Source organism: Mytilus galloprovincialis, chromosome 8 (assembly GCF_965363235.1).
Source record: "Mytilus galloprovincialis chromosome 8, xbMytGall1.hap1.1, whole genome shotgun sequence".
Taxonomy (NCBI): Eukaryota; Metazoa; Mollusca; class Bivalvia; order Mytilida; family Mytilidae; genus Mytilus; species Mytilus galloprovincialis.
Genome location: NC_134845.1, coordinates 6,628,556 through 6,772,734, shown reverse-complemented (window position 1 = coordinate 6,772,734; position 144,179 = coordinate 6,628,556). Strand labels below are relative to the sequence as shown.

At 32.0% G+C, this 144,179-nt stretch overlaps 1 protein-coding gene and 1 long non-coding RNA gene across 10 annotated transcripts; one reads left to right on the top strand and one right to left on the bottom strand.

Annotated features, from left to right (window-relative positions):
- Positions 1-44,720: 44,720 nt before the first annotated feature.
- On the bottom strand, positions 44,721-50,588 carry LOC143084953 (uncharacterized). Its single transcript, XR_012981217.1, has 3 exons — positions 50,442-50,588; positions 48,540-49,095; positions 44,721-44,859 (listed from the first exon to the last, which is right to left on the bottom strand). It is a non-coding gene; the product is annotated as an uncharacterized LOC143084953 (long non-coding RNA).
- Positions 50,589-50,607: 19 nt separating this feature from the next.
- On the top strand, positions 50,608-133,393 carry LOC143084952 (calcium uptake protein 3, mitochondrial-like). 9 transcript variants are annotated; one of them, XM_076261040.1, is made up of 13 exons: positions 50,608-50,840; positions 53,653-53,800; positions 78,428-78,538; positions 87,758-87,805; positions 110,699-110,781; positions 115,453-115,533; positions 121,176-121,232; positions 122,238-122,291; positions 124,186-124,274; positions 125,924-126,101; positions 127,584-127,692; positions 129,679-129,836; positions 132,114-133,393. In XM_076261040.1, the coding sequence occupies exons 1-13, from the start codon at positions 50,634-50,636 to the stop codon at positions 132,186-132,188; spliced, it is 1,398 nt and encodes a 465-aa protein (XP_076117155.1). In that variant the 5' UTR covers positions 50,608-50,633; the 3' UTR covers positions 132,189-133,393. The 9 variants fall into 9 exon arrangements, with proteins under 9 accessions (XP_076117155.1, XP_076117156.1, XP_076117160.1 ...); XM_076261041.1 differs by lacking the exon at positions 115,453-115,533 and adding an exon at positions 115,217-115,270; XM_076261045.1 differs by lacking the exon at positions 115,453-115,533.
- The last annotated feature ends 10,786 nt before the right edge of the window (positions 133,394-144,179 follow it).

The following is a 144,179-nucleotide window of genomic DNA, read 5'->3' as shown; positions in this document are numbered from 1 at the left end:
TTCCACAATCTTAACTTAAGCAATATCAACCTGCAAATTAAACAAATTATACATTTTTTTTTTATTTTCCACTTTGCATGCATGCAGTTTTCAAGTGTACAGCAATGTAACGTTTGAAGTACGACAGACCACAAATTAGACATAAATAAAAGTACATGGACACACGGTGCAAAATCAGAAATAACTTTATGCTTTTTTTCAAGTTTTCGTTTAAGTGGATGGCTTTGAATTCTTATTACAGTTTTCTTTTATCTAATGAGTAGGTAATTTGCTACATAAATATAAATTAGAGAGTCAATATCGCAAGGCCTTGATGGTATTTAAAGTTTGAAAACCTCATAAAACGTCGTTTATACATAGATGAAAAATAGATAAGATAAACTATACCATCACTGATTATCAATATTAGTTCTGGAAACTTTCGACGAAGAAAATTCTTGCTCAGATGAGCATGTGCATAAGCATTCGACAAGACTTATTCTATGGGTCTATGAAAACTGTAACTCCATGATTGTTTTTCGTATATAGAGTCATTTCACAAATACTTGTCTTAATGAAAAGAATTTAAGATGTATCAACATTTCGTATAAACATATAAATGAAATCGTTCAAATTATAATGGCATATTGTTATTCTAAACTGTTTCCTAAAATTGATCGCCCTGAAGATCATAAAAAAACATTTTATAAAAATAAAGTATATGTCAATAAAGGTTTTGATTTTGTTAATATTGCTGGTATTTTTAACGACCATTCTGTTAAAGAACAAATTCCTGGATATTACTGAGTGCCCTCTTATTTGTTATATTTTCGAGAAATCTACCCGGAATTTGTGTTTAATTATAGCCAATTGTGTAAAGATGCTTATATCAGTGAAAATACACCTACTTCATGTAATTGCAGTAATTCCGAATACATTTATGGACCCATTTCCCATGTTATAACAGCAGATCTTAACATCGTTCAAGACCGAGAGTTGAAATCATTCCTCAGTAAAGGACCTATATATCGTCCCCCGTCAATTATTAATTGGAATGAGTGTCGTGATATCATCCACGACTCACTCCGTACTTACTGTTTGAAATGGATAAAACGGGAAAAAGCTGACAAAAATTCTTTGGACTCTTTTTTTAATTTAGTAATGAACATAGTTGATATACATATTAAACATTTTAAAGAACATTTTACTCTTAACAATAACCACAATAAACCTATTTCTCGTATCAAACATAAACTAAAAGAACTAGCCAAGGAATTTGTTTTTGTCCCGGCCGATAAAGCTGCTAATAATATTATTATTGTTTGACGTAAATTTTACATTGAGGTTCTACAAAAAGAAATCACCAATTCACCAACATTTCAACTGACTCCATTTTCAGAAAACGACATCCGTAACAAACATAAACTTTTATCTACCGCTTTTCAAGCAGAACCAAAAACAATGAAAGTCCCAACTATGTATTGGCTTCCGAAACTACATAAAACACCTTACAAATATAGATTTATTTCATCTTCAAGCCATTGTACCACTACTAAACTATCTATTCTTCTTACCAGTACATTTGGTACAATCAAAAACCTAATAATAAATTGTTCAAATAAGGCCTTCGAAAATAATGGAATTAATTACTTTTGGGGTGTCAAAAACTCGTTGGAAGTACTTGATAAATTGCATGCTTATATTGGTGATTTTGAATCTGTTCAAAGTTTTGATTTTCTACCCTATATACCACATGGCCTCACATTCTCATTAAGAAAAAATTCACACACCTAATTAAATGGGCATTTAGAAAGTCAGAATGTGAATATATATGTTCAAACTCTTTAAGGTCATATTTTAGTAGCAATAAACAAAAACTATGTCAATTGGACATGCTTTGATATCATATCTGCCCTTGAAATTTTACTAGATAACATTTTTGTTCGCTTTGGAGATTCCGTTTATCGTCAGGTTATCGGAATTCCAATGGGGACTAACTGTGCACCACTTATTGCAGACCTGTTTTTGTTTTGCTACGAGTAACAATTTATGACAAAAATCAGCAAAGACCCATCGAAACAACATCTGATACCTAAATTTAATAATACTTTTAGATATTTGGATGATATTTTGGCTCTCAATAATGACGACTTCAGTATGTATACTAAAGAAATTTATCCTGTTGAACTTACTTTAAATAAAGCTAATACTGACAATGACCACTGCCCTTTCCTCGATCGATATATATATACATACATATATATATATATATATATATATATATATATATATATATATATATATATATATATATATATATATATATCATTAACGGAAAGCTTAATACTAAAATTTATGATAAAAGAGATGATTTCTCATTTCCTATCGTTAATTATCCATTTTTAGATGGTGACGTTCCCTTGTCACCATCTTACGGTGTTTATATATCTCAACTTGTACGATTCGCTCGTGTATGTAACAATGTTTTAGATTTTAACGAGAGAAATTTATATATTACTGAAAAATAATTACACCAGGGTTTTCGATATCACAAACTAGTCAAAACATTTACTAAATTTTATCATCGGTATAAGGACATCATTCGTAAATATAGCTCAACATGCAGACTTCTTATACGTTCAGGTATTTCACATCCAATATTTTATGGAAATATTCTTTATAAAGCACAAAAATGTCAGTATTCACCTCAGAATCTAACAAAACCTTTAAATAGACTTATTAAGAAGGAATATAGTTACGATACTGTTGTCAGGTCATTAAAGATTGCATATTTTGGCGTTAATATTGATTCACTTTTATGGTCTTTGCATCGGAACTAAGCACATTTAATATTTATAAACCAGTTGTTGGCATGACACGGGTTATGTTCTTCTCATATATTTTATGATGGTATGATACTAAACGCCTCACGGGGAGGATTGTGCCTGATATTCATATGATGAAGACATATTTTTTCAATCAATTTAATTGAAGTCTGGAGCTGGCATGTCAGTTAACTGCTAGTAGTCTGATGTTATTCATGTATTATTGTCATTTTGTTTATTGTCTTTGGTTACATCTTCTGACATCAGACTCGGACTTCTCTTGAACTGAATTTTAATGTGCGTATTGTTATGCGTTTACTTTTCTACATTGGCCAGAGGTATTAGGGGGGGGAGTTGAGATCTCACAAACATGTTTAACCCCGCCGCATTTTTGCGCCTGTCCCAAGTCAGGAGCCTCTGGCCTTTATTAGTCTTGTATTATTTTAACTTTTAGTTTCTTGTGTACAATTTGGAGTTTAGTATGGTGTTCATTGTCACTGAAATAGTATATATTTGTTTAGGGGCCAGCCGAGGGACGCCTCCGGGTGCGAGAATTTCTCGTTGCATTGAAGACCTGTTGGTGACCTTCTGCTGTTGTCTGCTCTATGGTCGGGTTGTTGTCTCTTTGGCACATTCCCCATTTCCATTCTTAATTGTATGTATGTGTTTAAAAAATTTGGATCACTGGCATATCACTGGCATTCCTATACATTGGAAACACTTCCTGGCCATGATGTAAAAAATAAAAATCAGTTGAAATTAGTCTTACATATTAGGTCTTATAATAATAACTGTTTTGACTATGCATGCTATGTGTATATCGGTTTTATTCAAACTTCAAGTTCAGCTATATTATAAATATAAGAAGATACAAAATTATGTAGAAGTTACGAACTTCGGGTTACTGTATGACTCTTTAAACGAAAGTATGTTTCTATTTATAATAGTTGTTGTCGAACTTAACCATATTATTATTTGTATGATATACCTGTATATCAGGTAGTATGTGACGTCTTTTCAACAAGACTTGTCATTGGATTAAAACAATACGATGGATATCGCTAATTGTAGAGTACCTGGTGATCTTCTCGTATCAGACCTGCGTTTTCTGTGGTATTTCGCGCTGCTCAATTTGTGTGATTTCTATAGGGTTTTTTTACTGTTATGTTTCTCCTGTTGGAAATATTGCCGTCAAACCCTTCTTATTTATTTCCAAATGATATTTACTTGCTTTTTCAATCCTTGGCAAAACATTTAACCGAATAATTATCAACAACTATCACATGTAATCTTTGTTGAAAGATTGGCAGATGACCTGATGTTCAAGGGTAATACACAACAGGTGTCTTCAATTCATTTAAACTCAAGGTTTTCAAATATTGAAACAAAAAAACATACGATGAATTATATATAGATAGAGGAAAGATTTATTTACATCTATAGTATGGAGATTAAAAAAAAATTAAAGTAAAATGGATGATTTGTTGCAAAACTGCTAGACGTATTTAAAAATCGAAAACAACACGTAATTAATTTATTGCATCTAAAGCCCTCTTCTGGATATACATTATGACTTTCAAACAGCGGTATACTACTGTTGCTTTATCTATTCATCAGGAACGCTCAAAACCGAACATTTGAAAGCCATGGATGTATAAGAACCCAAACAGTTGAAGAGTTTTTTGACCGAAGATGCCTAAATAATAGAACATTATAGGATCGTCTCCATTTCAAAAAAAGCAAACCATAGTTGTCTAAGGTGGTGAATATGTTATATGATTACTTGGAACATTATCAAAACAATTCTTTTTGAGTATCCAAAGAACAACCTTTAAAACATTAAAAAAAATTATCGTCCAATTCAATATATCATCATTATCAAATATAATTAAGAGGTATACTGCTGTTGCCTTCCTTTATTCATATTACAACTAATATATAATATTTCTCTGTTGGGATTGTTTAATGCAGCACTGTTTTCCATGCAGATTTAAGACTTGGTAGCGGTATGTTTATAATTTAACAATTGATACATCTATTAGATATTTGCACTCATAACATTTTTATGTTCAAAATTATAGACTCGAATTCAGCTTTAATTATTTGTTTGTGTGTTTCTCTGTTATGAATGTCTGGCATGTGTTTGTGTTGTATTTCAATCTTGTAGTTTTTAGCGATATTTTGTTTACATTGTCATCAAGCAGGAGTTTTGGTATGCCATTAAACCAGGTTCAACCCATCATTTTTTCAAAATGTCCTGTGCCAAGTTATTAATATGGCATTTGTTATCAAATAGTTCGTTTCTATGTATGTTGGCGTTTGTCTTTGTTGCACTTCGGTGTTCCTGTTGTTCCTTTGTTTTCCTCTTATAGTTCATGTGTTTCCCGCGGTATTGGTTTGTAACTCGTAGTTGGTTTTTTTCTGAATCGATTTATGACTTTTGAACACATGTATACTACTGTTGACTTTATTTAACTACCTTCAGTTATCATATTGATACTACAAGAAGAATAATGGCATGCAAGATCTAAACTTTCTTACAAAAAATCAAATTTTGGATGTCCATGTTCCTCAGTAAAAATTACGGTAAGAGTTACAATTTCCTCGACTTTTTAATCAATTTGAATACTTCAATACCCATCAATTACTAGTCAGAGTTGGAAAACATGTATTAACAAATAAATTGTTATACAATTACAATGAATATATCTTTGAGGAAACTTCTTGCAACTATACAATGAAAAACTTTAACCGAACATTTTTAATTTCTTTGTTTGTTACTGTTTAAGTAAACTGGTCTGTTTTCTCTAAAGATATATTGAAAACTCTTGTATTATATTAAGAGATCTATTTGAAAGACATGTGGCTTTTGCTTTACAGTGCAAAATCATCCACACAATAAGAGGATAATACAGTGTAATAAAAACTGATAAAGTCAAAATAACCATTCCTAATGGTATTGCATCTTTTCTCATAATCAAAATGTGTTATCTGTGTAAGCACAGTTTAAATTTGAAATACAGGAGTCAAAGATAATAAATATGATATTCCTCCATAAAATGTATATATCTGTCAAATGTAGCATCAAAACTGTTATAAATCGTTTAGTGGTGTTAAGTGGTGTTCTCGATTCTCTACCACGCTGTAGAATTACTGGAGTTTAAATGTCTAGCTTGTTAAACCCGATGAAGCGAACATAAAGATGTGGCTACTCACATGTTAGTAGAAAGGACATGTAAATTGGTCTTTTATTACTTCGTGTGAAGTTAAAACATCCTTTTATTATATGGAAAGGGTTGATGAGTATATAAGTTATAGTATCTAGTGGAGTACTGTTATACTGAATATTAAAATACTTAAACACTACATCAATTTACAAATCATACTTCGGTTCTGCTATTTTGAAATGAAAAGGTGTCTATATCAAGATCATAGGCTCGCGCATCCATGTTGTAGAAAACTTATAGTATGTGTACTACATATATAAATGGTAAATATCTTGTTGTAGAAAACTTATAGTATGTGTACTACATATATAAATGGTAAATATCTTGTTGTAGAAAACTTATAGTATGTGTACTACATATATAAATGGTAAATATCTTGTTGTAGAAAACTTATAGTATGTGTACTACATATATAAGTGGTAAATATCTTGTTGTAGATAACTTATAGTATGTATACTACATATATAAGTGGTAAATATCTTGTTGTAGAAAACTTATAGTATGTGTACTACATATATAAATGGTAAATATCTTGTTGTAGAAAACTTATAGTATGTGTACTACATATATAAATGATAAATATCTTGTTGTAGATAACTTATAGTATGTGTACTACATATATAAATGGTAAATATCTTGTTGTAGAAAACTTATAGTATGTGTACTACATATATAAATGGTAAATATCTTGTTGTAGATAACTTATAGTATGTATACTACATATATAAATGGTAAATATCTTGTTGTAGAAAACTTATAGTATGTGTACTACATATATAAATGGTAAATATCTTGTTGTAGAAAACTTATAGTATGTGTACTACATATATAAATGATAAATATCTTGTTGTAGATAACTTATAGTATGTGTACTACATATATAAATGGTAAATATCTTGTTGTAGATAACTTATAGTATGTGTACTACATATATAAATGATAAATATCTTGTTGTAGATAACTTATAGTATGTGTACTACATATATAAATGGTAAATATCTTGTTGTAGAAAACTTATAGTATGTGTACTACATATATAAATGGTAAATATCTGAGAGGACACAGTTTTCTTTTACAAATTATATTTAAACTATGTGCTTGTCGTCGATCGGTACTTGCTCAAAAATAACAAAACAAAATGTAATTCAACATGCCATTTTAATTAGCAGCTTCAAGAAAACTTGTTGATTTGATGAGGTCAATACTCTTCCACAGACAAAATGAAATGGGTGGCCTGTTATATGTTTTTGGTTTTTAGCACCAGATGACCGATCTATCACAAGAATAATAAAAAAGCATATTGATTTCCAAACAAAGGTTAATTTTGACTTTTCTATTGAAGGCAATGTATTCTAAAATACAAGGTGGTATGAGTTTTATTCGCTATACGCAGCGTAATTTTATGGTTTCAATGATACATAATGTATTTAATTTATCATTGTGAAAAGAGCGCGTGCTGGGCTCGCGATTAACCTTAGCAGAAAGTACGTCAGTTTTTAATACAAGACCATTAAAATAGGTATAATGGTTATCTTAATTCAATATTTATGGCACATCCTTCAACGCATTTCAATAAACCAACATGATACTTGGCATCGGATCTGTACTACTAATCAAAAATTCCTTAACAAAAGGGAACGTGGCTTACATTTCATAAATTGGCTAAAGCTTATTTTAATACCCTTCTGTTACAAAATTCAAATTCTTTTCAAATTATTTTTCTAAATACACTTTTTTAGTTGGACGGTTTTAAAGAATAAATACTGAACAAATGATTCTTTTACTTATATTAATCATTTTTTATATTAGAAAAGTAGATATAAAAATGAGACTTTAATATATGACACGTACAAATGCAGCATTGACTCGGAAACATTGAAATGAAAGGAATAGAGTGTGCCACGTGCGGAGACCTACCAAAACTTATTACTATTCATTGGCTTCGGCTGTATTCATATTCAGAATAATTGTGCAATAAATTAAATTTTTATTACGTTTTTGAACATATTTTACCTATGTCAGTGAGATTATCATCTGTTCAAGTGATGACTCTCATTCTTTAATATCGTGATCAAAGGTTGTGCGGCTTGTTTCTTCCAGCACCTGAACCAAATCTTGATTCATAAAATATATTCAAAAAACAGTATTTAAATGGATGGCGATGATTTGTTTAAATCTTAAATTATATTGATATTATCTTTATCAGGTGAAAGCAAGCGAGAACGTAAATCAATGCTGTACATATTTGATAACATACAAGGAATTACAATGTTGTTTCATATTTCTCTAAAAGCATTGTGTAAAGATTCATTGACTGTATCCTTTATCATTGTACATTGTGGACAGATTCTGTTGTTTTTTTACTATATCTTTTATCTTCGCACATTGTATCAAGATTCTGTTTTGCTTTTACATTATCTTTTACCTTTACACATTGTGTAAACATTCTGTTTTATTTTGAAAATATCCTTTATCTAAATATTGTGTAAACATTCTGTCTTACTCTGACAATATCCTTTATCTTTACATATTGTATAACATTCTGTTTTACTTTGACAATATTCTTTATCTTTACACATTGTGTAAACATTTTGTATTACTCTGGCAATATCATTTATCTCTACACATTGTGTAAACATTCTGTTTTACTCTGGCATTATTCCTTATGTTTACACATTGTGTAAACATTCTGTTTTACTCTGGCAATATCCTTTATCTTTACACATTGTGTAAACATTCTGTTTTACTCTGGCAATATCCTTTATCTTTACGCATTGTGTAAACCTTATGTATTACTCTGGCAATATCCTTTATCTTTACACATTGTGTAAACATTCTGTTTTACTTTGACTATATCCTTTATCTTTACACATTGTGTAAACATTCTGTTTTACTCTGGCAATATCCCTTATCTCTACACATTGTGTAAACATTCTGTTTTACTCTGGCAATATCCCTTATCTTTACACATTGTGTAACATTCTGTTTTACTCTTGTAATATCCCTTATCTTTACACATTGTGTAAACATTCAGCATTACTTTGGCAATATCCTTTATCTGTACACATTGTGTAAACATTCTGTTTTACTCTGGCAATATCCTTTATCTTTACACATTGTGTAAACATTCTGTTTTACTCTGGCAATATCCTTTATCTTTACGCATTGTGTAAACCTTATGTATTACTCTGGCAATATCCCTTATCTCTACACATTGTGTAAACATTCTGTTTTACTCTGGCAATATCCCTTATCTTTACACATTGTGTAACATTCTGTTTTACTCTTGTAATATCCCTTATCTTTACACATTGTGTAAACATTCAGCATTACTTTGGCAATATCCTTTATCTGTACACATTGTGTAAACATTCTGTTTTACTCTGGCAATATCCTTTATCTTTACACATTGTGTAAACATTCTGTTTTACTCTGGCAATCTCCTTTATCTTTACGCATTGTGTAAACCTTATGTATTACTCTGGCAATATCCTTGATCTTTACACATTGTGTAAACATTCTGTTTTACTTTGACTATATCCTTTATCTTTACACATTGTGTAAACATTCTGTTTTACTCTGGCAATATCCCTTATCTCTACACATTGTGTAAACATTCTGTTTTACTCTGGCAATATCCGTTATCTTTACACATTGTGTAACATTCTGTTTTACTCTTGTAATATCCCTTATCTTTACACATTGTGTAAACATTCAGCATTACTTTGGCAATATCCTTTATCTGTACACATTGTGTAAACATTCTGTTTTACTCTGGCAATATCCTTTATCTTTACACATTGTGTAAACATTCTGTTTTACTCTGGCAATATCCTTTATCTTTACGCATTGTGTAAACCTTATGTATTACTCTGGCAATATCCTTTATCTATACACATTGTGTAAACATTCTGTTTTACTTTGACTATATCCTTTATCTTTACACATTGTGTAAACATTCTGTTTTACTCTGGCAATATCCCTTATCTCTACACATTGTGTAAACATTCTGTTTTACTCTGGCAATATCCCTTATCTTTACACATTGTGTAACATTCTGTTTTACTCTTGTAATATCCCTTATCTTTACACATTGTGTAAACATTCAGCATTACTTTGGCAATATCCTTTATCTGTACACATTGTATAAACATTCTGTTTTACTCTGGCAATATCCCTTATCTTTACACATTATCTAACATACTGTTTTACTCTGGCAATATCCTTTATCTGTACACATTGTGTAAACCTTATGTATTACTCTGGCAATATCCTTTATCTGTACACATTGTGTAAACATTCTGTTTTACTCTGGCAATATCCCTTATCTTTACACATTATCTAACATACTGTTTAACTCTGGCAATATCCTTTATCTGTACACATTGTGTAAACCTTATGTATTACTCTGGCAATATCCCTTATCTCTACACATTGTGTAAACATTCTGTTTTACTCTGGCAATATCCTTTATCTGTACACATTGTGTAAACATTCTGTTTTACTCTGGCAATATCCCTTATCTCTACACATTGTGTAAACATTCTGTTTTACTCTGGCAATATCCTTTATCTTTACACATTGTGTAAACATTCTGTTTTACTCTGGCAATATCCTTTATCTGTACACATTGTGTAAACATTCTGTTTTACTCTGGCAATATCCTTTATCTGTACACATTGTGTAAACCTTATGTATTACTCTGGCAATATCCGTTATCTTTACACATTGTGTAAACATTCTGTTTTACTCTGGCAATATCCTTTATCTGTACACATTGTGTAAACATTCTGTTTTACTCTGGCAATATCCCTTATCTTTACACATTATCTAACATACTGTTTAACTCTGGCAATATCCTTTATCTGTACACATTGTGTAAACCTTATGTATTTCTCTGGCAATATCCTTTATCTTTACACATTGTGTAAACATTCTGTTTTACTTTGACTATATCCTTTATCTTTACACATTGTGTAAAAAATCTGTTTTAGTTTGACTTTGCCTATATTATTTATTTTAGCGGATCCTGCTCCACATATGAATCACGTCTTGTACACATGTTTCTAACCTTGTGACATCAGCATCAACCATTGATCATTTAAATAATCTAACCCTTTTTCATAACTAAACAAAATTTAAAAATTTATATTTATTTGTATAAAGAGTGAGTCGACATTTTCCACAAACTAAATCAATTATGTTTTTTTCCGACAATACTCTTCATGAACTGTTCGGAAAAAAATCTAACAGATGTATAAAAAAAGTATATAAGTATTATTTCACAGACTACTAATTTGAAACTTTAATTTCATTCGCCGAATAATGTATTAGAGGAATATGCTCACTTTTTGTAATCTGATTTAACTCGAAAAATGGATTTTGTATTTGTCATGCCAACTTTCAAAGTAACTGGACCTTCATCCATCGTATATTATGCCTGACTATCGACAATAGTTGTGATCTAGTAAAATTATCTAAATATTAATAGTGGTATAAAACCTTTAACTCTTATAGTTCATTCTATAATGTCTGGAATACTTTTAATAAGGTTAATATTAAGTATAGATTAGACATTAGGCGAGTCGGTTTACCAAAATGACTTTCGGCAAACTTTAATGTTATTAGTGAAAAGTGTTATTAGGGCTTATTATTAATATATTTAATCTTATATGATCTATAACACTTGAAAGTGATTTTATTATCTGTATTTACTTTAATAAAAATGTGAAAGTCATTTAAAACATGCAGACAATGTTTAAAATTTGAACACCTTCTATTGACTTTTTAGCTTGAGGGTATCACAGCTAACATTCTCAACGAACTATTTGCTGATTGGAACATTTTTAATTTTAGAATCGAATATAATCTGTTTTTAATTATTATTGCACTTTTGAATATTTTCTCATGTTATTTCAAGGTCAGTTTACTACTGTAGGTATTAAACTAATTCTTATCGTAGGTGTAACACTAACTTTAACCTTATGGACCTACATAGTAGTTTAACACACGATATACCCTATAAGCCTTTAACTTATTGCTCTACAATATTTTTAATTATTTTTTTACATTTTTCCATTGATTTGAATATGTTATTTTTACCTTAGACATTCCGTTATGAATAAGGATGAATTAAATAGAATAGATGATGCGTGCTGTCTACCTTATATATGTCAAGGATAACAGTCAATGCCAACTTAAGTACTTATGTCGTCAAGTTTTACCAACTTCTTCAATGTTTTTTCTCTTTTTAGAGCAACGCATTAGTCAAGTTTAATATCCAAATTTCTAATAAATTTGTGTATCCATGATGGCGTTTTAAACACTACCTTCAGCTTTCTTGATTATCTTATGGCGTCCAGTTTTTTGTATGTGCAAGAAACCGGAATACATGGAAAGTATCTTCTATATACAATCAGCAGGCTAACTAGCAATCCTAGTCAATTAAGATGAACAATATAGACCAATAGGTTTTATAGAAGGGGCACTAAAGTCAAGCGATATATAGGGGAAGACTGACGCATTGACTCATTAAATAGTTTAATTGTTGTGGGCATATCTTCTCGCTACAAATCATTGTTATAAAGTGCTCTTAAGACAAATTACACTTTCTTTCATATTTCGAGAATTAGTATTTATAAATAACAGCAGCTGTCAAAAGAGAATTCGACGAACGCCAATGAAGTTTAACTGGCGAAGGGGCATTATTAAATCTTATTGCATGTACAATTTTATTTTCTGTTTGACATTAGCGACATATATTGGTAATTCTAATGACTGCGTGATGACGAGCCACGATTTTCAAACGCTTTCTATGTATAAACATCATAACAGCACTTTACCAAAAAAAAGTTATAATGATATAACACTAATAGATGGAAAAGGTTGAAGTTAAAAATATAACTATCTTCATCTAGAAATGTGGCAAAGATTGAAAGCATCTGGATTAATCTTATAATAGCACTGATGTATACTTAATCATGTCATGGTACTATATGTGATAAATAATTAAGTCATATTACATAGTATACATTTTATTGACCTCTAAATGTCTTTAGTTTGTGTGTCCTTGGTGATGCATTTGCTTATAACATACATCCCTTTTTATCCACATTTAACCTTTTTACGTGACCACCTGCATTGATAGTGTATATTTAGACAAGTATTATAATGTATCTACATTGTAGGACATCATACAAACATATTTCCTCCTTTGTACGTATGTTATGAGGTATGTTGTTGAGTGGTCATTGACTAATTGACAAGTAAGCGTTTGTTGTTACTGATGTTACACTGTTTGTTTATATAGACTTCGTCAGAGCAAAGTATTTAGTTTGATCATAATATAGCTCTTGCAGTCTCGTATGAAAACAAGAGTGAGTGAAATGGGGCAAAATATTTTACCCTGTATCGTAGTCACAGATCCTTTAAAATTCAGTTGCCAGGCTTTTATATTCTACTGAACCTGAAGATGTGGATTCGACCAATATGGCACCCTCCATCAGCAGTGTTGCTGCACATATGCCGAAACAGAGAAAATAGAAATTTACCGATTTGTAGTTACTATTGAAAAACCATATGCTCGAATTTTACAGAATGGAAACAAAAACGTTCAAAACACATAAGTCGAAGAAAAACAATAGTTATTTCACAAAACGATACACAGAAAACTCCAGATTTACCGACAAAACATTGACATTTCAAGTTTAGGCTATACGCGATTATGAAAATTCACCTGTTTCTTTTGTTTCAGCAAAGCAAGGTTTAGTTCACCCCACTGTATTCTTAGCGTGATAATACAGGTTGTTTACAACGCTGTTAGTAGTGGTTTTTATTTTGCATTATGAACTTTACATTATTTGCTATTAAACCATTACCTTAATATAAGTAAACAGTTTTGGGGGTTTTTTTTCATTTATAATTCATAAACAAGATTCAAGATTCTTTATTTCTCAAACACCATAAAGTTACAATGGTACAAAGAAGTTCATGAAAAGTTATATAACATAACACAAACACACATGACAAGATGAGATGAAAATATGAAATAAAATAAAATAAACAGTATAGTAGCGAAGAGTGGTGATTAACCAGGAAGACTCACTTGAAAAGTCATAACCCTGATAAATTCGCACAGCTTTTTCAACTTATTTTTTACTTTTAACTGAAATAGCTTTTTCAAATTTTAGTATGTTACATCTGTGCAATAAAAAGGTATCCATATATTGTGCTCGAAAATTTGCCAAAGAACTACACTGCAAAGTGTAATGAAATTCATCACCAATCTCGTTACAATGACATAAGTTACAATGTCTAAGGTTTCGGTCAATTTTATTCCATCTACAAGTTCCGATGGGTATCTTATGGTTACCCGTTCGAAATCTACAATATGTTATTCTATCTTTATCGCTTAAAATATTCAGATATTCCTCAAATTCAAAATTTTGTTTATACAATTTGTAGGCCAAACCTTTTGATGAACAGTCAATATCAGCTCTCCATTTCTTTTGAAATTGATCAAATAACTTTTGTTTTAAACTAACACCCAACCACTTAGAATTAAAATTTCCTTGTGACAACCATATATTGCTGTATCCACATTTATCTAATGTATCTTTAACGTATTTCAACCAATCTGACCTGGTTGTCAGAATTTTTCAAGAACATGTATTTGTATAATATTTTAGCAATCCTGTTATCATCCCCATTTACCATTTTTGACAAAAAAAAAATAACCATACGCAGCTGTATATATAAAGGCATGGGATAAATACCAAGTTCACCATAAATCATAAAATTAGGTGTCGACTTCTTAAGGTTTAATAATAGTTTACAAAATTTTAAGTGCTGTTTTTCTATAATATCAGTATTACTGAAACCCCAAAGCTCACACCTATACAGCCTTTTGGCTTCACAATTTTATCAAATAGATCATATTGTGATTTCACTGACAAGTTGTGCAACCTCCCCTTTTTCAATACTTCATACAAAAAAATAACATTGCTTTATTTGCTTTTCTAACTAAAATGTTCTTAGCACTCACAAAGCTACCTGTTCTTGAAAAATTCAACCGAAGGTATGTCAATTCGTTGACTATCTCCAATGCATTTCCATCATATATATAAAGTTAATATTTTTGGGTAATCTACCACCAGAAAAAGTTATAATCTTAGTTTTACTTGTTAACAAACAGATAATAAAAATGTTAACATTACTGTTTACATGTTACGGCTCGTGTCAACACGTCTTGTTAGACCTTAATACATTAATAAAAAATCGGTGTAATTAAATATTTTAAGGCACAAGTTAATAATATAATGTAAATGCCTTATAGCCATGTGCAAACTAACTTATATCATTATATATATTGAAGAAATGGTTAAGTTATTTTGTTATTATGGGGTAGCTGTTTCGGCAGATATCAAAGGAAACCCGAAACCTGTTAGATATTTGAACATGATCTTTAGTTGTATGGTAATCTCTTTACCTACATGGATGTACAGACAATGAGAGCAATGTCCAATATTTACATGTCGGCCATTATAAGTATAAAGTGGATTCAATATTTAAAATGATTTTCACTTTATTTAAGTGTTTATATAGATTCATTCGCTTAAAGATTATTTGAATGTACCAAAAAAGTTAAAAACCTTATTTCAGTCAATTAAAATTAATCACATTTACTTAAATATGAAAAGCTTTCTATTGAACTTTCAAACACTTTACCGTTGATAATGTATATACATTTTAAACTAGAAATATTTTGAGTGCTCAAACAATGGGTATGTTACTGAAAATTGAAACCGTCGAAGTAAGTAGTTTGAACGTCATTGTTCCTCCTGTTACTTCGTCAGTTATAAAGCTAAAAGATTTTAATATATAATTATTGTTTTGTAGCATGCCGACTTTTTATAAAGCATTTGACTTGGCTTGTCCGAACCAGGCGTTATCATTCCATCTCTGTTCCAATATAGTACTGTTGTTCCATCTCTTCAAGTCAGGAATATGACAGTTGTTGTTCATTCGTTTGATGTGCTTCAGTTTTTGATTTTGCCATTTGATTACAGACTTTCCGTTTTGAATTTTCCTCGGAGTGCAGTATTTTTGTGATTTTACTTTTTACATAAAGTATAAATGATTGAATAACTATACTTCATTCTAGATAGTGTTTGAAAACACTTCTACACACATATTTAGTTTTTGGAATGCAAATTTTCTCTTATTTCAAAACAAGTACTTATAAATCTTGACACTGACGTATTAACATTTTCAGACTCACATGAAATCAACCGAATAAAATGTTTATGTCCGTCCGAACCAAGTGTTGTTTTTTTGTAAGCGCTATCAGAATTTAATGTTGCTTTTCCAAACTTGACTTCGACCAAGTGGTTGTCTCATTTTAAAAAATTATTGTGCAATAATTTATTCAAGCAAATAAAAGGGAAAGGGGGTTTATGTCAATAAGAACACCTCCAATCGACCCGGTTCAACTAAAAGACATCTACAGTTCCACATACAGTCCTCGATATTAACAGGCACTGCATAAACTATCAAGCTTAATTGTTCCGAGTCTTAATTTCGATTTATGTTGCACTAGATGCACTTATTAATGCAGATACAGCATATATCGAAGAAAATAAGGCAATTTTTCTAAGTTTTATTTTAAAATATATTAGTTGATACATACATACATGGTTCAGTCCAAAAATTATGACCTAGCATTTTAAAATTAGTATTGCGTTTAAACCTAATCCTGACTTTGAGGAAAAATCAGAACGTTTAGTTGATTTATCAAAGATGAAGTGTTGTGAAATTAACTCGAATTTTAATTAAATTAGAATTATGATTTCGTTAATAAGATTTCAATAAAATTTGTACTTATAACAAGAAAGTTATTTCTTTTCCTAATCATTAATCCATATATAAATCAGTAAAGCCAAATCTTGTTATATATATATGGGGTGTGAATTTAAGCAGAATAACATAATGACGGATAAAGTTACAGATTTTGGGGGGAAGTTGTATTTTTTATACGAAAATTAAATGATTCCTTTAAATATAGTTGACCATTTTAACTGACATATTAGTTATCAAACTGTCAAATTAACTGAATTCATCTATATATTTAGTAATCACACTGACACATTAACTGAATTCATTTATGTATTTAGTAATCACACTGACACATTAAATGAATAAACTGACATAACTAGTAATCTTACTGACACATTTAGTGAATTCATTGAAATATTTAGTTATCGTACTGACACATTTTGTGAATTCATTGAAATATTTAGTTATCTCACTGACATTTTAAGTAATCTTACTGACACATTTAGCGAATTAATTGAAATATTTAGTAATTACACTGACATATAAAATGAATCAACTGACATTATTAGTAATCTTACGACACATTTAGTGAATTCATTGAAATATTTAGTTATCTCACTGACACATTTAGTGAATTCATTGACGCATTAAATAAATGCTTAAACACATTAAGAGAATGCACTCACACATTAGGTGAATTCATTTTCCTATTTAGTGATTTAAGCGACATCACTGACACATTAATTGAATGCACTGACACATGCAGTAAATTCAAATACATATTTAGTTAATTCGACACATATAAAGAGTTCATTGACACATTACTTAAACCTACAGACACATTGAGTCAATTTATATAGTAAAATCGACACCATGGTGTATTGATATTCTTAAAATGTTATCTTGTTTAATGAATTCACTCATACATTAGGTAAATCTGCTTACCTATTTAGTGCCATCACTGACACATTAAATGATTTCACTAACTCATGCAGTAAATTAAAATACATATTAAGTTAATTTGACATCTTTCAAGAGTTCACTGAAAATTTACTTAAGCCTTCAGACACATTCAGTCAATTTACTGACACACAAACTGAACTCGCTGACACATTAAGTCAATTCACTGAAATCTTTACCGAACTTTACTTTGCGACATCCCCCTTTTCCATTCTCAACCTTAGGTCAAAATGTAAATAGCCGTTCGCGTGTGCTTCTAAAAAAAGCTTCTCTTGTCTATTTTCACCGACTGCAGTATATTATTTTCCCTTTTGTTAAACATTTCGTCGTATTTCCCCGAGCTTTTTCAATCATTTTTTTTTTCTATAAGGAAACATTCGATATTTTACTTTCTTAAAATTTAATACGGTTAAAACGAACATATCAAAATATGTTACCATTAACATCGAGAAGGAACTATCTCATCTTTAAATTCATAATGTGTTTGACAATATTTTCCCATTAACGTTACTGGTAATACTGTGAATGGACGTAGGCCAAAATAGTATAACTAGACTTGGGTGGTTTCTGTGTATAAGTAATGTAAGGTAATGAAAAAAATCCCATAGTTATAATTCACCGTCATATAATTACTGGCTGAACAAGTAAAGAAAACCCATAATTATTTGTTTTAGAAAAGAGAATAAATCTACGCCCCACTAGACGTCTGCATATTTAGGAAAAATGCGTTATTTTTATCCATTTATAAAAAAATATTTAGATTTCAACACGGTATGTTAATATGCAATGAATGATCGAACATGGAGTTTAAAAATCACAAAACTAGTAACATTTAACAAATAAAGCAACACATTAATTAAAAAAAGGCATAACTCATTTGAAGTCACATAAATCTGACCCATTATTTTAAACAGACAATAATTCGCCGATTTTTCACCTTTTTCTATTCGGCATTCTTCCAATTTTTATACATACACCGTTATTATTTACCTTTATGAAATGCACCATTAAATAAAATAATGATAGGTGTACTGATGACCCGGACATTCACAGTCTGTGGTCACTCTGGTCATCGTACTGAAAGGACACTAGGTCATACATATAGTACATGTATACATGAATGTCATTTAAAGTCAACAGCGAAAACACGCATATTTACGTTCAGATAGAAATAATAAATACAAACCGGTCTGAAACTATAAGTTCTCTAGAAGGAACAAGAAGAGCTAGATTTGAAATAAATGAAATTAAAAACAAGGTTCACTAACAGGAAAAAAGCTACCTTTGAAAAAAATGAAACTAAAGGAACAACTAGAGCTACATTTGAAATAAATAAAACTGATGAAAACAACGAATCATTGGGGCAATGTTAGTAAGTACCCTTATGAGCTGACGTGTTTTGCCCAATAATATTAGAAAAGTCATTGATTGGTGTCTGCATACCTTTGCATGTCAAATACTTTACACATATTTACAGGAAGTCAATATCAAACGATAAATACGAAAGGTGTTTCCTGCCAATTTGATGAATCGAATTTAACGGCAACATTCTATCCGCATGTGGCTGCGTAATTATGTTGGTCCATACGGATGATTCTCCTTATGTAGGAGGATGGACGATCGTAACCTGTTGGTCCATACGGATGATTCTCCTTATGTAGGAGGATGGACGATCGTAACCTGTTGGTCCATACGGCTGATTCCTTATGTAGGAGGATGGACGATCGTAACCTGTTGGTCCATACGGATGATTCTCCTTATGTAGGAGGATGGACGATCGTAACCTGTTGGTCCATACGGCTGATTCCTTATGTAGGAGGATGGACGATCGTAACCTGTTGGTCCATACGGATGATTCCTTATGTAGGAGGATGAACGATCGTAACCTGTTGGTCCATACGGATGATTCCTTATGTAGTAGGATGGACGATCGTAACCTTTTGGTCCATACGGATGATTCCTTATGTAGGAGGATGGACGATCGTAACCTGTTGGTCCATACGGATGATTCCTTATGTAGGAGGATGGACGATCGTAACCTGTTGGTCCATACGGATGATTCCTTATGTAGGAGGATGGACGATCGTAACCTGTTGGTCCATACGGATGATTCCTTATGTAGGAGGATGGACGATCGTAACCTGTTGGTCCATACGGATGATTCCTTATGTAGGAGGATGGACGATCGTAACCTGTTTGTCCATACGGATGATTCCTTATGTAGGAGGATGGACGATCGTAACCTATTGGTCCATACGGATGATTCCTTATGTAGGAGGATGGACGATCGTAACCTGTTGGTCCATACGGATGATTCCTTATGTAGGAGGATGGACGATCGTAACCCTCACGTATTTATGCATCCTGTTGGTCCATACGGATGATTCCTTATGTAGGAGGATGGACGATCGTAACTACATCCTGTTGGTCCATACGGATGATTCCTTATGTAGGAGGATGGACGATCGTAACCTGTTGGTCCATACGGATGATTCCTTATGTAGGAGGATGGACGATCGTAACCTGTTGGTCCATACGGATGATTCCTTATGTAGGAGGATGGACGATCGTAACCTGTTGGTCCATACGGATGATTCCTTATGTAGGAGGATGGACGATCGTAACCCTCACTTGAAAAATAGGGTCAGATTTCTAGACCCCTGAATATTCTTGGAGTAAACCCCTGAGTACCCTTGCGGTAGAAATATACTTTAGTGTAACTGATGAGGTGTGATCATATTATTAAAGTGGGTGTACTACCAAAGCTGCCGTAATTGCATAATACACTCGTCGAACATTCGCCCTCTAAAAATGTATTCTAAAATGATATTAGAATAGGATTTGTTGTCTTTCAGTTTCTGATCGCGCGACGATTCCCAGATTTTTCTTCCCATGTGAGTATGTGTTGGCTTGCTGGAAGTGCGGATTGTGTTCAAACCAAAGTTGATTTTTCTCATAAGATTGCTAGAGGGATTCGTCGTCTGAAGCGAAAATCGGTTTTATATGAACCAACTTCATTATAAACAATCTCGATTTTGTTTTCTATTGTTTTTTTTTTTTGTGAATAGGAATGTTGATTAATCTATATCTAATCCTGAAGTATTTCATAGAACAAAGTAAATATCGTGTGAAGGGTATAATAAAGTTAATTTTAGCTTATAGAACATTCCATACGTCCGTCCTTCAGGGTATATGTATTTTAAACATGAAAGTCTTTATGATATTAACTGAGGTCACTAAATAGTTGTGGTTATAGTAATTACCACTTTTATACATCCAGCTAATCACCATATTTTCATTTATAATACCGATATGACAACGTGTTTTTTAATAGCAATCAAATACTCAATCATACATTTTTGGAAATTTTGATGCATTCCGAGTCAGCCTGCTATGGGTCATACCTTTTACGGAACAATGGTAGTGAACCCCTAAGTCATTATCATTCCGGGAATAATGAAAGGGGCCGGTTAATTGTCTTTTATTTCCAAGGGATCAAAATAAGAGCTAATTAAACTCGGAGGAAAATACAGCTATGAATCTTAAAAAACAATCTGACTCTTTTTACTTTATATCCATGAATTAAAATTGTAAATGGACTTTGCGTTAGAAGACTATTTCGATACCATATTGTCTTTCAATTTTACATTATGGGACTTTCGTTATCAAAACTAAATAATTTGAAGCCTATATACGCTACATAAGTTCACTCCAAATAGAAAAAGTTTTGGTCAAGAATTTCCTTCTACCCATTTTAATAATAAATATTTTTAAATATCGACTTTATGGTTGTGAGCCATTTAATTAATTAAATTCATTTTCGGAAACAATATATATATATATATAAAAGAATATACTACTTTTTTTTAATTAACCAAGGTGCGAAATTAATTCGATTGAAATTGACCCTAGCACTATACTTGGTCTTTTTTATCATGCAGTACCTGAAAGAAGCTGATGGCAAATATGTCCGGTTTGTATGGTGGGATGTATAAATACGCAGTCACGTTCCTGATAAATGAAGTTTTCTTCAAAAAAAAATCACAGGCTGTCTTTTGTTAATTTTTATGATACGAATTAACTTTATCAAGTAGATAGATAAGCACAAATGCCAACAAAATAAAGATTTTTAACAGGAAAGTTGGTAATAGGGATTACGGTATCTTCGGATATGACGTCACGAGGAAATACTATTCTGGTTTATAAATTGATCAATTCGTGTAAATTTTCAATAAAAGTGATTGTTTTTAAAAATAGGATGGACAAAAATAAATATAAGAAGGAAATATTTGATTGCATTTCTGCAGATATATTATCGATACTGACAATAATTAATGATTGATGGGATATTTACCATATTTTACCCAAAACGTTCGGATATAGCCGATGCTTAAGGCACGGATTTCCTTGATGACACAGGTTCACAGGAAATCTATTTCAAGAGCGAAAATTGCGGAAATGCAATTGGAAATTATTTTTATTGTACAACTTCTTTAAAAAAAAAAACGTTTACATTTAATACTTTTTTTACATCAGGCTTTTGTTGGGTGTTAAACAAGGAGCAAAGCTAATACTACATAGTCAGCTGTAAAATGCACCAAAATGACAAAATATATATTTGAAATGTCCACTAGCTATCAATTAAATGGTGAAGGGTAGATAAAGAATGTTTACAATCAATTTGAGGGGAACAAGTACTTGGATTGACAAACTTTAGAGATATACTTCCATGCATAGCTTTGTTGCAAGTAATATCTTTTTCTCAATAGGATCTTCACGATATAGAGTAAACCAATTAATACCTTTCTGCATTATCATTGTAATTCGTTAAGGTGTCAAATAAAAAATGATTTATCGCTTTCATATTTAGTAAAATGTAGCATATCAAAAATTTTAATGCACCTAATACTGGTAAACAAAATTCTTTACGACCCCTATTGTTCCATTTAAGACCTAGAATGTCCAAACACTGAGATTTAGACCCATCTATTATGTTGTGATTACAATTATGTCAATGTTATTACTTACAATTGATTATTTCCGTTGATAGATAATGTTTTAAATTCCGCAATAAAGTCGACTCCGCCGGAAACCGTGTTAGTGTCTTATGCATTGCGCTTCCTGACCATAACATGAATAAAAAAGTTCAAACAAAAAAGTTCATGTATTGAATTTTTATTTGACATGCATTATATTATATCTTTATGACATTTGAAAGCTTTTACTATTAATTGGTAAGATATACTGATTATACTCTAGTTGGAAGCGCTTTCTTGATTTCCTTCATCAGGTTCATTTAAGGCCAAAAATTTGAAGAAAAAAACAAAGATGTATAAGTTCTAAAAAAACATTCATCTTCGCTACCTTAGGTTACGATCCAGTCCATAGTCTTCAAGCGGAGGAGAACCCCTTGACAAAAGAAACTGGATTGCATTAATTGGCTAGCAAAGGTGGAAAACATTAACAGGACAATACAGATTGGCCAAAGTACATGTAACAAAGATGGTTGGCTATATTATAGGAATCAACTGTAACCCATTTATGAGTGTGTAACCGGGGAGCATGGACTACAAAATTGCTTGTTTCCACCGGGACTCAAATCCGGTACCTCTATGTTACAAGGCAGCGCTTAAACCGATTGAGCTTAAGAAGTATATTCCATAGCTAAACCGTTTATGGCTGACTTTATATTTACCACATTTTCTAAGAGAAGCAATCCCGTCACAAGTATTATGTTCGTTTACTAGCATTGGGTGGATTGTGAAGTGCAAAAGGTCTGCGAGTGTATCATTAGTCAGTTCTTAGGTACTTAAATGATTAAATGTCAGTTTTTTTAATTAATAGGAAACTTAAGATTCCAGCTCCTTCAGGTAAAGTTGACCTGCGATGGATTTGGGTTTTGTTTTTCCCTTATGGCTATATTTCTCCTTAAATTATCAAGTACTAATAATATATACATGTATCTTGGCTTACATTTTTTGTGGGCATTGTGCGTTTCTGGTGAAGGTGAATTTATAAAACGTTTTGGACGCAACTAATCTATAACGTGATATAACCCGGCAATTTATCATTTATGTTATTGTACTGCAACTGAACGGAAATACTGTCAAATTAATACTTCCCCGTTTTTGGCAGAATTCAAAGTTTGGAATTGGATTTTGGATATTTTATATTGTTTCATTTCTGTAAATTTTGATGATTAATTACTGTAGCGTGGAAATCAATAAAATCCATCTGGTGTTAACTTCAGAGCCTGCTTAGTCATAAAAAAAAATCTCAATTTAAAATATACATTTCCCTGTATAAATGTATAGTAATCTTCATGTGAAATATGACATAGAGACCAAGCTCTATCCTCACCAGGAAGTACTATCTACTGATGAATTGTCATTTATTAATTGCCGGTGTTTTGGCTAAAGTCAAGTGGCTATAACTATAATAACATAATTACTCAGAACGATACAAATAAACATTAAAACATAAGGTTGATTTTTCAAAGTGGTATAGTGCATTCAGACTGCCACATGTTAAGAGGGTATGTTTAATGGGACAGAAAGATTTCATAACAGTAGGGCATCTGTGGACACCTAACGGTTCTTTCTCATGGTTAGAGCTTGCTGTGCCTTGTTTGAGGCAACAAGTCTTACTATACACACCTACCGGGTCACATGCTTAACGATTGCTGCGCCTGGCGTGAGACGTCAAGTTTTACTACACTAACCCACCGGGATGCTTAAATACACAGACACGTCCTGTCAATATGTTAGAATGGGACAGAAACTGTCAATCGCAACAGGTCACCTACAGACCATAAAAGTGTTGTTTTAAAGGCTCTGCAGCATGCAGAGATCGTGACAGATCGGATTAAACATGCGACTCATCTGCTGTGATATATAAAAAGATAAGCCACATGCAAAAGAAAACTAGACGGAAGTGACTGTGTATTTATACATCCCACCCAGTCGTTTGGACACCCCTCGTATCCATATGTGTTACAGTGTGATGGGAAAAGTCCAAATGCCCTACCCTTCTCAATCTCCTTCCTCCCCGTTCCCATATTTGGTTTGGTTTGTGTTTTGGCGAACCATTTGGCGTATGAAAAACTGGAGGTGGACGAGACAAGCCAGCTACAAAGGTAAAAACGTACATGTTTGAAGAGTCAATAGAAATTTGCAAAATTTATTGAACGGATGTCACTCAAAACTGAAGTTTCCAAACTTATAAGTTATACCTGTACATGGACTATCTGGTAACCAATGTTGTTAATGTATGATTGATAAGTATAATAATCATTATGTCAACCTTACATAACCATTCTTGTTTATTTATCTAATTAAGTTGTAAAATGAAATATTATTACCTTAAAGCATCAAATATTGAACACGACATAGAAATCAATCAGATAAATATACATACAAAAAAGACACAACAGGTGTAAATATCGGAAAATGACAAAAATTAACGGAAGGAAAGGTCTGTCGAAACAAAAAATTCTACTAAATCAAAAAGTATGAATTGATTCTTTTTGTTAATACATGTACTGCCGATATCTTGCACCAAATGATATCCCACAAAACAGGAAACATATATAATAGTACAGCGGAAATAAATTATATTTACAACAATTACAACTGTTCCTGTTGTAGATGTTGAGGACTGTTGCAAATATTTGGAGTTAGGCTTTTTCCAACGTGGAGGGTTGTCTTAGGAGTTGAAACCTTAGTATGAATCTCATTCCACTAATGATAAAGTGAAAACACGGTTACTGTTAGGGAGCACTAAACGCAAGATAATTGTGAAAAAGGTGTAGGAGGGTACCTGAAATTTTCGGATGATGACTCAACAACTAGGACCTCTCAAGAAAATTTACCTGAAATAGATGTGATGCAACTCCATTGGTCATTCCGATTAAGTATCAATCTGACCTTATATAAACAAGATAGCGCCGAAGGCGAGACGTTGTCAAGATTTCGGTATTTAGTCAAGACAAGGTGTCAAAATTAACACTCTCTACTAGATTAGTCACTTAATCATATAATGACCTCAACGTTCAGTTAACCAATAAACTGCCTTCACACTTTTAAATTTCCTGACGTAATAGCCCTGCTTCCTACTAGCGTAGAATACCTAAGATGGTTTACAGTTAGGATTACGGAATGATTACGACTCATTCTCCGTGTTTGTCTTTGTAACATTACATAAGGTATATTAACATACTACTCGCTATAAATTGTCATTATCAGATAATATCTGTGTACTTATGACTAATTTTACTTACTATCAGTGTATTATGTATATTGTAAAGATTTAAAGATTTATGGACTTTCATTAACCCACTAGCTGTTATGTCCATATCAATGTACCCCTGGACTCTATTTAGGATTTTTCTTTACACACACTTTCCCTTCTACTGAGAACGAACGTATCCGTAGCTCGATTAAACTTTTAATTATCCAATAAAAAGAAAATATCCGAGTAGTTAAGCTAGCTGTATATGGTGACTATTATTTAGTTAACGGACTCGAATCCACTTTTCAAACTGATTTGTATAGTTTGTTCAATTGTTACACTGCTATATATTGTACCCAACTGCCCCGGGTTATGGAGGTGGGGATTCCGCGCTGTCAAACAAATTAAAACCCTGTACATATTCTTTAAATGTATGTCCCAACCAAGTTATTTGTAATCCGGTGGTTGTCGTCGGTTGCTGTCACTGAACTTTGTTGGTTTGTATTTTTTTTATTTTTTTTATTGTATAGCATAAATCTGGTCATTATCTTTTTTCTTTTGAGTTGTTATAAATTTTATCATTTAAACCTCTTAATGAGTTTTGCTCATTGTTGAATGCATTACCGTCCCCTGAAGTAGTTCGCACCCTTTTCCCTGTGTCTTTGGTCGATCGTTGTCTCATCATCCTGCAATCCAAACCACATCAGCCTCTGCACACAGAACATTACGTTATATGTGTTATATGTAGTGGTCCTTGATTTCAATGACGTTTTACAGTAGATCATTAAATTCATATAAATTATTAAATCCATAGCCCTATATATTTCATGTATTTTACAACATATGTTACAAGATACATATGTTTGGTATAGTGGGATAGTTTTCCATTATTTGAAGCTTTTAACATTTGACCAATAAGCATATAGATATCAAATTTAAAGTGACATTTCAATTAGTGTTATATCGTCTTCCTACATCTATAATATACACCAGTGGGTGATTTTTAAATTCCTTTTTTAAATGTACACCCCCACAACAAGAGTCGAATAATATGAACTAATTGCTATTGTAAGGTGCTATATTTTTCTCTGTACTGATACTTGTAATTGCGGAAGTTTTTAACGTTTTTTCATGCTATTGTTTTACTGTTCAAACTGTGTCATAGCGTATTTCAAAATCCGTAGAAATATTAAGCATTATTTCACATCAATAAAATTCTTGCGTCATTGATGGGGAAAAAAATTCAGCTATAATTTCCATTAATTGATTATAATAATGTATCTATAAATGTTGAGAGTTCTAAGAAATGTATGGAGGATAGCGTGCTCCCACTATAAGATTATGATATAATTGTAATATTTATTTATAAAAAAAAACACGATATAGAAGTTCTATAGTAAATTGTTAGAAAAGGTACCAGGATTATAATTTGATACGCCAGACACGCGTTTCGTCAGTACACGCTTTCTCTTATGAATATGTCGTCCTGAACATGCATGAAATATTTGCCACTGGTAGTTAAGCGACCAACAATCAATCAATCAATCAATCGTATGCATCTGACAAGATGTTAACTTAGACGAGAAGCAACCCAATGACAAAAGACGGTAGATTATGAAAGCAATTGAGCAAAGCCATGTTCATTAGGTCCTTAACTGTACTACTCTATTGACTTCTCTCATCCGCTCCCTATAAAGGACAAGTTGTGTTCTATGAAATTGTAAAAAAAAGTAGACATAAAAAAATTTCATCCATTTATACAACCTCACTACCCTTGACATTCAAGAATCCTGAAATGCATGCATGAAATAGAAAACAAAAATAAAAGATTTCCGATAAGTTTAAAGATAATAAATAAGTTTGAAGGAAATTAAAGGTATGTTGCTTTTTGATAAAATCTTTGGGTTTAGGTTGTGATGGCAGAATTTTTAACCAATGCACTTTAAAGCAATCAGTGGGTCGCATGCAGAGTAAGAAAACGGAGGTTCTTATTTCTAATTTCTGTGATTTAAATTCTTCTTGTTCCAATAAATAAAATATGACTATTTGAAACTCATGATATAATTACAAGCTATCTATCTTTGTTAAATAAGAGACAATTCATTTTACATATTTTAAGAAAATAACAAAAATGATGCATCGTTTTGTCAGATATGATCAGATGTCTTAAATGAGGTTTTAATGCAGTGATGACCCTATACATTATTACTTATTTGAAATATGACCTGAAATTAATTTTACAGACAACAACAAACTTTTTTTATATAAAAATATTGATAATGCAGATAGAGATAAGAAATAAAAAAGACAATATAAACACAAGGTGTAGTGGTATGTTATTCAAACAATTTTACAAAAGCGCATATACATACTTTTGTTTTTCAAACTTCAATGGTGTGTTGTTGGTTTTACTACGTGTCTATCTTGCAGCACCAATGCATGAACGAAATCCTTACATAAATACATAAAACCCTGAATAAAGGAAGTCTTCATTTGAAAGACATTCCATGGCTTGCTGTGTAATACGTATCAATATTAAGTCATATCTTTTAACATTCTTTTGTTATTTACTTGTGGATAATACAGATTTCGTGCAAGTCCAGATTAAAGCTGGAAGTGTGTAGTTCAAGGTATAAAGGGTGATATGTGTAAGTCAACGTATTAAGGGCATACGATACAGTTACAGGGGAGGTAATGACGTTGCTAACGTAAAATGTTATTTTCGCGACGTCAAACTATGACATATCGGGAAAAAATGCATTTTTCGACTGATTTTTATCGTTCAAACTGATTTAACTTGAAAACGAGTGCATGGACCCCTATTTTTTAAAACGACATTTTGTTTCATTTTGCAGGGAGATTATGTGGACCAAATTTTATAAAACTGTAAATAGTGCAATTTTTTTAATTTTAATAAATATACAGCAAAAAATTACGTTTTTTTCTCAATTCATGACCATTTGATAAATATGACTTATTTTTGAATAAAAAATGCATAAATTTTTATGATACTTATAAAATACAGAAATTACAAATTATTTAACAAAAAACAATTTGTGTTTATCTTTGAAAACAAAAATGTTATGGGTTTCTTTCGAAAGGGAAAATTCGGCCAGAAATCCGAATTTTTAGCAAATATACAAAATTTCGACCTCATTTAACTCAAAAAGTAGCACATGAAGGTATATTTTTTATTACATATTTGATTTAATCTGGCAAAAATTAGCCTATATAGAAATTTTCATTAAACTGTAAATACGGGATCAAAACTGTATCGTATGCCCTTAAGCTGGATATTTGTAAGTCAAGGTATAAAGCTGGATATGCGAGTCTTCATGTTCCAAATGTGGTATTTGCAAGCAACATAGTAACCAAACTAAGAACTATATTCATTGAAAGAACGTCTTCTAAAAGTTTGGAATTATAAGTTAACAAACTGTTCAAGAGGTAGCTCCTGGTTATGATAGAGAAGTTCCTGTGATGTCTGAGAAAAATAAATTTTGTTCATAAAAAGATTTGAAATACCATATAAAAAAACTGGAACCCAACTTGAATAATGTCAAGTCTACATACCGGTATATAGTAGTAGGTAAAGCTTATGTCAAGTCTATATACCCGACAGTATATAGTAGTAGGTAAAGCTTACGTCAAGTCTATTTACCCGACAGTATATGGTAGTAGGTAAAGCTTACGTCAAGTTTATATACCCGACAGTATATGGTAGTAGGTAAAGCTTACGTCAAGTCTATATAACCGACAGTATATAGTAGTAGGTAAAACTTACGTCAAGTCTATATACCCGACAGTATATAGTAGTAGGTAAAGCTTACGTCAAGTCTATATACCCGACAGTAAATAGTAGTAGGTAAAGCTTGCGTCAAGTCTATATACCCGACAGTATATAGTAGTAGGTAAAGCTTACGTCAAGTCTATATACCCGACAGTATATAGTAGTAGGTAAAGCTTACGTCAAGTCTATATACCCGACAGTATATAGTAGTAGGTAAAGCTTGCGTCAAGTCTATATACCTGAGAGTATATTGTAGTAGGTAAACAAGACATGTATTGATTACAGTTCCATTCATTAATTTTTAAGTCCTTAGTCAGCGAGATACTCCACATGAATGATCGCTCGTTTAATTACATAATTCAAATATAGATAAGAGTAAACTGATATCTCAATACATTTGGTTTAATTTGTGTAAACGTAAACTATACGATAGATTTGTCTGATATCTCGATCGCCTAGATCGGATAAAATAGTTGCATTAAAATGTCACGTTAGTTTTCCTGTCTGTGTGTCCGTCCGCCCGTTAGTTCTTTCAGTATCTCGATCTTCTAGATATGACCCTAATTGGATAACATGGTTGTATAAATATGCCACGTTATGATTTCCTGTCTGTGTGTCCGTCCGTCCGTCCGTCCGTTAGTCCATCCGTTAGTCCATCCAGTTCTTCGATTTTCTAGACTAATTACCGAGTTTGTAATAACACGAGCAACACGACGGGTGCCACATTTGGAGCAGGATCTGCTTACCCTTTCGGAGCACCTGAGATCACCCCCACTTTTTGGTCAAGATAGTTTACCACTAAGTTGTGGTCACATCAACTTAAATCTGGACACACATATTGATTGAAATGCGAAAATAGAAAAGAGATAATATATATAAATATTTGCTGTTGCATGTGTTAATATAGCTTACAGTCAGAACATTTAAGTACGGTGAAATATAAACCTTGAAGGTAAAACTTTTATGTCTTGTAGTAAAATTTGTTCTTGGCTTTGAATTTTATTTGTTTTTAATTGCAAATAATTAATTTTATACAGTATTGTATCCTTATAAACGATACTATGATTGATATTTATAAGTGTTTCTGTGTGTGTGTTCTGGTATTTTCAGAACTTTGAAGACATTTCATAGAACTTGAAACAGTACCAATGATGGAATCTGGTCCACATATGCACAATTATAGTAGCCTCTATGACACTCAGACAAGTCCGATAGAATGGCTTACGAGTATTTTATTTTTGTGTTAATGTTTGATCTTAGCTTTACGTTTATTAAAAGTTTAACGGTAGCCATCACAACTTCCACACTTCTTAACGTGTATACGTGTTTCATCATATATCCTGCCTGCTTATATATCGATGTTTCCAAGTGCATTATCAATTCACTGATAACTCGGATTAAACAGATCTTTAGGGGCCAGCTGAAGGACGCCTCCGGGTGCGGGAATTTCTCGCTACATTGAAGACCTGTTCGTGACCTTCTGTTGTTTTTCTATGGTCGGGTTGTTGTCTCTTTGAAACATTTCAAATTTCCATTCTCAATTTTATATCTTATTCGAACAGGGACCTTTAGTTTGAACTTTTGTTAATATGGTGCTAACAATACAAACTCATTTTCCTTGATTGAACCAACCGAACGATTCATACGAAATAAGTGCAATGAATTACTTATGCTACTTCGATCGACTTTAACGAAGTGGACACACTGAATTAGTTATTCGTAGATATATAAGACAATGTCACAAATGGACTAACATATTTTTAAACTTTGTCAGTGGACACCATTGAATAGGTATTGTAGAAACGAAGAAAACCTCCCATAACGATCAAATGATAATTTACTTTGTGTACTAATTTGATTTTTTAAATTATATTTCTGGTCCGATGCCTGATTTAACAAGATGTTGAAGTTGAGGTTGTTGTGGCCACCATTTTAACAGCAGTTAATAGTCTTTCACCTATATACCATTGATGGTTTCTATTGAGTTGTTAAGACCCTGACAGGTAGTTAGCCTATAAAGTGATTTTTATACCTCGGGTTAAATGGCGAACATATTATCTGATCATATAAAATTGATTTATCAGTGAAAATCTAACCATAGAAACCTCTTAAAATGAATGGGATCTTTACTTGGCGATACACTGTTAACGTTATTTCATCTATCTGATACCTTCGCATACTTTGTGTTCAGTCGATGAAGTATAAGAGAGAATACAACGTTTTACGAAGTGCATGCAAACGCTATCTTCTTCTTCTTCTTGTCTCCGTTAAGGAGTTGACCTCATATTTGAGTGATTTACTAACTCCGCTCGATAAAACAGGAGGCTTCTCCGTTGATTAAAAGTAAATATTAACAAAATAATTAAAACTATATACACTACAATTTGGCAAGCTGATGTCTAGTTAGGCTGCATCTGGGTCCAGGGCACACTGGCTAATCTGGCCCTGAACTCCTCGATTGTTGGTGCAGCTGCTACTGTGTCTGGCAGAAGGTTCCAGTCTCTTATAAAGCGTGGGAAGAAGGAGTTATTGTATACTACCTTAGTAGCTCTTATCTGTCCAAGTCTGTGGCCACCCCTTGTTCTGTTGTCCCCAAATGTGTAGTAGATAGCTGGTTGTATCTCCACTAGTTGGTTCTGTATCTTGTAGCATAGGACGAGTCGCTGTTTAATATGTCTATACTGTAGGGGATCGCACGGGAGTTGGTCTAATAGTCCAGTGACGCATCCCGGGGAAGTGTCTGTGTACTGGATGTAAACAAATCGTGCTGCTATACGCTGTACCTGGTCGATGTCTTTGATCAAGGTGGTTTGATGGGGATCCAACACTGTGGCAACGTACTCAATCGATGGTCTGATGAGTGCACAATAGGCTGTGTTTTTTACAGATGGTTCGCATCGGCCCAGGTTTCTGCGGAGAAAACCGAGGGTCCTGGTTGCTTTTCCTGTGGTGTTATTAATGTGCTTATTCCACTGTAGGTCTTGACTAATGGTAACTCCAAGGTACTTTCCGCTATCAACAACTTCTAGCTGGTGTCCGTGCAAGGTGTATATTGTTTGTAGGGTGTTGCGCTTGTTATATATCCTCATGACTATGCACTTTTCTGTATAGAAACACATCTGCCACTAGTGTTCTCACTCTTCCAGAGCAGTGAAGTCTCTCTGTAGAGTTGCAGCATCATCAGGATTTCTAATTTTCCTGTACACCAGGCTATCGTCCGCAAACAACCTTACATCTGAAGATGTACAATCTGGCATATCATTGATATATGTCAGGAATAGTAGAGGACCTAAGACTGTCCCTTGTGGAACTCCTGATATTACATCTAATGGAGATGATGTACGTCCTTCTAGAACAACTGACTGAGTTCTACTGCTTAGAAAGTTCAATGTTGATCCTTTCACCCGTAGTATGCCAGTTTCAAAAGCAAGCGTTCGTGTGGTACCTTGTCAAAGGCTTTTGAAAAATCCAGTAAATATGCTATCAGTTGTAGTATATCTATATGTTGTTTAAAGCTTGATAAATCAATCTGGTGCATTGATAAATTCGATACCTATGATGGCTCGCGAGAAGTATATGATGAAACGAAACCTACCATTGTGAGTGCCCATCGTTCGTTGCTATGAATGCCAAAAATAATGAACAAATTCATTCAAAATTCTGTTGCACATTTCTTGTTACTTGTCAATTGATTGTCAGTTTATATACATGAAATATTTGCCCCTGGACGTTAAGCAAGCAAAACCAATTTATCAATTGTCCGTTTCCCATTGTCATCTATAATATTGTCATTTGTGGCAACCATTTAATACTCTAGGAGCCATGAGGGATTTTGCTGGTTCACTAGTCAGTTGCATCTATCGCAATGCATGCTTTTTTCTATGTCGTTCTCTATCAGAAAATTAAATGTAACTTAGTTCCTATTTCTGTTTAAAGCCTTCGATTTTTGAAATCACAGTTTGCATTTTCATCGCAATACATTCCTCGTAGAGAATATTTCGCTATATACTTTCATTGACATGAATCTTCACGAAGAATTAAACGATCTTAAGATTTATCAACATAACTGATAAATGTATCTTGGACTGAAACGATCTTATCGAGATCTGCAACATCAGACGCTTGTATACTATAGTGTTGAGATTGTTAAAAGGTGATAAGTTTACTATAAGTCGCTTAACACCTTATCAATATAATCAACAGCCACTGTGCAAGCAAGATACACATGAACAAACACTTTTAAACATGGAATAATAAATGGATAGCAAGTTTTTGTGTATGTCATTTGAATGCATGATGGCAAATTCCTTTTAAAACATGCTGATAAAAATATAGACGAATTATAACAAAGTTTATACATTGTTTCTATTTTGAACATTGTCAATGAAAAAATAGAATTCAAGTAATGCACTCTTATATCGTTGCGGTTTGTTTAAGAGCAATATATCTTAACTGTAACGTGTTTTTCTGTCACTGTTACTGACAGTCTGGAGGTTTCTTTTAATATATGCATGGTTTTGCAATATCTATATTCTTCGTCCCGTTCCATGGTATTGTTCATTTACTTGAGATCTCATCATTCGGTATTGTTAATATACAGGCATATCCTATTACTTGGTATTGTATACATACTCTACTCTTTATGCCATTAGTTGGAGGAGTGCATCTACCCTAAAACTGTTTATCTATTGTATATCTTTACTATATCACATTTCTTAGTATTGTACATATACTCCATTGTAGGTACATGAATTATAATATCTTTTAATGTACTTTTATTTGTCTATTAAAATTGGCTACTTTCGTATAGGTATTTGAGCTATTAGTTTAAAGAGAAGTCAGCAGTTCGTATTGAAAGTTATTTTCGATTCTACTTTTTCAACTGTAAATTTGTAGAAACTTAAAGAAATTGAACAGATAAAGGATTAAAAACGATCACTTTAAAAAGAAAATAAGACTTATCAAATATCTCTTTTAATTGTTAGAAATTTTAGTTCCTTGGTATTTTAACCTATAATGTTACCATAAAAGCAATGTGTATATAAACAGATAAACGTAATATTAGCAGTCAATATTGCATATATGTTTCTCGTATTTCTAACTGTTCATTTTATATTACACAATGAAAGGAATTACTTAGTCATTGTTACTCTGAAAAAAAAAATAATAATGTGTTGATATTCTGATTTCGAACTTGGTTAAAAGTACAGCAGTGAACTATTTCATATAGTATTTTTTTTCTTCTATTTCTATAAGTAGTCGGTGTTCCAGTGTACTATGTCAGTGGTTTTGGTATCGGTACATTACTTTTATATTAGCGAGGTTTGTTATAGCAGTATATCTTTTGTATTTCAATGTTGTATTGTAGCTTGCAGTATTGTTTATATGTCAGTGTTGTTTGGTAAAAAAAAAATGCTTCTATGTCAGTGTTGCTTATTAGCCATTTACTGTTTGTATATATCAGTCTGTTCGTTAGCAGTACTGTGTATATGTTAGTGCATGTTGTTTGATAGCAGTATTCAGTGGCGTAGCTAGGTCATTTTTACGTGTAAGCCCGAACCTTGGCGAGGGGTCTGAGGACCCAAACGGGCCAATGACAAACAATTGCTGGTAGTGGCTTAGAGCTAGGGGGCGAAGTACCCAGAAGCTAACGAGTTATCGAAAATGGACACCATTCCTGTCATTAGAAACTCATAAGTAGCAACATACTTTAGAATCTAAATGGTTTATTTGGTATATTTAATTAATCATTTTGTTTATTTGAAATTATCATTAGATTCAGAGAAAATGTCAAAACCAGTAGTTTTAAATTTCGTACATTAACATGTATCAATTAATCGTCAGAGATGTTCAGATGCAATGTTAGATATCGTAAAGGGCTCTGTTGAACCCTGGTTCTCGGCTAAGATTTTCCCCGCAAAAAGTGAATCCATTTATCAGTCCGCTACTGGATTTTAAAAATCAAACGGATTTTTTTAAATATTTTTTATTGATCTGGAATTGTAGTTTCGTCCCAAGTTTCATTATACAATCTATCAAGGTTTATGCATTTATAATTTAAAAAAAAGCCATACGGTTTGTCAGTAAAATACTGAAAAATGAATTAACAAATTTACTTTCAAAGTTGTAAAAAATGCTTGGATTCTGCTAAAATTTCAATTAAGTTTTGACAAAGAAATTGTTGTGTAAAAATATTAACCCATGACTATTACTATTAGTACCTGTTAATTTTGTTCGTCAAACACGGGAAAATTAACATCAGTATTATGCTCTCAGTCAGTTTACTCTTTTGAACATAAACAGTTTCTGTTCAACTTCCTTAAATTTTGCAAAGGTTTGGCAAAGTTATTGTTTTTGTTTTTTTTTTTTTTAAAGTTTAACAACATACTGAACCTAAAATTTAGAAACGCTATATATGTCTCGCTTTGCCGTCAAAAATATGTCACAGGCTTGACAGAAAATGATCAGAATCATAATATCATACTAATTTGCTGAACAGTAAATTTCGTCAATTTGATCCGCAATTACAAGCCAATGAAGGAAGAATTATAACTGAGCTTATGTGCTTCTATAACAAGTTCTTTTTTATTTTCTTTCGATTGATTTTTTTTATCAAAATTTAAGTGTACGCCCGGGCATTTTGACGTAAATGTAGCTACGCGCCTGGAATTGTTTTCTATGACAGTGTTTTTCGGTAGCAGTTTTGTTTGTATATATCAGTGTTGTAGTAGTACATTGTTTGCTGATGATGTCTGTGTTGTTTGGTAGCAATGTGTATAGTTTTCTATGACAGTGTTTTTGGCTGCAACATTGAACATGATGAATATATAAAATGTTTAGGAGCTAGGAGAAATAGGTCGTCTAAGCTAGTGTTTAGATGAGTATGATAGTGGTAGTGTTTTGGCTGTTAATGTGTAGATACCTAGACAGATTACAGAATGACTCAGGTCAATCTGATATTTAATTCTGTTCTGTTTATTCTGGCCATAATATTTGTTATTGTTTGACTAGGTATCACCTCTCATTAAATGTGTCCGTCAGCAACATTTTTATATATTTATACAGCACTGGTTGATCTTCTAAAACATTTATATAAGCCAACACATATTAATACATGTAGGACTAATGCATTAGGTCAAGATGGCACCATCATGTTAAAATGTTTGGTTTGGAACGATATCCAATAAAAGTTTGTAGTCTTGTGGCCTTTTTTTTAAAGATTTATTGTGCGTTTGGTTTGTCTTAATGGATATTGCAGTGTATAGCACAAGCCATATTGAGTTTTGTCTTAATCTTGTGCATTTCTAAAAACATTCTTGACCTTCTCCGCCAATTCTGTTTGTTGTTTTTTTTAAATCCATTTATGTACAGAATATTCGACCATATGCAACATTTGCTTCTATAATCATTAAACTACAATACGATGCCAAATGCAATCTAATCTTTACAACGACGGCAAACTCCCCTTACTATGACATTTATTATATCGACCATTCTCTTCGTTTTATTTTTGGTCAATAATGATAGGTTTGTTAAATTTTAATGAATATAAATGAGTTCCTGTGCGACTTTTTCTACATTTAAATAGCGAGATGAAATACCATGAATATTGATCTCAGACAAATTTACATATACTAGTCATCAGCTGTAAAAAACGGTAAGCCATGTAGAAGAGTAAACTTTGTTTTCATAGCTAAGTAGTAAAGTATTGCTGCACTTCTAAGACATTGGCCTGTAAATTCATAGCTAAGCTGTAAAGTATTGCTGCACTTCTAAGACATTGGCCTGTAAATTCATAGCTAAGTCGTAAAGTATTGCTGCACTTCTAAGATATTGGCCTGTAAATTCATAGCTAAGCTGTAAAGTATTGCTGCACTTCTAAGATATTGGCCTGTAAATTCAGAGTTAAGCTGTAAAGTATTGCTGCACTTCTAAGACATTGGCCTGTAAACTCATAGCTACGCTGTAAAGTATTGCTGCACTTCTAAGATATTGGCCTGTAAATTCAGAGTTAAGCTGTAAAGTATTGCTGCACTTCTAAGACATTGGTCTGTAAACTCATAGCTAAGCTGTAAAGTATTGCTGCGCTTCTACATTGGCCTGTAAATTCAGAGCTAAGCTGTAAAGTATTGCTGCACTTCTAAGACATTGGCCTGTAAATTCATAGCTAAGCTGTAAAGTATTGCTGCGCTTCTACATTGGCCTGTAAATTCATAGCTAAGTCGTAAAGTATAGCTGCACTTCTAAGACATTGGCCTGTAAATTCATAGCTAAGCTGTAAAGTATTGCTGCACTTCTAAGACATTGGCCTGTAAATTCAGAGCTAAGCTGTAAAGTATTGCTGCACTTCTAAGACATTGGCCTGTAAATTCAGAGCTAAGCTGTAAAGTGTTGCTGCACTTCTAAGATATTGGCCTGTAAATTCATAGCTAAGCTGTAAAGTATTGCTGCACTTCTAAGACATTGGCCTGTAAACTCATAGCTAAGCTGTAAAGTATTGCTGCGCTTCTACATTGGCCTGTAAATTCAGAGCTAAGCTGTAAAGTATTGCTGCACTTCTAAGACATTGGCCTGTAAATTCATAGCTAAGCTGTAAAGTATTGCTGCGCTTCTACATTGGCCTGTAAATTCATAGCTAAGTCGTAAAGTATAGCTGCACTTCTAAGACATTGGCCTGTAAATTCATAGCTAAGCTGTAAAGTATTGCTGCACTTCTAAGACATTGGCCTGTAAATTCAGAGCTAAGCTGTAAAGTATTGCTGCACTTCTAAGACATTGGTCTGTAAACTCATAGCTAAGCTGTAAAGTATTGCTGCGCTTCTACATTGGCCTGTAAATTCAGAGCTAAGCTGTAAAGTATTGCTGCACTTCTAAGACATTGGCCTGTAAATTCATAGCTAAGCTGTAAAGTATTGCTGCGCTTCTACATTGGCCTGTAAATTCATAGCTAAGTCGTAAAGTATAGCTGCACTTCTAAGACATTGGCCTGTAAATTCATAGCTAAGCTGTAAAGTATTGCTGCACTTCTAAGACATTGGCCTGTAAATTCAGAGCTAAGCTGTAAAGTATTGCTGCACTTCTAAGACATTGGCCTGTAAATTCAGAGCTAAGCTGTAAAGTGTTGCTGCACTTCTAAGATATTGGCCTGTAAATTCATAGCTAAGCTGTAAAGTATTGCTGCACTTCTAAGACATTGGCCTGTAAACTCATAGCTACGCTGTAAAGTATTGCTGCACTTCTAAGACATTGGCCTGTAAATTCATAGCTAAGTCGTAAAGTATTGCTGCACTTCTAAGACATTGGCCTGTAAACTCATAGCTACGCTGTAAAGTATTGCTGCACTTCTAAGACATTGGCCTGTAAATTCATAGCTAAGCTGTAAAGTATTGCTGCACTTCTAAGACATTGGCCTGTAAACTCATAGCTACGCTGTAAAGTATTGCTGCACTTCTAAGACATTGGACCGTAAATTCATAGCTAAGTCGTAAAGTATTGCTGCACTTCTAAGACATTGGCCTGTAAACTCATAGCTACGCTGTAAAGTATTGCTGCACTTCTAAGACATTGGCCTGTAAATTCAGAGCTAAGTCGTAAAGTATTGCTGCACTTCTAAGACATTGGCCTGTAAACTCATAGCTACGCTGTAAAGTATTGCTGCACTTCTAAGACATTGGCCTGTAAATTCAGAGCTAAGTCGTAAAGTATTGCTGCACTTCTAAGATATTGGCCTGTAAATTCAGAGCTAAGCTGTAAAGTATTGCTGCGCTTCTAAGATATTGGCCTGTAAATTCAGAGCTAAGCTGTAAAGTATTGCTGCGCTTCTAAGACATTGGCCTGTAAATTCAGAGCTAAGTCGTAAAGTATTGCTGCACTTCTAAGATATTGGCCTGTAAATTCATAGCTACGCTGTAAAGTATTGCTGCACTTCTAAGACATTGGCCTGTAAATTCAGAGCTAAGCTGTAAAGTATTGCTGCGCTTCTAAGACATTGGCCTGTAAATTCATAGCTAAGCTGTAAAGTATTGCTGCACTTCTAAGATATTGGCCTGTAAACTTATAGCTAAGCTGTAAAGTATTGCTGCGCTTCTACATTGGCCTGTAAATTCATAGCTAAGCTGTAAAGTATTGCTGCACTTCTAAGACATTGGACCGTAAATTCATAGCTAAGTAGTAAACTATATTGCTGCACGTCTATGGTATTTGCCTATAAATGTAATGTTTTACAAGTATAGATACATGTAGAAGAAAGGGGAGACGAATCCCATTATTTGGCTAGGAAACATTTTAAACGTAAAGTTGTGAGCAATGTTCAAAACCATAACCGTATACTAAGCCCCGAGATGAGACAAAGTTGGTTCCTTTTTATTTCAATTTTTGTTTTGTTGAAGATTCATAGCAAGGAAGAAATGAAGATATCTTACAATATGATTGCAGTTGTTTGGATTAACCACTATTGTAGAACATTGTAAGAAGATTTTAAATCCGGTCTTTATTTTTCTTTGTTTGGGGTTGCTGTCTAGTATTGTTACTCATTATTTAACCAGATTACTTTATGAAAATAAGGATTTGGGTATATACCATCAGCGAAACAAAAAACAAAAAGGCATATAATGTAAACTATCGACAGATATAAATTATATATATAGTTATATATTCCAGTTTATAGGTGTAAATAGATTATTACTTCGCATGCCCTTTCTAAGAAATATCCATTGTATATATAGTTACATTTTCCAGTTTATAGGTGTAAATATATTATTACTTCGCATGCCCTTTCCAAGAAATATCCATTGACAAATGTAATAGACTACTAGTACCTGGGAAAAGTTGTAATAGATATCAAAGCAGAATTAAAGATATAAAATAGTTGTTCCTCAGCCATGAATAATTAAATCAAGCATTATAATATATGTAATATACTATACTTTACAAATATAATGCGGAAGACAAAAGGACATGTTTGTGTTTAACCGCCAGTGACCAATAGTAGAATACTTGCAATGTATCAGGACGAAAAGGACTGTTATATGGATCCTTAGTACTAGACAGATACGCCGAGACGTTAAGTATGTCATATTCACAACAGTATAAGCAGGAAGACATGTTATCCTACTCCGTCTCCTTGTCAATCATTATTTACATATTCCCCAATAATGCTGTGCTTAGCGGAGAAGAAGCACAAAACTATTTTTAATTTAACCTGACCGACAATAAAACCAAGACCCCCTCCACTATACCTCTACACCACCAATGATACAGTTGTAATTCGGGGAAAATGTAAAAATGATGTACACGATATCAAAATCCGATGGCTAACACGATGGATGAAAATTGTGGAAGAAGATCACCTTACCCTTCCGGGAATATGAGATTACCCGAATTATTTGAAAGGTTTGGGCGTATTGCTCAGTATTTTAGTGTTCTGTGTTGTGATTTTTATTCTGTTGTAAAATCTTTTTTTTTTCTGTGTTATTTTTTTTATTCTGTTGTTAAATCTTTTATTTTTCTGTGTTATGTTTTTTATTCTGGTGTTAGGTCTTTTATTTTTCTGTGTTGTGCATTTTTATTCTGGTGTTAGGTCTTTTATTTTTCTGTGTTGTGCATTTTTATTCTGGTGTTAGGTCTTTTATTTTTCTATGATGTGTTTTTTTTTATTCTGTTGTTAATTTTTTTATTTTTCTGTGTTGTTTGTTTTTTTTATTCTGGTGTTAGGTCTTTTATTTTTCTGTGTTGTGCATTTTTATTCTGGTGTTAGGTCTTTTATATTTCTGTGTTGTGCATTTTTATTCTGGTGTTAGGTCTTTTATTTTTCTGTGTTGTGCATTTTTATTCTGTTGTTAGGTCTTTTATTTTTCTGTGTTGTGTTTTTTTATTCTGTTGTTAGGTCTTTTATTTTTCTGTGTTGTGTTGTTAGGTCTAGATCTTTCAGTCGTGTTTCGTGTTTTGCCCTGGAGTGGTAAGTTTGCCGTCGATTTCCATACCCTAACATTACCATCTGATCCACCGTCTCACTGTCAACCAATCCATATCGCTTTGATGCTATTGTGAACAATAAAATATTGAATACTTTTGGTTTCATGATTTTTTTTAATAATTTTATGATAAACTGTATCACAAAATAAATTCACATGAATTGACTGAAGCCCATGTGACGTAACTTCCGTCCATGTGACGTAACTTCCATGTTAAATGAAAGACAACATAAGAAATATTACAAAGTGAATGGCAAAATCATACAAAAATTATGTCCCTGAATAGTCAACGAAAAATATTTGTTTTGTTAATTTGTTCAACGTAACAAGCAAAGTGTACAAGAGTATTATAGAAATGCCTGTATTCAGATACTGGCTTTTTAATTAAATAAATAAATAAATTGAAGTTTCTAACTCTATACACGGACATATAGCACCAAAAATTGAATATAATGCTTTCTAAGCAACTTTAAGACAACGTCATACAAAGCAACAGTTAGGAGAAACATGCTTATCAATATCTACGAGAACTGATATGGAATGTACACAAGTATATATAGCATCTCAAAGCAGATTATGAACGGAGACATTTGGGTAATGTCTGTTCGTCCAATGCTAATGGTATTTATTCAAATTAGTAAATATTATTTTGTTCCGACTCATTAAGGTCTTTCCTCTACGCGAGGAAAGACCTTACTGTTTTTTTTATATTGAATTTTGTCGGAAAAGCGTTTAAAACAATACATGTGTCAAAAGAGGTAAACTTTTTAACAAGAAATGACACAAGCAAATACAAGTTAAACAAAGATAATGATGTATTGCATTTGGTCCCAGTTAGAATTAATAGACATCAGATAAAGATGTTGTGTCAAATATTGGTTAATTATTTCCCCGTTAATCAGTGGACAATTCAGATCTTTATAAACCCTTACAGGGAAGTCATGTTTATGATCAAATGCTGTTTATAAATATATTTACAATCATTTGTTAAGTGTATCAACTTTTCTTAGTAATTCACATCGTAAAGAACTTGTGCACATGATTGTGCATGAAATTAATGCACAATTTCAATATACTACTGACTTTCATACTACATAATCATCCACAAGAATGACCTAACCAGAAAGCCTATACAAGTATGAATACTTCAGTTACATGTATTCAACCCGCCATCTTGCTATTCCTGTATTTCAGTCGTTTTATTGCACTGTTTCTTTAATTATTACAATATCCATAAAAGGAATTGTCCATAATGTCCTGGATGATATAGATGAGTAAAAAATTTACAAAAACAATGAGTTATCATGAACATGAGATTGAGACTTTTGGAGTAACATACTAAGGCTAGTTTGATCACAGATAATAGAATAGAGACGCTGGCTGTCACTGTACTCGTGTCAAATAAATAACAAATACTGTAAATGGTTCCTCTGGAATATCGACTCATGCGCAACCACGACTTCCTCATACTGCAATGGCGGCATATCATTTGGCCGCTGAGGACGTAGTTTTGCACCGTTCTGTGTTTTGAGACAAGAATTTGAAAAACCTATAAAATGTGTATATAGCTTCACCCAGTATCACTAGTAATCTTTTTTCTCATTTGTCGTAATTTGTCCCAACAATTGTATTTTCTAAATCGCTTTATATCCTTTATAGAAGACCTAAAATAGTTTTTCCACACTTTCCGACAGAATTTAAAACGTAATTTTGGTTTTTTTGGAGTCTTAGTTTGATTTGTACAAGTAGAGTTTGATGGCATTACTTTCATCGCTCTGTTTATACTCAACATTGATTTGTCTTTCCTTTGATAGTGTTTTTGAACAACGAACACTGTTCCCTCCTCCGTAAACCCTAATTGAAAACGCACTGTATGATGTTTTCTCCTTTTCCCGTTTTTAAAACTTAGGGTTCGTCTTTTATATTTACTAAAATGGTGTAGATGTTTGAAATAATGATATTTCCCGCCAGTTGTTTCAAACTGCGGTTTCTGTATAAAAGCACAATCTGTGTTGTATTCTGCAGACTACAAAATAAATAAGAATCATTTAAAATTACTGTTGGTCATATCCCCACCCGTTTTCAACATGAATATAAAAAAGAAGATGTGGTATGATTGTTAATGAGACCACTCTCCACAAGAGACCAAATGACACAGAAATTAACAACTTTTAGGTTACCGTCCGGCCTTCAACTATGACCAAAGCCCATACTGCATAGTCAGCTATAAAAGGCCTAATGATCCCCGTTTGTATATTCTGGCCTTATTTATGAAGAAAATAATCTTTATGTAAATTTTCTTAATACTAATATAAATATACATTTTACATGTTCAATAGAATCTACAGGTCAATGTGTTTCTTAATTATTCATAATTCAATCAATCACAATTAAAAAAAAAACCACTTGTAGAATATGTACAGACCAATGTCATCGTCATCTAAAGAGATACGCACTGTCTACCTTGTAGAATATGTACAGATCGACATCATCGTCAACTATACAGGTACGCACTGTCTACCTTGTAGAATATGTACAGATCGATATCATCTTCAAATATACAGGAACGCACTGTCTACCTTGTAGAATATGTACAGATCGATATCATCGTCAAATATACAGGAACGCACTGTCTACCTTGTAGAATATGTACAGATCGATATCATCGTCAACTATAGAGGTACGCACTGTCTACCTTGTAGAATATGTACAGACCGATATCACCGTCAACTATAAAGGTACGCACTGTCTACCTTGTAGAATATGTACAGACCGATATCACCGTCAACTATAGAGGAACGCAATGTCTACCTTTTAGAATATGTATAGACCGATATCATCGTCAACTATAGAGGTATCTTCATAAATTTATAATAATAATAATATTCTTACCGCATACACCTCTCCGGTATTTTTAACACACAAGAATTTCCCCGCTTCGACACCTCTAAGATACACAGCTGCATTATCTGCCACTTCCTTCGCATCAGCCATGTTACCATTACTTGTTAATTTACCGGAATGACTGCCACTTTCTAAAGCACCTGAATAAAAAAAAATAAAAATTATGATTTGAATGAGATACATGTATACTGCTTGTGCCGGTGCGTTATATTAATTTTTGCTACTGTTATAGCGTTGTATTCGGTTAAGAATCACTATACAGATGACAAAATTGTCTATAAGTGGGCAATGAACTAATGGTATATATAGCATAGTAGTCTGGGTAGATTTTCTTAAGATGTTATTGATGTTTACATGTCTATGTGGAATCGTATATCTTTTGAAGATGGACACAATATTATTGTCAAAATATTTTCTACTTATCAAAATAAGAAAATAATGTAACTCAAAATATCCCACCATCTGAGTGAAGATTTACGCCTACATGTTAAAAGGTAAGGATTTCCATTTATAATTGACTGTATTAGTGATAACTAATTAATTTGAACAATGTAACTCTTTGATCTCATAATAAAATCATTACACACCTAAATAGAAACATGGGGTCAATCCTTTTATCCCGAATTCATTAATTCGTGTAAGAAATTGAGGAATAAAGAAAAACTTAATGGCAATATTTTATCGTCTTGATAAAGATTAAATACTTATTGTTAAATGTTTTCTTCATACAATGACTTTAATCCAATACTGTAGTTTTGACTTTATTTAGCAATATAGCTAGAAAGTACACTTGATTAAATAGGATTAGAACAGGATTAAAACAGAATAAATCCGGTCTGCAATGAAAACTAAAAGCTTGGTCGAAGGGAAAGATATCAAATAATCTTGTCAAACGTGGTTGATATAAAAATAAGATGTGATATGATTGCAATTGAGACAACTTTCCACTAGAGTTTAAACGACGTAGAAATAAGCAACTATAGCTCATCGTACTGTCTTCGACAATGAGCAAAACCCATACCACATAGCAAGCTATAAAAGGTCCCGTCTTGACAAATGTATAACTATTTGAACGAAAAAAGTGACAACCTACTTTCTGTCAAAACAATAAACGAAAAACGTACATGATATGGTCCGAGACCACAATTAATTCGTAGTGCATTTCTTTTAGAACATAAATGAAAATTAAAAAAATCCCACCTGCGCTTTTTTTTTAGTGTGTTGTACTACTTTTGGGACAAATTAGTTCAAAATTATAGAAAACTTCATCGGATCTAACTCAAATTGTGGAGAATTTTAGGTTTAAGGCGTCTTGAAATCTTTTGACAGCTTCCGAAGTGGTAATTTTTAACCTTTTTCAGCTGGACCAAATCACTACTTTCCTTAAAAATTTTAAACCCAACTTTTTTTTACAGTGTAATTTCCCCCTCCCCCCCCCTACTTACATTTAAGGCATAAAACATGGAGAAATATGCCGGCTCCATGCATGCAGTTTGTAAAAGCAAATATATAATTGCGGCGGCGTTACATATGTTCCGGGTGCTCTACCCTCACCTCAACATTGGACAGTTACAGCACAACATAAGAATACGTTGTAAAAATCAGTTGAGAAAGGCTCGACTCATCGCATTGAAAGAATGCACACAAACAAACTATATATAAAGAAAAATAAAAGACTAGACACAAAGTATCGACCTGAGAGTAATAGACTAGTAGTTCCTGAAAGCTAGTTGAAAGTCCAAATCAGCAAGAACCATAAATAATGTTTTTTAGATTAAAATAACATGGCAGTATACTTCCAATGGATTTAGTTGGTTCTTTTTATTACTTTTGAGCATACATTTTTGTATATCGATTGTTTTGCATTGAACAATAACTTTCAGATGGGATATATATCATGTATATTGCATGGACTTACTAATGCATTTTCTGAATAAAATAACATTTCTTCTTGTACATTGTATTATAAGAAGTTTTGAGTATGACATATTTACCAAAACGATGAATTTCATATTGGTCAACACAATAAAGTGATAGATATTGAATGAAGATAATCCTATTAAGGCTGTGAAATTCAGATCTACTTACACAAATTCTTAAATAAAGTTTCTCACTTAATGCGTGAAAGCTAATCTTAGGGGATAATCTTTCGTGAATAAGCACCTCAATGATTTTGTTTGTTTCTGGAAATGTCAGATAAGAGATAATGTAAAACAGTCCTTGGAAGTATTGGTTTAAACATTTTAACTCGTCTATTAATAAATTCAATTGAATTCTTTTGTTAATTTAAATGTTGTCAATGAGAGGTTCATATTTCGTCTGGTTAGTATCAAATGAAGAACAACATGATAAAACGCAAATTTCTATCCAAATTCAATTATTTGAAACAATGTAAAGTGGACAAATTTAAACTTGCAAAGTTTGAATGTTTGCCATGCTAATATATGTAATAGTACATTCATTCTTTTATCATAAAGCTACAAAACATGTTATGCCTGTTTGGAAGAATTAAAAGGCACTGGAGTTTGTGTATTCGTGTAACAGTACTATTAAAATCTTAGAATAATTTAATTACAAGCCACCTGCAATAAATGTTATCATAAACAAGATATGGTGAGATATATTACATGTATATGTTTATCATATACTGACATTATTGACCATGCTTCATTATAGACGAGTACGCTATCCGAGGTTTTCGACAAGGGTCAAGTATTTACTACGATCATTAGATAATTGATATAACGTGTGCTCTTTGTCTTTTTATTATGTCTAGGGAAGTAAACTCTTTGACCCCGTGCACGTTTTTCATTATGAGTTACCTTAATTTGTGAACTTATCGTTTAAACTTTTATAAAACATAAATTCTGAAAAGTGATTTCAAATTTGGTCACCCAAGGGCTCGAGCCCAAGTGTTAACCAAAATACGACCAACTAGATGTCCTACGGTTACATTATAGAATCCTTAAAAATAATTAATATTAAAATGTACACATAGTTTACAAGTTAAGTTGAGTTATGAATTGTTTCTGAAATTTCTAGCATAGGTGATTTGTCAAAATTCTTGATTGCCAAAAAAAAAATAAAATTTATTGGCATGTAGTAAAGTAAAAATTGACATAGATTGATTTCACAACTACTTGTATAGAATATTTTATTTTTACCGCGAAAAGGTGTGTTCGACTTCAATGACAAGACGACATCAGACTAATTCAATTAGTTTCAACACATACTGTGCATACTTTGTATTGCCGTGTAAAATAACGACGAGTTTAACGAGAACCCCCCAGGAATATATAGTTTAAACAAACAAGAGATGATTTAAGCTTAATGACATTACCAGTAACGTGATAGCGATTAACACCAGACAGCGTTCATTTGTAAACTAATTAACAAATTACGATAATCTTTTCACAAGACGTATTTTTATTTTTCTTAAATTATTATAAAAACAATCGTCTCGTGGTTAGAATTATAGAACAAGTTTCGTCGAAGCTTCTCAAAATTTTAATTGGATTATAATCGGATATTAAGGGAAGTTATTCTGGAGTTGTCGCCTGCTAACTTACAAATTAGAATTAAACAATTAATTTAACCGAAACATTAATTAATTAATGATGGATCCTTAATTGATTTGGCTCCACGACAGACAAACGACTTCGAGTTCTGCCCTTCACTACACATGAGTGAAACGTAAAGCATTTTGTATCAAAAAGATCTTATTGCTTCGAATTATTTTCAAACTAAGAACCTTAGCTATATAGGTGTAAACCCAATTCCTAAACGAAGTGAAGAAAGTATAAAGATATAATAAACTTACCGTATTTGGTTGGACATGTGTTAGCTTTCACTGTTCCATCTTTTAAAATTTCTAACCACATATTGTTATTTGCATGTAAAAATAAATATTCGTTTTTTATGTCCATTTCTTCTGGAACTAAAATGTCCGACATATTTCTACTTGAATGAAAAGAAAACCCATTAGGTAAAGGTCCACCTTTTATAGGAGCACTATTTGACATGGTAAATATTCCAGAAAATACAACACTAAATATGATAATTGGTACGATATGTTTCAAGTTTGCCTTATATGCTACTCCGAGTTTTAGAAAGACATGCGAGTTCATTGCTTAAGAAACCCAACACGTAATGACTGTGCATATGGACATATGTGTCGGATGCAAACATTAGTAATCCTATTGTAATATACAATTCTCAAAGTTTTATAATTTTTTTCACTTTCTAGGATCGGAATCTGATAAATATATTCCATCAAGAATTTAGGTTAGCATCACTTCCCACACGTGAGCATAGTAATATCTTGTCACAACATTATCATTTCAAATCCCACTAAATCCATTGATTGGTCAGTTTCTCTGCAAAATACAAAAAATAAATTTGATATTTATAATATATATTAAATTATGAATCAGAGAAGGACGAGTAGGCTTCCAGCTCACATAACATTATCTATTGATTGGCGCATCCCACTTCCGTCCAATAATACATGATCTAGCGGTTTCCGACGGACAACCCTATCACTTTATATTGTTGTAATTTGTTGCTGTAAAACAGAATGTTCACAGGTCAAGTGCCACTTCACAGTATACCGTTGTCAATTTATATTTTTATTTAACATTTGAATTTATGCAGAGACAAATATACACTATATGATGTTATGTCTCTGATTAAAAATTTCATAAAATACCATAGACTTCAAAGGAAAAACTGGAAACACAATTCAAAATAAGAATTCCAGTAAATTAATAATTATTTTCCTAATTGTTTTAAAAGTTGTCGAAGATATGATCAACCCATATAAACAATAAAACATTTTCCTAGAAGCATACACGTACAACGATAAAATAGAAAGATTTATTAAAAACACATAACAAAGCAATAAGTTGTTTCATTAGTAGTCATACATATATTCCTCGAGGAACAGTGATCATTTTAAGGTCAAATTCATATAGATCATACATATACCTTGTCTGAATACAGATCGAATACGGGAAATTTCAATAAATTCCTAACACAGATTATATGGTATGGGATGCATTGTGACAATGTTAGGAATTCGATTTTTTAAATGAAAAAAAAAAAAAAAAACATGGAGAAGAAGATATTAAATAAGATATATTTTATTTCAAATAGAGGACACATTACGGATACAATCAGTAGGTTGATAAGAAAATTAAACATTTATTAAATATAATTAATACAACAGCTCAAATTTTGTATATAACCACGATATTTCAACAGGTTTTAACTGAATGTACATATATATACCCTAGTTTACTGAGAAAAATGTGATCGTGTAAATTCTGAAGTGTTGCAGAAATGAAATCATTTATCTTGAACGAATTTCCACGTTAAAATATTTGTTCAAATCAGTCAGGTGATAACTATAGGTAAAAATTTTACATACACTGCACAACTTTTAACTCCAGGTCCTAGATATAAAGTACCTTGATAAAACCTAGAAATTTTTATATTGCTAGAAAACGCCTACCTTCATTATAAGTTTCATTTTTATAAAACATGCAAAATACCTATTTTGCAAAAAAGAGTAGCATGGCCTCTAAACAATAACATATAGAACTTAGCGCAAAATTTGTATTGAGGTTTAACCGGCCAGGAATGAATGAAATATTTTTAAGACAGAAAAGAAAACGTTAAATGGTAAATAAAACTATTGTAACTAATTTTATAAAACAAATACCTTGCGTTCAATTAATGATTAACTCCGTCCAAATGAAATATTTCAAAATCACATTTAAAATTCCAAGTTTTACGGTGTCTCATTGAAAAAAATATAAACCGTTTGTCTTGTCTACACCGAACTTTACAATCAGCTGAGATCTGACAGTCAACAGGTATGCGCATGCGCCTAAGAGGATTTGTATATTTCAATATGGCGGCTCTAAGACCCTCACAATTATTTCAGACTTGTAAAGCGCATAAAACACTTTTGAGAAACTTTTCTAGGTTTAGGGGAAAACGTAGTGCACCATTATCGTTTGTGGCAACAGGTTTTACTACTGCAGCATTTGTTTCTTTTTACCAGTGGCAGAAAAAGTACAAAACAAGAGGTGTCATACCAATTTTACTGGCGAAAGAGGTAAGAATTGTGTGCCTTTTTACTTTATTTTCGTAGTGAAACATCTAATTTTATTCAGAGAGAGATAATATATACAAAAGACGAAAACATATGTATAAGTCCTTAATTTAATTTAGAATTCAAAGGAAGCTAGCTTATGAAAAGATCTTGCTTCTCTTGGATACAGAGTGAGACTTATCAATATTGCATGTAAACAGGTTAAGTTAACCTGAGGCTGATGCTGAAAGATGATTTTCCGAACTTTTCAACTTACACATTTCAAAATTCCTGAAACTAACATAAACTTGGATTTAAAAAAGATACAGTTATCGGGTGTCAATGGTGTATTGCAATGAAATGTGAATTTCTAAGTGAAATACATGCGAAGGGAGGTAACTCTTATTTTTTTGATGGTACATCAGTAATCAATGGACAAATATAAACTGTCCTCTCAAAAGACAATTTAATCTAAATGCCTGATGCTGAATTTAAAGCAGATTTGGGGTAAATTATATTGGTGTATTGAGATGAATTTTTTGCCACATCTTTTTTTTTCTTCAAATTTTTATATTTATAGGGCAAACAGAAGTAATAGCTATTAGTATTACAAGCCTGGGTAGGTGGGGCCTGTGATTTAGTGCAGAGACTATTAAAAGAGTATATTTCTTTAATATACATGAATATGTAATCAGGCAATTGTTAAAATATTTCTCAAAAAAGAAATGCAATAGTTCTTAAATGTATTTGTTTTTGAGACACAAAGAAGAATTTCACTGCAGCAAGGACTGGAGTCCCTCTAGATCTGCATTCAGCATGTTCAGATATAAATTTTCAGAAATAGTAGCATGCATTTGTAATTGCAGATTTTCATGAAAGAAAAAAAAATTAAATGCAATATTTATGATTGCAATTTCATGAAAATGTGGACACAGATAAATGTATCTGATAAATCATAATAAAAGTTATTGCGATACTCAGTCTCACCCAGTCACGAATTTCACATCGATAAACCCCTCACAATAATTTCACTGAAATGAAGATGAAGTATATATTTGAAATGGAAATTCCATAACAGATGTATGTACTGAAAATATATACTTCATCTAAAAACAGAATTCAACAAAACTCAAAATAACCAAAAATGTAATATACTCAAAATATATCTGTTTATTTTACAACCAAACATTTTTTACCATTATCTGGGGAAAAAAATTGTTTTGCTGACCTACCAGCGGGAGCCCTATTTTTTTTAGGATTTAACTAAAATGGAACCACATACATTTACATGTATACACATGTACTTTCATTTGGCCAAAACAAAATCGCACACATTGTAAACACATTTTAAAATTAACGTGTTTCAATATATTATTTTTATTTTAAAAACAAAATCTGAACAATACCTATGATAAGGTAAGTACAAAATGTATGTACATGTATCAGCTAACAGTCTTCACGGTTAGCCACTAGTCAAATTTGGTTCGGACTAGTAAGTTTTTGCAAAACTTTGTTTGGCCCAATAAGAAAAATGTCAGAATATTGGTCTTCGGACTAGTAGTTGAAAAAGTTTTTGGTGCAGACTGGCTAATATTCTAGTATTGTAGGCAGATCCTTTTTTGTGAAAAAAATGTGGTTGATTATATAGCGAATCAATGAAGTATGACTGGAGCAGCCCCTTTATCTGCCAATGAGTACATATCATTTTCACCTATTGTTGACAGTTGTTTAGTAAATTTGGAGACCTTGGTGTAATGCATATTGATTATAAATAATATTTTAAGTGAAAGTATTCACATACCACATACACATGACATATACACATAGTCTTTACTTATCTTTTGCAGTCTATTTTTCCTACAACGTGTACAATAAGTTTATTGAAAGAAATTTGTCTGGTTAAATAAAAATAATAATAAACTTGTATCATATTCAAAATTCTCATGAAATTTGTTGATTATGCCATTTTGTACTAAGACAACTTTTATCAATTCACTCATCAAAACACAGATAAATGCTTTTGTCCATTAGATAAATTTACAAAGAGACAAGGTTTTTTCACAGTTGAATATTTGTTAAAAGATAAGATTATTGACTGTTTGACAAGTCATTGTAATAAAACCAATGTCTTATTTTCCCATGAATTTCATTGACATAATGAGGCATCTAGTTTACTCATGTCCTTTGTACCTTGTATTTGTTTTGAACAACTACAAAATTATGTTGTCAGATTTCAGTACGTTTTTTATAAGTATACTCGTCAACTATTACCATTTGTGTCAACAGTGAACACATGTTGTAAAAAAAAGTTTTTCAGATTCACCAATTTTAATTCATATCTTAATTGTATTGTATGATATAATATATAAACATGTACTTAATGACAAAATGCATATCAGTTAAATTAAATTTCTCATTCTATGTTCTGGGTCATTACGTTACTTTTGTAAAGACGAAATGTTGATGCATTATATTCATCGTTCAGCATACAGCTGTAATCCTACTAATTTTTGCAAGATATTTTTGTATGCCATTTTGGCATGTTTGGAGAGTAGAAATTTGAAAAAATCAACATGCATACATGTATATATACAATGTTTATAGAAGATTGTCACAAATAATGCCAAATTTGTACTTTCACTGTACATGTTGTAAGTGTAACTTCTATAAATTCTAAATATATATTAATATATAATCCTAGGTACATGTTGTAAAGCAATGTATGAAATCTCTTCACACCCAAGTTGCTACAGAAGTAGTTTTAAAGAGGTTAGTCGGATTCATTTACATTGTACTTTATGAGTTTTAATTTGTGAATTCAATTTCATGTTTTAAGGATGAAGAAGCTGGTCAGAAGCCAACACCTCGATCGTTGACTTACAGAGAGATGAGGTTCCTACAGTTTGCCTCTGTCCAGTACAATGGACAGATTTATATGACCCCTCAGGATTTCTTAGAATCAGTCACAGAGGAGGTGCCAAGACGTAAGTTAATTACAGAAATTGTTGTTTGAAATTTAACATACATTGTACAATAGAATCTCTATAAGGGATACTTTTACTTAGAACTCTTGATATTTATTTGATTTTCCTTCATCTTAATTAAACTTGCTTTCAATACCGACAAACAACATGTAAAATAATAACTTCCACACCGGAAATAGGGCTGAAGTTGTCACCATGCCATCCAACAATCCTAAAGCATATACATATATATATATATATGTAACACTCAGAAACGTGTCCTTCCCCCCAAACGTGTCCGATTCCCCCAAACATGTCTACTTGAAAACTGCGCCAAAGCGTGTCATTTGTATAAACGCCCAAACGTGTCCAATCCCCAAAACGTGTCCATATCAAGCGTTATTTGGTTATTGCTATTTCATTAACGTATACTAATTTTACCATTTCATTAAAAATATACATAAGCACGTTAGTACTTTTTCAAAACGGAAGAATTAAACTGGCTTAAAGTGGGGGCGTCATTTCGGCTATTTCGTTTGTAAATTGTAAGCAAACATGTTGAGTTAAACAGTACAGTTAATGGGTCAAAGTGTCCCTTTCTCTGCGCGTTAAAACTTTAATGTTCTCTCTAATTATGCATGAAATACTGACAACTGGACAATTCGCAATCAACAGCCTAAAGTTAATTTATTCAGTAGAACTGAAAAAAACATTAAAACTTGTATGTTTTCTCTAATTTGCATGAAATACTTGCAACTGGACAATATGCAACCAGCAGTCTAGAGTTTATCTTAACAAAAGAACAGTAAAAACATTAAAACATGTATGTTAAAATGGAAAAAAAAAAACAGGTAGCCTATGTTCTCTCTAAATAGAACTGCAAAAACATTAAAACTTGTATGTTCTCTCTAAATATGCATGACACACTTGCAACTGGACAATACGCGATCATCAGTTTAAAGTTTAGTTTAAAGTTAATGTGTACAGTACAACTGTAAAAACATTAAAACTTGCAAAACTATTGTGCGCTCTAAATATGCATAAAGTACTTGCAACTGAACAATACGTAATCAACATTCTAAAGTTTATTTATACACTACAAAATAAATTTGCATTTAAAACCGGCGTTGATCACATAACAGTAATATTCATAAAAAGAATCTATAAAACTTATGCATGAAATATTTGGCACTGGACGTTATGTTTCTTATCGTGTGTCTTAGTGATGGTGGAAACCTCAAATTTATTAAAAACCAGAATAACAGGTTTATAATTTGATGGGCTTTTGAAATACACACAAACTATTGACAAAAGTAAAAAAAAAATACTGTTAAAACCCCGCCATGCAATATTCGGATAAATATAAAAGGCATCATCGGAGTTTATAAGTACAACATAATTATCAAAGTTAACGATTAATTCAACTCCAGAACTATGTGTATGTTCGCTCTAAACGAATATGAAATACTTGCAACTGGACAATAAACAACTACAGTCAAAGTTACTTAATAATAACAGATTAATTTGTAAAAGCGCTAAAAGACGTGTAACGTTTTGGCGTTAAATATTGGACACGTTTTGGCAAATAACAATTATCGGACACGTTTGGGGGTTATGAAATCGGACACGTTTGGGAAATATTGTACATTTCGGACACGTTTAGGGAGAAAAGACACGTTTGGGAGAATCGGACACGTTTGGGGGAAAGGACACGTTTGGGAGTGTTACATATATATGCATGAAATACACATATTTGCTGTTGGCATATCATATTTATTCCGATGTACTTTCCATACTACATTTATGTACATGTTATTTTTGATATGTTTGTAATTGATGCATGCAGTTAAAGTAGAAAAAAACATGATGCTTCTAAAATCCGTGGACTAGTCCCAAAATTATCAGGTTAAGGTTCTAGTCCAGAGTCCAGTCAAAAGATTGTTTTAAAAGAAAATTAAAATCACAAAAATACTGAACTCTGAGGAAAATTCAAAATGGAAAGTCCCTAATCAAATGGCAAAATCAAAAGCTCAATTACATCAAACAAATTGATAACAACTGTAATATTCCTGACTTGGTACAGCCATAAAAGGATACCGGCTAAATCTGGAATGGAGACAAAAGTTTGATTGAACAGCTAGTTAGATATGAACTGGAGGGCCAAGTCAACAAAAAGGACAACAGCTGGATACATTATAAATGTGAACTCTAGGGGCCAAGACAACAGATGAACATACATGTAACTTAGAACTTTTTGGGAACCGGTCAATTTTTATGAAACTTACAGAACATTTGAATCGTATACATACACTTTTATTATTAAATGTACCAAAAATCTGCCAGTAAAAACCCACAAAATATATAGGTCCCATTAATCAATGAGTTGTCCAAAATATACAAGAGTTAATTCAAGAGTTCAAGTCTTGTGTAGAACAAAATGTATTTAAAAGCACTTTGCACATATATACGACTGATATATGTATGCTTAAAAATAAAATAGATTTATGTCATTTTTGTAGATAGAAAACGTTTGTTTACAAATTGGTCTTTAATAAACGTTTTTAATGTTGACAAATAAGTATTGGTGGTTTTTATGGTGTTTGACTTGTAATGGAGTCAAGCTGAAAATATGGTAATTATAATTGTAGCTTTGCCTTTGGCCAGGAGTCCATTAAATATTATTGTCAATTAATTAAAGAAAGCTTAACTTTATTTTGATATACAGCTGTTACTAAAAAAATGTGATGTTTAAATTTCATTGATGAAACAGATATGATTTAAATTTGAATGTTATCTTGAAAAAAAAACTTCTTTAGGTATTATGATTTATCTTATTTTTTATAGTTGAATTTTAGGAGTCTGTTTTTAAATGATAAACACTATTTATTGGTTAAGCAATTATGGTAAATCCTCTTCTTGTCCATACATGTTTACTTGCCTGTCGCATGTCAACAACTAGTGTTCCGATTATCGATTATTATTTTGCAGGTATTTGCAAAATTATAATTTTTTGCAGAAGGTAGATCTAGATCTTTTACAGCAGTTTTGGGCATTTTAAAACTAATATAAGACATTATAATAATTATGATTATATAGACTCATCTCTATTGTTGAAAATACTTTGCCTATTTGTCTGGTTGCTGTCTTATGAAGTACATGCAACATTACCTTTGACATTCTATTGGATTGAAATTAAGTGATATTATTAAAGATTGAATTTTGAATTTTTAACCTTTCAAACAACTTACGTCCTGCCAATAACTTGAGTATATTAGAAATAAGTAAGAAACTTAACAGTAATTTGTGTTAATGTACCATTTCCTAGTCAGATCCCTCGTCAGATTTCCTAGAGCTTTGTGTTTATATGGTACTAGATTGCAATGTTTCATACTGCAAGTATTTATATAGTACTAATGGTTAATTAATGCTGCATGTTAAGTAACATATGGAGATTATGTTTGATTGCCTATAGCTATATCATGTATATTGAGACCACTTTCCACCAGAAACCAAACAGTGAACTGAAGTGGTTAGAAACTATAGGAAGGGCCACAGTATAGCTTTCAACAATGAGCAAAACTTATACCTCATACATGTACAAATGTAGCAAACTATGAATGAATGGCTCCAATATGTTAAAAAAATTATAACAGAAAAAAAAATTCAACATCCAGATTTAAAAGCAAAACCAAAAAACAAAAAAAGAGGTACAGCATGTAGATGTACAGCAACATCATCATTGCATTTTGTTAAAGTTGCAGGTCATACTGAGGTTGAAACACAGGGTCTTGCTCCATTTTAGCTGGTGTAAATCCCTTAGGTTTTTTTCTCTTTGTTTGTATATGCTAGTATATTATGATTCCAAATTGTTTTACCAGTGTATATATATATATATATATAATGTCTAAAAATAGCAACAATCAACATTCAATCTATTTAAGCGTGGGTCAGTTTGTGAAAATAAACTGATACAGTTACTGAATTAAAATTATATAAATGTCTAAGAATATAACTTAAACACACTAATTAATACATTAAAAAGTTCTATTAGATGTTAAATAGAAATACGCAATATTTAGCTAAACAAATTAGCTTCATCAGGCGTGTGCATCTCTCAAGGTGAAATCGGATGCATGACAAAAAATATTTTTGTAGCTAAATCTATACAAGAGTTGAGGAAAAGTGTAACATATTGATCGATGTTGCATAAAATATGTTTGTAGCTACAACTACATGAACTTGGAATAAAAGTTTAACACATTTATAGATGTTCGATTAATTGTATGAATTTCTATAAATTAATTTGTATGATTTCATACAATTAATCGAACATCTGTTGATATTACAGTCATTTCTTATAATTTAATTCTAAATTCCATTTAAAACCGTAGAAAACCATGAAAAAACGTTGATGACGTCACGATCACATGACTAAATTATGTCTATGGGCTGATAACAAAATAACGTCAGCCAATCAGAAGACGCGTTGCATCCAAAATTAAATTTTTGAATGATAAGAAGATTTATAACACTTGTTACGTTTTAGAACATATGTGCGAATTTTGAAATAAAATATGCATGAAGAATTAAAGTTACAAAACTAGCATGAATACATTAGACCATTATAAACAGGATAATTACAGGTTTAGGAATTATATCCCCAGTTATCCTGGTGGCATTTTTTCTTTGGTGAGAATTTATAAGTAAATCAAATTAACAAATTTATTCTCTATCACTTTGTCCTTGGTTCACAAATTATTAGTTCTTTGTTGTGAATGAATTTACTTGACTTGTAATTTGAATGAAGAAAAGATTTAATTTTTCATCAGATAGGAATTTTAAGATTTTTTTAATTATACGGTAGATTTCAATCTTTAAGTAAGTAAATCACAGTGTATTGGAATGATTTGAATTGAGAAAAGTTATGTTAACTTAGTGGTTTTGAAACTTCGATTGACCTAGTAGATAATACATATTACTATATAAAAAAAACATGTAAACAACTGAGTTAGAACATGAAGACACAACGATTTTGTAGGGTACATCTAACATATTAAATAATCCCACTGGACCAAAAGAATTGACAAAGAACTCATCCCTACATGTATGTAGATCTCCTTTCATTCCTTACCACCTACATGTATGCAGATCTCCTTTCATTCCTTATCACCTAGCTTCATGCTAATGATTTGTGGATTCTGATTGAATACATTGATGTATCTCCATTAAAAAAAATTAAACATGGTCATAGACATAGAATGTTGTATAAAGCATATAGATATTTCATTTCTAAATTCCTGTAGCCAGAGTTAAAAGAAAAATCCATTACAGTAGAAAAATATAAAATAAAGAGATATTGGTATTCATAATGATAATTATAATGAAACAATTATGTTAGATTCTCACAGAGACAAAATGAGATGAATTTTTAACAACTATAGGTAACCATACAGGCTTTAATAGGGCTTTGCTCATTGTTAAAGGCTGTACTGTGACCTATAATTGTTAATTTCTGTGTCATTTTGGTCTCTTGTGGAGAGTTGTCTCATTGGCAATCATACCACATCTTCTTTTTTTAATTTATATTTAATAGCATTGAGAATTGAAACAGGGAATGTGTCTGGCATTTTTTGTATTGGTATTTTGAACAAACAACCACGCACATTTTGAAGCTTTTATGAAAAAGCATATTGATTGCTCCCTTCTTCCCACTTTCCTTGGTATGTGATAGAAGGTACCAGTAATTATATATTACAATACAAGAGTATCTCTATATACATATACTAGTGGTTTTAAATATATTGAAGCTCATGTAATAGTGTTCATATATATATTTAGTACAAGGTTAGATCTTTTGAGATAGACTCAAAGATATTTGAAAGTAAATAAATACTTTTGTTGTGTTAAAGTTAAACAAGATTTGTTTTTTTTTAATATGGAAGGTACATTGATATATTAAACTTTAAAAAAAATTGCAGAGGCGTTGAATTTTTTCCCACCAAGATATTGACAGTGATATCCAAATAAAAAGCAAATATTTGTGGTCAGAGCGTTAGTTTTTCTGTTTTTTTATTGTATATAAAGAAAATTTTATTGCGTTTTATTTTGCTTTTGTTATAAAAGAAGGAGATGGTTTACAATTGCCAATGAGACAACTTTCTACCAGAGACCAAATTACATCTATCTTGTCTATAGATGTAAGTAACTATATAGGTCACTATATTAGTCTGCACCAAAATCTTTTACGACTACTATGTAAGCAACTATATTAGGTCATCTTAGAAAGACCAATTTCCAACAGTTTTCTTGTGTGTCTAAACAAACTTTTGAAAAAATGGACTAGTCCAAAAGGAGTTTTACTAGTCTTGGGCTTTTGACTAGTGGCTTAAGGTGCAGACCCACAACATATTTTGCAGAGGCGTCAAATATTTTTCCTTCAAAGATATTGATAGTGATAACTGTATAATGAGCAAATATTTGTGGTCAGATCGAGTGTTGGATTTCATGCAGTATTTTATTTTATAAAAAGAAAATTTTGTTGCGTTTTATTTTGCTATTACATGTAATAGAAAAGAAGGAGAATTTGGTTTACAATTGCAAATAAAACAACTATCAACCAAAGACCAAATTACATCTATATCATGTCTATAGATGTAGCACACGTAAGCAACTATATAGGTCACTGTACTAGTCTGTACTAAAATATTTTCAGAATACTAATCTGACCGAAGACCAATTTTTAACATTTTTCTAATGTGTCTAAACAAAGTTTTGCAAAAAGTACTACTACAAATGAAATTTTACAAGTCTTGTGGGCTTTAAACTAGTGGCTATTTTGAAGACAACAGACCCATACCACATATAAAGATTTGAAAGCTTCTTTAACATTTCAAACTAAGAAATTTCTGTGTCTTTTTCTCAGTTGCATATTGAAATATTGACACCAAAGCTTCGTCTGATTAGGCCAATACAGTATTTCGGGTTATTTTTCGCGGGTATAAAATTTCGTGATTTTCATTGAATAAGTTTTATAAAATATTTTGCCGGGTTCAAAACTTTTATCAATAAATTTGCATGTGCTGTTTTAAATTGGTAATTTTGTTCCATGTGCAAAAATAGGCGAAAATTTGCACCCTGCTAAAATTAACCTGCTATACGGTATATGCATGTACTGATAATGTACTTTCTGTTTGCTGAAAACATATATTTTTTAAATGGCCATGATCATATATACATGATATATACATGTTATTTAATAATTAAGGTTCACAGTATATCTTGTTTACCTAAATTGTAAAAGCAAGGACAAAAACATTTTACAAATGATGATACAGCAAATGTTTAATGTTGTCAAAGTTCCAAGTAAAAGTGTACAGTACTATATAAAGATAAATCACTCCCAATATTATATAATCTAGTCACAAGGTAGACCAACAGAGTGACGGTGTAGGCGTAAATTTGATTATTTTTTCTGATGTTTTTTTCTCTCAATGAAAATAGATTATCAAATTTGCATTCTTCTCATGAAGTTCTTGGCATTTCGAAACACCATAGATGTAATACCATCTATGGAAACTCTATAAACCATTGGTTTTGAATAAAATGTGTAACTGAAAAAGTACTATGTTTTTGTCTGCTATATATATATATATATATATATAAAGACTTAAAGGGAAAAGGAATCATGAAATACATTTGGTTTCTTAACTTCTCATTAATAGCTGCATATATGCATGGTTAACCAATACAGATAGGGGTATCACAACTGTACACCAGTAATTGTTGATTAATGCACTGACATTCAGTAATGTAATGTACACATATTTTTAGCTGATTCTAGGTATTTTATATCCCATACTAAGAACAAAGTAGGGGGAGTGCTAAGTTGTTAACCTGTTTTCTCATTCCAGATAATAATTCAAATACTTAACATCAGATTGCAACTTGCTTTGATTTATGGTCATATAATGACAGGAAGACCACTATTTTAATTCTGAGGTCACTTAAGGTCTATGGTTAAGGTCAGGGAAAGTAGAAATGCCTTAGAGTATAGCCAAAGGTCAAAGTTTAAGGTCACAATTACTATAAATAGAATGTATGGAAAAATGATTTCCAGATGGTTTGCTTTGCTGGATTAGAATGAAAAGTATTCAGTTGGAATTCAATGGAAAGGGAGAAAACATATTGTTTTGATTAAGGTCAAGGTCATTGCTACTGATATAGATTTTTTGGAGAAACGGCTTTGGATGTAATGTGTTTACCTGTCTCAATGAGATGAAATCTGAGATGAAAGTCCTAGCATGAGACTCCTTTTGATCTTGGGGTCTGTTTTAATCCAAGAATGAGGTTATTGTTACTAAAACAGTAATGTTTGAAAAAGTTAGTTTTCATCAAATTGTAAATGATATAATACAAGACTGACCATACATAAATGGAATGTTCTTTTATTTTCTCTACAAATGAACAGCTCATGGAGCATCTGTTGGCTCTTGTTATAGATATTCACTATTTGATTGTTGAAATGTTTCAAATAAGTAAGTGAGGCAATTTTGAAAATTTGTACAAAAACAAAGTTTTTTTTTCCAGAACATTATGGACTCATAAGTATATCTCATTTTAACATGTAAGTTTTATTTACCATAATTTGGTTAATTGCTATGAAAATAGAAGAAATTTTTATTTTCTGACTTGAATTATGCGAACTATAAGTTGGAGGTAGCCAATATAGTTGAAAGGAATATAGTGGTGACTTATGAATGTCTGTGTCATTAGATTTAAATAAACTTTTTTAGTTGATGTGAGGTTTTCAAGTGCTGATGAAACGACTCATTTTAAACAGCGTAAAGTTATGTTTCTTCTGACATAAAGTAACAAAGTCCTTATAATTGGCTTAACGTATATAACTTAAAGATATTGAATGAAAAATGATTTACAACTGCTTTTAAGGAAATGTGCATCATAAAAAATTATAAACCCCATACCAAGACTGGCTTTATATGTTTTGTTAACAAATGAAATATCTTTTTACATTTGGTGATAAAAAGAATAAAAATGGTGTTATACTCTAATGTATTAGGTATGATACATTTTCCTCATAACCTTTTAGGTCTTTATTAACGGATTGTTGGACATATTTGTATAGTACAGGAGTGTGGCATGTTATGGTTGCTTTTACTAGGGATTCATTATCATTAGTGTGTTAATAATGTTCATGGATTATATAGACAAAGGTCATCCACAAAATTAAGTATTAACAAAAATAAAAATTTCCTCAGTCAACCAGAATTTATAGCAATAAAAAAGTGTATCCACTGTATAGTTAAGGTAAAACAGTGTTTGCTCAGTCACCTGTAGTCAGCCAATCAGAGGTACTAATCTGTATAATCAACCTCTAGATATCTTGGTATATTATTCTCATTGGAGTTTTGCCTTCTTACTATCATATCTGGCATCTCCTTCTTACTATCATATCTGGCATCTCCTTGTGGGCATTAAGTGGATACTTTTATGTTATTTCATAGTTATTTTTTGAACAAAATTGAATTTTGATATATTGTATTTAGATGTAAACTGTTTTAAGCATTTGATCACATAGTTTACAGCAATATTCCTACTATCATGCAGAGGCTTCAATCTATTTTTATTTTGATGCCTATAGTTTGACATTACAATGGTCATATAAGACATGTTTAGTTATCATTTTGTGGTTAATTCAAGGATAGGTACCACAGATAATTAGACCTTATATATATCTATACTATTAAACGAGAAGACCTCATTTTTGGTGTCGCTTCTCTTCTTTCCACAATAAATTAATCAACACGCCTCTGTGTCCTATAGGTACAGTGCATAGTCGCATTTGTCATCCATTCATATGATTATTCAGATTGAGTTATTTTAGGAGAAAAACGAGAAAAAAGGCATCCGGATATTGTCCCGTCATTGTACGAAATTTTAAGTCAGATTAGACTTCCGGTTTGCGTTTTTCTGTATACTTTGTACATATACTACGAATAAAGTGTATTTTCAGAATTTTATCTGCTATCATTTTCAAGTTTACTATCCACGGCAGTCACAGAGTTTATTAAATAGAGAGGGTCTGTATACTATATCAATGATCACCATGGATCGATTAGTAAACTTAGAATTGAAAGTAAATACGCTTTATTTATATAGTAATGAATGTTCATAATATACAGATAAGCGCTAAAATTATTCATGTGAACTTTTGATACTTTTTCTGAAATTCTCCAGTCATTAAATCTTTTACAAAATTCATTGATAACAAAAAAAAAGAAGATGTGGTATGATTGGCATGTTGAAACAACTCTCCACAAGAGACCAAAATGACACAGAAATTAACAATTATAGGTTACCGTACGGCCTTCAACAAAGAGCAAAGCCCATACCGCATACTCAGCTTCAAAAGGCCCCGAAATGACAATGTAAAACAATGCAAACGAGAAAACAAGCGGCCTTATTTATGTACAAAAAATGAACGAAAAACAAATATGTAACACATAAACAAACGACAACCACTGAATTACAGGCTCCTTACTTAAATAAATGTTCATAACATACTAAATGTATGTTCATATTGAAATTGATAGAAAACCAAAAATTGGGAACTTTGGAAATAAAGGTGGAGGGTAAAAAAAAAAAACATTTTCCTGTCCCCAATAACCTATGACTTATGATACTTTTGCTGAAATTCTCCAGTCATTCTGTATTTAACAAAATTCTTCCAACAACACTTTACATACTGATACTTTAAACTACGCTCTGAATGCCCGCGATTTCGCGGGTGTGTTCTAGTATATATATAATCATGATTGAATTACATGTATGTCTTTAATTAGTACAAACTGTGATGGACTAGGTCACCTGTTGAAAAGTGGACTTCATGAATTCATGAGATGATACATGTAAAACTAATAGTTACGGTGACACACTTTAAATATTTCAATTTCAAAACTAAAGCATTTTAAATTGGACACATACATGTATTAGTCTAAAGACAATCATATGAAAGCAAAAGTAACATGATCATTCAGTTTGAACTAAAATAAGTAAAAAAGGTCTCAAAACAGCATCATATATATATGTTCCAAACTGTATGAGTATTTGGACCGTACGCGTACGGTCTGGACCGTATGCGTACAATCTGACTAATAGTAAAAAGTTGGTCAAGTTTATTAGTTACAAATGCATATAGCAGATCAACATAACTTAACTATCAAATTAATCTAAAAAAGTTCAATTGTAATTGAAACAAAAACTTTATATTTTAACTTTTTTTTAATTCACGCTAATTAAATCTGTTAGTCCCTTGTATTAAGCATGTCTATCAGTAATACATTACTTGAATAATGATCACTGAAATTGAAGATATCGGAAGTAAACATAATGTCGGAGGTCAATTGTTTTAGAATATTTAGCATCTTTACCAAAAAATGCAAATGCAAAGGAACATGCATGATCGAACTGCATACATCAAAATGTAAAAAAATATTACGTTACTTGAATTGTGTCACCTTGGGCGAGAGTACCAAACTAGGATTCAGATATAAAATTAAACAAATACTTAATTTCAATTGTTCGTTTGTTCATTTTATCTATCTAATTGTAATAAATTATCAATAACAATTTGTAAAACTAAAAATAAAGATTGTGATAAATGCTTGTTTCAATTTAACCCATATGATCAAATAACATGTATGATCAGCTCGTACTGGACCGTACGTGTATACTCATACAGTCCGACCGTACGCGTATGGTCGGACCGTACGAGTATACATATACGGTCCGGACCGTACGCGTACGGTCCAAATACTCATATGGTCTGGAACATATACATGTATATGTAAACATTGCAACAAATCTGAATGTCTATTGATCAATGTTAAGGCATAGAACCTAATTAGGTTTCCAGTGCTAAGGGTCGGTTTGATTTAGCTTTTTAAAAACATAGACATAGTCATATTTCATTGTATTTAAAACTACTTGTTTGCCAAAAGTCAGAATATTTGTATTCTTGCAGAAAGCAAGTTTTGAAAACCCAATTTTGGCCAAGGGGCCGGTTTAAATATTTTCTGATCGTTTTAAATCAAGCATAAAGGGTTAAATTTAACATGAAATGATGTATTCCACTATACCATGTTAATTGTATTGCTACATTCAGATATTAGACAAATATTTGATTAGTTAAGTTAATGTGGTACACATTTGATAAAAGAATGTCTTATTCATATATTCACTCTTTAGTTATGTTTTGTTTGTTTATTATTAATTAACGTTATTTAAATTATAATTATATGTTGAAAAATATATTTTCAGTTATAATTTGATTTAAAATAAATTTACTCAATATTAAGTAAAGATCTGAATTCTGACATAAACTAGACCAAAGCAAGGTCAAATCTGTCAGGGTGACACCATGCGGGCAGATCAACCTAAACTGACCACTGGTCATTTGAGATTTAAATTTTTCGTCCTCTAAGAATGACAAAGGTGATAGAAAATTAAAGGTTTACAGATATATATTGACTAAAGTGTTATCATAATCCACATTTGATTAATAAGTTAAACTATATATAACTCACATAAATTAGGCCTAAAATAAAATATTGTTTGTTTCCCCAATCCCGACCGACCCTGCAAAAACAGTGCTACTCATAAAATTTTATTGTCAAATTTAAGTCAAATATTATTTAATTTATTTCCGATTTTCAGGCTTGCAGGATCGTCCAATGTTGTTCAAGCTTTTTGGAAAAAAAAAATTATTTCCTTACCTTCCGACCCACACCTGGCTTGGCAGGGTCGGAATTGGGGAAACAAACAATATATTAATTTAGGCCTTAGGAAGGCTAATATCACTATATATATTATGAATTTAGAAATTTAAATGTTTTTTTTTTTTTTTTTTTTTATCAAGGAGGAATAAAATTCAAAACATTGCTGATAAGTTGAATAATGTTGTTAATTTTTTTAAGTGAAGATTAGATTTTATTTTTGTACAAGCAGTTATATTTTTGCATGAATTTTTGTCTCTTATTTGCAAGGTGCAGGGCTGATTTAAAAAAAAACCAAACTTTTCACCCAAGACAGATAGAATAAGTCCTAAACTAACGGGACATTTGATTGCAATCTCATTTTTCAGTGATTTTTGTACCACTATATATAAGACATTGCTGAATTTCCCAGATAAAATGTTTCACTCAAAGACATTAATACATTATCTTTATTAGTTTAATTCCAGATGATTTCTCAAGCAGAACCATCATCAAATATCTACTTTTTTATTCTTAAATGTTTGAATGAGTGATCCTTCATTATGACAGTGACTTTTTATCTCATGAATCTTATACTTATAGAAATAGAGCTTTAAACAGATGAATATTCAAGCGATGGGTTCTTGGAATAAGGGTTATATATTATATTACACTCCTTTCTAAATGTTTAAAAATAAATTCATAAAATCTACTTTCGTTTTGCTTATCAAATTTGTGTGGCATTAAATTATATCCTTTACGGCACCCATATATTTTGGATTTGTGTACACTATGAATTAAGTTTTATCTTTTAGTCTATGTTTATTCATTGTAGGTTATATATTTATTTGATGTGTATACCCTTGTAAGTAGGTGAGAAATATTTGAAGTCACTTTTGGTCTATTGTTTTGATTTGAAGAGTCCAAATAAGTAATGCAAACTTGTTAGTGGAGCCAGTAGGACTGATAAGTTCAAAGGACATAACTCCCATTATTACCACAAAGTCAATAAGTTTCCATATACAAGGATGGCCGACTTGTCAATTGGTAGATAAAATTCTAATAGATATTTGTTAGAGGGGATTCACAAAAGGTTGCTTGAAAAAGTTTGAATTGATTATTTGAACTATTATTCTGTTTCTTTTTCTTCTGAGTATTGACACTGGATTATGGAATTTGCCTTGTATATAAAGAGGAGTTCCAGAGGTCGGTATTATTGTTAATAGAAGTTGACTTTGTTAACCTCTTGGTTCTGAAGTGTCTTGCAGTCAGTTTGGTTACCATGTTTGTGATTGACTTAAATAATATCTCATGAATGGTTGGAAACAACACTTCTGCCAGACAAAAAATATATTTGCTTTCAAACCCAAATGAACCTTTGAAATTCTGTATACATAAATATAAACTACTTTGGCAAATGTTCTGAGGTCATTGGACATGGTGCCGGTGAAGTTGCCACAATCCTTCTGAAGGAAGGGTGTAATATACTGAAAGCAGCTCCTAGGTGCCATTGTATTGAAAGCAGCAGCACCTCATATTTGTAAACCAACATAATTTTTAAATTCAGCTGTGTTAAAGAATTGGAAAATCAAGAATGATATAAAGTGACTACCTGTAGTACACTTTGTGTGCTTGTATAAGACGGCATCTGTACTAAAGCCAGACTCTAAGGACATACATCATAACATTTTGGTATATACATGTAGATGCATCCTTGAATTATAAGTACTCACAGAACACTTTACAGGATGAAAATCACTTAACTCATATATCACAGTTCATTGGCTGTTCATTGAAAATGTTTCTCACTTATTTATGCATTTTGATTTTCAATGGTATATATAATGCATATGTTACTTATTTCTATTCCTGTCAATCTATTCTGATATAACCAGCATGGCTGTGGAAATGTTACGTCAAATACAAATGGTAAATCAGTCAACTATATGTATGCTTATCACAGCACTAAAATACTGGGGAGAACACTTGCTTCATATTTAATTAGTTACTTTTGAACGTTGCATAACTTACAATTATTACAAGTAGATTTTGGTTCTTATATTTTTATGATTGACCTATATTATTACTATGCTTAATCTTTGGTTGATTAATCAATGGTTTCTTTATGTTCCTTCACAATTATTCCATGTATACATGTATTATGAAGAATAACATGCTAATGAGGTATTGCCCTGCTATGTTCTTGTCAGACCAACATGTTATAATAACTTACAAGTATGCCAAGTTGTAAAACCCTTGTTTTTATTGGTACCCAATTTTATGGCAATTCTAAATGCCTTTATAATATGCAAGAAAGGTTATCAGAATAAATTTCTACTTTGAGGATGCGAGTGCTGACATTTACGTAGCTGCATTAGCCTTCTCTTTTTCGAAAACTACAAGGGTGTCTTTTACGTGCAAGAGATATATCTTTCTTTTAGTAGAGATTATCCATTTATTGTCCCCTTGATGGACTATCATTGTTTCTCAAGACCATACTCGCAAATGGTGTGGATGGAGATCCTTAAATTCACTCAGGAGGGTGATTGAACCAGGAACCTTTGTGTTAGAAGTCTGATGTGCTTACCACTACACCACAGCTCTTCTAAGCTTATTTGAGAAACCTCATTCTATCTTTAAGTGTAATCATGGAAAGAACTCACTCCTGCTGCATGGCTCTATTAAAAATCATTAACTGGAATAAAGGGTAAAAAAAAAATACATATATCATTGCCGGGGGACAGACAGGGTTATTGCTAAGAAGCAGGATTTTATTATAATCCTACTTGCCTTATTAGAGTTTTTATCTTTATTTTAAGTATAAAAGTGTCCTTTAGATTAAGGTATAAAAAACATATGTAATTGGACCTACCTTCAACTTGTTTGATGGCCTTAATCTAGATACATCTAAACTTTCATTTCTGAAAAGTTAAAAAATGTATTCATTCATAAAATTGCTTACAGATTCTATGAGCATGCTATTTAAAAATGCATATTGAATTTCATTTTGTGAATACCTTTAAATATGTATGATATAAAAATGTTCTCCTTGTATGTATAATAAGTAACAATACAATGATATAGAACAACCTACTGGGTAGAACATTTCAACATTAAGTCTTTTATTATCTCAAAATTAAAACCTTCAGATACAATCTATTTATAGTTTAATGTCACAATAGGTTTTTATAAATCACTGAAAAAATAAGAATAAAAGTAAAGAGTATACATTATACTTATGTAAAGACATTCACATACAAGATGTAAATTTTATTTTGTTGTAAAAATCATCTGACTTAAAGCATTTAAATTGGTTGTCGTCTAGTCCATTGAGAAAGGTTAACGTTGTGACCGTATTTTCTTTGATATCTACCTGTAACAGGTGATTTGAACCTACCTCGAAGTTGATGGGACCTGGCCATGTTTGAAAGAAAAGAATGACATTTGTCTTCAACACAAAACCTTTTTATAGATTATAAGTCTGAAATGTTCCATTGTTTGATTAGTGGCTTGAATATTTACAAAATCACATAGGTCTCTGTCGGCGAACATTTAATGAATGAAAGTGGGTCTATCCCGTCTGTTAATGGGCAAATGGTGAGCTAGGAAAGTTACAAGTGTAGACTTGTATAAGATAACTTGTCTTTTATCTATGTGTTTGTCAGTTACACCTTCCTGTGTTAATCTATAACGTTTTATTCATTTAACTTTGAATGGGAAAAACTCCTTCCAATAGATCATTGGGTTCAAATTGTTTTCTTCTTTATTTCTGAGGTCTAGAGTATTATTTGGCTTACAATGCCCGCTACTATACATAAAATCCTTGAACTGCCTGAATCTGGACCCTGGTGTATGGTATACCAAACTGTCAAAATTTGAAATGCAAATAAATTCACAAATTAATCAGCTGGCTTGCTTAATTGTAAAAAATGCAAATGAGTGTTTTATAGATGTGAAGTAAATGGTATGCATTATTTAGGAGATGTGAGCTGGCTCCACTTTGATGTTTGTATGTTAGCTGTTACAAACCTCTTACAGCAAGTTATCATTAAATGAAAGGTATTCTTATAGACAAAAAATGTAGAACACATGTAATGTTAAAGTGTTGACCTGTAGATGAGAGACAGGACTGACAACATATTAGTTAGTATTAATAGCAGGTGCTTGATTAACTCATTAATGCTACTACTGATTACTGTAACCATGATGTAATCGTACCAGATCTCTTCATGTTTCTATTGATTTTAAGTATATTAAAGAAGAGAATGCAGGAGTTTATAAAGCCACCAGATTATTAACAAGGTTAGGTAGCATGTGTAATCAATTCTAGATAATTAAACAAGTGTTTTAAAAAATACAGTTCAAGTTCAAAACTGGTGATTCCTAAGTTAGATATTGGAATTTTCATGATTCCAGGAATAATGATAGTTCACTAAGTCATCAAACATGTCTTGAGCTCTTTTTATACATAAGATTGTTTGTACCTTACTGAGATGGTATTCCAGCATTAAGTTTAAGTTACATAATTGAGAATCCTGTAGCTGTCTATCAGAATACTTACTAACAAAAAGAGGAAGTTAAAAATTAGGTATACCCATAAAGGAGTGTGTGATATAAATATTGATATTATCAATCAGCTTTATTTTCTGATTATCTCCACTTTTTTTGTTTGATGTTAGCACTTAAAAGTGTACCTGAACATTAGGTATTTGTTTATTAACACAGGTAAAGAGGAGATATGATCAGATATATATGGTTTGATATATAAATATTCATCTAGGGACATACAAACATTTAAAAGATTATGAGTGATTGTTGTATTACTTATCACCTTTACTTCTTTACAACAGATAAACCATTATAACAATATCTCTAATCTCAAATCAGTAAACCAGTTCATGTATTCCCCAACAAGGCAAATATGCAGGCACATTTTGAAATCATTGTTGAAAGGTCTAGCTGCTCTAAACAAGAGAACCGTCTATTAATTCGACAATTGGGATAAATTAACCAGTCACTATCACCTTGAATCAATGCAATTACATTTACATAACATTTTGTATGACTTATAAATCAGCGCCCTTTCACGTCAAAATATAGTAATATGACCTGGCCTAGATATAAAGTCAAATTGCATTGATGCACATAATGCAAACATTGATCAAACAATCATTATCATGAGACAGCTACCAAACAATTCATCAAGGCCTATAAATTGCCAGGCAAAAAAATCTATTTAGAAATTGTCAGAACACTTACTGTTAATGACCATGATAATTTATTCAAATCTTCACTAGACTGAAAACAAATTACACATTGTTAAAAAAAAGGCACTTTTGATCTCTAAGGGTTTTTGTTTGCAGGTCTTACTGTCCTATGTGTCTTTGAATTTCTATGATTTTACTACCTCATACGTATGTAAAAGGTCAATAACCTGGATTTCAGAGTCAAAGCAGAATACATTTTTGAGTACATTTGTACTGAAGAATTTTGAGAAATTGCTGTTAAATGCTCTTAAGCTGAATACATTTACTATTGAAGTTATTGCTCCTGAACTCCAAGACAAGTAGGGTAATACTTGAATAGTGTATAATATACTGTCTTCCAAGACAAACAGGGATATACTTGTGTCATTGCAAGACATAAATAGGTTCATACTTGTGTCATTTCCAAGACAAATAGGGACACACTTGTGTCATTCCAAGACTCATTTGATAGGGGCATTATACTTGTGTCATTCCAAGACAAATGGGGGCATACTTGAGACATTCCTAGACAAATGGGGGCATACTTGAGACATTCCTAGACAAATGGGGGCATACTTGTGACATTCCAAGACAAATAGGGGTATACTTGTGTCATTCCAAGACCAATAGGGGCATACTTGATTCCATGACATTTCAGAGTGCTTAAAGCATAAATTTCATGTGAAGTTCCTATCCTGTCAGTTAAATGAGGCAATAGATTGGAAGTTACAAGTTTCTCTTAAAAATAGAGTGCAAGAGAAGTTAAGGCATTGAGTAAAATATATATTTGTCCATAAAAAGAGAAAGAAATGTCATTGCCCCAGTTTTAAGACAAGTATATGAGACGATGCACTGATGTAAAAGTTATAAAAGTGAGAGAATTGCATTAGATGGAAGATTTAAGGTTAAAAGACTGACAGAGGTTATTGTCATGTAATCAGAATAGATCAAAGACTGTTTAGGCTGTCTGAAGTTGGCCTGTACTTTAGGAGACTTATGACCCTGTCTAATTCCGACACTGCTGATTTAAAAATCCTTGTAAGATTTCAATTATTTAATGTTTTTTCATTTCATTGTGATAAAATCAAATCTGAAATGAAATTGTAACGCATGCCTTTGTGAAGTTAAATCTACCCTGACTTGATAAGTATTTTTGACCCATATATGTACATTGTTGCAAATATTTTCTTTCATCAATCATAACTTACTAGACAAGCATATTTTCTTAGGTATGGTGATGTGTCCTCTCATATTTTAATACATTTTTGGCATGATTGCAAAAATTCTAATGTCGTTCGTTCTGCGCTTTGAAGTTTATAAGCATTTATCATCGAAAATAAACAGTGGTATTAAAAGCTATTTTAATCCTTTTAGACCGAATTAAACATACCAGAGATAGTTAAAGTCTTACGTTGTTGGTTGCTTTGATTATCAGGGGTACAATGTCTTTTTCCAATATTGAATATTGGTCACAATTTAATTATTGTTTACTTTTACTTAGCACATTCTTCTACAGTGAATAATGTTAGCATATACTACAAGTAATAATTGAGGCTCTAAAGTGAACACAGTGGTTCAAATTAGCTTTAACTATTAATTAAGGTCCATGACTATTTGAAATTTTAATTGAAAGGTCCTCCATAAAAAAAATCAATGGTCGTGTATAAAGCATTAGTGTATAGAATGGTAGGACCTTGCAATCAACTATTGTAATGCAAAAATGAAAAGTCGGTTCCTTTCTAGAAATCCAGGTCCTGGAATAATGTTAGCATTAGGTCAATGAATCCAATCAGTGGGAAGGTCATCAATGAATCAAAATAATAGAAAAGTTAATGAATCAAAGCAGGTGGAAGGTCAATGAATCAAAACAGATGGAAGGTCATTATAAATCAAATCAATGGGAAGACCAATGAATCGAAACATGTGGAAGGTCAAAGAATCCAATCAGTGGGAAGGTCAATGAATCAAAACAGGTGGAAGGTCAATGAATCAAAACAGATGGAAGGTCATTACAAATCAAATCAATGGGAAGACCAATGCATCAAAACATGTTGAAGGTCAATGAATCAAAGCAGGTGGAAGGTCAATGAATCAAAACAGATGGAAGGTCATTATAAATCAAATCAATGGGAAGACCAATGAATCAAAACATGTGGAAGGTCAATGAATCCAATCAGTGGGAAGGTCAATGAATCAAAGCAGGTGAAAGGTCAATGAATCAAAACAGATGGAAGGTCATTATAAATCAAATCAATGGGAAGACCAATGCATCAAAACATGTGGAAGGTCAATGAATCCAATCAGTGGGAAGGTCAATGAATCAAAGCAGGTGAAAGGTCAATGAATCAAAACAGATGGAAGGTCATTATAAATCAAATCAATGGGAAGACCAATGCATCAAAACATGTGGAAGGTCAATGAATCCAATCAGTGGGAAGGTCAATGAATCAAAACAGGTGGAAGGTCAATGAATCAAAACAGATGGAAGGTCATTATAAATCAAATCAATGGGAAGACCAATGCATCAAAACATGTGGAAGGTCAATGAATCAAAGCAGGTGGAAGGTCAATGAATCAAAACAGATGGAAGGTCATTATAAATCAAATCAATGGGAAGACCAATGAATCAAAACATGTGGAAGGTCATTATAAATCCAATCAGTGGGAAGGTCAATGAATCAAAATAATAGAAAAGTTAATGAATCAAAGCAGGTGGAAGGTCAATGAATCAAAACAGATGGAAGGTCATTATAAATCAAATCAATGGGAAGACCAATGAATCAAAACATGTGGAAGGTCATTATAAATCAAATCAATGGGAAGACCAATGAATCAAAACAGATGGAAGGTCATTATAAATCAAATCAATGGGAAGACCAATGAATCAAAACATGTGGAAGGTCAATGAATCCAATCAGTGGGAAGGTCAATGAATCAAAACAGGTGGAATGTCAATGAATCAAAACAGATGGAAGGTCACTAAATCAAAACAGATGGAAGGTTAATGCTGACCAGATCAGTGGAATGGTCATTCCAAACAGTTAGAAAGTCACAGTATCAAAAACAGACAATTAATCATATCAAAAGCAATCTAAACTGGTGGAATTTCACAGAAACAAAATAGTTTGAAGATCAATGAATTAATCAGTTAGAAGGTTGATGAATCAAATCAATGTGATGGTCAATGAATCAAATCAGTTGGAAAATCAATAAATCGAATCAGTGTGAAGGTCAATGAATCAAATCAGTGTGAAGGTCAATGAATCAAATCAATGTGATGGTCAATGAATCAAATCAGTTGGAAATCAATAAATCGAAACAGTGTGAAGGTCAATGAATCAAATCAGTTGGAAATCAATAAATCGAAACAGTGTGATGGTCAATGAATCAAATCAGTTGGAAATCAATAAATCGAAACAGTGTGATGGTCAATGAATCAAATCAGTTGGAAATCAATAAATCGAATCAGTGTGATGGTCAATGAATCAAATCAGTTGGAAATCAATAAATCGAAACAGTGTGATGGTCAATGAATCAAATCAGTTGGAAATCAATAAATCGAATCAGTGTGAAGGTCAGTGAATCGAATCATTGTGAAGGTCAATGAATCAAATCAATGTGATGGTCAATGAATCAAATCAGTTGGAAATCAATAAATCGAATCAGTGTGATGGTCAATGAATCAAATCAGTTGGAAATCAATAAATCGAAACAGTGTGATGGTCAATGAATCAAATCAGTTGGAAATCAATAAATTGAATCAGTGTGATGGTCAATGAATCAAATCAGTTGGAAATCAATAAATCGAAACAGTGTGATGGTCAATGAATCAAATCAGTTGGAAATCAATAAATCGAAACAGTGTGAAGGTCAATGAATCAAATCAGTGTGAAGGTCAATGAATCAAATCAGTGTAAGGGTTAATGAATCAAATCAGTTGGAAATCAATAAATTGAATCAGTGTGAAGGTCAATGAATCAAATCATTGTGAAGGTCAATGAATCAAATTATTGTGAAGGTCAATGAATCAAAACAGTTGGAAGGTCAATGAATCAAATCAGTGTGAAGGTCAATGAATCAAAACAGTTGGAAGGTCAATGAATCAAATCAGTTGGAAGGTCAATGAATCAAATCAGTTGGAAGGTCAATGAATCAAAACAGTTGGAAGGTCAATGAATCAAAACAGGTAGAAACTAAGGTCTATTAATCAAATCAGTAGAAAAGTCAATTAAAACACAAGAGTGGGAAGGTTTCTGAATCAAGCATATGGAAAGTCAAAGAATCAAAAGACAAAGTCAAATCAAGGAGGCATTAGGAATTTTAAAGGAGAGTGAGAAAGATAACAAAGACCAATGTAAGCCAGAATTACATGTACTTGTTTGAGTGTAAAACTTACCTACATTTTTACTGTAACATTGTGAAATCTTCTTTATTTGTGTCAGTAATATTACAGAGTTTTCATTCATAGAGTATCAACATTTTCCAGTCCTAATTAAAATGATCAGTAGGTCAATGATCAGTAGGTCAAACATACATCAATTTGGTACATAAGAAAAACATTGTTGAAAAGATGTTATGCAGATCTCTAGTTTTTATATGATTCTAAAATAAAAGACAATCTTAGGAGTTTATCAAAACTGGTTATTTAAGATTTCAGTTAAAAAAATATGATAAGTAATATGAATGAATAATCAGAAGAAATACAGCAAGTCTTTGAAAGGAAAAGTTAAAAGAATTAATTAGTAGAATTACTTTGCATTTGTGTTGAAAACTGCATATGAATGAGTGAGATTTGACTGTTTTGTAAATATGTTTGAAGTGATGAATGGGTAAAGACTTGGTCTGATCAGATTAATAGACTATTGACTTATATTAATGTCAGATGTGCCAATTTTTATGAATCAGAAAGTTGATAATTATTTTATGTTATATAATTGCACTCAAAGACACCTCTTTGTGGATATTTCAACTTCTGTCATAAAGATAAAAATGCTTTCTTTTTTGCATTTGAAAATCAGAAATCATATGAAGAATTGTCCTTGAAAGTTTTTAATTCTTATAAAATAAGATTCATACCATATATCCACTGGCGGGATATTATATATGCGTAGTTAAAAGCAATTTTGAGTTCTGACAGAGACTTAAAAGTGTCCTGGTGGAATAGTAAATGACCAATGTTCCTCCATATAAACACTAGAAGATTGTAGACATGGAAAGATTATCGGGTTTTCTACACATTGATATCGTAAAATATCGGCAGAAAGCCACAATGTCATCCTTTTTGGTGAGCGCAGTGAACAAGCTAAATGGTTTCACATTGTGTGGAACAGCTGATATTTTACGATATCTATATGAGGAAACGGATTATCTGTCTATGGTTCTATTACTGGTCTTTTCCCTTTCCCTAAGATAGTTTTACACTTGACGAAAGCAAGCTTGATAACATTGTGAGATAATGTCTGGTCTCGAAGGCTTGATACGAGAATTACAGAGCAACAAAGCAAGGTGGTGTAGGGTAGAATAATAAAACAAATAATATTTGGAAGTAGTGCTTATATTAGGTGGCCTAATTTTCAAAACTTTTAAAATGTCTTTTATAAGAATTGGGCATTGGTATGAAGTTGTCAATTATTTGATAGACTTTTTTTTTCTCCTCTAAATGAATATCATCAGATGTCAAAAGTTTTATACCATGTTGTGTCACACAGACCTCTTTGTCACTTTGAGACAACCAATAAAACCCGTGTTCTTTTGCTCTTTAGTATTTCAAGTGCACATACAAATTAATTTAGTATAATTACTCTTATTCAAAAAAATCTTTATAATAATTTATAACATAGACAAAAATATAAAATGCTTCAAGAATTATCTATGAAAGCTTGAATTTCTTCATGTTTTACCAAAGATTACCGCAATATAAAATAAAATAAGATTTAAATCTACATTAAGTTATGTTTATAGAAACTAAACATGATTGAAATATTTGATATATTTTGATATATGTAAATCTATAATATATATCTTTGTAATGACAATCCAAGGTCCTAAGACAAACAAAAGATGGACGCGAAATTTACTTAATAAATTACTTTTAGACCCTTCAGATTGAGAAGTTATGAATCACACACAATTTTCTTTATTAATAAGTTGTTGAGACACAAAACATAATGGTTTGTAAACATCTTGGAATGTGACTTTGTTTGGCAAGTATAAACATGGTCAGTCACTTATTACTAGAAAAAGTGTGGCATAACCGATACATGAATTATTTCCACAATTCCTTTGTCATATAACTTTAGAAAGACATAACATCACTTGGCTTCCAAAGGTCAGAAGGTGTTAACATTTTGCAATTATAGAATTGGGACCATTTTTGGACCTTTCATGAATTTTAAAGAGCCAACCAGATGAATGATATGGGTTGGAAGGGCCATGGACCAAGTGATATATACACATTTGTAGTTCTGAGGGTCCAGTGATGGTTGAGACATCTAGATAAGTGATAAAGGTTGGAGGGGCAATGATGGCAGTCTGAATGTGATACAAGGACAAATATTAGTGATCAACAGATTTATTAGAGTTTAACAAACCATGATAAATCTATATAACATTTTCTTTTTGTTTATTTGCAGCTCGAATAGGAACAACAAATCTCACTGATAAAGATATGGAACAGTGTTTAAAACATACACCCTCCAGAAGAAAGGGAGACAATAAATTGTTCAGAAAACTCCATGACAAAGGTTGGTAGATACTTAGAAGCACATACAATGTGTTGAACCCAATGATAGATATTGGTAGATAAATAGTGTATAATAATGGAAACTCTATGACAAAGGTTGGTAGATACTTGATAGCACATACAATGAGAAAAAAATAAAGACCCAATAATAAATGTGGGTAGATGCCTATTATGACATTATATCAAGCCTACACAAAAAACTTAACAAGAAAAAATAGTCAAAACTTGACATGTAAACTGCAAAATATCAAACGGGGGCATGACAAAAACAAAAAAGTGAAGTCCGTAAAAATTGACCAAACCAAATGCTATTAATCAATGGAAAAAGTATAAAACAACTGCCATATTCCTGACTTGGTACAGGCTTTTTCCAGAGAAACCTGGTTTTATAATTAAATTTACCTGGCTAAACCTAAGCTGGGTGCACGTGGTTCATGAACAATCCAAGACAATAGGTTTACAGCTCATACATTAAAGCTCCATGACAAAATAATTCACAGGTTGGTAGATATTAGTACTACACCAAAGTTTCAAGATTTCAAATACCCTGTGTTATAGATTCTGTATTTAAATATATTACAGTGAAAAATGAATTTTATCATTTCTTATCAGTAGAATGATGGATGGTTTTTCACTGGACAGTTTTCCTTTAATAGGATGTGTTCTTACAGTTTTGAAAAGATGCTTTTTGTATGAAATACTGGACTAAACTCAAGTTTTGGTTTGTAAAAGGAATTAGATTATAAGAGGCAGCTGTGGTAGATAGTTTAGTTTCTAAGTTGGAACTAGATTAAGGACAGATTATCTTATGTCTATGAACTGAATATACAATATTCTCATTCAACATGTTCAAACATTGGTAATTGATTTTCCCGAAAATCAGGTCATAAATGTGTTTTTAAAGACCATGTACCAATTAACACCCATGCACTTTACCAAAAAAGATTGACATATTTATGCACATGTAAAATATGTTTTGGTATGAGAGTTTTAAGAGTTGTTCTTGAAGAGTTTGTGTGGTGGTGAATATGTGTGATTTTTCTTTGATATTTGTTTTGGATAAGATGTAAATGTTTGTAAGACCTTCTACCATGATTAACCCTTGCTGAGTTACTAGATTGGCTCAACACCAAGTTATAGTAAGCTTAACATAGACAAGATGTTAACACCTGTTTCTTTCATGAGTCTAGACAAAATCATTATGACTTTTCTACTTTTCAAAGGTTTTTATTTAATTTCTTTGAAATAATCTGGATGATTTATTGTAATGAGAGATGAATGATTGTTTAAGAATCCTTTAATTTTTATTGAAGTAATTTTTAATGATTATTTTCAAAAGAAATTTCTATTTCCATCATGAGTGGTTTAACGTTTTAATATGTGAAAAAAGTTAAAAATAATACTTGTATAAAGTTAAATTATTTTTTAATGTCCCTTAGCACATTAGAAAAGTTCAGTTAAAAACTGTTCATCAATTAGTAATATTTCTTGCAAGTTTGTGTTTTCTATTAAAACTGAACTGTACCTGAACATTTTGAAAATGACTTTCCTTGTGTGTTTGGAGATAGCTATTTTTGTGTGGTCCACAGTTTTTAAGCTAATAATAATTTGTGTTGGGTCCTTGGCTGTCTGAGCAGTCTTAAATACTGTATCACTGGACTCAAGACTCTGAGGTTGTGAGTTCAAATCCTGTCACAGGGATGGTGATCACATTCGACTTCAATCTTAATTGTCTCAAGAATTCAGAGTTTTCCTTCCAAAGGTCTTTGGTTCTCTCTGGGTACTTTGACTTCCTCTGCCAATAAAAGTTTACCCCCCCCCACATGGTATAGCCAATAGTGCTGATTATGGAGTTAAATACCTATAACAACACCTAGTCATTCATAATCATTGTAAAGACAAATTTTCATTGTTTGAAATTCTTTGGGGAAAAAAAATTCAAATGAAGTCTAAGCTCCTAGTATTAAGACTTTGAACATAAAAAGATGTGATATGATTGCCAATGAGACAACTATTATCCCCCAAAGACAAAACGACTTACATGTAAGCTATAGGTCATTGTACTGTACTAGTTTTCTACAAACAAGAATTTTGGTAAATCCAAAAAAAGCAAATGTAAGTAAGGGAACCATATGTTTGAGTGTAGATGATCTGAGTGTTTAGGAACTTTGATCTATCTTATATAAACAGAATTAAAAATGAACTTCTATACCTTCTCTCCAATGTAAAACACAACAAGATTAAATAAACAATGTTTCAATCCTTAGGACAGAAACCTACATATGTTGTAAGAGTGAAGTGAGAAGGTAATTAAGATATAGTGAAACCTAGGTGTAACTAGTCTTCCTGTATTTTAAAGAGTTACAACTACAGAAAAATAGAGTTAGTGTAGGGAAATCTGTAATATGGTCACTGGATGATCCATAGATTTACTCCTGGGACCAAGTTTACTATCAAAGATCCTGTACCAAGTGAAGAACTTTGTTGCTGGTTGTTTTATGTCATATCTAATGTGTTTTTTGTTCTTTGGAATACATGATGATTTTTATAGCAGAACTTAATGTCTTTTTCAATTATTCACAGCTTTTATAGATCTGGGATGGTTTAGAGGTCAACATTTTGTATAGACACCTATATACTGTTGAAGACTGGATGTTTCCCTAATTATGGCTTTTGTATATTTTGTTGTTGGGTTGCTGTTTTGTTGACACACACGGTGCCACACCTATATCTCCTTTCGTCTTAGAGAGTTAGTGAGGAATCATGTTTAATATTCCAATCATATTAGTCGATTATTTTTTTGTAAATTTAAAAATAAATCAGCTGTCATTCTGTGCCAGGTCATTATCAGAATATTACCATCCTTATTTTACTGTACTAATATTTGTTGAGATAGACTTAATAATTTTTATAAACATCAATTTGAGGGTGAAGTGGTGAAATACTGCAGCTTCTTTATAACACTATATCAGACAACCACCCAGGCCGACTGTTTATAAAAATTACCATCATTATGATAAATATTTCTAGTCTATTACCACTCTGGTTAATTAATCTACCGAACTAAGTCAAGGTAACTACAAGTCTCTATTTTTAAATTGAACTTAAATTAGGCTTTTGGAAGTACATGCAGTACACTTCTGTATAATGGGCAATTACTTTTGCAGGTTTAGGTTGTCTGCACTGAAATAAGATTGGCAGTTTAAAGGAAAATATTGTATCTAATTAGAAACAGAGATAACAATGGTCCCGACCTGCAGACCAAACATTTCAGACAGAGGCAAACCGTTATAACATTGCACCAGAATATTGTTTAAGATTTACATGCTATTATAGTTTAATTTAAATATAATGCACTGTTATACTGCAATGTTTTTACAGACACTTAATTTCTATAGCATATTAAGGCTTGTAATATGACTGTGGATTAGGTTTGTATTGAGTTTCCTGTCTATAAAGCCAATGGTTGATGCTATGGTAAATGTCAAATAGTCTTTGAATTGATTGTAACCTTTACAGGCTGATGTAACTGTAGTCTGACATCTCTCTGATCTCATCACACAACATGGAACTTTTCATTCAAAAGATTAATTACATTAGGTAACCCACCCCCTAATAGGCCACTCAAAAGTTCAAATTATCAAAATATTTAGACAGCTCCTGGATGTTAAATATTTCATATTTTGTTTATCTTATATAGCTTAATGACCATGCTTGTAAATTTTTGAAATGTTTGTAAGAGATGGGTTTATTTTTTCTGATTTAATCACTTATTTACTGACCATGTCCAATATGTCCAGCAGACAAAAGTACCATTTGGTTTATGTCTGAAAATACCCTCCATGAAAATTGGTGTTATCAAAAAGGGTGGTAACCATAGGCGGATCCATGGGGTCCCTTGGGGGCATTGACCCAACCTTTCGTTGGAAAAATTTTGTTGATTATATAGGAAATCAATGAAGCATGACTGTGGAGCAGGGCCCACCTTAGGTCAGTCAATCAGTCCCCCATATGAAAAGTTCTAGATCCACCACTGGTATAATTAAACTCTGTATTTTGGTCAATTTGAAATAAATAGAAAAACACTATTGTTTTCCCATATTAAGTCTTATAAAAAAAATGTGCAGAATATATATCATTTTTTGTTTCAATTAAAGAAGTCCTTGGAATGAGTAAAGTTTATCCTGTCCAGTATGTACATCAGACAAAATTTCAAATAACATTTCATTGCATATATTTATAAGATAATGACCATCACAGTAAGTTAAATTATCAAATTCCCAACCCTTTTTCTCTTGTATACAAGCTTAAGTAACATTGTAACCTCAAGTTTCCAAAATATAATTTGAAATACCAAATTAAAAAAAAAGGTCTATGAATTCACCCAAGATGTATCTTTATGACTCAATTTGTTTTTGCAGGGTTTTAAATTTCTTACATGAACTGTCCAATGCAAGGGAATATTTTTCTACCCTTTTTCTTACAGAGCATGCATGATGTGAGATACAATGTTTTGAAGGTATTAAAATATATAACACCATTTAAATTTAAAGAATGTAGAATTAACAAAATTTTATTTAGATTACAATCAGATTAAACAAACTGTCACATAGTAAGATAAATATGATATGAAGTATCTAAAAAAATAATTTATTATTTAATTACATTATATGATAAATGGAGAATAGGTAGAATGTGTTATACTAATTATTGGCCAATTATATAATCTAAGTTGACAGATTGAACTAAATTAAATATTTATAAAATTCACTGGGCTAAATATTTTTTTAATTCACGAAGATATTTGGAATTTCCTAAATGGATTAAACAAAAATCTGTTTTCACATTTGTATGGATTATAATTGTGAGAATGACAATCCTTTTAATCTAATTAGATAATGTTATATGAGTTAGGGATAGGTATTGTTCCTAGATAATTGACAATAGTATTGAATAATTAACAACCAATTAAAAGGTACAATACTATATAGGTATGTACTAAGTTAAAGTAATTAACAGGTAAGAAACCTGTCATCACAGATTAGTGGACTAAGGATAATATAATTCCCATTCCTTAAAAGATTTAATCAGATTATCATATCTCTTTTATATCCTGGGAATAGTCCCTGATGTTCTGATGAATATTTAATTATTTGTTTCATTAAAAACCTTAACATTGACTTATTTTATTATATAACAACATCAATAGTGGTATTCCAGTGTTGTTTGTTTTAGTGCAGATTCCATAAATGATTAATAGTGCAATTCAAACTCTAGAAATTCCACAGTTTTAAAAAAATACATTTTTGCAAAAGTTGTTTTACAAATGATATCACTATATGTTTATGAATACCTATTAAAAATGACCATAAAATAGTATAATAATAAAGTTGTTTTACCTTGGGTGACTCTCAGGACAATTTCCCTCCATTTTTTGAATGGACAAGCTAGGTGAGCAGATGTATAGGGCTGATTACTGTTATTGAATGCATTCATTGTAATAGGAAACATTAGAAACACTACAATAGTAGCCACGTGCTGCCCCCGTAGTTGACAGGTTTTTATCCGCTATAAAATGATGTATTTGATGTATGAAACTGACTAAAGATATTATTTTCGGTCAGAAATATTAGACTTGATTGGTTAAATAAAACTGGTATCCTAGTGATTTCTTAAGTACTAGAGGTTTAACTTAGAACAGGTTTTATACTTATCAGGTTTCACCTCTCAAGTGGTTCTACATTCAAGAACTTGTCTAAGTAACAAGTGTTAACTTTATGTCTGGAAATATTGGTTATCTGCTAGAATGCAGAAAGTCAAAAGAAATGTTCAACTGAGATGTCAGTGTAGTCTACTATTAAAGACACTTTGGTATATTGTCTTTCTTCAATAATTTTAATATTATCACTATAAAACCATTTTAATAAGATTAAAATGTGACATCTTTGATTCTTTCTATAGGAAGTAGGAAGTGACAACTATCTTTAAGATAATTTTAGTTGTTAAATCTTAACACTGATTGCTGTAGAGTACAAGCCTCTCTAGCATGTCATCACATCTGATTTCCTATCCTCAAAAACTTCCTTGTTATTGACAGAAATAGGATAAACATACTTGAAGGACTGAGTTCAAACGGGAGTCTTGCCTCCTATTCTAAACATTGATCAACAAAAAAAATGAAACTATAACATTTAATACTAAATCTGTGAGAAGCAATTTAACCATCTATAATACTAAAATTACGAGGTCCAATTTGTCAGCCGTTATCACGTAAAAACGACGAATCAAAGAATTCAACTTTATATATAACTAATATAGTACAAAGGTGTAGATTAAAAATTACACCACTCCAGGCCCTTTTGTTTTCCACGTAATTAATATTGCCAATAATTAAGAAGTTCCGGGTCGAGTCCGATACCGATACCTATAGTATATTCACCTGTTACCTGTTACCTTATCTGTATGTTCCGCATCTGACAGGCGCACCAACAAACAGTGTATTCAGGATTAATATGCTATATACACGGGTCATAATCACAGGACGTAAAACAGCGAATCAAAGAATTCAACTTTATTCAGTGACGGATCCAGGGGGGGGGGGGGGGGGGGGGTTCCGGGGGTTGGAACCCTCCCTTTTTTTGGCTGATCAATGCATTTGAATGGGAGCATATAGTTGGAACCATATCACAGGTGTGTTCTAGTGTATATTAAAATAATCAAATAACAAGGAGAAGATTCCCTATAACCAAGAGAGCCTGTTTCAAAGAACCCTAAAGATGAATTATGCACTGTAAAGTGTTGACAAAGTTACAAATACTTGTTGATGATAATTTTGTTTCTATTTGTCTGTGGTAGGTTGGCTGAATAGTTTCCAACTTTTGTTGAACTATAATTATACCACAATCACTGCAGTTAGTGCTTCAGACAAATGTAAAAAGTCTGTGTGTGTTTGGACGACTTCAAAAGAAAGGCTCATCTATTATTTGTACCCAGTACGTTTAATGATATTGAAATAGCTTGTTATTTGAAATGATAAATAAACAATTGTAAGGTGATTTGTTTTGTTATAGATGTGATAAATGATCTCCCTTTGGCTTTCTCTGTAGAAAATCTATTTAATCTCTCAACAATTTGTAACTCAGACTCAAGTGTTTGACAAAACATGAAGGTGATGAAATTATTCAAAAATGGCTATAATACAATGATAATAGCCAGTTGGAGCTCGTTGGTAATTAATCAAATAGAAGCTTAATTAGAAACAGTTACAATGATGCACAAAGCAGAAAAATGATGACTTTAAATCAGGCTTAGATCTTCATGGTGGTCACAAACGTTGAACTTTTGATGTCCTTCTATTTGAAAAGAAAGAAATAATGAATCAAGTATGAGTAACTCCCAGTATATATTAGCCACTGTAACTGAAAATCAATCATCTTTTAGTTTTAATTCCAAAAAAATAAATAGTCGCTGCAGCTTTGTTGTCACTTTTAACTGAGAATTAAAATGAAAAGCTCTGTGATTAAATTGCTTGAAATGCTCAGGTAATGGTATCTATGTCATTTGCTCCATGTTGGACCTGGGACTTCTCATTTACAATCAGTACAACATGTACATCTCCTTATTTGTCACTAAAGAGAAGTTCCAATTAAGGCTGAAATGACAGTGCAGAACTTTATTTCAAACTAAATATGATGATTTGACAACAATTTCAGTAAAAAATGTTGAATAAGAGTGCTTCCAACAGTCAATAGCAGGAGATTTAAATACATAATTTAAATTGCATCATTGACTCTCCCATCAAAACCGTTCAACTGTCATGTTAAAAAAACAAACTTTTATCATTAGTGAAGTATAAAAAAATGTAAATCCTGTTGAAGTTTATATTGAAAAGGAGTGGAGCTTTATCTTAGTATTTAATCTGCCTCTCATTCACACTTCTGTGTTTATATACATATATTGTTATAGGTATAGTAGGTACATGTAACATTTCTTTTCCTTGATTTTGTGAGAAGTAGAACTATGTCATAGTAGCTCCTTTACTGTTCCTGAGACTTCACAAATTTACTGAAAGGTTTTCAGGTAGGAGATGAAATACCCACACCTAATTACATGAAGATTGTATATGTACTGACCCTAGTGTTGTCAATGTAGCAGCTCTCTTTAATACTCATACTATACCTTAACTATCAATATTCCTGAAGATACATTTACAGGCGTTATATCAGGTGAAATCATGTTTAAATTGTAAAACAAAAATCTATTTAATATTGATTGAATTTGACTGGTGTTATAATCTGAGTGTTATTTTGCTACTGAATGAACATTTTGACATTTAGAATTATACATCAGGTTAGCTGTTACTGGTTTTGTTGTTTCAAGTATTTCAGTTTTTGTGATATTTGTACTTTGACCTGTAATGGTTTTACTTTTACAAATTGTAACTTGGATGGAGAGTTGTCTTATCGGCAATTATACCACATCTTCTTATATCTACTTATACAAGTGACTTTACAGAATGGGTTATTATTGAAGCCAGGTGGTACTGTGAGTGACCAGTAGTTGCTTACATCATTTTGACTCTGCTGGTTAGTTGTCTCATTGGCAATCTTTATCTGCATCATCAGACTGCATGAAACCTTGCATTGCTGCTTTCCAACAAACAACCATTTGTCAATATTTGTGTCATATTATAAAAATTAAGATTTCATATTTTTTTTTTTAAATATTAAGGCATAAATAATAGGTTATAAATATTTATGGCCTTTGATCAGCATAATCTTGACTATTTCTTATGAATTATTGAAATGAAATGAAGATTTGAGAAATATATTACATAACATTTGCCATTAATGAATGAAATATGATAAAACTTTCTTTAGATATCTCCATAACTTCATTGAGAAAATGTCATATTTATGTCATATTTAGAAGCAGTAGTGGGCGTATTGTCGCAGATTAATGGAATTGTCTTTTATCTGTCGGCCTGAAGTCGTTCCCAGATAATATTAGTTCAAACATGGGTGGTTCTATATACCCTGATTACTCTTAATTTGTACATAAATATTCTTTCCAGGAATCAAAGATTTATGATATATGAGAAAATCGTGTCTAATTTGGAGATAATTTTTCTCAAAAGTACAAATACATGTATGTGATGTAATTTACAACGTAATGTAAGTTTTTTTGTTATTTAAAGTTTGATGTCAATTTCTATTTTCAGGCATTATATCTTACACAGAATACCTCTTCCTTCTATGTGTTCTCACAAGTAAGTATATTTAAGGATCTATTTCTTGAGATCTGTTCTTAGAAAATTGCTATCCCTTTTTTGCAGTGGTTAAAAATATTGTTGTACATTTGAAAAAAAATAGTCCCTACTAACACTATCTGTTTCAAATCAACTAATTACTAATATAAAGTACAAAAAAAACAAAAAAAAAGTAAAAATCCACTACAATCAAATCCATGTTGTTTCTAGTTCCAAGAAAAAGACAGGAAAATAAAAATGAATTACTGTTTGGGATATGACACTTGTTCCTGTCATTTATGATAGCGAGTACTTTTATTCAGTCATTTGTATTTAAAATTTCTAGAATTTTAGCATCTGCATATAATTCCCTGGAGTTGTGCATTTTTCTGCTTCCTGAATATTGTATTTAAATAATCATATGTTATAGAATGAAATCAATAGAACTTTGAAATGTTACATATTGACATTTCTCTGTTGTTCATAACTCAAATTAATGTTTTAGATTTCTCAGAGGACTATAAAGAGTGACGTTGTATAAATTTAATTCTAACTAATATGTGTCAGCTATGCATGTTATTAAAATTTCATGAAATATCTCTTGAGTACAAGACTGAAAAATTATTGAATTTGGTGTCTGCAAATCCATTTTCTCCTTGTCTTCAAGGTGTTTGAGAAAGCACAGGGAATTCACATTTTTTAAAACACTTTAATCATGCTTAATTTCTACACTTTGTGTTTGTTGTAATGGGGTTCTGGTAGAGGGAGCTTTAATGAGACAAGGGTCAATGATAATATCTGTGTGGCAGGTTTAATGAGGCTCTGTATACATTAAGTACTGGTTCTGCAGGGTTTCAATGTATCACTTTTTGTTGAATATATACAACAGAATGAAATCATTCCAATAAGCTTTAATTTTGAAGTATAAACACTTGCAAAATTAGTAAGTGTTCACTCGCTGCAGCCAAAATGGAACTTTTCATCCATAATGCAAGCACATAATGTTTATATTTGAAGTAGTAGTCATAAACATTATATAGACCCTTCTTCTTTTGAAGGGTTTTCATCCATTATATAAGTGCAAGTATTAAATCTGGATCATATTATATCCCTTCTTTTTTCAACAATACAGTAATTTGATGGAGTTTACCTTATCAGGGCTTCTTTCCCAGATATCACTGGAATCAATTGATATTTAAAAGGCTCTTATTTTAATTCCACAAATGGAGTTTATGTATTGTAAAGGTTTAAAAATCCTTACCCATTATACAGATAAAAGATTAATACGGTAAAGGTCAACCGGCATGAGTCAGGGTCACGGAAGATTATTTCAAGTCCAAATTGCCACTTGCTTAAACTATAGCCCAGAAGGCCAACAGAAAATTACCTGTTAAATGAGTATTGTGAAAAATTAATCGGTCCAGCATCAAATTCTCTTGGCCAACCTTATAAATATTCATCTTGCTGTGTCTGGTAAGAGACAATGATTTGTGGTAGGTGGAGTTAATAAGCAGTGGTCTATAGAATTGTAAGAGCAGGTGTCGGGATCACTTACTATAGCAGAGGAGAGTTGTTTCTGATTTATTTTATTCTCTGCTCAATTTTGTTTAAATGTGGTCAGATTTTTGAATTTTAAGTGAACCTATACAAAGTGACAGCTTAAAGCCAAAATTATGGTAAAGAATGTCACCAAAAAACTTCTTTATGATTTATTGGTTTAAATGTAAGGGTAACATTACTTGGATGCATGCTGATGTGTGCTTCTATACATTACAGGGCAAATGTCAATCAGGGTCATCTATAGGCTTTCAATATAATGATATTACTTGTCATAATTATGTAATTGTTCAACATTGACAGATGATATGACCTTGAATAGTATCCCATATGATGCCTTGGTGGTCTGTTCAGAAATGTATCTCAAACAACAAGATTGCACTTGACACAATAGGTTCATATATAAAGATGATCTTTAAATGTTTTCTTAACATGAAATTTTCTTTTAAATAAAGAAAATTATTTAAAAAAAATAATTAAAAAAGATGAAATTACCTAGAACAATTTATCAGGTGGAAAAATTGAATTATCAGGCATATGATTAAGAAGTGATAAAAAATGTTCATGTATTTACTTATATATGACTGCATGAAATTTGTTCACTTGACAACTCAGCCAAAATTAAAGAAGAATGTACAAATTCTTGCATTCATGTGGAAGAATATTTAAAATTTAAGGTCAAAGGGACAGTTAATGGAACTTATATTTTATAGTAGAGTAGTTTAAATTCATACTAGATGATTTTGTGTATAGTTTTTTAAGTGAGTATACTCATAAGAATATTTATATTGACCATTAAAGCTTTGGTCAGTTTGTTGAGCATTGGTTAGTTGACGGTTGTTTTGATAACTTGTGATCAGAACCAAAAGAACAGTCTCTGTTTTGACTATTAATGAATGAATCTTTTATTTAAAGGAAGTTACAAAACTCAAATGGTGTCTTAATTTGTAACTTTACATATACAACCATGTAAAATATATAAAATTGAAAATTCACTTTTTGACTTCATTTACACTTTATAATTAAACTTCTCTATAAATCCTGAATAAAACTTTGTGATGAATGACAAACATGAGTAAGCTCGTCCTGAGTGAACCTTTTCTCTCAGTTCAACGTTTGAGGACAGATGCAGGACCATCTGTTATGGAACTTGTCCCTGGTGGACACCGGTCAATAATTGTCTTCAAACTCCAACATATGGCTAACACCAGCATTCCGATGGTCCACCTGACCTATACATTCTGATACAAAGTCTGTTCATTGAGAATTGCACTCATTCATCATTTTATTTGAATCCGTGACTTGAGGAGTTATCAATGAAAGTGGTAGTTTTTAAGATGATTGGATGTAATTGGTTATTGTAGCGACAGTTCCTTTGTCAGATATGATACTAACATGATTTAGTATTATGTCCTCCAGCTAAAAGTTAGATGCTCCTCTTTTTAACTTTTATGAATGAAAGTTAAATGTCCTGTTTTAAGAATACAATTGTTCTGGTCAAAGATAAACAGTTGACCCTTATAATAAACAACATAATAATATCAATATATTTTTCATGTCATTGAAAAACTGAAAAAGCCTCTTTATTTACAGATAAAAGTAAACATTTCCATGGACCCTTTTCTGTGTGCAAATTTATTTTCATATCTAAATATAAATGAAAGATTTTTCCTTAATGATTATGATATGCTCAATGGGCAATACTATGAGTGCCCCAGTGCTCCCTGAATTATTTTATATTACTATATATATTTCAAAAGAATTGAATAACTACTATTTATTTGCATTTTCAGAGTATTGTATTTTATTGTTTAGTCAAGTTTGATGTTGATAGATCAAGTATTAGAAGTGTACAGATAAAATTAAGATGATGGGTATGATTGACAATGAGAAAACTCTCCACCAGAGACCAAGTGAAACAACTGAATTAAAGTCTTCTGACTTGGGACAGGCACATGAGAAAACTCTCCACCGGAGACCAAGTGAAACAACTGAAGTCTACTGACTTGGGACAGGCACATGAGAAAGCTCTCCACCAGAGACCAAGTGAAACAACTGAATTAAAAGTCTTCTGACTTGGGACAGGCACATGAGAAAACTCTCCACCGGAGACCAAGTGAAACAACTGAAGTCTTCTGACTTGGGACAGGCACATGAGAAAACTCTCCACCAGAGACCAAGTGAAACAACTGAATTAAAAGTCTTCTGACTTGGGACAGGCACATGAGAAAACTCTCCACCGGAGACCAAGTGAAACAACTGAATTAAAGTCTTCTGACTTGGGACAGGCACATGAGAAAACTCTCCACCGGAGACCAAGTGAAACAACTGAATTAAAGTCTTCTGACTTGGGACAGGCACATGAGAAAACTCTCCACCAGAGACCAAGTGAAACAACTGAATTAAAGTCTTCTGACTTGGGACAGGCACATGAGAAAACTCTCCACAAGAGACCAAGTGAAACAACTGAATTAAAGTCTTCTGACTTGGGACAGGCACATGAGAAAACTCTCCACCGGAGACCAAGTGAAACAACTGAAGTCTTCTGACTTGGGACAGGCACATGAGAAAACTCTCCACCAGAGACCAAGTGAAACAACTGAATTAAAGTCTTCTGACTTGGGACAGGCACATATGCAGAATGTAGCAGGATTAAATATGTAATATAACACCAACCCCACCCTGCTTACTTGAGATAGGGGTGTAACAGTACAACAGAAAACCAAACTATAAAAAGCAATTGAAGATGACTATTTTAAACTCATTAGATACAGACAAAGCACAAAAAAAACTAACATAAAATGTAAAGACACAAAGCACAGATTTGAGAGTAATGAAAGTTACAGTTACTGAAAGCTATAGTTAATAACAACTTATCAATTAATCATGCATGTAAAACTAAGTATAAAAAAGAAGACGTGGATGAGACAACTCTTCACAAGAGACCAAATGACACAGAAATTAACAACTATAGGTTGCAGTACTGCCTTCAACAATGAGCAAGGCAAATACTGCATAGTCAGCTAAGAAAGGCCCCACAATGAGAAATGTTAAACAATTCAAATGAGAAAACTGAGTTCATTTAACTGTATCATAGTTTTTATTGTAATGGTCCTTTACTGGGCCTTATATGATTTATAAGCAACTAATTACAGGTTACATGATCTGGTTAACTCTGCTAGCCTCTATTGATTTTATACAGCTATTATGTATCTGTCTTTGCACCTATGTTGCATTGACAGTGTCATGAACTTTAAAAGGACTGTATCAGTTGTATCAGTCAAGTCTTTCTCAAGGAAGAATATTTTGGGATAAATTCTTCCCTGGTATGATTGATAGATTTTATATCTTGAGCTTTTGGACCCTTTAACACAGCAAACTGCCAAAGTATACCAGATAGATACAGATGAACAGTAAATTGTTTAATAGTAGTAGCTCCATTGTAGATTAGCACACCTGTCAGGTTAATATACCACAAACTCTGCTAATGAGCATGAATCATATATAGAACTAACAAAATAAACATTCAATCTATATATCTATACACTGTATCCATTAACAGTACCCAGGCTTTGTTGACCAAGTCTTACCATTAGTGGTTACTGAAATAATTAAAGGGGGGTAATTTCCCCCAATTAATGGCTCTTAGGTTATGTCATACACCTGTGTATTTAGACAGGTATGCCTTTGATGTTTATGTATCATTTTAAAGCTTCAATAGTTTAATGTTGGTATTTTGCCTAATTTTATCCTTTTTTAAACAGTTGACTGGATTATCATGATTATAGAATTTAATTATTGTCTCAGTATCAGTAAGAGTTCTTTTTGATAGAATAAGTAATTGGAAAATCTGCATAAATTTACAATAGGTGTAAGAAGATGTGGTATGAGTGCCAATGAGACAACTCTCCATCCTAGTCACAATTTATAACAGTAAACCATTATAGGTCAATTAAAGTAGGTCTTCAACCCAAGCCTTAATCTTAATATTCCTATAAATTGTAACTGTTGAAATGAAAAACAACTAAATCATAATTCTTTGTTCAAAAGATTAAATCTGAATGTTACAAAAAATTGTTAAAACTGTACTACTCATTATCTCTAGTAATGTAACCTGGCAAACTGTAACAGTTAAAAACCTTAAAATCTGAATGTAACAAAACTATTGCTCATATTGTAACAGTTTTAAAGCTTAATTCTATTTTCTGACAGAAAACTGCTGGCAAGACATATTGTAAAACCATATATTATATAATACCAAAAGTTCAAACCCCTAATTCTGAAGTCTTACAAAAATGTTAGTGTTGATTGTAAAACTAATGGTTAAAATACTTCTATGTTATTGGTTGGGTTGTCACCAATCATAACTAAGTGAATTATTACAGTACTGTAATACATATATGTACTGATTAAAGTCAAAATGTTAAGATGTTTTTTCACCAAGTCAGCATAATTTTAAATGGAGCTGAAAATTAATAGAAAATGCTTTGAATATGTACATATATTATTAAATATATTATCTTGATTAATTTGAATAAAGTTATGTTTAATTGATTTTTTAAAACATAAAAATCATATATGGATATAAATTTTAACAGTGTAAGCCTACCTTGAATGAACTGCTGCAGAATTATAGAATAAAATTCAATAAAGATGACTTTTCTCTCAATTTAAGGACAGCTTTTCACCCTAAGGGAGTTTCTGATGAAGGTTGGCTTCTTAACAGTATTGTAAGATAAAAATTAAACTGTCAATTGTTCTTGAACAATTGAGAGGTCTTTCCTTTTATAACGTAAAATACATGTTTCAATAGACGTAAAATGCATTGAAAAGCTTTAAAACACACTGAAAATCCTTTAAATAAGGTCAAAAACACATAATTAGATATATGGGAATTGACCTTGACCTTTGACCTTTTGACCTTTGTCAAGGTCATTAGTCCCCAATGTCATTGCTGAAGACCCCATGGGTCTAGGACCTTTGGTTATGTAGTAAAAGCTGATTTTGTCTTTTCAGAAACCTAAAACAGGCTTTATGCCCCTTAAAAATAGGTTAAATCTCTTCGGTCAAAATGTAACAAAGTTGCGCCGTAATGACCCAAACATTTTCCACTATTTAAAACATCTGTAAGTATAATGGTTGCTGAGATTATCCCATAACAAGGTGTTAGGTCAAAGGTCAAGGTCAACATACAAATTTGACCTTGAGGTATTTTTCAAAGATACATGAATTGATGATGATTGGTGAAGATCCTAGGTGTCTACGACTTACGGTTTCTTAGTTTTGGTGGCCAACCGACACCGGTTAATTTGTATAGGGGCATAACCCTACCAATGAGTCGTTGAATCTTTTCGATCCAAATGTAACGAAGAACCGGGGTCTGGTCCTGAACAAATTTCACCCTTTGTTTTTTCTCTTCCTTTAACGGTTACGGTGTTGGAACGAAAACAAGGTTTTTTGGTTTCGGAGGGATAACTCCGAACCGACAAAATTTTTCGACTAACAGGGTGAGTTCCGGATAGGTATTCATGACACGAATACAAAGTGTGAATATGAAAGCGACACGTCTTACGGTTAACGCGGCTAAATTTGTCAAAGATTGGCGGAAAAAGAATAATAATAATAATTAAAATGTCAATTGTTCTTGAACAATTGAGAGGTCTTTCCTTTTGTAATGTAAAATACATGTTCCAATAGACGTAGAATGTATTGAAAAGCTTTAAAACACACTGAATATCTTTTAAATAAGGTAAAAAAAACATATAATTTGCTATATGGGACATGACCTTGACCTTTGACCTTTTGACCTTTGTCAAGGTCATTAGTCCCCAATGTCATTGCTGAAGACCCCATGGGTCTAGGACCTTTGGTTATACAGTAAAAGCTGATTTTGCCTTTTCAGAAATCTAAAACAAGGGTTATGCCCCTTATAGAAAGGTCAAATCTCTTCGGTCAAATGTCAAAAAGTTGCGCCTCATCCACCTCAACGCGTTTTTCACTATTTACTATTTCTGTAAGTACAATCGTTTTTGAGATATCGACTTAAAAGTTTTAAGGTCAAAGGTCAAGGTCAACCTTAAACAGCTTTAAAACACACTGAAAATCTTTAAAACACATTGAAAATCCCTTAAATAAGGTTAAAATCACTAAATTCGCTATCTGGTACATGACCTTGACCTTTGACCTTTTGAGGTCATTGGTCCCCAATGTCATTGCTGAAGACCCCATGGGTCTAGGACCTTTGGTTATATAGTAAATGCTGATTTTGTCTTTTCAGAAACCTAAAACAGGGGTTATGCCCCTTACAAAAAGGTCAAATCTCTTCGGTCAAAATGTAACAAAGTTGCCCCGTAATGACCCAAACATTTTCCACTATTTAAAACTTCTGTAAATATAATGGTTTCTGAGTTGTTCTGATAACAAGGTGTTAGGTCAAAGGTCAAGGTCAACATACACATTTGACCTTGAGGTATTTTTCAAAGTCACATGAATTGATGATGAATGGTGAAGATCCTAGGTCTCTACGACTTACGGTTTTTGAGTTTTGGTTGTCCACCGACACCGGTTAATTTTCATAGGGGCATAACCCTACCAATGAGTCGTTGAATCTTTTCGATCCAAATGTAACGAAGAACCGGGGTCTGGTCCTGAACAAATTTCACCCTTCGTTTATTTTCTACCTATTACGGTTACGGTGTTGGAACGATAACAAGGTTTTTTGGTTTCGGAGGAATTACTCCGAACCGACAAAATATTTCGACTAACAGGGTGAGTTCTAGATAGGTATATATGACACCGATACAAAGTGTGAACATGAAAGCGACACGTCTTACGGTTAAGGCTGCTAACTTCGTCAAAGTTTGGCGGAAAAAGAATAATAAACAGAAGAAATACAGTAAGGTCTTTCCCTTTTGTAAAAGGAAAGACCTTAATAAACAGAAGAAATACAGTAAGGTCTTTCCCTTTAGAAAAAGGAAAGACCTTAATAATAATAATAATAATAAACAGAAGAAATACAGTAAGGTCTTTCCCTTTTGTAAAAGGAAAGACCTTAATAAAATCAGGTAATTTCTACAGGTGAAACAAGGCTAAAAATAAAGTTGATGAAAGTTGTTTTTGTCCATCTATTGTCTGAATTAGGACACTTGTGTGACTGAATGACATTAGGGTAATAATCAAATTTTTGGTGAAATGATAAGTTTAGATTAATGAGTATTTACTATAGAAAGTGACTTTATGAATGACATACCAAAGATATTTCCCATAGAACTATGTTATGTAAGGTTATACTGATATACTTGAGAAATTGATTAGAATACCTGAATATCAAGGTAAAAATAGATTTATATATAGGTATGATCCAATCCTTATAAATGCTTGGGAAGGACAGGTCTCAACATCTGTTATAAGGAAAGGTTAGGATTTAAAATGAATATTAGACAAACACATAACATTTGTGAAAAGCCATATTTTACCAACATCTTTAAGTGATCTTTCATGAAATACATGTAGTTGACTTACATGCATGACATACATGTAGTTGACTTAGGCCAGACTTTTTATTTTATCTGTTTAACGAGAAAATTTGTAAAAAATTAGGGTGGAGGGGGCGAAATAAAAAAAAAAAAAAAAAAAAGTTCAAAATTGGTCCAGTCGACACTAAAAATAAAAATAAAACCATTATAAGTGACTTTTTTTTTTTTTTTTTTTTTTTTTTTTTTTTTTTTATAGAATTTATCAAAATACAAGAACAATGAAATGAGAACAGACCAGTATAATAACCCAGAGAAATATAAATACATATAGTTTATATATGTCTCTGGTTAACCCTTCTATTAATATAAACATAAAAACTATGTTTTGATTCTGTATTTCCACTAATATAGATCCATGGCACCACTCAAATATATCAACCTCGCTGCATATACACTATATATGTATATACCAGTCACCCAGTCAGGAACCTCTTAGTGTATGCAGAGACATATATATACACATGTGTATATATGTCTCTGGTGTAATAGTCCCAGAGTTAAGCAACTTTAACCTATAAATTAAAACAATGCTTATACATGGAAATATATACATAAATCAAGAAGATCTAACCAAAAGTATGTTAATGCGTGTGGAATGCGTAATTTTCCCTTTTGGGATAAATTTTTGTCTGTCAGCAGTGCCATTCATGCGTCTGTAGTCATTATCGCAAGAATCAGGATTTCGGTCATAGCGGGTCCGTTTCCGATGAATATCCGAGTTCTACAAATTTAAATGTCGCATTGTATTTATGTTTTGGGAAGGTTAACTTTCTGGTTATAAGACCCGTCACGGCCTGGCTGGGGAATTGGGTAGGCAAATGCTCACATTAATCTGTGCCGATACAGGCTCCAAATGTCCTCCTTTATACGCCATAACTATGGTGGTGCTCCTATTTAAAGGAGGCTCATACGGAGACAAGAAGAAGTCGGACGAAGAAAAATTTACAAAAATAAACGATGTTTGATACGCTATTTGGAAAGGAATGTGACGTTTCTAATGCAATACATGGATGACAAGTTTACTTTAGGCTAATTTCATCAAGTGCTGATGAAGTAATAACTGATTTTGCCGAAAGTTAGAATGATTTGATGTACGCTCAACGCTCTCGTGTAACAAGTATGAAATTTGAAAAGCATGCCACCAGCTTAAAAATCTTTTAGAAGAAAATATATCGTTTATGCCTTGAATTTCTTTACTTTTAAATGAAAATTGCTGTTTCATTGACTTGGTAAAAATTAAATATTACCGATAACGAAATTGACTGAAAGCGAGTATCGTGAACAACACATTTTATTTTTTTCTGAGGATTTCGTAACAGTCGGCGGGAAAAATAATAATAAAAGTAAGAAGCACTACTTTTATTTTTATTCTAAAATCGGGAAAGGTGGAGTCGGCGGATCTCGTTAAACAGATAATAAAAAAAGTCTGGCCTTACATGCAATATCAAAGTTGATGATTAAGCAAAATTACCAGTTTATTGTTTTGACTAAAATCGGCTTCAAAAATATAGTAAATGTTTAAAAGTAATAAGTAAGTGTTAAAAACCCCAATCTTCTTAATTTACAGATGTGTTCAACTCCGATCTTAACCGACTAAGACTGGCATCTATCTTATTGCACTGGTCCCCCAGCTTGTCTACTTCCTCCACCAATAAAAACTCAGGCTACCATGATAACACCATAATAACACCAAGAGTGCTCAAGTGTGGCCACCATGATAACACCATAATAACACCAAGAGTGCTCAAGTGTGGCCACCATGATAACACCATAATAATACCAAGAGTGCTTAAGTGGCAATAAGCACCAACAATGAATCAATCAAAAATTACTCGGCATTTTATTATCATCTTTTCACAGTTAAAAATGAGGGAAGGAGCAAATATTTGGTAAGCAGTTGTTGCAGACTTAGATGTAATATGTTAAACTATAGTATAATGGATGATTTTAAAAAGCAACATCATAATAAAGATGGAATGATGAAATTTGTGCAATAAATTAAAAATACTTGAGTATAACCTAGATTCATCAAAGGCATTATCTTGTAGCAACAGATTATAATTTACAGCCGCAGATTTTAACCATGTTTTCTTTTCTGGCATCTCCAAAGTATTATGAATATATACTGGTGCTTATTTTTTTGTATTTACTATTTCAGGAGTCAATAAGTCTAAGATTATACTATTATGAGATGGCTGTAGAATTCCTTACTTTTTAGTCATGATTTTGAGATTGTTTTTTCGTGTAGGGTCTGATCGAACTCCGTGTACGACAAAAGAATGTAATTTAAACATAACATTAACATTTTCTTTCCTTATAATTTCACTTTGAAGTCGTCAGAAAAATAAAATTGTGAAATTTAATGCTTTAAGTTTAAAAAGTTGGCTATTTTCATGTTTTGTTATTGTATACCTGATATAATGTTGTGTATAATGGGGATTGTTATTGTATACCTGATATAATGTTGTGTATAATGGGGATATAGTAAGTAGTTATACCTGTTGTCTAAAGAGAATATTTCTCTTGATAGATTAACTCTCAACATTGAAATCTATACCTACACAATATTTGTTACCATATTGAACAAGGTGGAAAAAAACAACATATTATATGTGTTTACCACAGTGCCTTGACTGACCCTTTAATAATAATAATATTTGAAAGCTGACCCTAATTCTTTTTATGCCCTCTCTGTAGCAGAGGGGGCATTAAGTTTTACCCTTGTCTGTAAGTCTGAACATCTGTACCTCTCAAAGTTGGTTTTTGTTCTCTAACTTCAGTTTGCCTCAACCAACTATTATGAAACTTGTACACGATGCTTATTACTACAAAACCAGGCCAAGTTTAAATTCTGGTGGCATCACCTTAACCATTCCATAGTTATGCCCCTTTACAAACAAAAAACTGTGGAATTTTTCGTTTTTGTTCTCTCGCTAACTCTAGTTTGCCTCTACCATATGCTATGAAACTTAAACACATTGCTTTTTACCACAACAAAGAGATCTAGTTTGAATTTTTGGTACATCATTTTAACTGTTTGAGAGTTATGCCCCTTTACAAATGAAAAAAATGCTGAATTTTTCGTTTCCCCTCTTGAACTTTAGTTTGCCTCAACAAAATGCTATGAAACTTATACTCAATGCTTATTAATCAAGTTTGAGGGAGGGTCAGTTTAACTGTTAATATGTTAATATAAAACTGGATCTCAGTTTTCCAGAACTGGATAAGACTATAGTCTATATCCTGTTTTGCTTATCAAATGAAAATATTTATGCACAGACCCTATTTTACCAGCAGGTTACATTGAAAACACATATTTTATTTTTGGAAAGGTTGGCGGATGGTATGATGAGTGCCTTTTCTAAGGTGTTGAAACCATTTGGGACTAGTGATAAAAGATAAAAAGAAAAGAAAAAATTGAAATAAATAAAATTGAATAACAATTGACAACAAATAAAACTTTTTTGTTTATAGAATCTTTTTGAAGATATATCATTCTGTTTGTCAAGTGATTTATTAATTGCTGGTATGACCATCAAGTCAATATTGTGTTGTGTTTGTCTAAAGGAAAAAAACATTGAAAATTTCAGAAAGGTATTCATTTTATATTTATGGATAAGAACAGGTTTGGTGTCATGCTAAGAAAGAAAATAGCTGAGAATTAAAGAATTTTGAGTATCTGGTGATGCACTTGTTACTCTTGTGTACTAACTGTTTTGTCTAGATAAGTATGGTTTTATGGTGCACAAATAATGTATATGTCAATTTAAAGTGGATCTACAAAATTCAGTCATTATATTCACACTAGAAAATTCTTTCCCATTCATAAAAATACCTGGTTTGCATTGTTGCTTGAAATTCTGTGGTGACTTTAGAAAGAGTTTAATATTGAAGCAGAAAAACCACAAACTAAAATGATTTGATTCAAGGTTATTAAAGAAATATCATAACTTAACATCTCTGTAATGAGCCTTGAAAAACTGGAATTTCTATCAAAATCTTAAATTAGAAATTTATCACAACCTTATCATAGAACTGTCTGACTTGGCTTCTATCAGCATCCATGTAGATGTTTTTGTCAGAAGCACAGCATTAAACATTGACTTTTACAGTTCACTACATTAAAACGATTGAGCTCTAGCCTGGAACCAACCAAGACGATTAATTCAGTGACAATTTACAGATACTATATCTTAAACATCACAACACATGCTGTGCAAAAAAAATATGTGTTTACACAAAAACTTTAAACATGTTTCTTCTCTGTTTTCTCCGTACAGTAGCCTGGGATAGTACTTTCTGCTTTTAATTTACCATGACTTTGTATTTGAGCATTGATTCCCATACAAACATATTTATAATAAGGCCGCTAATAATTTTTGATAAAGTTGTAACATGCAGCATGCTGATTAGTACCTTCCCTGTTACAGATCATTGTGGTGCTTTCTTCCTTTCTTAATTCAAACTCAATACATATATGCTGTGTTTTTATACAGCGACTTTTATCTTAGTATTTCAGTGCAATATCTGCAATGAGTTTTAGTGCATACAAAAAGGAACTAAAGACATTTAAACAATAGTGATGATTTTTTGACATGGGTTAAACAGTGATGTGGGACATTAAGACTGTCAGCAACCAAACAGTGAAAAGACACAACGACATTAAGAAATTCTCATATTAAGCCATTAGATATGGTGATAAGATGGTCTGCCTTATAGATTTTCATAAAGACAGTATTATGCATACATCTAAAGGTTCAAATAAAATAAAACAATGAGCTTCCATTGGAAGGGGGGGGAACTTAACTGAAAGGATTAAATATAAAAAAAAAGATGTGGTATGATTGCCAACAAGACAACTCTCCACAAGAGAACAAATGATACTAAAATTAACAACTATAGATAACCGTACAGCCTTCAAGAATGATCAAAGCCCATACTGCAAAGTTAGCTTTAAAAGGCCCCGAAATGCCAAATGTAAAACAACTCAAACAAGAAAACTAACAGGCTTATTTATGTACAAAAAAAAATAACAAAGGAACAAATATATTTTTGTAACAGATCAAAAAACGACAACCACTGATTTTAAAACAGGCTCCTTATTTGGGACAGGCCATAATACATACAGAATTAAGTTAAGTTGACAAATTAGAGGTTCAAATGTACTATTTAAACTGTTGGTAATTGCAGAAAAAAAATTGCTGTTTTAATTCATGATAAGAGCTATTTACAAGAGTATTTTAAATTTTTTATTAGTTATTCAAATATTTAATGAATTGCTGAAAGAATGGATTTAAATTGATCTTTAAAATTTCATTTATAACTATATATTGATCTTGGTGGAATTCAATTCATAACTTGCATATTTGAAATGCAGACGAAATGTGACGATTGGAAGTAAAATAGATCATGCCAATATAATAGTGTGACTTGAGAAGGGTACCTTAAAATATAGACATGATTGTTGTATTGCTAAAAGTTCACCACTTTCTTTGCAGATCTCATAGTTTGTCATAAAATATTGTAAATGCAAATGTTGTTTTTATTTTGAATCTGACTAAGATTAGAACTAAGATAACTGTTTCAAGATATTCTTTGGTGTGCAGCAACGTACTATAATACACCCAAATAATTTTATGATAATTAGGTCTTTCACCTTTCGGATGAAAGACCTATTGTTTTTGTTCTGATTATTATTATTATTTTTTTTTTTTTTTCTTCTGCCTAAATTTTTTTCTTGCGTAATATTGATGTTTCAAAAAATGTCGCTTAGAAATTTGGAATATGATGATGTATAGTTTATACGCTTTAAAATTTTACAACTGCGTAACAAAATACTTTACGTTGTAAGAGTTATCTCCCCAAACACTGTTTTTCTTGTGGCCACTACTCCTTCGTAACCGTAAAAAAGTACGACAAATTTATTTTACCAAATTGCTCGTTACTTCTTCAGGATTAGGATATTCATTTGGACCAAAGCCGTATAGAGATTCCATATGAGAGTTATTCCCCCTTTTGTATTTGAAATTTGGAAATGTATTTTAAACTGGAAAACCATAAGTGATAGGGACCAAGGGTCTTTTGATTTGAGATCCTTGGTCCAAAAAAATGAAATTTAGGTCAAGGTCAAAGGTCAAAGTCGTATTTTAGATTTTTATTTGTCTTTGATTTCCCTATAACTTTAGAATTGTTATAGATACAGAAAATTTAGATAGTGAAAAATGCTTGGTACTCCAAGGGGCAACTTTGTTACATTATGACTGTATTGATTTTACCATTGTGTAAGGGACATAATCCCCATTAATGGTTTATATAAAGCCATTTTTAGGCAAAACTTTTAACCAAATGTCCTTGACCCATAGGGTCTTTTGCAATGACATTGTGAAGCAATGATCTTGCCAAAGGTCACAATGTCAAAGGTCAAGGTCATGTACATATGTGATTTGGGGCACTACTTGAAGAGTTTTATGTGTTTGCCAACCAACCAACCAACCAACCAACCAATCAATCAATCAATCAATCAATCAATCATGATCAATCAACCAATCATGATCATGATCAATCAACCAATAATGATCATGATCAATCAATCAATCATGTTTCCGTCTCATGTGTTTATTATAGGGTTCAAGATCTTCTTTGTTTCTTTTTCGCTGTTTCAATTGACCCTATCCAACGTGTTTAACTAACCAACCAACCAACCAACCAACCAACTAATCAATCAATCAATCAATCAATCAATCAATCAATCAATCAATCAATCAATCAACCAAATCAATCAATCAATCATGATCATGATCAAGCAATCATGTTTCATGAAAAATTGAAATTTAATATTGTTCTTGCGTCACTTCTGAAAAAAAATCCACATGTACTCTGAAACCACGAGTACAATCGACCTCAAAATTTGCAGTCAGCAGGGCATACATGTACTAAAAGTTTATAAAAAAACTTGATGCAGATATCTTTTAAAGCTTTTCCTAGAGAAAAGAAATGGCAATGCCATAAAAATCGCTTGCTAGGTCCGTAAATCTGAGTAAAAACCTACAATAAAATGTCAGCTCCGAGATTGAAATACTAATCTGAGTTACAAACAGGTGCTGAAAAATGTACAATATCAGAAAATAATCAATAAATGTGTTTTAAAGTTACACCGGATCAATTAAATCAAGATGTCAATTTCCTACAATGACAATAGAAATTACATTGTGTACATTCCATCTCTATACATGTTGTCTGTTCAACGTCCCGACTTAAAAAGAAATAAAAAGACTAAGTTTTCGTTATTATAAACCGTGTCACGTGATGTCTCGTCAATCTGGCGCGCGCGCTGTACCTAAAATAAAATAAAAACTTTCCAAACTAAACATGAAACTTCTCCGGTAACACAATAATATAGACCCCATACCGAAACAAACAAACGAACAAACAAATGAACAACACCCCCCCCCCCCCCCATAAAATCAATTTCAAAGGGGGAAAGACCATGTACAATTGCTTTTTAAAAGCAATTGATTTATATTTAGTCAATATTTTTTTTAGATACAGCCCTTTTGTGAATAAATGCTTGATGAAAAAGAGATACATTTATATATATGTACTAATACCACAGAATGTTACTGTATGATCAAAAATTCATCAACAATATTTGGAGAATATGTCTAATATTGGCGGCTGAATGATAATCAACGAGTGAGCATTTAATTAATTTGTTATCACATTCAGAGTAAGGATGATGGTGAATCTCTCAAAGGATATAAAATTGAACAAGCTGCAATCAATTAGCAGATAAACTTGCAACATTGCATGTTAAAAAAAGGGGGGATTAATAAAAAACTGGGTTGACATCCCTATTGTTATGTGTTTTATTGTCATTTTTTTTTCAATATTTCCATTTTGTCAACATTGAAGGTTGGCATAACTCCAGCAATGTCTCTTCTCTTAGGTACCCTTGGAATGTTTCTTACTTTTAAACTTCTACCTACAGATTATGACTACAAAGCCTACATAGAAATGAATTATAAGTTTAGATAGATGGGTTTTACCCTCATTTAGATTCAATCTACACACACAGCCAGTGGTTTTCAATTATAAGTATATTGCTTAGTACTTCAGGGTGGGAGAGTGGATAGAAAGTGGAAACAGTAGAATGTGTCGAGTAATATTGCATTGGTGAAAAGAGATTGATGATTATGTTTTGTGGTTTGGGTATACTCTGGTCTATAAGTTTAGTGAATAGAAATGATAATATACAGTGAATTGGTTCTATCTATCATATGTATTGTCAGTACACTTATGTGTTATCTAGTTAAAAATCAGAATTTACCTGAATCAAATTACATACCTGACTTACCATTATACTTATATACCCTTTATTTAATCATCGGAGCAGCTTAAGGTTAAGCATGTTAAGGTATAATAGCTGATCAAGAATTATTGTAATTTGTTTCACTTCTCATATTTCAGTTAGTTCATTATTAGAGATTTATACTCAAAATAAGTCCAAATGAAATGAAGTTTTTCAGTCATCCCTTAATTTATTACAATAGGGGGAGGGGGGCTCCAGTCATGCTTCAGTGATTTCCTTTATAATCAACCCCATGCCCCCCTGGATCTGCCTATGCATCACGAAGATCCTTCTCAGGATTCTTCAGTCTTAAGTTTCAAACCTGTAATGATTTCAATGTCACTCCACTGCTCAATATTAACCTCTATTGTAAAAATAATTATCTTTAAGGGGGTCTCAGACAATAGCACAATACCCTTTCGACTTGAAACACTGACTGGTGTTCACTATACATGTAAATAAACTTCTTAAGACCATGGATCATTCACTGGGGCCTCTTGTATCTAAAAAGTAACTCAAACATGGTGTAAACATATGTCTTAAAAAACAAAACAAAAAAACTCAGTATACTTACATGCTTTCTTCTTAGCTGTTGATTCAAAATATTACAAGATTGTATTGATTAAAATGGAAATTACTTGCGTAAAGTCTATAATTGAAATGAAAATTTACCGTCATCAATGTATAAAGTTTATATATATATAGTGATGATTATGAAATCCTACCAATTATTCGTAACACTAAGGAATATAAGGTAGAGATCAAGGAAAGGATCAAAATGTTATTGGATTTTATAAAGAAATAAAATTACAATATTTGTATTACACAACAGGAACAAAATTCAGAGAATAAATCAGGTTTTTCATTACAATAGAAGATCTGCTTGGGGAATTTAGAAGGTTAACTTACATTGTACTTTTTATACATTGAAGATGTGGTGTATTACAAAGGATATCTTGTACTAAGGAAATACAGAGACAAAGTAGAGAAATAAAACTTCTTACACAATGGTTTCTATATACTGTTGGCTTATTTTTTGGTAAATGAATTAAGTGCATATTTGTAATTTTAACCTTGATAAACTGCATTACCTATAAATAAATGAGAAAATTAATGCTAATTCTGTAACTAAAGTATTTAATTTTTCCTAATGTTGAACTGCACCTCCTTTAATAAAATGGCTGATGTTAAAAGGGGGACCTGTGAGGTCAAGTTTAACAATAGTTACATTGGAATACAAATTTATCATCAGGAGTAAATGGCATTTGAACAATATAAATCATACTCATAACACATTCTCTGATGGCGGAATGTTAATATACTGATTTGACTTAGATAATACCAGACTGATGGGTTTTAGTCATGTTATAACATGGAAGGGTACAGCTTGTTGTCAAAGATATATATTGAAAAGGCATTCACTGTATAGCATAACTTTTTAAAGATAACGTCTTGGTGGCCGATTAGTCCAAGAAGTTACTACTGTTATCACTAGCCAGTCAACACTGAAGCTGTGAGTTTGTACCCTGCTCATGGGAGTGCACTTGACTCTAATTTTAACTGACTAGGATTGTCAGTTTTGCTATTGAAGGTCTGTGGTTATATCTGAGCACTCAGGCTTCCTCCACCAAAAGTCCAAACGTGGTGCTTGAAAGTGGTGTTAAAATACAACAAATCAAATCAATCAACTTATTATTTAATTTGGCTTTTTGATTGGTTGACATATTGTATAGATTTGTTATAAGTGTAAGTCTCTAGTACATGTAGTGAGAGGTTTGAAAAATAATCTTCTCAGTTACTTGAAATATTTTCTAAAATTAAAAGAATTGAAACTTTTATCATAATTGTACTAGAGAATTTCTTCAGTCTCATCATTTTTTGGTTCAGTCTATAATTCCCATCACACATTGGTCAACTTTAGAATCCCTTAGACAGTGTAATGATGCATGGACCAAATTATATGGTTGATTTAAACCTAATCAGCCTAAAACTGCACTCAATATGACCTAAATATGAAAGAAAATATTGAGGTCATGTATGATCAAAGTTTAAAATGTTCTACAATATTTTTTATGTTTTAAGAATTTGTTAATAAGAGAGTAAAATGACATACATAATTTAAGAATTGAATTTTTTAAATTCATTATGTAAAAGTACAACTAAAAGTTGGGCCATAAAAAGTATTAATGGTTTTGACATGATTCTCTTCCATTTCCGACAAGTTTATTTTACTGATATTAATTTTGCTACTATATATTTAACATAAGATAAATGCTTGCCAGTTTCCTGTTATCCACATGAGGACATCCACATTTTACTAAAAGAATTTATATAAGAAAGGCATACAACATTTTGATTTAGGTGTTTTTCATCTTTTTTGACTGTTTTGAAACTCTTAGAGAAAAAAAATGATTACACAATTAGAAATACAACATGACTTTGTTTACATGATTAAGATATAATTTGTGTTATGCCATGCTCTGAATATGCTTGTTTAGACATTGCTTTGTAGGTATGACATTTGTCAGTATCATATTTATACCAAGTGTAGCAATTTTTTATAGAGTGGATGATGTTGAAATATTTTGATTCAGATGGGAAAATTATGAACTTTTGTACTTGCAGACCTATAAGATTTGTTTTAAAGGCTGCCATTTTGATTGGACAAAGAAAAAACTCTAGAAAAAACAACTGTTTCATGACAGAAAATAAACAGATACATATAAACCTACTTTTAGAGAGATTTTATTTAATTTCCAATAGGGAGCAACACCAATATAGAAATAAGATGATGTGGTATGATTGCCAATGAGACAAGACATGATGACACAGTACATCACCCTCAACAATGGTCAAATCCCATACCACATAACAAGCTATAAAAGGCCCTAAAATTACATGTAAAACACAATAAAAAGAACGGCCTCATTTTTTATCTGTACAAAATGACCATTTAAATTTCTGGTGATGTTCAGATTTTAATTGTGAAGTCACATATGTTCATCCCATGTTCTGTTAAAATAAGAACACGGGTTTGTTCAACAAGGCAAATCGGAAGACCTTCAACAAGGCAAATCAGAAGACCTTCAACGGGGCAAATCAGAAGACCTCTTCAACGAGGCAAATCAGAAGACCTCTTCAACGAGGCAAATCAGAAGACCTCTTCAACGAGGCAAATCGGAAGACGTCTTCAATGAGGCAAATCAGAAGACCTCTTCAACGAGGGAAATCAGAAGACCTCTTCAATGAGGCAAATCAGAAGACCTCCTCAACAAGGGAAATCAGAAGACCTCTTCAATGAGGCAAATCAGAAGACCTCTTCAACGAGGTAAATCAGAAGACCTCTTCAATGAGGCAAATCAGAAGACCTCTTCAACAAGGCAAATCAGAAGACCTCTTCAATGAGGTAAATCAGAAGACCTCTTCAATGAGGCAAATCAGAAGACCTTCAACAAGGCAAATCAGAAGACCTTCAAGAGGCAAATAGGAAGGCCTTCAACGAGGCAAATCAGAAGACCTTCAACGAGGCAAATCAGAAGACCTTCAACAAGGCAAATAAGAAGACCTTCAACAAGGCAAATCAGAAGACCTTCAACAAGGCAAATAAGAAGACCTTCAACGAGGCAAATCAGAAGACCTCTTCAATTAGGCAAATCAGAAGACCTTCAACAAGGCAAATAGGAAAACCTTCAATGAGGCAAGTAAGAAGACCTTCAACGAGGCAAATCAGAAGACCTCTTCAACGAGGCAAATCATAAGACCTTCAACGAGGCAAATCAGAAGACCTTCAACAAGGCAAATAGGAAGACCTTCAATGAGGCAAATTGGAAGACCTTCAATGAGGCAAATCAGAAGACCTTCAACAAGACAAATCAGAAGACCTTCAACAAGACAAACAGGAAGACCTTCAACAAGGCAAATCAGAAGACCTTCAACGAGGCAAATAAGAAGACCTTCAATGAGGCAAATCATAAGACCTCTTCAACAAGGCAATTCTGAAGACCTTTAACAAGGCAAATAAGAAGACCTTCAACAAGGCAAATCAGAAGACCTTCAACAAGGCAAATCAGAAGACCTTCAACAAGGCAAATAGGAGGACCCTCAACAAGGCAAATCATAAGACCTTCAACAAGGCAAATCAGAAGACCTTCAACAAGGCAAATAGGAAGACATTCAACAAGACAAATCAGAAGACTTTCAACAAGGCAAATAGGAGGACCCTCAACAAGGCAAATCAGAAGACCTTCATCATGGCAAATAGGAGGACCCTCATCAAGGCAAATCAGAAGACCTTCAACCAGTCAAATCAGAAGACCTTCAACAAGGCAAATAGGAAGACCTTCAATCAAGCAACTAGATGAAGTACTGGAATTGGTGCATTTATTCTTTGATATTTTCAGGTTATCTCCTAGCTATAGTTTATAAGATGAATACATCATTTACACATATTGCAAGATGCTATTAATGTGATTTCGATATCCAGCATTTTTCATGCTTTGCATGCACCTAAGAAAAAAGATCAAATTGCTTAATGTAGTGAGTCTTTTGACCACAATGATTTGTTGTTAAATAGATTTATCATATACTTAGCATTGACATGATAGCTTTTGCATATGTTTAATGAGCGGAAGTATACAAGCCATAATTTCCCACCCGGGCTGATAACCCATATCAGGGGCATCTCGTGCACAAAACCCAAAAAAGTGCCTCTCGTGCAAGTTATTTCCAGTATTTCCAGTATTGGTTGTTTACTTTTCCATTGTGACGTCAGATCTTTTTTATGACGATGTCAAAATTTACGGGAACTTTTGTTAGGACAGTTTAGTACTTGCTTACAAATGCCATTATTTTTTTAGTACAACAAACCTGGAGTAATAATTATCATAAGATTGTTCACAATTGTCAATGTTTCAAAATGCCTCTATAGGAAATAGTAACATTAATAAATATGGAGGTTGTCATGTTATTGTTGGCCATTTATTTGTTGGATTCATAATTGAACTTTTTTATAAAGTTTATGACTGTTTTAGTTATTTTATTTGTTAATTTGCCATGCATTTCGGAAGTATATGATAAAGTGATAAATACATGGCCTTTTCCATATCACATAGATTATTTGTTGTAAATTAAATATTTCGATTCCAGTTCCAGGATGAAAATTTCAGGGACTGAATTTTCGGCTTTCCCTTGACACCATTTGCGAGTATGGTCTTGAGGAAGTGATGATAGTCCTTCGGAAGAGGACGATAAATGGCTGACCCGTGTTAAGAAAGAGCCATATCTCTTGCATGTAAAAGACACCCTTGTTGATTTCGAAGCACTCGCACCCGCAAAGTGGAAAAAGGGTTAATATAAGTTGCAAAACTTGTTTCCTAATCCGCTATAAATAAATATGTTTAGACTAAACATTTTAAGAAATTTATAATCAATGGTTTTTATGTTTATTTTAGTTTTGCATTGTTTTTCTCTTTACAGAACCAAAGTCTGGTTTCCGAATAGCATTCAACATGTTTGATACAGATGGTAACCAGATCGTGGATAAAAAAGAATTTTTAGTTGTACGTATTTACTGGCACAAGTATTTTACATATTACAATCTATAAAGTTTACAAGGTCTCTACTATGATTTTTTTCTGATCTTGCAACTCATTCAGTAACTTGTTTTGCTTTGCAGATGTCACTTTTTCTAATTTTTCAATCAAATTATGAACAAAGAGTGCTCAAAGGGAGGCAATTCTTACAAACCTACTTTGATAGCTTATGAATGAAATAAAATAAAAAGTTGATATTTAAATATGTTTTACAGTCCTTGCTTTACTATTAAAACTTAATTATAACTCTAATGCAGGTGTCCTGTTCAATTAAATAAATATGTTAACATTTATCTGATAAGTAGTTTCTCTTAGAGTTAATTATTGAATTTACATTCCATAAACTTTTTTATATAGATGATTAAAATTGCTCAAATATTCTAAACTTTAGTCTACTAATTTTAATTGTCATTATCTACATTTTGTAAATGTATTCATGGAAAAATGAAAACATGAAATTTTAGTATGGATTTATTCATTAATCAAGTTTTATTATCTAATGACCGAGATGTATTTTGAATTTTGACAATTACTTTTGTGTGTTAACACAGGGACTTTCTATATTAGTATAGAAGGACTTTCTATATTAGTATAGAAAGTCTCTGGTTAACAGTATATCTTGATTCTACTATACACTGTACCACCTAGAGGGTAAATTAGGTTTTTTTTTGTTTTTTTTTTAAATTATCAAACTTTTTTTTTAAATTGTCTTTTTCTGCAGTAATAAATTTCTACATTTGAAACGATTGCAAACCCAATATATCGGTGACTGCAAGGTTACATATTTTACTTGTAAGTCAGAGTTTTAAGTTCCTACTTTTATGTGATAAAGGGAACTCATATATTACTTCTATTCATGTTGATCAACAATACAGTGATAGGTCATTCTATACTAGACAGAAGACATTAAAATTCAATTGTATTCACATATATTCTGTATATAGGAGTGAAATAATAGTTTTTAATATCAAATAAATCATCATTCAACAGAGCTTGGTAGAGCCAACAACACTATAGTGAATAAGATTAGCATTAAGATAGTATAATGAAAGACATCAGCTGAGATGTAGCCGGGTGACTTATATAGCGGGATTAAGTTCTGGTATCAAACTGTTTGTTTCCCTTACATGTTTTGTTGGTTACGTCATTTGGAAATCTTGTCACAGAAAAGATATGTTTATAATCAATGTTTTCACCGGGAGAATAAAGAGACTTGTTTTATGAATCGTGTTTAATCAGGTTAAATGCATTGCTATTCAAGTTTATTATCATATTTCACTGTATTACAATTAAGTTCTGGACCATTAAGTATCTGTTATGTGTAACTCTTGTAAATCCTGGACCATTAAATATATGATATGTATAATGTTTTGTAAATAGTTCCCGATATAATCCTTGAGTTTCAGAATATGTTCAATATATAATACATGCATATATGTATCTCTAGTCTTATATGCTTCAATAGACCACACACTGTTGATTTATCTCCATAGGCATTCAGTTGGTGAAAAAAAATCCAGTTTTCAAAAATATGTGAGATATTTTTCCCTCTCCTATTATAAATTTGAGGTATCTTTTCAAATCAAAAATTTTATCCATATTTTGATAAATTGTCAGATTAGAGAATGTTTGTCAAATTTAATACACTCTTCTTTGCAATTTATTTTAAGTGAGATAACATTGATTATTACATGTAATGAATATTGTTCATCTACATGTATAATTAGATAAATCAAGTTTGTGTGGCCTGATAATGAAACAAAAAAATCACATTATTAATGTAATAAGTAAACAATATGCTTCAGGCTTTCACCCTGTTTTAACCAGGGTACACGTCAGTCTTCAATATCATGACATTATATATCGCTTCTTTCACACCGAGTAAATCTAGTAGTATTTGACATTATACAAAAATATAAACAACTTTCTGGTAGATTTTTGTTGAAGACAATTTATATTTGTTTCTTTTAGTTGGTGTGTAGTTGTATCATTATATAGACGGGATAAATTAGATTGCACATGCACACGAGTAGAAATTTTTTCTATGTGTATAATATTTTTGAGTGGTTTTTCAATGGCATAGTGTTTTTCTGTACTAAGGGAGGCAACTCTACACAAAAACAAATAACTTACACATACACAAATGCCCATAAGAAAGATAAGCTCTTAAACTGTAGGTTGTGTGTACCAAATCAATGCCTTTTAAGTAAATAAGTTCTTTGTTATTCCAAGTGATCTTCTTTAAAGTTGACTCAATAGAAAAAGATGATTATAGGTTGCAATACAATTAAATTGATCACTCTGTAAATTAAAGTATCTAAATATATATATAATTAAAATGTATCTGTGTTGGTAAGATATGACATTTTATATAAGTGATATAAAGTCTTTGTGTATAAACTAGCTCTAAATTGGTTACATTTTTAACTGACTTGTCATATATATTTAAACTTTATTTTATTGTTTATAAATATAGAAATTCAAGTCTTAATTGGAGCCAGCTGTTGTCCCTAAAATATTTGTGTAAATACTCCGCCTTGAGCAGTACACACAATCTGTAAACAACTGCAGTTTATATTAAAATCTAACAATTTAACGACTTGACCAGGTTTTGTAATTCCCTAGGAAATCCATCATTCCAGAAGTCTGTGTCCATTGAATTGAACAAAATCTCAGGTCTAATTAGATGTCAAGCCTGCAAGTTGAATTCTAAAAAGATCAAAAGGTCAAAAATGTTAGCAACCATATGGAACTATACTGCCTTCAACAATGAGCAAAACAAATAATGAATAGGTAGGTCCCAAACTTGATATGAATTAATTACACAGAAATAATCAAAGATCCTCTGTCCATACCAAATTCTGAAAGTGGAAAAAACATGAGATGATAAAAAAAAGAATTGGTATTGTTTATCACTTGAAATGGGTGCAAAAAACACAATGCATGTACACAAAATACCAGACCAGTATAAGCAGTTGACTCTATTATAACATAAAGGACCAAACACAAATACAACAATGATAATCGGTACCATACTATAAAATGCTCAGATAGTTGAAGCACTGTTATTTTGTGTATGTCTGTATAGAACTACTCTATTCAAATGAATACATTCTAATTAGTTCGGTACCTTACAATAATGTGTACACACATTAACTTAGATAGAAAAAACATAGCCTGAACTATTCTAAGGGAGGTAACTTCTTTTTTGTCGAGCCTTCGACTTTAGTCGAAAAAGCGAGACTAAGCGATCCTACATTCCGTCGTCGTCGGCGGCGTCCACAAATATTCACTCTGTGGTTAAAGTTTTTGAAATTTTAATAACTTTCTTAAACTATACTGAATTTCTACCAAACTTGGACAGAAGCTTGTTTATGATCATAAGAAAGTATCCAGAAGTAAATTTTGTAAAAATAAAATTCCATTTTTTTCGTATTTTACTTATAAATGGACTTAGTTTTTCTGCGTGGAAACATTACATTCACTCTGTGGTTAAAGTTTTTAAAATTTTAATAACTTTCATAAACTATCCTTGATATGTACCAAACTAGGACAGAAGCTTGTTTATGATCATAAGATGGTATCAAGAAGAAAATGTTGTGAAAATAAATTTCCACTTTTCCGTATTTTACTTATAAATGGACTTAGTTTTTTCTGCGAGGAAACATTACATTCACTCTGTGGTTAAAGTTTTTTAAAATTTTAATAACTTTCATAAACTATCCTTGATTTGTACCAAACTTGGACAGAAGCTTGTTTATGATCATAAGATAGTATCAAGAAGAAAATTTTGTAAAAATAAATTTCCACTTTTCCGTATTTCACTTATAAATGGACTTTGTGGTTTAAGTTTTTAAAATTTTATAATGTTCTTAAACTATCCTGGATTTCTACCAAACTTAGACAAAAGCTTATTTCTGATCATAAGATATTATTCAGAAGTAAATTTTGTAAAAAAAAAAATCACTTTTTCTGTATTTTACTTATAAATGGACTTAGTTTTTCTTCCAGTTAACATTACATACAGTCTGCAGTTAAAGTTTATAAAACATTTATTAGATTCATAAACTATCCTGGATTTTTTTACCAAACTTGGAAGCTTCTTTCAATCAAAAGACAGTATTGTGAGGGAAATTTTTATTGATGTTTTTCCTCATTTTTGTTGAGTCTGCGATTAACAGAAAAAGTAGGTGAGACACCAGGTTCCGTGGAACCCTTACGAATTTTTTTTTAAAGGGAAATAATTGACATATGTAGTTGTTGCATTTGATTCTTCTTTATCAGCAGAAGAACATATTGTATTGAATCAAAATCAAAGTTTAAAATGTCATGAAAATGTATGACAAAGATTTTGGTGATTAATTTAATTAGGGATGATTTCACTTATTTTCTTCAACCACAGATCTTGAAAATAGACATAGAAAACAGAAGAGTCCATGCTACTGATAGTCTTAAGGTATAGGTTACGACAGCAGGGTTATTTAGTGACCTTTAACCTTCCACCGATACCATGCATGACTTTGATTAAGACACGTTCACACTATGCCATTGTTTTTCTTCATCGTTATAATTTTATTTATTTGCTTGTACTGAGATTTTTTGTTTATTTTATACATATTTTGATCTTGTTTCTTTCAGTTGGAATCATTCTTCGCTCTGCCCCCACAGGAACGTAAATTTGTTCCTCGACCACGTGCCAAATTGCAGGCAATTTTAGATGTATGTTCAAATCCTATGCAAAGGCAAATTATATCCCGAAAGGCTTAAGAAGTACTAAATCATTTAAGAAACTTAAATAAATAAACATGATAAATAAGATATCTATTTATACCCATTAAAAAACATTCAATTGAAATTGCATTTAAATGAGAAATAACGTTCTAACAACGAAAATAGAATAATGATAAAATAACGCTTAATAAATACATGAAACGTTTTTAGCGTTGATAGCTTTCATGAATGATTTATCTACTTCTGAAGCCTTTCTGCCGCCATTCTCATTTGCATCATTTTTGTGTCCGCATTGCCTGCATGCTATCCTATACTGCTAACCATGCGCATGAGTCCACCATGGTAGATGGTCTTTAATATTATATAAACAAGAAATATTTGTTTAAAAGTCAGCTAGACAAGATAAAAACTGTCATGTTAATAGGGATTATACTGGTAACTGCTCAATTTGCTAAAGTATAAAATAGAAAAGATTCATACATCAATCATAAGCTTTTCTTACATGTCTTAAAATATAATAAAAAACAAAGGCTTAAGTTGGTATATTATTTCTTACCATGCAGAAAAAGTAAAATACAGAATTAAATATTAGTTCTAGTTCTAGTTTCTTATATGAGCATTATCTACACCAAAAATTATTTCTTATAAAAAAAATTGTGAAAAGATAAGAGGCCTTTTTTTTCATTTTGCCATATATCTTTAGTAAAATAGTAGAAAATGAGAGTTTTGGATACTGTATCTGATTAAGTAATATGTATATCAGTTGATTTACATGTTGTTTTCATCTTTGATACATTCAGTATTCTAGATCTGTATCATCGAGGTCATATGGATGGTTTCTTTTATTTTAATTTTTTTTAAATCTGGGATGAATCTATTGCTGTGCTGCAAGTTTTGATTCCGTTTACTTTCCATTGATTTGTGATCTGAGTTTAAGTGCTTAGTTATGTTTCTGTCAGATAATGGCTTGTTATTATGCTTAGATATTAGGCTCAATTGTGTTTGACCTTAGCATGCTAGATATCAATGGATCCATACAGGTAAACAGGGTAGAAAACATTTTAATAATTGAAAAATGTAACAGGCATGTTATAGACTAAAGCATGTTAGAGGTTAATGCAATTTTTTATTTGTTTAATTAGAACTAAATCAGATATTTTACACTGATTTAATATCTTTTGTAATGATAGCATAGAGTACTTTGTCTTTAGTAGCATTTGCCTTGTTTTGTGACATGTTTTTTTAATGAATACTTACAAATGTATATAAGGATTTACTTTTTAGCTCACCTGGCCCAAAGGGCCAAGTGAGCTTTTCCCATCACTTGGCGTCCGGCGTCCGGCGTCCGGCATCTGTCGTCCGTCGTCGTCCGGCGTCGTTAACTTTTACAAAAATCTTCTCCTCTGAAACTACTGGGCCAAATTACACCAAACTTGGCCAAAATCATCATTGGGGTATCTAGTTTAAAAAATGTGTCCGGTGACCCGGCCAACCATCCAAGATGGCCGCCATGGCTAAAAATAGAACATAGGGGTAAAATGCAGTTTTTGGCTTATAACTCAAAAACCAAAGCATTTAGAGAAAATCTGACAAGGGTAAACTTGTGTAACAGGTCAAGATCTATCTGCCCTAAAATTTTCAGATAAATCGGATAACCTGTTGTTGGGTTGCTGCCCCTGAATTAGTAATTTTAAGGAAATTTTGCTGTTTTTGGTTATTATCTTGAATATTATTATAGATAGAGATAAACTGTAAACAGCAATAATGTTCAGCAAAGTAATATTTACAAATAAGTCAACATGACCGAAATGGTCAGTTGACCCCTTTAGGAGTTATTGCCCTTTATAGTCAATTTTTAACCATTTTTCGTAAATCTTAGTAATCTTTTACAAAAATCTTCTCCTCTGAAACCACTTGGCCAAATCAATCCAAACTTGGCCACAACCATCTTTGGGGTATGTAGTTTGAAAAATGTGTCCAGTGACCCAGCCATCCAATCAAGATGGCCGCCATGGCTAAAAATAGAACCTTGAGTAAAATGCAGTTTTTGGCTTATAACTCAAAAACCAAAGCATTTAGAGTAAATCTGACATGAGGTAAATTTGTTTATCAGGTCAAGATCTACCTGCCCTGAAATTTTCAGATGATTGGACAACCCGGTTTTGGGTTGCTGCCCCAGAATAAGTAATTTTAATGACATTTTGCTGTTTTTGGTTATTATCTTGAATATTATTATAGATAGAGATAAACTGTAAACAGCAATAATGTTCAGCAAAAAAAGATTTACAAATAAGTCAACATGACCGAAATGGTCAGTTGACCCCTTTAGGAGTTATTGCCCTTAATAGTCAATTTTTAACCATTTTTCGTAAATCTTAGTAATCTTTTACATCTTCTCCTCTGAACTACTTGGCAAAATTACACCAAACTTGGCCAAAATCATCATTGGGGTATCTTGTTTAAAAAATGTGTCCGGTGACCCGGCCAACCATCTAAGATGGCCGCCATGGCTAAAAATAGAACATAGGGGTAAAATGCAGTTTTGGGCTTATAACTCAAAAATCAAAGCATTTAGAGCAAATTTGACAAGGGGTAAAATTCTGTAACAGGTCAAGATCTATCTGCCTTGAAATTTTCAGATAAATCGGATAACCTGTTGTTGGGTTGCTGCCCCTGAATTAGTAATTTTAAGGAAATTTTGCTGTTTTTGGTTATTATCTTGAATATTGTTATAGATAGAGATAACTTGTAAACAGCAATAATGTTCAGCTAAATAAGATCTAGAAACAAGTCAACATGACCAAAATCGTCAGTTGACCCCTTAAGGAGTTGTTTCCCATTTTATTCAATTTTTAACAATTTTCACTAATTTGGTAAATTTTTGTAAATTGTTACAAAATATTTTTCACTGTATCTAAAGGTCCAAGTTTATTATAGATAGAGAAAATTCTAAGTACCAAGAATGTTCAGTAAAGTAAGATCTACAAACACATCACTATCAGCAAAACACAATTTTGTCATGAATCCATCTGTGTCCATTTGTTTAATATGCACATAGACCAAGGTGAGCGACACAGGCTCTTTAGAGCCTCTAGTTAGTTTGACAAATTGCAATGTTTTAAAAGCTTTCTTTATGTGAATCTACATACACCTGATCTTGGTATACAGTTTATTGTTTAATCAGCAATATTTAGTGTATGTTGATACTTGGTCATATAGTAGTAGTAGTAGAAGTAGTAGTACTTTATTGACCAAACTTTACCATCAACGTTTTCTTGTCACCAAACACAGCTAGAGACAAATGACAAATCTATAACAAAATTCTTTTTAACTCCTATCTACTTAATTTTGGCTAACCAAAGTAAAAGTAAAACAAAATTAAGCGTTCATGATCATGAAAAATATATTTAAAAAAAATAATCTTAAACTTTTTTTGATGAATGCTGCTTGTATGTCATCCATTGACACACTGTTACTTTGGATTCATTATTATTCGTTGGATACCAATTTTCGTGGGTTTCGTAGATACATGTAAACCACAAATTCACCAGATTTCAAATTTTACATGGCTTTTGAATACCGAGCAAAACCACAGAATCAAATATCCACAAAAATGCAAGTTTCGTCAATCCACAAAAATAGGCTACCGGTATTTGCCAATTCCCGTAAATGACCCTGTAATTAGAGATCCCTAATTTGGTTGTCTCCCTTTTGACAATCATTATTTTTTTATTTACAATGGAGAGCTATCAGACAGAGCAAATTTACCTGTGCGTAATGTGAGTAATCTATAAGGTTTTAAAATCTTTTAATTACATTAATTTGTTGTTTAGCTAAATACTTTTAACATCAGAAATTATTTTTCATGAAAAGTTAGTTAAACCGCGGATACATGACTTTCAATTCATCATGCTTTGCATTGGTAAAAGGGAATCTTGTCCGGTATGGAACCAGTCTCAATTGACAAAGGGAAGTAATTTGTTTAAAACCTGTGTAATAATAGAATCAAATCGGTAATTGGCAAATGGACTATTGATACCCACGAAAATAAATGAATCTACCGGATTTTATATCTTTAATTTGTAGATTGATAAATGTAAATATTTTGGAAAGAAGAAAAAAAAAGGAATTTTAACTTTGGTGATATGAAGGACAGAGTATTGTTACGTTTGGTCAATTGAGTTCTGGTAGTTAGGAATTTGTCTGGTGACCATTGTAACACCACACACACACAAACACACAAACACATAACAATTTCCCAGTATGTTTATGTTGTTTATATATGTGTGTCTGCACTGAGCCTCTGTCTGCAATCTGGACCTCACTCCTTAATATATATATAATATATAATTACCCAAAATATCATGGTCGCTATTGTAAATAACAATATTTATATTACCAGGAAATGATTAAGAATTAGGACTGTTACATTAATTTGAACCAATCTCCCATCTCTTGAGAGAGAGCAAAGACAGATAACTCTGCATGGGAGAATGAAATTTGAACATGGCAGTTTTGCGTACCTTAATTTAATTCTGTTACATTGTTGACATCATTATTGATCCCAGAATGTGATGATTTGCCATTAGGAAGCAGGCTTAAAGCAAAGGGCATTAACTCACTGTCTGTTCTGTGCATAATTTACACTTTTGTTAATAAGATTTCTGAATAGAATATACACATTATGGAAAAGGTTAAGAGGAATTTATTCTTTACAAAGTACAATTCCATTAGCACTACAGCATACTTCCAGAGTAATGTTTACACCTTTAACTTAGTTAATTTAAGTTAGTAAGAGAAACATTTTTGAAGTATAAATGGGTTAAAAATGTATTGTGTGACTTATCAAATGTAGTGATATAACACAATATAGATTAGTTGTTATGAATAGTTTTTAAAACATAAAACTGAATTGGTGTAATTTTCAACTCAACTGGCGTCTCAAGCATACAAAATTATAAAAAGTAATTCTGGAGAACAACTCATAGAAAACATTCAGCAGGTTTGCATTGTCTAAGGTGAAAATAGATTGAACAGATATGTTGTTGGTAAAAAAAAAACCATGAAGCACCAAAAGTTCAAAATTTAACTAAGATAAAAAAGACAAAGGTAAAAAATTAAAAAGGTCGTAGGAAATTTCGACATGCAAAATGATGTGGCAGAAATTCATGCAATGTATAAAAGATTTAATTCAGACTTGATATGAAACTCCAAATAAATAATACATGAATGCCAGGATGACATGGTCACTTTTATGTTTTTTATAGTGTAGACTGAAAAGTTTCCTGTAAATGATTCTAGGAACTTTTCAAAACAGTTTAATCTGAACACTTAAAACTATATAGCATAAAAAACAATTGTTAACCACAAATAGCCAACTTAAATATTATAGATGATTTATTCTTGCCATATTGATGAGGGCTCCAATGTCTTATGTAAGACACCATCTTATTTTACAATCCCTATGATCAGCTAGTTTCATTTTAAATTATTAAACTGACAAGTTTGCATTGGTAATTGGGTTATCTCCCTTCTTTGTTTATTATTTGTTTATCTTTGCCTCATTTTTACCTATATTTTTGTTTTATTAATTGCTTACCTGTGTTTTCATCCCATTAACAATTTTACAGTTGGAAGGTGTGTTTAGTAATCAGCAACAAGATACAGCCCAAGCTATTACACGTAAAGTATGTTTATTTTATCTTAATATTTTCATATGCATTCATATTGCCGTATCATTTATATACACATGATACATTGGTAAAAGGTTTCTCTCCTTATATTAACATAAGAAATATGAGACAGCTATCCACCAAATGTCAAATGAAGTGAATGTAAGCAGTTATAGTCAATGGCACAGTCTTTAACAAGTCTGGTCCATATAACTGTATGTGACCAATTTGGATGTATCACATCTAGATATTTGAAACCCAGCACATTTGTGTTATTAGTATTGTCTCATAAGAAAAGATTCATTATTAACACATTTTTCTGAACAGACAAACTTGATTCAAATTCAAACTAACAATCTTGATGGTCACCTACAATACAATCTTCACATTTAGTAGGGGAGGCCATGTGTTTGAACTCAAGCCAGTTCAGACCAAAGACTGAAATGGGTATTTGCAACTTCTATTTAAGCATGCTACATTAAGGGATTGGAATGAGGACTTGCCAACTGAGTCGCAAAAATAAGTCTAGGTAGGGGAACAATTTTTTTTTCCTGCTGATTTTTAGGAAAGATGAACTAGCATGCTAACACTCCAACTTAGCGTGTCAGTCTTGTACAAAGCAGGGTTAATATCCTTATCACTTCTAACATGTTCTTGTCCTGAATATACATTCAATTTGACGCTGGACATTTAACAGCCATTTATCATCATCATCAAATTGAAACTCATCAAACCAGCCACCCATCCTGAACATACATGAAATATTTGCCACTGAACATTAAGCAACCAACAATCAATCAATCAAATCAGCTTGATATTTGATTTTATGAATGGTTTATTTGTTGTGTGTCAGGAATTAAGCTTCAATAAAATGTATGTTTGCCAATTATCTGTTCATTATAGTTGTTTAGGACGGTAAGTTTGTGTTTAGGAAAGTTTATAGAAATTGTTGTTTTTCATTCTTCAGATATTTATAGATTTTACTTATATTATTTCTATGTTTTGTCATTGTTGTAACAGGATACTCCCACTAAAGGAACAAAGGGTCATGTTTTAGTAGAAGCTTTCTTACGGGTAAACTTTGTGTCAGTCGGAAACATATCTGTAGCATCTTATGTTCTATCACTGATCATTACTAACAATATATATCCATGACAAAAATCTACAATTATAATGACATTTCACAGATTTTTATCCTATTTTGTTTGGTTCTGTTAGAAATGAGGGTCAATGCTATGATTATATATTTGTTGTTTGTTTTTATATATTTATGTCTTGCATGTGATATTAGTTACAGGAAGCAAGATCTTAGTCTTCCTGCTGTTCTAAACATTTGCAAATACTTTTATGTCACTTTCACTTACATGTAAGTTTAATAATGGAGATATATGATGATATATAACTGTTATATATGATTTTGTTGTAATATGAGTTGTTGGTCATGCATTTGTCAGTTACATTGTATTCATTCCCTGTACATGAAACAGCCCTTCATTGGTCAATAACATTATTTATGGGTATTATTAAGAAATGCATGGTGTCATTTCACCTCAGTTTTCATGATCTATAAAATTATTGACCTATTGTTCAGTCAGTGAGACAACTAAGTGTGTCCACACTTTTTGTTTGATATAGGTTGCACTTTGTAAATACAGCTGTTTCTGAAACAACACCTCTTTTGGGGGTATACATGTATCATATTCTTTGTTTTATATTTTGACCTTTGAATAAAATAGAAGTGCATATTAAATTTCGGTTCTGAGATATAATTTTTCATGAAACTTCATGGTAAAAGTGTCACAGTTTTAGCAGCAAAGGAAGTTCCTATGGGAAATAGCATTGTCTATATATACAGAACTGCAACCTTTAGTTTGAATGTTAGTCTGATCAATGATTTACTTTAGTCTTTATTTCTAATATACTTGACATACACCTAAATTTTAAAAAGAATTCAGGTTAATATGATTTATAACATGGGTAGCTTAGGTACTAAAATGATCAGAATTGGTAGTGAAAAATAAGTAGATAACATGCTTTTCTGCATCTGACCGACAACTTCCATAACCTTCAAACTCCATAATGGTTCTAGTCTGAAATATATTTTCGGGATCAATTTTTAGTTTAGATGATTTAGTTGGGAAAAGAAGAAAAATGACTTGCAGCAATGTTAAATATTTTATTTTGTATTTGATGTGTCTAATCACCAAGGTCAGAGTCTCTTACATTCATCTATCGATTTACTACTTGTGTACATAAAACAAACATTTATTTTAGTTTGATTTTTGCATGTCTATCATGACAGTTAAATTTGTTGAATATTTCTAGAATATAATACACTCATTAAGTTCTTGAGGTCAATACAGAAAAAATGTCAGTTTGAATAGGAGACTGTGTTTGGTCACCTACAATGTCTATTAGTCTCAGTTATCCCTAGCTACTGAGAGAAGGGCTGAATATTTATCAATTTAGTCCTGTAAGATTTTTTCAAGTTCATTACTGCAACAGAATTTTATTTTTAACAAATTTAACTGCCAGTATTCAGTAAGTTACCGTTTTAAGATACATGTAGATGTGCTTTTTAGCAGATAGAAGTGTTTGTGTTCTGAATCAAGGCAGGACAACTAAGAACTAAAATACTAATTTATAAGCTGTGCGTGCATGTACAGCAATAGACATTTTTGCATGTCATTTTTCTTTGCTTTTGTTGTGATTTGATTGCATTGTCAACACTCTTTTATTTAAAGATAAAAAAAATCTCATATTACAAAAATCTCAGTCATTCGTCAAAAAATAGATAAAAAGCAACTTGTTCCTTATTTTTTTTCCAGTATATTACATTTTTTGGGAGTTCTTTCACCCAATTTCATTCTACTATTATTGTGACTGAAGCATTGTTATGTGACATGAATGTGTTTGTGTATGTTTGTGGAAGTATATATAAACTTTGCTATGATTTTATTTTGAACAGAATTTAGAGCCCATACCAGATACAACATTGTTGATTCACTTCTTCGGACCTAAAGGAAATGATACAATGCAGTATGATGATTTCAGCAGGTAATTATATATTGTGCCCCAAATACAGTGTAACCTGCCTTATCGGACACCCGAGTATTCAAACACCCTGCTTTAACTGACACATTCTCATGGTCCCAAAATATGCTAGTATCCTTGCTGACAAAAACCTGAGTATTCCGACAACCTTCTTAATTTCAACATTTTTTTCTAGTCCCCCACTGTGTCGGATTACACAGGTTACACTGTACAAATAAAGGGATATGCTCTGAACACGTATGGTCAAGAGATGCAGTAACAAACAAAACCAGGTGCTCCGCAGGGCGCAGCTTTATACGACCCCAGTGGTCGAACCCTGAACAATTGGGGCAAATTTGGTCACAATATTCAAGCTTGATACTGTCCGAATTTTGATTGTGATCAAATTTTTGACATAATATAGGTTTTTGCCACAAAATTAATGTGGTTCAAGATCTAACACATCTATTGCACAATACTGTGCAATTGAATATTTCTTATTGAAACTTTTCAAAATTTGAAATTTGAAAAATGTTGAAAAAAAAAAAAAAATCCCTTAAAAAAATGGTAAACTGAGACCCACCCCCCCAATTTATTGAAACCCCCCTTGGAGCAATAACCCTTAAACTCAATCCCATGCTTTTCTTTGTAATATTGAACCTTGTAGTACGATTTCAGAGAGATCCATACACTTAAACACAAGTTATTGTCATGACTGTTTGGAAACTAGAAACATGCTTCTTTTTGGCCCTTTTTTGGCCCTTAATTCCTACATATTTTGGGCAATTAACCCAAAACTAATCCCAGCCTCCCCTTTGTTATATGGTACATTGTGGTACAATTTCAGAGAGATCCATGCAATTACACACAAGGTATTGTCTGGAAACTAGAAAAATGCTTGTTTTGGCCCCTTTTTGGCCTTTAATTCCTAAACTTTGGCCCCATAACCCCTTAAATGAATCCAAACCTTCTACTTGTGATTTTAAACATTGCAGTATACTTTCAGAGCAATTGAAATACTGGTAAACAAATTATTATCCTGAAACTAGAAAAATGCTTGTTTTGGCCCCTTTTGGGCCCTTAATTCCTAAACGGTTCGGACCATCATCCCCAAAATAAATCCCAACCTTCCTTTTGTGGTATTGAACCTTCTGAAAAAATTTCATTAAGATCTATTCACTTAAACTAAAGTTATTATCCGGAAACCAAAGTGTCTTCGGACTCAGACGACGCAGACGACGACATCATACCATTATACGAACCCAAAATTTTTTTTGGGTCGTATAAAAAAAACACATGAGATCAACACATTGTCTTCCACAATATATAGTTATCCTTACAATATGTCTAGCTCTAAGTTGATAGGTCTACAAAAGCAGTGAATATATGTAACAGATTTTGAAAAAAATTGCAGTAAAAACAAAATTCAGCCAAAAAACCCCTCCCCACTTTAAAATACAAATATAAATGTTCACTTTAATCATTTAAAATATATGAAAGGTTGAGGAAAGTGTTTTGTTATGTTTGACGAGTTCTCACACACTAGAAAAGAATAATAAATGAATGGTAGAATATTATGGACACATTTTACTAAAATGCAGCTCTGACACAAATACACACATAATATTACCTTCTGAAAGGGAAAAGAAATATATATGTATTATTTTCTTCAGGTTCATGGAGAATTTACAGGCTGAGGTAATAGAGTTAGAGTTCATGGAGTTCTCTAAAGGTTTGAAGACTATATCTGAGGAAGACTTTGCTAGAATATTACTACGTTATACAATGTTAGATAAGTCTGACGTGGAAGCATCCGTGGAGAGGGTTAGAAGTAGAATACCAACAGAAAAGGTTTGGTTATTAAACTTGCAGCTTCTATACAATATATCAACTATATAAACTTTCTAATAATGATTTCACATTTCTATATAAACTGGGTTTTAGTGTTTGTGGGTGTTAAAGAGTGCATACATGCAATCAAAATCCTAAAGTTACTGGCTTAACAATTATCAAATTTCTAGACTTTCACCACTATCTATAAGATAAACAAAGTGCATTACATTCTATAAACATTATCAAGGAACATTTAGAGAAATTTGTCAATGATATATACTCAGTTATTCCTTTTACAAAATGATGTGTATTTCTTTTGCCTCACATGTCCAGATAATTTCATAAATTAAGCATGGTGCATTAATTTAGTTATCCCTTCTATTAAAATACATCAATGTTTTCATTGTTGAATTGAGATATAAAATTTGAGTTATCTTCCTTTGTACATAATTGTAGTCGGCCAGTCCAGTCAGTCTGTTCAAAGTATTGCCATTGCTTAATGTAAATTCCAATGCAATCTTTACCTTTCAGTATTTTACATTTTAGTTATTTATATAACTAAAGGAAATATTTTTCTTAACTTGTAAATGACTTTGGGGCAGAAATTGAATGACACATAATTTAGATTAAATACTGGTTACTCATCCATTTTAGGGACGACATCAAAAGATCAATGTAAGATAAAAAACTTAATTCAAATAGTTTGGAGGGGGGGGGGGGGGTTGAACTGCTGCAAGATTTGGTTATCCGACATTGATTTTTACATATATCCATATAGGTCAATCAATTTTTCCCAAATTAAGTTTAGAGGGGGGTGGGTGGTCAGTGAAAAAACTATGTGAATTAAGTTTTTTATCCTTCATTGAACTTTTGATGTCGTCCCTTAAACCTTTTACTTTCTTAATTTTTTTTATGCCCCATTATGTTTTCTTGTCTGTGTGTGTGTGTCTGTCTGTTTGTCTGTCAGTCCGTCTGTCTGTTTGTCCTTTTATTCGTCCCGCTTCAGGTTAAAGTTTTTTGTTGTGGTAGTTTTTGATGAAGTTGAAGTCAAATCAACTTGAAACTTAGAATACATGTTCCTTATGATATGATTTTTCTAATTTTAATAACAAATTAGAGATTTTCCCCCATTTTCACGGTCCACTGAACATAGAAAATGATAGTGCAGATGGGACATCCGTGTACTGAGGACACATTCTTGTTTTTACAATTTTATTTACAGATGCATTTAATGTTGACTTTTTCTTGTTTTTAAAGTACACAGTTCTGACATAAAATCTGACAAAAAGGGTCTTAGAAAATATGGTTAATACAAATACTGTAAAATACAAATACAAACATTAATTTAAAACTTTGAGCTTAACCAATACTTTATTCATTAGACACTATTCTACAGATTATTTTAACCAGTTGGAGACACAAAATATAATGAAAAGAGTAAATGAATAAACATTGGACACATATTATTTTAGATTCAGACATATTTTTTGTTTGTTTCAGGGGATTACCTTTGAAGATTTCCAACAGTTTTGTCACTTCCTGAATAACTTAGATGACTTTACAATAGCCATGAAGATGTACACATACGCTGATAAATCTGTGTCAGAAGGTAACAATAACTTAGATGACTTTACAATAGCCATGAAGATGTACACATACGCTGATAAATCTGTGTCAGAAGGTAACAATAACTTAGATGACTTTACAATAGCCATGAAGATGTACACATACGCTGATAAATCTGTGTCAGAAGGTAACAATAACTTAGATGACTTTACAATAGCCATGAAGATGTACACATACGCTGATAAATCTGTGTCAGAAGGTAACAATAACTTAGATGACTTTACAATAGCCATGAAGATGTACACATACGCTGATAAATCTGTGTCAGAAGGTAACAATAACTTAGATGACTTTACAATAGCCATGAAGATGTACACATACGCTGATAAGTCTGTGTCAGAAGGTAACAATAACTTAGATGACTTTACAATAGCCATGAAGATGTACACATACGCTGATAAATCTGTGTCAGAAGGTAACAATAACTTAGATGACTTTACAATAGCCATGAAGATGTACACATATGCTGATAAATCTGTGTCAGAAGGTAACAATAAAAGTCTGCAACTATTTTCACAAAAAATCTTACGATTAATTTGGATTGTAAGTAATACTGAAATGTGTAAAGAGCAGCAGATTCTGATGGTAAATTTGAATTCGTAATTATTATGGATTCATGTTGATGTTTGGGTCATAGTGCAATGAGTTATGTTTTTATGCCCCACCTATGATAGTAGAGGGGCATTATGTTTTCTGGTCTGTGTGTCCGTCCGTCTGTTTGTTCGTCCTTCCGTTCATCTGTCGTCCGTCCCGTTTCAGGTTAAATTTTTTGGTCAAGGTAGTTTTTAATGAAGCTGAAGTGTAATTCACTTTAAACTTAGTACACATGTTTCCTATGATATGATCTTTCTGATTTTACAGCCAAATAAGATTTTTTACCAAATTTCATGGTCCATTGAACATGGAAAATGATTATGCGAGTGGGGCATCCATGTTGAATTTTGTTCTTTGGACACATTCTTGTTAAATGCCGATATCTGTAACATTCTGGGCTGCAAAAAAAAATAAAGAAAAATAAGTCTTTAACAGGCTGTGTTTTACAAAGTTTTATGATTATACTGCTAAGAATTTATAGGTTTGATAAGGTTAACCATTTCTCATTAGACAATTGACCAATCTTGATAAACGGATCAGCTGTGTGACTTCACAGAATATTCGATCTAATAAATAATTTGAGTTTCAACCAGTGTTTTTAACAACTTCAAGTTGATATGACCCCCATGACCAGGTTTAAAACCACAAGGATTTGAAATAAGAAGCTCTAGTAAAGTCAATTTTTTTTTTAGTATTTTAGCAGCCAACACAATATTTACCTGTTTGTAACCTTTTTAAAGATTTTTGATGGACTAATGTTATTGTCTCTTATACACATTCACCAATTCCCAATTTTCATTCTTAATTTTATTCCATTGACAATGTTCCCTACACCTTCTAAGAAGTGAAGGTTGTTGTTTTAGATTGTCAAACATTAATACCAAGAACTATTTCACCCACCACTGATAAAGTCTGTGGTTCAAACGACTTATCATGTACAGTGTGTGGTTTTGCGGGTTCTTACAAGATAAATATTGATTCAATATGTCAGTTTTACTTCCAATGTATACAAATTCATATAAACATTATCCAACTTATTCTTGATGGTGTCTTTTACTAAGTTAGGCATTTCAAGCAGTGATTTATTTTTGTGATTGACCAATTTTGTTTAGGTACTCACATATATTTGAATACTATAATTTCAGAAAATAATGTGGGCATTGATAATTTCAAATCCTTCACTTTTGACAAAATTTGAAATCTAATATTTAAAGGTGCAATAATTTTGAAAATCACTACTGAAATTTTAAATGCAAGTTTGTATTATTGTGAAATAGATGCAATTGCATTTTTTTGGGGAACGTGTTCAAGAGACAACTTACTATTATTTTGTTAGTTATCATGGTTATAGAATTTTTTTTTATCCTATTTACAGAGGACTTCCAGAGGGCTGTTATGGTGTGTACTGGTCAAACATTAAGTACACATTTGGTCAAGACTGTGTTCCAGATTTTTGATTCTGATGGAGATGGACATCTTAGTCATAAGGAATTTATTTCTATTATGAAAGACAGATTACATAGAGGATCAAGGGTAAGGATTATCTCTGTTGACATTTGAATTGTGTGCATTTTTTTTGGCAACCTATACTACTGATCTTGCAATAGACTTCCTGTTCAAATTTAATTAGCCAAATTGAGTCTTTTTAATTTAACTTTTCATATTGTTTTATATTTCAACATTGTACTATCTGATTAAAACTCAGATTGTGTATCTAAGCTTTGCTTACAATGATCTGACGAAACTCTGTTCTACGTCTGTTGAGGATCAGGTCATTTTGTCATATTGATACTCTTTTCATTATTGACTTTAAACTTTCCAACTTTAGGCTAGACAATTTCTCTTTGGAAAACTAATTATAACATTAGCCTGTTATAGAAATTTGTATCGCTCCCTATGAATTTTACGAACCTTAAAGGCTTGATTGGTGGGCCTTGGCCAAGTTATGAATAGTGATCTTCAAAAATAAGAAATCTGAAATTCCAATGGCTGATGTAATAATTACCTGAACAGAAAATAGAACAAACGATTTCAGATCTTTGTAAACAAAGCATGGATGCAAGATCTGTTATTCAATAAAATTGAACATAGACACAAATACTTTGATCCCTGTTATACATCATTTCACAGCTTTTACTGTGGCATGACTTATTCTTAATAAATTCCATTCAGTTTATTCCTTTTTATGACAGGTTAATACTAAATGTGTGTTGTGACACTGAGCATGGTTGCACCATTATACAAAAAGTTCTGTCTTCAAATCTTGTCTGAAGTAGTATTATCATAGTTTGATTTTTAGAATTCAATCAATAATTTCTGATTGAAATATTTCTGTGTTACAGTTTTTAAGAGATGCTGTTTATTTATAAATTATAATATAGAAATTAAAACCAAAGTAAAGCAGAAGAAAGTGATTTTGAATAAATATAAACAATTCGTTAACATTGTCTTTCTGAAACATTATTTGAAGACAGACCTGTTATCTTGATAACATTGACACATTGTTTTTCTCCCCTCAGAAATACAAGGTAATATAATTGTCTCATTCCATGTTATGTTATAGTTGATGAAAACTTGTTACACATTTTCTAAAGTAAATATTGATGGATGTATATTGATAATTTGAATCTTGTCATCATCTTTGTAATACTATTCAAGATTTGCATTTGATCGGCTGTACAATCTTTAGCAGAACATGAAGAATAGCTATGTTTATTTTTACAAGCATATGGGCCAGGTGATGAACTGCCATAGATGCTGTGTTAACTTTCAAAAATATTATTAAACTGAGCATTACAATAAAATGAAAAGTTGTGATTCAAAGTTGATAAAGATATTAGTAACTGTAGTAAAAATATCTAAATATGCAACCATCAATAAATAATTAACCGGTGTCACATTTTAAAACAAGCATACTTCACTTGTACTGCTAATTAGGTCATGTAGGTGTAAAGTACTATTAAAACTACTTAGCACAAACAGAGATCATTTAAAAAGTTGTACAAGTTTTCATTGTTTCACATAGTTTTGTTTTGCCTTAGCTTTTGTTTTATTTTATTTGAATGTTCATATAATAAATAACCGTAGAAATAAAATGGAAATAGTTGTTTGTAGAAATGTCCTGCATGATTTGTTAATACATGTTTACACATGGTATATATTTTTTTTGTTTATGTATATCAGAATGGTTACCCTGTACAATGTTATTCAGTTTCTATATATATATACAGCATGTTTAATCATCATTTTGTAAATTAGTAAAACATTGCTTTTATCAGTAGGTGACAAAAATAAACTGGGCAAATGAGCATAGATTAACAATAAAAATCATTTATATTTTATTCTATATCCGGTTAGTTTTTTTTAGTTGAAACCTGTGGTAGCTTTTAGTTCATTTTTTTTCTCACAATAAACAGGATTTTTTTTCTCATAATATACAAGTTTTTTTTCAGATTATATAGTATATTGTCAGCTTGTTCAAATCCAATACAAATGAATTTAAATCTGTGGAGCAACGTGTATTTATTTTAATACATGATACTTATAACTTTTGGAATAGAAACAATTACCAGTTTCAAATAAACAGATGTGGTGTTATGGCCAATGAGACAGTCCTGTAAGAGTCTAAATGAAGCAGATTTTTACAAATAAAGGTCACGGTAGAGTTCTCAACAATTAATAAAACCCATAACAGGGATATTACTACTATAGGAGTACATACAAACATGACTTAACATTCCAGTGGTTTTCTATATTTGAACTCACTAACTTTCTTTCCTCTTGAATATACATTGTGTTCTCTATTTTCAGTCCCACCTGATGCATACACAGGACACATGGAGCACCTATAAAACTTGTATCAAGAACGAGATGAAATCTTACTGATGATTGATGAGTAACTAGTAGTTTGAATGGAAACTAGAGAAGGAGCAGAGAGAACCCAAATTATAGAACTATTATTACATAGATTTCTACAAAATGTCCCATTGAGGGGGAATAAATAGAGATTTTGAATGTGTATGGTATATTTTACATAGATTTCTATGACAGGATATTTAGTACAAACAGATATATTAAGAATCCATTTAAAACATGATATGTAAGAAATCTCAATATAGCAGACAATGTGATAATGTTACAAATAGTTGTAACTTCTTTCAGTTTGACATGTTATAATTATTTATGGCTGCCTGAGTTTGATTCTTCTTCCTTTAAAGATAATTAGATCTGAAATATTTAAGCTAGAAGAACCGTATCTTATGGCATTTTATCAGAAGTCCATAAATGGCCATTTGTTACGTGTAACTGTTCATTTATTTATATGTTTGTCAGGATATCGAGTTATTTGTCCTAATTCTCTTTCTGTTCAGGCTTGTCTTGTATAATTTCTCAGATTCATATTCTGAAAACTTTAATTTATTTTTTTGCCACTACCTGTTTAATTTTTAATTAAGCATATCATAATTTGTTACCTGGAAATTTGTTTTGTTTTGGCTTACTAGTTTGATAGTGAATATGCAATAATCACCTTGCTTTCAATTTCGAAAAACTTTCTGAAAGCTCGGACATAATGAGATTTTGTGTGAGTAAAAGATCAGAAAATATGAATATACCCTTAGGCTTCAGATCTTAGCCATATTCTGAACTATCAAAAACTGTTTTTAACAAGAAAAAACCCACTATGTATCAAAACCCTTAGAAATTAAAATAGTTTATCAGTTTTGAAACGAGTCTTACCAAAATCCTTTAACCGGTTTAACTGTTATTTATGTTAGTGCTGGTACTTTTATACGTATACACACTATCCTTGTCATTGTAGTTTAATATCCTGATAGATGGAACTAGATAATTTATGTCATATCTTAACTATATTTATAAACAAAAACTTGATTTGAATATGTTTATGTATGTGTTTGTATTTTCTATTGGTCTTCATAAATGTAGCTATTTCCAGTGGGATTTGTTCAAATAACAAACACAGCAATTAGGAAAGTTTTATGTGTTATTATTTAAGTTTATATGATATACGTTTTTATTGTTAATTCTGAATGATATTTTACAAAGTTTTTTTAAATAAAATATTTCTTATATGTCTATCTTTTTTTTAAGCCTACTAGGCTCTTTTACAGTATTTTTTGGGCCAAATAAGGGCCTTATTGTCCCTACTCCTTTCTTGACATAATTTTTATGATTTTGGGAATGCTTAAAAAAAAAGTTTTTTGATATGCAGATGTCTCTCTTATATTGAGTAAAACAATACCTATATTTGGAATATTGTTTCCTTAAATGGACAACTTTGTCTGTCAAACAGGATTCACCTGACCTTGACCACATTTCATGGATCTGTAATCAAGGTTTAAGTTTAATTGGTTAATATAAAAAAGAAGATGTGGTATGATTGCAAATGAGATACAGATATTAAAAACAATTAGTCACTGTATGGTCTTTAACAACGAGCAAAGTTCATACCGCATATATATAGTCAGATAAAAAAGGCCCAAAATGACAATGTAAAAGAATTCAAAGGTGAAATACTATTGGCTTATCAATGTACAAAAAATGAATGAAAAATAAATATTTAACACAGCGACAAAAGACAACCACTGAATTACATGCTCCTGACTCGGATAGACTCTTACATTCAGAATGTGCTGCAGTTAAACATGTTAGCTATAAAAATCAGTTGAATCAGAATGTGGTGCAGTCAAACATGTTAGCTATAAAAATCAGTTGAATCAGAATGTGGTGCAGTCAAACACGTTAGCTATAAAAATCAGTTGAATCAGAATGTGGTGCAGTCAAACATGTTAGCTATAAAAATCAGTTGAATCAGAATGTGGTGCAGTCAAACATGTTAGCTGTAAAAATCAGTTGAATCAGAATGTGGTGCAGTTAAACATGTTAGCTATAAAAATCAGTTGAAAAAGGCTCAACTCTTCAGATCAAGGCCGTAACACAATCATCAGATCCACAATATTTGGTGTAGTAAATGATTGTAATGTATACATGTCCAACTTGCAGGTTACATTTGACCATGACCTATTTTCAAGGTTCATTGGTCAATAAGTTTAATTTCAGATACTCCTAGAATATGGCAGGTCTGTGTCTGAATTTAAGTAGCTATGCCTTATTTTTAGCCTGGATTCTTAGTATTAGTATTGTCATCTGTTTTAAAGTCATGCTGATTGAAAGGTGGAAGTTTCTCTGCTTTCTAAATCTTTCTGTTTGACCCCTCCTGGTATTATAACTACAATAAACTCATTTACGAAAATTAATAATGGTATTGAGATGTTAGAAAACAGACTTGTTAAATAGTGTACTATAGTATTACATACATATTAAACAACCACTTGAAGAATTCCATCTTGTCCTGATAAAGGAAGGATTGACAGAAGGTTACAGGTGCAACAGACAACTATATGAGACATATACTGAATTGTTAATGGTATCAGATTCGACCCAGAACTTGCTAATTAATGGAAGTATTATTTATGTGGAAAACAAAAGGAACACTAGCATTTTTAGCTAACCTTTCCAAAGGAAATGTGAGCTTTCTGTCATCACTTGACGGCTGTCATCGTCCGTCTGGTGTAAACTATTTCAAACATCTTCTATGAAACTACTAGAACCAATTCCAACAAAACTTGATCTGAATGATCCTTAGGGTATTTAGGATTTTATTATCTGTTTTGTGAAATAAACATGGCCATCATGGCTAAATATAGAAAGTAGGGGTAAAATGCAGTATTTGGCAAATATATCGCAAAAACTAAAGTATTTAGAGCAAATCTGACTTGAGATGACAGTCTTTGCTAGGTCAAGCTCTATCAGCCCTGAAATTTTAGAGGAATCAGACATCTCGTTCCTGGGTTGCTGCCCCTAAATTGTTAATTTCAAGAACATTTGCAATTTTTGGTTATTATCTTTAATATTATTATAGACAAAGATAAACTCTAAACAGCAAAGTAAAATCTACACATATGTTTAATAACCAAAATTGTCAATTGACCTATTAAGGAGTTATTGCCCCTTAATGACAATTTCACACAATTTGTTCATACAGTTTGTTTATCAATTTTTATACGACCGCAAAACTTGAAAAGTTTTTGGTCGTATATTGGTATCACGTTGGCGTCAGCGTCGTCGTCGTCCGAATACTTTTGGTTTTCGTACTATAACTTTAGTTTGAGTAAATAGAAATCTGTGAAATTTAAACACAAGGTTTATGATCACAAAAGGAAGGTTGGGATTGATTTTGGAAATTTTGGTCCCAACAGTTTTGGAATTAGGGGCCAAAAAGGGCCCAAATAAGCATTTTCTTGGTTTTCGCACTATAATTTTAGTTTAGGTAAATAGAAATCTATGAAATTTTGACACAAGGTTTATGACCACAAAAGGAAGGTTGGGATTGATTTTGGGAGTTTTGGTTTTAACTGTTTATGAATTAGGGGCCAAAAAAGGGCCCAAATAAGCATTATTCTTGGTTTTCGCACTATAACTTTAGTATAAGTAAATAGAAATCAATGAAATTTAAACACAAGGTTTATGAACACAAAAGGAAGGTTGGGATTGATTTTGGGAGTTGAGATCCCAACAAATTAGGAATTGGGGGCCAAAAAGGGGCAAAAATAAGCATTTTTCTTGGTTTACACACCATAACTTTAGTATAAGTAAATAGAAATCTATGAAATTTAAACACAAGGGTCCAAAATTAAACTAAGTTTAATTTTAACAAAAATTGAATTCTTGGGCTTCTTTGATATGCTGAATCTAAACATGTACTTAAATTTTTGATTATGGACCCAGTTTTCAAGTTGGTCCAAATCAGGATCCAAAATTATTATATTAAGTATTGTGCAATATCAAGAAATTTTCAATTGCACAGTATTCAGCAATAGTAAAAAATCTTCAGTAACTTTAGTGTAAATAAATAGAAACCTTTGAAATTTTAACATAAGATTTATAACCACAAAAGGAAGGTTAGGATTGATTTAGGGGGTTATGGTCCTAACAGTTTAGGAATAAGGGACCAACAAGTGTTTCCAGACAATAACGACGCGATACCAATATACGACCGCAACTTTTTTTTATGGTCCTATAAAAACTGCATAATTTCCTTAAAAAAACAATTTAGTGGCAACAACCCAACAATGGGTTGTTCGGTTTGTCTGAAAATTTTAGAACTGATAGATCTTGACCTTTAAAACATATTTACCCCATGTTAGATTTGCTTTGCAAGCTTTAGTTTCTGAGATATAATCTAAAAACTGCATTTGATCCCTATGTTCTATATTTAGCCATGGCGGCTATGTTAGTCGACGGATCAACATTTCGGATGCCATTCATAAACTAGATATCCTAAGGAACATTTAGTTAAAGTTTAAAGGTATTTGGCTCAGTAGTTTCAGAGGAGAAGATTTTTTGAATAGTTTACAACAGATGACGGACGGACTAAATGTGTTAACTCACATAATTGTCTAAATTGTACTATTGTACTATTGTTTTAAAAACAAATTCATCATATGAATTAAGAAGAGTACTACTACTATTTAAATATTTGAATCAGCGCCTCTATATCCTCCACAATTAGGGTGTTAATGTATCATGCATTCTTGTTTGTATAAAGAATGAAAAAAAAAATCATCATCATCATCATCGTCATCGTCGTCATCCTCATCATCATGGTCGTCATCCTCATCGTCATCGTCGTCATCGTCATCATCATCATCGTCATCGTCATCATCATCGTCATCGTCGTCATCGTCCTCCTCCTCATCATCGTCATCGTCGTCGTCATCGTCGTCATCATCATCACCATCATCGTCGTCGACGCCGTCGTCGTCGTCGTCATCATCATCATCATCATCATCATCATCATCATCATCATCAATCAATTTTATTCACATTCGCACCACATTCTACCAAAAATATTGTTGAGTTCACGTCATTCTTTTTGAAAGCCCATATAAATACCTCCCCAGTATCTGCTCCGTTATTAATAAGTAATTCTGCAAGTTGCTGATACTTGTTTTCATATATGCTTTTTTCAAAGGCGAGTCTCCAGCCTCATAATGTTGATTGATATCTACGTTATTTTAAATTAGTTATTGCATTATTTCACAATGTCCAATTTGTGATGCCTGAAATAGAGTTTCTACCAAATCTTCATTTCTGCATTTTCCAATAAATGTTTTACAAAAGGGAGAACCTTTATGTATATAGGCATTGTGAATTGATTTAGAAATGTTTACCCCGCCAATGTTTATCAAGAGCTGAAATATTTCGTCAATGGAATACCAGCAAGCTGTCAGTAAGGGCGTGAAACCATTTACATGGCATTTGTCGATATCAATTGTATGAACAGCTATCATTATAGCAGCATGCGAGTTATCTATATTCCCACCGAAACGAAGATGTATATTTTGTATTTGTTTGTCGTTGCTTTTACACGATTCAATAAAAAGTTTAGTAAAACCTCCACCTGCTTTAATTAGAGATTTAACTAGATCACTCTCTTCTAAGGACACAGAAGCAACAAGAATATCGTTATTTAAAGTAGACCCTCGTTCAACTAATAGTTGACTAATGTCCTTTTTTTTCAAACTTGCACGCCCTCATTAGTGGTGTCAACTTTTTTTCGTCTTGTTGATTTATATTAGCTCCATAGGAAAGCAATAAATCAACAACTTCCACATCTCCATATTCACATTCACATGATATACCTAGCAACCTATCAATATTTCTTCCTTTTTTCGCTAGCATATCAATGACCAATAAATTATTATCTCACATAGCGCTTATGGAAGTTGTTTCAATATTGGTACCGTTTTCAATTAAATAATCAATATTCTTCGTATTTTGTCCATGAAAAGCCCATCTTAAAGGGTTCCAACCATTTGAATCCACGGCATCAACATTCGCTCCTCTATTCACAAGCAAACATATGACATCTGTACTTGACTTATCACTTGCAAACATTAACGGAGTTGTTTTTTCTTCTAAAATAACATTGACATTTGCACCTAAAGTTATCAGGGCTTTAATAATATTTATTCTGTCATTGCAGCATGCAAATGATAGAGCTTGTGAAGGATCAATGCACTCTGCTAACCATAGTACGTTAGGTTGATCGTTTCAATTCAAGGTCAATATCAGCTCCGTTTTTGATTAACATATAAGCAATATCAGTTTTTTTTTTAAATAACAACTTATACGTAACATATCATTAATATTCGATATCGTTTGAGTAAAATGTCCAGTGTGAGTTCTTCCTTATTATCAAATGCAAAACACAGCTCTCTAAATGTATTTGCTCCGTTTGCAATCAAAAGTTCAACAAGTTCTTTTTCATTGCTTAAGCATGCCACTCGTAAGGCCGTTAAACCATTTAAAGAGGGAAAATTAACGTCGGCTCCCTTATTAATCAAATACTCTGTAATTTCAATATTTTTGCTATTACATGATGTCAATAGAGGAGTATGTCCTTCATCATCAAACTTGTTTATCAAATCCATACCATTTTCTATTATGTTTCTATGACACAAAGAAGGTGTACCTTTGTTCATTTGTAGGCTACTTCGTTTTTCACCATCAATTAAAAACTCGATAGTTCACATATCGTTGTTTTTTATTGCTTGTTTGAGTTCTTTTGATTCATCGATGTTTTTGAAGACGAGCAATTGAAGAATATCATGGCTTTCTTTAATTAATGCCCTCTGTAGAATCGATTTTCCATCTAAAGAAACTTGGTTCATATTTGATCCTTTTTCAATGAGCAACGAAGCTATTTCAATGTAATTGTTTTTGCACGCCCACATTAAGGGAGACAACCCATCATTATCTAGTTGGCCACAGACCACAATTAATTCCTCTATCAGTTCTTTATAACCTTTTGCATCATTAAAAAAATTGCACCATGCACTTTTGTCCAATTTTTTGTGTGTGTAATGCATAGTCCTAGTCCAAATATATATCCAAAATTCAGAAAGATTGACGCAATCACTTTTACAAATTTAGCCAATACACATCCATACCCCTATTGACAAGTCAAGAGATGTTCCGAAAACTGTAAATATTACCTTTTTGCACTTGGCCTAATCACTCATTCCAAATCAAAATCAGTTAAAATACAACATCCAAAAATTTATTTCACCTCTCTTCTTTCATTTCCACCAAAAAAAATCTAAGAAATGAGTGAGGAAGGGAAAGAAAAAAAAATAAGGAAAAATACACTCTAATTAAAAGGAACTATCCATACCCCTATTGACAAGTCAAGAGATGTTCCGAAAACTGTAAATATTACCTTTTTGCACTTGGCCTAATCACTCATTCCAAATCAAAATCAGTTAAAATACAACATCCAAAAATTTATTTCACCTCTCTTCTTTCATTTCCACCAAAAAAAATCTAAGAAATGAGTGAGGAAGGGAAAGAAAAAAAATTAAGGAAAAATACACTCTAATTAAAAGGAACTATATTCACCTTTATAAATTAAAAAGTCGAATATTTCATGTGAAGAGCGTTTACGGGACTGCATTACTGGTGTCTTTCTTTCGTAATCACATTTGTCTATATCAGCACCATGGTAGAAGAGCAGTTCAGCCATTTGCGTATTACTACTTGTACATGCCCACACCAATGGAGTTGGACCTTTGTTTGTTCTTTTGTTCATGTCTGCTCCTTTGTCAATAAGGAGTTTTACTGCTGCTTCATGTTTATGTATGCATGTCATAGTCATGGGAGTTTTGCCACTTTGATCACGATGATTAATTTTAGCTCCTCTATATATCATCAACTCTAATGAATCACAATGACCAGAAGATGCTGCAGCATTCATAGGATGAAAATGTTGATCAAAAACATTATCTGTCTTGTCTACTAAGTAATATAAATTCAGCTAAATCCAAGTAACCTTTACAACATACAGCATATAAAGACGCAACTGCATCAGTTCCATCACCCGTTTTATCTTTGATGGAAAATAACTGATTAAGATTGATTTCCTGATTAATTTGGAGAAAATAAATTAATTTCGATCTGTGAGAAAGGTTAAAATGTATACACAACAAAGATAACGGAATAATAAAAACTGCACACTTAAGTGATTGTTATAACATAATTGTTTGTCCACTTGTGATAAAAAAAAATATAGACATATTTAAGGTCAAGGTGCAATTTTATCTTTATCCTAATACAACTATCATTCGAGATCATTTCTACATTCTACAAAATTTTATCAGTCGTATATTATCTACAAACTTCCTAGATTTGATATTTGCAGAAATATCAATTTGTCAGGGTGTATATGATGACACCATTTATGTCAAATCTAGATAAAAGAGGGACGAAAGATACAAAAGGGACAGTCAAACTCATAAATCGAAAATAAACTGACAATGCCATGGCTAAAAATGAAAAAGACAAATAGACAAACAATAGTACACATGACACAACATAGAAAACTAAAGAATAAACAACACGAACCCCACCAAAAACTAGTGGTGATCTCAGGTGCTCCGGAAGGGTAAGCAGATCCTGCTCCAAATGTGGCACCCGTCGTGTTGCTCATGTTGTAACAAATCCGGTAAATAATCTAATTATGTAGGTCACATTCATGAAAGGGAAGGGGATTGTAGTAACGACATAAGGAACATATCCGATATCATTTGTGAAACGATTATTCAATAACGGCCAACCAACTCGTGATGGCGTCCGTAAAATTTACAAAGGGATGATTTCAACTTTACCATTTGGAACTCTTGGTTTGATAGCTTCCTTGTGAGCAGCAACTCTCTATCAAGCATATCATAATAGGAAATACAAGCATGGGCATATCGTATCAATTGGGAGATATATACCCCGTATGTAGATGCTGCTTCAATGTTGCTACTTAGAAATGGAAAGTTCACAATTGAAAAGCTGAAATCATCTCTTTTGTCGTAAAGTTTTGTTTTCAACCGACCCTCATTGTCAATTTCTAGATGTAATTAAAGATATGACTGTATCTGTTGTATCCTTTATCTCTAGTTTGATGGGATAGATGAGTTCAACATAGTCACCAAATTTTGAATTATTTAGTGAAAAAACATAATCTATATAGCGGGAAGTAGAGTTAAAGGATATTGCTCTCTTCTTATGTTTCTTCCTAAGAAGTTCCTGTATGAAGTCACCCTCATAATTTTAAAGATAAAGAAACAAGTCGGCACGAAGAGGGGCGCAATTGATAAATTGGAAATTCCTAATTTCATCACAAAGACGCTCGTATTAGTACAACATATTAATCATAAAGAGATGATAAACATTTTTCAGCCTCTTTATCTCTGAAAACGGTCGATCATTCACACAGTTTTTCAACTGATGAATGCGACGTTTTATCAGAGACTCGATTGTTTTGACTCATGACCCATACAGACTCCTGACTTTGGCACATGCATAAAAAATGTCACATAGTTAGCGGGATCCCCCCCCCCCCCTGGACCTGTGACACTGGTGTATCAGTAAAACATAAGAACGAACGGTACAAATCAGTTGAAAAAGGCTTAACTGACCATATGGATACAAATAGTAATACATCTAAAAAGAACACAAAGTGGACGTGGCTGGGTACTTGTATACCCCAACAACAAAAAGATACTAAGTAATGAATTGAAAGTATTCGCAGTTACTGACAGCTAGTTCAAAGTCACTAATAACTAATAAACAATTCATTCATCTAAGACCTAATTATCAATCAGTACAAATCCAACATCCAATGGACTTAGTATAAAGAAGTCATTAAAAGTCAGAGAAAAACATGACCTTTTGCAATGCCAATATATAGGCATCGAGAGATTGTAGATACATGAAAGTGTATATGTATATAACAATAATATCTAGTTTGCTTTTAATTTACTTATAACAAAATCAATATTAATACCATTAAAAACAATATTCTATTATCTAATAACAGTACTAGTGTTGGATTTACACAGGCAAATTTCACTCACATCAGTTTCACGTGAAATTTAATTCATGTGAATCTCACGTGAAATTTAATTCATGTGAATCTCATGTGAAATTCATGTTCAAACGAGCTTATACGTGAAATTCACGTGAAATCAGTGTTTGTCAGTTTCATGTGAATCTCATGTGAAACCCATGTGAATTTCACATGAAAATCACGTTAATTTTTTTATTTAAATTTTAAAATTTAATCAAAATCATGAAAAATATTATTTTTTTTTGTTGTTAATTTCACGTGAAATTCATGTGAAAAATTCCACATCAAATTCAAGTGAATCTCAATTCACGTGAAATTCACATGAACATTTTCACGTGAGTTTCATGTATAAGCTCTATTGAGGTGAATCGTACGTGAAATTTTTCATGTGAATTTCATGTGAGATTTATGTGAAATTCATGTGAGCAAATTTTGCCTGTGTATAACCTTTTGGGATTAGGTTATTTAAGGATCGACAAGTTTACTTGAAGATGAAAGTAATTTTGACAATGTAGAACAATTGAAAGACTTACTGTTAGAACAAGAAGTCTAATACACCATTTTCATGTTGCAGACTTTTGACTCCAGAATTTGTATTTATTCGACAGTTTACCTTCTCTATGGTTGGGGGAATTTTAATTGTTTAATACCTTCTATACATGTCTAAATCATCAGAACGCAGTAAACGTTCCCACAAAATTGCAACGTTTAATAGTATAATACTTCTTTTGGTTGCATGTAATTGGGCGGGTACCGGGATTTCTTACCACAGAGTAGGTAATTATATAACATGTCGAAAAATATAAAACTAAGAGTCAAAGTCGTTAATTTGAAAATAGACTCTTCTAAGCATAGCGATTACTCGCATAGGGATTTGTGAATAAACATGTGTAAATAACTGTAGTAAAACATACAGAAGAAATCATAATATATTTATGAAACAAAAAATGGACAAGATGATTTCTATTTATTTCGGTTCAAATAGGTGAAATTACTAAAAATAATCCAAAAAGTAACAGGAAAAAGTAAAATAACAAAAATACCCAACTCTGATGAAAATTCGTAATCAAAAGCTCAAACTCATAGCCCCGTTTTTATAACAAATATATCCCCAATAACATTCAAAATAAGAAAAACTTCGTCCTCGATCAATTTAATCTGAACAGATCCATATATAACGTACTCACCTTGTCAAAAGTCCTTAATTGATAATTATAATAGGTAAATCATTAAGACATGGATTTCGTTACCAAAAATAACGTTTATCTTTTACCAGATACAAACATTTGCTTTAAACTTTTGGCTGTTTCTGTAGAACTGTACACATTCCTAAGTATATGACATTGCTGTGTGCGGAGTTTGTTAATTAAAACATAGCTAAATATGTTTTGTGATGGTTTAACATCCTCTCGATACAACGTTACAACATTTTGGCATTACACAATTGGTTGCTTTTTTCAGACTGTTTATGAAGTCAATGGGTTGCTTTTTCAGACTGTTTATGAAGTCAATGGCTTGCTTTTTTCAGACTGTTTATGAAGTCTTGACACTCATTATATATAAATCCGTAAGTTGTGTACTAATTGATACATTTATAGTATAGAAGAACAAGACGTATTTATAAGTTGTCACGGGCTTTGAATACGTCTTCTGTACATGTATCTGTTACTAATTAATCAGTGGTTTTGTGTCTTTTGTCTGTATATACACGTATAAACATGTCAGTTGTGTTTGTGTTTTGTGCCAATCCAGTGATTCATGCAATGTGCAACTGATTTTGACAATATGTTCTTATGTTGTGTTGTTTCAGGTATGGGGAGGTTCAGCATTCCCTGAAAAATTATCCAAACGAATTCTGATTGTACCTGTCCCAAGTAAGCAGTAGCTTAGTTGTTATT

Bases quoted from the DNA above. Each gene is read 5' to 3' on its own strand.
- LOC143084952 (XM_076261040.1), top strand. From the start codon at position 50,634: ATGGCGGCTCTAAGACCCTCACAATTATTTCAGACTTGTAAAGCGCAT. The intron at 110,782-115,452 runs GTACGTATTTAC...TGTTTCTTTCAG, and splicing joins ATAAAAAAGAATTTTTAGTT to TTGGAATCATTCTTCGCTCT. The intron at 127,693-129,678 runs GTAACAATAACT...TCCTATTTACAG, and splicing joins TGATAAATCTGTGTCAGAAG to AGGACTTCCAGAGGGCTGTT.